Source organism: Petaurus breviceps, unplaced genomic scaffold, assembly GCF_028583685.1.
Source record: "Petaurus breviceps papuanus isolate PSGF00001 unplaced genomic scaffold, PetGlider_PUasm1.0 40, whole genome shotgun sequence".
Lineage (NCBI taxonomy): Eukaryota > Metazoa > Chordata > Mammalia > Diprotodontia > Petauridae > Petaurus > Petaurus breviceps.
The window spans coordinates 2,315,232-2,459,410 of record NW_027186315.1 but is presented as its reverse complement, the minus strand read 5'-3'; the positions used below and the strand labels follow the sequence as shown (position 1 = coordinate 2,459,410).

The following is a 144,179-nucleotide window of genomic DNA, read 5'->3' as shown; positions in this document are numbered from 1 at the left end:
CTTTTGAAACTCAACCTACCTAATTTTCCTGCTGAGTTAATACTGTGGAAAGCCCCAATCTATCTCCACCTAACCTAAGGTAAATGAGTTAAGACCAGTAGCAGATTTTCATTATATTTGATAGAAAAGGAATCAGAAAGAAAGAGGACTATATCAGTACACAGAATTATGTCTGGATATTCGGAACCCTATAGCTATTAGTTCTCTTGACTCTTTTTTTTTTGGTATAGACTCTTTTATACTCTTAATTTTTTTTGCATACTCAAAAAGGTTTTGTTTATGTATATTTTGAAACATCTTAGTGAAAATAATTTTGACCTCATGACACCTCTGAAAAATGTCTTTGTGGTCCTCCAAGGGTTCCTAGACCACACTTTAAGAATTGCTCTGGTAGACAATGCATAAAGATGTAGCAGCAACAGCAGCAGCAGCAGCAGTAGTAGTAGAAGTAGTAGTAGTAGTGGTGGTGGTGGTGGTGGTGGTGGTGGTGGTGGTAGTGGTAGTAGTAATAATAGTAAATTTTTTTATCTAGGTATTTTGACACTCTGAAGATGCAGATGAGGCCAAAGAATATGACAATGATAAAATATCAAAAGCAGACTTTATTTCGCATGAGTAAATGATTAAAGGTCAAGTCATTTATTTTGCTTTTCTTGATAAATAATTTTCAAATGTCACATTTGCACACTGTTAACAATTCTAAATAATCACTTGTGAGGAGTCCTTCTTTCCCTAGATGGTTTGTTGAACCACTATTTCACTTTCTGGGGAAGGAAGCAGTGTAGGTACAAACCCTATTTGTAATAAAGAAATCTGTCAGGCTGGATGATGCATTCCGGAAAGATGCCACTTTAATGCCAATTGAATGTTATTCTAAAACACTTACGAGTTGAACTTTTCATGCCATTAAAGGAATAATGAAAATAAAATGCTCTGTGAACTGTTATTTGAAATCCACAGCTGAAGTATAAAAGTTACATATCAAACTTTAAATTGCTTTCTCCTTTACTGCTCAGCTTCTGGCATGTGTTAGTATGCTGCAGGTTGGCAACTTTAACATCACACAATACATCCAGCTAATGAGATTGCAAGAACATGGTGCTCCTCTATCATCTTCTTATCAGTGACAGCCAGTCCATTAAAAACTGTAACCCTGAGAAGTGAACTCCAGTCTTAAACTTCTGCATTCTGGAAACAGTCTTCCCTTGGCTGCTAATAGATAAGATGAATGCAGTATTTTGTGACAGTTCAAGATACACACCCTCTAAGAACTGTTTTGAAATCAACAACCCACCTATTATCTACCTTTAAAAAGATTTTTCTTCTTTTTTTTTTTTTAAATAGAGTGCTATTTAGTAAATTGCGTTATGCATAATGCTGTTCTCCTCTCATGGACATGGGTTTCATATTCCCTTATGCAATACTACATAACGCTTGAGGGCCTTGTTTGCTACATTTTCATTGCATATTTCAAGGAAATTTAAAAGGCAGATGACACATAAAAGTTTTTATAATGAATGAGCCTACTGAGAGGGCTAATTTGAGTTCTGAGAATAGAAGGAAGATGATCCCACTGTGCACCTCTAGTCAGATATTTTTCCAACCAGTGGAGCTTATTCTTAGTTGATAGTAATTGTAGAACTCTGATGTACTCACAAAAGTCTCCTCATTCATAATATAAATTAATTCATAGATGAAAGAGTAACAAGCTAAAATGTACAATATTTCACTGAAATGAGTATCCGTCAAGTCATTCTATGAGGTGTTTAAAGGCCTTGTAGGAATCAAAAGTAATCCATATAGTGGATCCAGTGGATACTGATAAAGAAAGAGAGGAAAAGGGCATAACATGATTACGTTAAGGAGTACTATGCTGCATAATCAAAACTTTCATAATTGTAATAATTTTGTTACTGGTGGTTATGCCTGGTTATACCATCCCTCATCACTATATCACTATTCTTTTTCAGAATTAAGTTTGATCAGTATTACTAGACAACGAATGTTTCTATAACGATAATAACATTAACGGACATTTAACTAGCACATTATAGTTTATTAAATGTTTTACATATAACTTTAACAATGGTGTATCATATATTATTATTGTTATTTTCTGAATGGGACACTCAAAGAGGTTGAGTGATTTGCCTCTGATCAAGCAGCTAATATGTTTCAGGGACTAGATACAAACTGAGGACATATTGATTCCAAATACAATACATTTTTTTTTTCATTAGTGACTTTGGGTTGTTAAAGGATTGCATTACTTTTGCCCATATGTAACTTTGCAGTAATCTTGTCTTGCCTATTTGGAAAAAGTATCAGTTGGCTTTATATGTGTGTACACACACATAAACACATACACATACATATGTACACAGATACACACAAACATATATACACACACATGCAGAATATACATGTAAATATATGTGTATATATGCACATATACAGGACATGCACCCCTGAGTGTACATATGCACACATATACACACATATATACATACATACCTAAATATCCTTATATATTTGTTGTTGTTCAGTCACTTCAGTTGTGTCTGATTCTTCATGACCCCATTTGAGGTTTCCTTGGCAAAAATACTAGAGTGATTTTTCATTGTCTTCTTTACCTTATTTTACAAATGAAGAACTAAGACAAACAGGGTTAAATGGCCTGGCCAGGGACACATAAATAGCAAGTGTCTGAGATCAGATTTGGACTCAGGAATATGGGTCTTCTTGATTATCTCTCTCATACACACATATATACATGCATGTATGTATGTGTATACACATGCACACATAAATACATATATACTGTGTTACACTTATATGTTTCATAAGATAATTGCTATTTTTATTATTTAATTAATTATTTTAAAAGGGAATTAATAAAGGCAGTGAGGTGATGCAGTATACAAATCACTGGGCCTGGAGTCAGGAATATCTGAGTGGAAATCTAACCCGAGACACTTATGAACTGTGTGATCCTGGACAAGTCACTTAACCTTTGGCTACATCAGTTTCCCAAGTTGGAAAAATGGGGGCATCCCTAACTCCAAGGGGTGCTGTGATGATCAAAGGACATAACAATTATAAAGCACATAACATATTTCCTGGAACAAAGTAGGGATTTAATAAATGCTTGTTTTCTTATTTTCTTCCTAATAAGAATACCCACGAATCTTTTCATTTTTGCTAAATATTACTATTTTGGTTCACTGACAATTCTAATACATTTTTTATTGCTTCATATTACTTCCAAAATAGTACCTAGTATTTATATAACAACTGAAAGTTTTTAAAGAACTTTATATGTGGCACCTCATTTGATCTTTACAACAACCCTGGCAGGTAAATGTTAATATTATTTCCATTTTATACATGAAAGAGTTGAGTTTCAGATATGTTAAGTAACTTGCCCAGGGTCACACTGCTACAATGTGTGATTCAAACTCAGATGTTCACTACAAACCCTGAAATCTCTTCAACAGGCCAAAGCAAATAAAAGTAGGCCTCAAAAAATAAATAAATAAAAGTAGGCCTCCAACATGTTGTAAGTTTCATTGATGGAGGATTTATGGAAAGAAATGGATAAAAGTATAAAAAGTGAGAAGATATAGAGAGGATTATAGATCTGTATTGTGGGAGTGAGGGACACTATTGGCGAAATCGCAGACCCATTAAAGAATCAAAATGCTTTTGTCATTTTAGAAATTCTAATTGAAAGCATGCTGCATACGCAGTGACTTTGATATATAATATCTTCCTCAGTACCTTGAAATTATAATTATAATGTTTATGTTTTATGTATGCATTTCCAAAGTTTGTATCAATCATATTTTCAGAAAGTACTTGTGGGGTGGCTAGAGGGCTCAGTAAATAGAGCACCAGCCCTGGAGTCAGGAGTACCTGAGTTCAAATATGATCTCAGATACTTGACACAATTACTAACCATGTGACTTTGGGCAAGTCACTTAACCCCAATTGCCCTCCACAAAAGAAAAAGAAAGTACTTGTGATATTTTACTCCTGCCAAGCTCACTGTGTTTGATCTTGATCATTTATTCTAATCCACCAAAAATTCTACATAAATGATGGACAAGTTTTCCTTTCCTTCTGGACATGGAACTGTATAGTGATATATATGGAGAAGCTAATCAAAATATTGAACAGATTAATGGAAGATGAACAAGCAAAATCTGTAGGTTTTCTAACAAGTATCATACTGTGCATCAAGTATATCTAAAAATGTGTTATGTAGGTGCTCATTGGTGCATGTGCTGCATGTGAGTGTTTGTGTGTAGTAACCAATTCCATTCTACCTACTGATCTCCTAGTCTTCCTTTAAAACCCAACTAAAATCCTTTCTTTAACAGTAGCCTGTCCTATTCTTTCTTAATTCTAATGTCTTCCCCCTGTTAAGTATTTCCTATGTATCCTATATATATGGACATGGATGTATATGTAAAATATATGTGTGTGTGTGTGTGTGTGTGTGTGTTTATGGGACGTCCTTGATAGCAGACTATATTTTGCCTCTTTTTTTATTCCCCAGCTCTTAGCATAGTGCCTATCACACAGTAGGTGATTAATAAATGTTTCCTGATTGATAAGAATGTACAAATAGACAAAATCCTTTTCAATTGCTCTTCCATTTATCATGAGACAATGAATGAGTCTTCCCATCACACAATTATTCCTAATCAATTAAATTTATTTGAAGATGTATAGTGCTCTTGATATTTCTCTTTGGTTCACTATTTCCAAAAAAATATCTGCAAGGCAAAACAGAGGAGGAATAAATAAACTGGGCAAATACAGTATATCGTTTGTTCCATTCTATTCATTTTAACTAACACTTATCAAAGCAGTACTATGTGAAAGGGACTACTATCAATATGCTTAAGACGCATGAATTAACTTTGTCTATGAAGAGAATTAATACATGTAGAAAAATGCCTACATCTTCCTCAGAGAATATTTCTTTATATCACGAAGACATTAGACCTATGTTGGCATGAAGGCATAGATCTTTTGTCTACTTATTATTGGAAAACTCAGATGTAGAAACAATTATAGAGTATGGATGATCAGTGATTTTTTTCTTTTTGATATTAAAAATTTATTTTGGAGTAGTTTGGAATATTGTTTCCTATCTGCTCAAAATATTAAACTATACATTGGTCATGAGTTATGCTTCATTTTCTAACAAGTTATGTAGAAGTATACTATGTCTTCATGCAATTAGTTTGCTGTCCCTCCACATTAGGCTATTCTTTTAGAAGTTTTTGATCTTCAAAAAACCTTTCCTGTCTTATTGAAAGCTTATTAAAGCTTTTCTCCTTTGAAAACAAAAGCCTTTATTCCTATGTGTAAACTAACTCGAGCCCCTTAAGGTTTAAATTCAATTCCAAAAGAGAACTTATGTTTGTTCTATTCTCAGTAAAACAAATTATCCTAGTAATACAATAAGTATGATCTTGTAATAAAGGCTAGAATCTTCCTTAAACATTTACTACACATTTCATATTCATTATGAATATGTCATTACAAAGAATAACTATAGACCAAAAAAATGAAAATGAAATGCAATGACAAAATGTTTTAAATTATCAAAATGTATCGTTAAGTAAATAGGGATCTTTTTATTATTTTATACACTTCCCCATTCAGTGTTACATTATCTATCCAGATATAAAGTCCATTACAAAGAAAAATTAATTTTAAATTTAAATAGCTGTTCCTATGTTTTGGTGTGGCGTCTGCCTAGTAAAGCAAATACAGATCTGGACTTTGAGCCATCACAATGGGAATTCACACTCTGCCTCCTACACATATTGGCTGCATTAGTCTTGACAATTCGCTTAATCTTTTAATACTCTAGTGAATGCCTTCAAACTCAAATGGAAAAGGCATGCAATGAACAATACATAAATATCCCTGCTGTCACTTCATAGGATATTAATTTAGAAACAAATACTGATATTAACTATTCCCCCTTCTATTTTTATTAATTTTGCAAAATATTTTCAAACCGTATTTTTATTTGGTCCACGCTATACATATTTCCAACCCTAATAACTGGGTATAATGATAGGCTTCATGTTTGACAAATCTGTCCTAGGCAATACTGAGACAAGAAAGCCACAAATAAGTTGGTAAGCTGCAATTCTAGGATTTCCTAATAAATTATTTCCTTGAATGATTTCCAATGAAATCAGTGGTATAGTTTCTATCCACTATCTGGTGATTAGTTTAACAGAGTTAATGTAGGAAGGGTACATACAGTATATTACAAAAATTTAGCTTATTAAAAAAACTTAAAGGTGAGCTTATTTTATATTTATATATTTTATAATATTACCAGGAGAGTCCAGTCAACATCATAAGATAACTCTGGGCTGTTATTTGAGAGTTTGATTATTTATCTCCATTAACACATTATTTAGGAGATATAAATATTCTTGGGAGACATAGTCTTAAGCAGTTCTTCTTTTCCACTCCCAAGATAGTTACCAAGTTGACCAGGGTCACTGGATTACATTCTGTCTCTATATAAGGGAACATTAATCCTTCTACTACCCTGATATGTGGTACCTGATACTTTACATATTCTTAAATGACTGGGTCCTATATCCTACGCCACAAAAGCATGCAATCTAGCAGCTCCCACACAGTTGAAAAGGTTTGGAACATCAAAGTGGTACTATTATTGAAATTCATCTAGCAACCACCCTAGCTAAGTTAATTATGAGACTAGAGGTTTTTTATTTTTGTTCTTTTTTTACATAATGGCTCACCACATAACAGTGATTAAGGCAGGGAGGGATTGCATTCCAGGCTAATGAAGCAAGTGCCTATATAGGTAAAAACTCAACATTTCTAATATACTGAAGTACAATATAAATACCATTGCTAACACTGGTAAGAGGGAGTGTGGCATAGTGGTACTACAATCACTTAGGTTCAAATTCCATTACTAATGAATAATGGTTCTGTGACCCTACTTAAGTTATAGAACTGATTAGTGCTTGAGGCAACACTGTAAGACTGCTAGTTATAAAATACATGACAACTTCCATTAGTATAGATGGTTTCTAACAGAGACCTGTCTGTATTATTGAAATTTTAGAGCCAGTTCGTCTCTTTTCTAGTATTTACTAAACAAAATTAAGGAATTTATATGATCTTTCAAGCTTCCTATTGTTATGCTGTCTGCTTTGAAATGTACTTGTTCTATACTTTATGGTATTTAGGTTTATATTTCCTATAAAAAATTTATCACCACTACCTAGTACAGTGCCTAGCAAATCTCATTGACGCTTTTTTTCTTGTTATTTGTTTGTTTTCCTCATTGTTTACTAAAATCTTTCTGCTGAATATGTGTAGACTATAGTTTTACAATTCTTTAGTTGTCCCCTACTATCTTCATGTCATCAAAGTAATGAGACTGTCTCTTGATCTGGAGTCAGCTCACTGTGGCCTTTACAGCTTAAAAGATAAAATTTCTGGAACACTAATCCTGAGCATCTATTAGCCAACATTGGAGGTTCTTTTTATTTCAAAATAATGATTATGGTATTTCTTTTTATTTTATCACCACTCAAAACTTTGGTGTAATAAGCTAATTAATATGGTAATATTATTAGCAGAAACATCAGACAGACTATTAATTAGTCAAGCTAAAAGACTCATATTTAATGAGAAATTTTATGGACCAGGAAAAAAGATAAAATGAAGGCTTCAGCTGTTAGTCAGGATTAAAATACTTGTCATCTCCTAGTTTTTCAAGGAAATAAATTAAACATATTTGAGCAAAAATCTATGTCTTACTGAACTGAGCAAGTTTCTGATGTCTCTAATTGTTATTAACTACTTACCTTGTGGATGTCAGGTTATATCCTTGAGGTTCTTTCATCATTTACAAAAAGAAAAAAAATTGGACAGAATGATCTCCATTGTTCATTACAACTATAAGTCCTTTAATTCTATGTCTAAAAGTAACCTGAGTGACTTTGACCTAAGAGTTATCCTCTGCTAATTTTTAAACCTTACTTATTTTCTGACTCCTAGATTAAAGCATTATATAGCTGTGCCTTCTTGGATAATTTTCCCCCTTGATCCCCTTGATTAAGAGATCTGCTGCATGTGAATCATGCTATTATCTATGTAACTAGATGTCTGATCCTAGAAATCAAATGGTTTCCATTCTTACCTCTGTCTTCCACACATTTGAGATGATTAGGATGCTTCCTACAATTTCCATACAATTCCATAAATAATTCACTAAGGCAAAGTTGCTGGAAGTGTAGGTGAAAGATGGACACCCTGCCCTAGATTGGGTGGTATCTAAGCTTCCTAGCTAATCATTATATAATATTTTCTTGATTCTCATGATGAATCTGAATGGTATCTTCCTTTACACTGGAACAATCATACACCTATTCTTTAAGACTATATTTATTCTCAGCTAGTTTGGAAATATCCTGACCACTAGGTATAGCAGGTGTACCAATGATCTTTCCACTTAATCACTGGGTATCAAACTTTATCAACTACAACAAATACAGATAGGTAAATGTTCTCCTAACATTTCAAAATTATATGATATTTCTGTTCAACACACAAAGTTGTTGAAGTTAGTCCAATCCCTTTCATTGTAGATAGAAAGACTTAACAACCTATGCATCTTCTACCACTTTACCAAGCCTACATATCTGACAGTTAATTCTTATATCAAATTCTTCTGGGTATTCATAGCAGAGCATTGGGCTTATTATTCAACTTGTAGAATATATTTAGTGAAAAGCTTAGTTTTCTCATGCTGTGAGGTAAACTGCACATTTTGATGTTTAAGATATATCTTAATAACATAAAATCCAGCAAGCCAACCAATGTTGTCTTTCTAAATAATGATATAACCTTAAACAACCAGTATTTGAGTGCAGACATCTTATAGAATCAATTGAATCCTAAAGAATCAATTAAAGAATAAAGTCAGAATTATCCTAACCAACTTTTATCACTACCTAAAAGTGCATACAGTCTTTAATGTAGGTTAGGAATATATTAGACACCACCCCCAAAATTTAGACTAGAGACCTGAAATCACTGTTTTGACTGAACTACTTTGTGTAAGTCAATCATTTAAGAAAGTACAATGGCAAGCAAAGTAGGAATTTTTTGCTGTTTTTCTGGATTTGAGTTTTAGCCAATAAAGTGTCTCTGATTAAATCAAGAGTCTTTGTCTGACTCAAGAAACTTTGATTGGAAAAAGTATACATTGTATTGCTTGGAGGGCAGGGAGAGAGTAGAGAGAGGAGCAGAGCTGAGATTAGGCCCTGGAAGAGCTCAAAGTGGATTTTAAAAATCAAGTAATTAGGGTTGGAGCCAAGATGGTACAGGAAAAGGGGAGCCTTTCTTGAGCTCTCCCCCAAACCCCTCCAAATACAAATTGTGTAAAAAATGACAACAAATTCTAGAGCAGCAGAACCAACAAAATGACATAGTGAAACAAATTTCCAGCCCAAGACAACCTGGAAAGTCAACAGGAAAGGTCTGTCGCACCAGTCTGAGAGAGGAGCACCATACAATGCAGAATGCACTAGCATAGACCAGGCCCCAGCAAATCAAATAGGCCTCAGAAGATTGAATCATTGGCAGCTCCAGATTTCTCAAACCACAGAAGCAAAGACAACATAGATGGTCAGTAGGAAATGTCATTCAGACCTCAGTGAGAGAAGAGCGCTATCCAGCCCCAGCCCCAGACCAGCAAGAGAAGCTTCACAGGCTGCTTCTGGAGCCATCGGCCCAAAGACAATGCAAGGATAAAGCATTTTATCCTTGAGGTGTATTGCAGGGATCTCTTTGCTGGTGCTGAGGCAAGATTCTCTTGCTTTGCCCATGCTTGGATCTAGTTTGTAGCCCTGGGTGGCAGTCCTGGGGCAAGGAGGAGCACTGGTGTGGCTGAACTTCTGGCAGCAGTGGAGAGGGAAAAACCTCACAGTTTCAAGGCAGAAAAGAGCATTTGTGGTCACTCTTAGATCAGCCCAAGAGCCAGAAGAGGAGTAAACACCTCTCCTTTGATAATACTTACTTGGCAAAACTGAAAAGTTACAGGTCCCTAGAAGTATTTCTGAAAACAGCTGCACAAAACCCCTAAAGCTTGGGACAGTACATGCAATGGACTGGAAGCAGACCCATACCTTAGCAAAGAGTTAAAATCAAATAACTGGCTAGAAAAATAAGCAAACAACAGGAAAAAATTCAGACTATAAAATCTTACTTTGGTGACAAAGAAGATCAAAATGTACAACCAAAAGACAACAACAAAGTTAAAGGTCCTATATCTAAAACCTCCAAGAAAAATATAAATTGGTCTCAGGTCATGGAAGAGTTCAAAAGGGATTTTGAAAATCAAATGAGAGAAGCAGAAGAAAAATTGGGAAGAGAAAGGTTTTAGTGATGTAAGAAAATCATGAAAAATGCCTTAAATAATAATATTGAATAACATTAATAATAATATTAATAATAATGACTTAAAAATAGAGTAACCCTGGGGCAGAGTAAAGATGTGTAGCAGCAAGCACCCCAAGCGTCCTCAGGGTTTACTGCCAATACAGGTTCTTGGATCTGCTTTGATAAAGGAAAGCAACTCAAAATGGGTTAACAAGCTTACTTATAATCAGTCAAACATATATCATTTACCTCGTTCAGGGGAAAAGGTCAGCACCCTGAACTTCAGAGTATACAGACAGAATTATCAAGACAGAGAAACAGATCAAGTACACAGTTTTCCAAACTGTGCAACCATTACATCCACACCAAACAGCATCTGGGTTTCAAAGCCAGGGGGCTCAGGACAATGGCTTCCCAGAATCCAGATCAAATCACAGAACACTTCTCAAAGTGAGCCCCAAAACAAAGCTACACATCAGGGCTTATATAGCCTTCTCCTGGCTCAGAGAATGTAACAACCTTCTGGACCCACTGGCCAATCAAGAAGTATCTACTGAAAAACAAGCCTCCTACCCCAGGCTCCAGGTGCACTTTAGTCTAGGGGTAGGGAAGATCTTTAAATTTACATTCCCATTACAAGATGGCAGAGTAGAAACAGGACTTTCCTGCGAGCTCCAGCTTCCACCTCATGCAATTCAGGTAAAAGGTGACTCTGAGCAAACTTTGGAGCTACAGAACCCACAAAATGACACAGAGAAGCTAACCTCCTTCTGAGGATAGCTCAGGAGGCCGGCAGGAAGAGGGCAGTGCAGCACTCTGGGAGCCAAATCCCACACCTGGAGGAGCTGGAGGTTTTAGCCTCAGGGAAGCCACAGCCAGCCACAGGCTGAAGGGACTTCAGATCACAAGCAGCTGGGGTGGTTTCGAGAACTATCAACCCATAGATGCTAAGGACAAAGTGAGAGGTCAGTTCACTGTAGACTTTGGGATGTGGTAGTTCAATAGTGTGGTTGTCCTTTGCCCCTGGTGCAAGAAAAGGCTGAGGCACTGCAGCCGCGCAGCAGCTGAAACATGGCAGACTCAGCTTCTTGCCTACATGTTGTAGGGGGACCAAGTGGCTAGTCTGAGGGGTAATCACTCTTGCCTTAACCTGCTTGGATCTCATTTGCAGTCTAGGGTGGAAGTCCGAGGGTGTGCGACCAGCTTGCAAGAGCATGTGGAGGCTTCAGAGATGGCAACCAACTAATGCCTTCAGCAGCAGAGAAAACACCAGCAATTTGGGACAAAGCTCCCCTGATTGGTAGCAGAGTTCTACTGTGGCAAAAAGTTAAAAAGTCAAGCAATTGAGTGTCAACATGAGCAAGAAAAGGAAGCAAACCAAGGAGAGCAATCCAACTTTATACTCCTATTTTGTGGGAAAAAAAGGATCAATGCATGGAACAGGAGGAAGGCAACAAAGTCAGAACTCCTGCACCAAAAGATTCCAAGAAAAATACAAGCTCATTGCAGGCCATAGAAGACCTTAATAAAGATTTTGGAAACCAAATAAGTGAAGTGGAGGAAAATTGGGAAGAGAAATGAAAATGATGCAATAAAATTATGAAATGAGAGTCAACAAACTAGAAATCATCCTTCAAGAAATTCTCAAGGAAAATTTCCCTGATGTTTTAAAACCAGAGGGCAAAATAGAGGTTGAAAGCATCCACTAATCACCTTCTGAAAAAAGATCCCCAAAAGAAAACACCTAGGAATATTATAGCCAAGGTTTTGGAATTCCCAGTCCAAGGACAAAATATTACAAGCAGCCAGGAAGAAACAATTTCAATATTGTGAAAACACAATCAGGATAACAGAGGATGTGGCAGCTTCTACACTGAGAGATTGAAGGTCTTGGAATATGATATTCCAGAAGTCAAAGGAGCTGCGATTAAAACCAAGAATCACCTACCCAGCAAAACTGAGTATAAGGAAAAAATATGGTCATTCAGTGGAATAGAGGACTTTCAAACATCCTTGATGAAAAAAAACAGAATTGAATACAAAATTTGACATTCAGGTACAAGAATCAAGAGAAGGTAAACAGGGAAAAGAAATCATAAGGAACTCATCAAAGTTAAACTATAACATTCCTACATGGAAAAATGATAATTGTAATTTAAGAAACTTTTATCAGTATGAGAATAATTGAAGGGAATAGAAATGTGTGTGTGTGTGTGTGCGCGCTCACAAACATACATATATACGTCTATATAGGAGGGTATATGAGCATATGAACACATATGTGAATATGTGTATATATGTGTACAGGTATACATACATACATACAGGGCACAGGACCAATTTAATAGGAAGGAATGATACTTAAAAGGTGAAATTAAGAGGTGAGAGAGGAAGGTAATGAGAGGAGATTGGGAGAGACACAATGTGGTAAACTATCCCATATAAAAGAGGCAAGGGGAAATGGTTAAAATGGTGGGGGGGAGAACAGAAAGTCAAAAGGCAATGGGTCAACCTTATTCTCATTGAATTTGGCTTTGGGAGGGAATGGCATACACACTAAATAGGGTATCTCACCCTATAGGAGAGTAGGGGGAAGGGCATGTGAGGGGGGATGATGGAAGGGAGGGCAGGCTGGGGGGAGGGAAGTTGGAAGCACCAACTTTTGAAAAGGGACAGGATTAAAGTAGAGAATAGAACAAGTGGGAGGTGGTATTGGAGGGAGGGAAATACAGTCAGTCTTTTACAATATATCCACTGTGGAAATGTTTTGCATAGCTAAACATGTACAACCTATACTGAATTGCTCATCTTCCCAGTAAGTGTGGGTGCAAGTGAGGAATATATATACACACACACACACATATATAATTAATATATATATATATATATGTATATATATATATATATATAAAATTTCATGTGTAACTGGGAAATAAGATATATAGGCACTGGGGCATACAGATCCACTGTGCCCTATTGAAAAATCAGAGGGTGTATTGGAGAAGATAATGGTAGAGAGCAGAATGGAGGAGGGGATATCCAGTGGCATTGCTATTTTAGTGTGGTGGGTAGTGGAAAAGTGGTGAGAAAATTTGTAACTTAAAATCTTGAAGAAATGAATCATGTGAATTAGAAGTTAATAAAGCATTTGACAAAAAAATAGAGTAACCCAAATGGCAAAAGAGATCCAAAAAACTAATGAGAAGAATGCCTTAAAAAGTAGAATTGGCCAATGGAAAAGGAGATGCAAAAGCTCATTGGAGAAAATAATTATTTAAAATTTAGAATGCACCATGTGGAAACTAATGACTTTATGAGAAATCAAGAAATTATAATATACAACCAAATGAATAAAAAAATAGAAGGCAATGTGAAATAACTCATTGGGACAACAAAAGACCAGGAAAATAGACAGAGGAGAGAGAACTTAAAAAATATCTGACTATCTAAAATCCATGATAAAAAAAAGATCCCAGACATGGTCTTATAAGAAATTACAAAGGAATATCCCCCAATATTCTAGAACCATAAGATAAAATAGGAATTTAAAGAATACACTTATTAATTCATCAAAGAGGTCACAAAATGAAAACTCTTAGAAGATTATAGCCAAATTCCAGAGATCTTATTTGAAGGAGAAAATATTGCAAGCAACAGAAAGAAACAACTCAAATGCCAGGGAAACACTATCAGGATAACACAAGATTTAGCAACTTCTAGATAAAGGAATTGGAGGACTTGTAATATGATATTCCAGAGTCCAAAAGAGCTAGGATCAAAGTCAAGAAAAAGCTACTGAGGAAATCTGTGTATAGTCCTTCAAGAGAAAGATATGAACATTCAATGAGATAGAGGAATTTCAAGAAGTCTAAATGAAAAAAACAGAGATGAATAGAAAATTTGACTTTCAGATTCAAGAATGAAAAGAATCCAGAAAAGGTAAAGAGGAAAGAGAAATCATAATGGACTTATTAAACTTGAACCATTTACATTCCTAAGTGGAAAGATGATATTTGCAACTCAAGAGTTCTATCTCAGTTTTAGAATAGTTGGAGGGAATATATGTCTGTGTGTACATACATTTTTATATATGTGTGGATAGTGTGTGTGTGTGATTGTGTGTATACACAGATACATATTTATATATACACATATATAAATATACATATATATATACATATATGCAAACTCATATACATATATACACATATAGACAGAAGGCTTAGAGTGACTATGAAGGTAAGGTATCTACAAAATAAAATGAATATTTTATTTTTATTTTATTTTTTATTTTATATGAAGGTAAGATATCTACAAAATAATATATATAGATATAAATTTATCTATCTATATGTATATATACATACATGTGTGCATATATATGTATGTGTGTGAATGTGTATGTGTGTGTGTATATATATATATAGAGAGATAGAGAGAGAGAGAGAAGCAGAGAGACAGAGACAGAGAGATAGAGACAGATGGCCCAGGGTGAATTAAATATGAAGAGATGATAACTAACAAATAAAATTAAGAGATAAGAAAATAATTTACTGAGAGAAGGAGAAAGGATGAGGTAGAAGGGGTAAATCATTTCATGTAAAAGGGGGTAAGAAAAAGTTTTTATAGTGGAGAGGAAGAGTGGGGAGGTAAGAGTCAGTGAGTGAACTTTACTCTTTTCAGATGTAACCTAGAGAGGGAATAAAAGAGGGGTGGAGACAAGACGATAGGACAGAAGCAGTATTTTTTTTCCTAAACTCCTCCTAAAATCCAGTCAGTAAACATTAAAAAGTGAATCTGAACAGAATTCAAAGTGTAAGAATCCACTGGGAGATGAAGGGTGGCAGAATTCAGCCCAGGAAAGTGCCCACTTGGGTCTGGGGAGGGGCAGCACAGAGTAGGCTGGGGCTACACCAGCCTGGAGTAGAGAGAAGACTACAGAAGGGTGAGAAGAAGCCCCAGCCTGCAGACTCACTACCCCAAGGGCTATTGCAGCCATCTCACCAGCATCTCAGTACAGGATGGGAGGACCTGTAGGACCAGGGTAAGAGAAAGAGCAGAGTCCACAACAGAGACAACAGCTTCTTCTGGGGCTATCAGCCCACAGCCTGGAAGTAAAAAAAAAAATCACCTACCTGATTTTCCAGGTGCCATGATGGCAAAGTAATCTAGCTTCTCTGATTCTCCCTCCCTGATTTATAAAACCCAGAGATAAATGTTCCACCCAGAGTAAAATCCTGAAATAGTGGAAATAGCCTCACGCTTAGGAGACAAGAAGAAATGGTGTAACTGAGGCAGTAAGGAGTTTGGAGTGAATGGCAGGAGGGGTCCCAATAAGCCCCAACTCACCTGACCAGCCAGAGCTCCCAAAGTCCAGGGACTGGAGCCAGCAAGCGCTAACAACACAAGCCCAGGTGAACCTCCGCACTACCAGGGGAATCTGCAGACACCAGTGCTGTAAACCACTAGCTGCTGAGCCTTCCTGAGCTGAAGCCCAGGGCATAGAGTCAGTAATCTGAAGTGGCCAGACCTTTCCCCACAGGATGCTCTGTTAGCCCCAGGGTAACTCAGGGGAAACAATGAGAATCCTGCCCTTGGCATCAGTGTAGACACCCAGAGAAGACAGCCCACAAAGTCAACAATGAGCCCCTTATCTCCCAGCCTCAGAAATTAGAAAATTACAATGGGAAGGAAGGAAGCTGAGAAGGAGAAGGGGAAGGGAAGAAAATTGATCAGAGCTTATTATAGCAAGCAAAAACAAGCAAATACAAAGGACAACATGGACTCTATACTCACACCTGAGACCACAGAAGGAAATATGAACCAGTCTCAATCCCAAAAAGCAATCTTGGAGGAGCGCAAGAAAGATTTTAAAATGCAAATTAGAGAGGCAGAAGATAAATTTAAATCTCAGTGACCAAATTGGAAAAAAAAAATCTCACTGAAGAAAGTAAATCCTTAAAAAGTAAAATTTGTGAACTGTACAGGAGGTTCAAAACCTAACTGGAGAAAATACCTCCCTAAAAAGGACCTTATAAAAGTAACTGAAGAAAATAATTAACTTAAAATTAGAATCAGTCAAATTGAAGCTCAGGGCTCTATGATGAAGCAAGAGTCAATCAAGCAAAACATGAAGACTGAAAAATTAGAAGAAAGTGAAAAATATCTCACTTGAAAAACAACTGACCTGGAGAAGAGATCCAGGAGAGATAACCTGAGATTTATTGGTCTACCAGAAAGCCATGATGAAAAAAGCAGCCTGCACAACATCCTCCAGGAGATTGTCAAAGAAAACTGTCCTAAAGCCATAGAATCAGAAGGTAAAATAGTTATTGAAAGAATTCACCAGTTTCCTCCTGAAAGAGATCCCAAATTGAAAACTCCAAGAAATATAGTAGCCAAATTCCAGATTCACAAGATTAAGGAGAAAATACTGCAAGCAGCAAAAAAAATAATAATTCAAATTTTGTGGAACTACAGTCAGGATTACACAGGACCTAGCAGCTTCTACATTAAAAGATTAGAGGAATTTGAATTTGATAGTTTGTAAGGCAAAAGAGCTAGGACTGCAACCAAGGATCAACTACCCAGCAAAACTGACCATAATCTTTCAGGCAAGGAGATGGTCATTTAATGAAATAAGGGACTTCCAGACTTTCCTTATGTAAAAGCCAGAGCTCGATGGAAAATTTGAAGTCCAATTACAAGACTCAAGAAAGACATAAAAAGGTAAACAAGGAAAACACACACTCACACACACACACACACACACTCACACTTCTGCACAAATGCACATAACTTGGGATGCAATAAGAACAAACTGTTTACATCCCTATATGAGAAGCTGATACTTGTCAATATTGAAATTTATATGATTATCATGATGTATAAAAGGGATAAACATAGATAGAAGGTATGGGTATAAATGAACTAATCTGATGATAAAAAACATATTAAGGAATGGTAATGGGATAAAAGGAAAAGATGAGGCAGAAAAGGTAAATTATGCAATAATAAGAGACATAAAGACATACTATAGTAAAGGGGAAGGAGAGAGGGAGATGAACATCATTTGTACATTATTCTCTTTCATTCTGGTTCAAAGAGGGATCAACATAGTCAATTAAGTTTAAGATTCTAACATGAAAAGATATAAAACTCATTATAATAGAGGAAAAGGAGGGAGGGAGAGGACCATTGTATGAAATTTATTCTCATTGGTTTGGGGTCAAAGAGGGAATAACATACTCTGATAAGTATAAAATCCACTGTGTTCCATAGGCAGCAGGAAGGTTAAGAGAGGCATAAGAAAGGGGTGGAAAGGGGGGTGGTTCACAGGGAGGGAACACTGAAGGAGATGGTGGTCAAAAGTAAAACCCTCATGTGTCCACTATTACCCCTCTTATTCAATTGGGTACTAGAAATGTTAGCAGTAGCAATTAAAGAAAAGAAATCAAAGGAATCAAATTAGGCAAAGAATAGACCAAGCTATCAATCTTTGCAGATGACATGATGACATACTTAGAGAATCCTAGAGAATCAAGTAAAAAACTACTTGAAACAATATATAAATTTGGCAAAGTTGCAGGATATAAAATAAACCCACATAAATCCTCAGCATTCCTATACATTTCTTATGAAATCCAACAGCAAGAGAGGAATCCCATTTAAAGTTACTGTAGACATCATAAAATATTTGGGAATCTACCTGCCAAAACAAACCCAGGACCTATATGAACACAACTACAAAACACTTTTCACGCAAATAAAGTCAGATCTATCTAATTGGAAAAACATCAATTGCTCGATGCTGTGATGAGCTAATATAATAAAAATGACAATTTTACCTAAATTAAATTACATATTTAGTGCCATACCAATCAATTTTCCAAAAAATTACTTTATAGTACTAGAAAAAAAAAACAAAATTCATTTGGAAGAACAAAAGGTATAGAATATCAAGGGCATTAACGAAAAGAAATGCTAGGGAAGGTGGCTTAGCTATACCAGATTTTAATCTGTATTATAAAGCAGCAGTCATCAAAACTACTTGGTACTGGATAATGAATAGAGCAATGGGTCAGTCGAATAGATTGGGTACAAGAGACTCAGTACTCAATGACTATACTAATCTACCCTTTGATAAACCCAAAGACCCCAGTTTTGGGGATAAGAATTCACTCTTTGACAAAAACTGCTGGGAATACTGGAATATAGTATGGCAGAAACAGGGCATAGACTATTATCTAATACCATAATTAAGTCTAAATGGGCACATGATCTAGGCAAAAAGGCTGATACTGTAAGCAATCTGGGAAGGCAAGGAATAGTTTACCTGTCAGATTTATGGAGAGGGGAAGACTTTATGAACCAACAAGAATTAGAGAGCATTATAAAATGCAAAATGGATAATTTTGATTACATGAAATTGAAAAGCTTCTGTACAAACAAAGCCAATATAGCCAAGATTAAGAGGGAAGGGGAAAATTGGGAAAGAATTTTTACAACCAATGTCTCTGATAAAGGCCTCATTTCTAAAATATACAGAGAATTGAGTCAAATCTATAAGAATACAAGTCATTTCCCAATTGATTAATGGTCAAAGGATGTGAACAGGAAGTTTTCAAAGAAAAAAAAATAAAGATATCTATAAGCATGTGAAAACATGCTCTATTTACTATTGATTAGACAAATGCAAATCAAAACAACTCTGAAATACCACCACATCTCACCTCTCAGATTGGCTAAGATGACAAAACAGGAAAATGACAAATACTGGAGAGGATGTGGACAAATTGGAACATTAATGCATTGTTGGTGGAGTTTTGAACTGATTTAACCATTCTGGAGAGCAATCTGGAACTATTCCCAAAGGGCTGGAAATAATTTTATACCCTTTCACTCAGTAATACAACTTCTAGTGTTGTATTTCAAAGAGATCATAGCAGTGGGAGGAAGACCCATATGTAAAAAATGTATATATAGCAGCTCTTTTTGTGGTGTCAAATAACTGGAAATTAAGGGGATGCCCATCAATTGGGGAATGGCTAAACAAGTTGTGTTATATGAATCTAATGGAATACTACTGTGATATAAGAAAAGAGGAGCAGATGGACTTCATATTTACCTGTAGAGGCTTATAAGAACCGATGCTGAGTGAGAAGAGTAGAACCAGGAGAAATTTGTACACAGTAAAAGACACAACATATGTTTGACCACCAACTTTGATAGACTGGAGTCTTGTCAGCAATGCAGGGTTATAAGTCAACTCCAAAAGACTCAGGATGGAGTGAGATGTCTACATTTAGAGAAAGAACTAGAAAGAACAGAGTTTGAATGCAGATTGAAGCAAACTACCTGCTCTCTGTCTTTTTTCTTGTTTGGTTTTGTTTCATCTTTCCCATTTTTCATTCCATCTGATACAATTCTTCCTTATAACCTGACTAATGTCTAATGTGAAAGTATTTGCAGATCCTTGACTTGATTTTATGCAGCCATTAGCAGGGGGAGGAGAGGGGGGGAGAAAATTTGAAACACAAAGAATTGTGGAATTGAATCTTGTTAACTAAAAGTAAACAAACAAATAAATAAATAAAGACCAAAATATTTTTTAGTTAAAAAAGAAAAGAGGGAATAACATACACACTTAATTGCATATGGAAATCTATCTTACCCTACAAGAAAGTAGGGGGATGATGGAAGAAAGTACAGATTGGGGGATGTGTTAATCAGAAGCAAATACTTTCGAGGAGGGACAGGGTTAAAGGAGAAAACAGAATAAACAGGGCAGAATAGGATAGAGGGAAATAGTCTTTCACAACATTATTATGGAACTGTTTTGTATGACTCCACATGTGTAATCTATATTGAATTGCTTGCCTTCTCAATGAGATTGGGTGTGGAGGGAGGGAGAGAATTTGGACCTCGAAATTTTAAAAGCCAATATTAAAAAATTGTTTTCACATGCATCTAGGAAATAAGACATTTAGGCAACGGGATATGGAAATCTCTCTTGTCCTACAGGAAAATAGAAGGGGAAGTGGATAAGAGAAGGAAGGATTGGGGTAATAAAAGGGAGGGCAGACTGCAAGAAGAGGCAATCAGAATGAACATTGTCTTGGTGTAGGGTAAGGGGAGAAATGAAGAAAAAATTTGGAACTCAATATCTTATGGAAGTTAATGTTGAAAACAATAAAAAACATAATTTAAAAAAAACAAGTAAGGGAATTAGAGGAAAAATTGGGAAGAGAAATAAGCATGATTCAAGGAAATTCTGAAACAAAGAGTTAACAGATTGATATAAGAGGCACCAAAAAATACTGAAGAAAACAACACTTAAAAAAAAGCACATCCCAAATCATAAGACGCCCAAAAATCCAGTGAAAAGAGGAATACCTTGAAAAGCAGTATTGGCCAAATAAAAAAAAAGATGTACAAAAATACACTGAAAATAATAACTTTAAAAATAGAATTGGCTAAATTGAAAGAATGGTACAAAAGCTCACTGAAGAAAATAATTCCTTAAAAATTATAAATGGGCAAGTGAATGCTAATGACTTTAAAAGATATCAAGAAACAATAACACAAAACCAAAACAATGAAAAAAAAGAGAAGACAATGAGAAATATCTCCTTGGAAAAACAACTGGCCTAGAACATAGATCTAGGAGAGATAATTTAAGAATTTTTTGATTACCTGACAGCCATGATAAAGAAAAAAAAAAAGAACTTACATAACATCTTTCAAGAAATTGTCAAGGAAAATTGTCCTGATATTCAATAACCAGAAAATTAATTTGTAATTGAAAAAACTTATTCATCTTGTCCTAAACAAGATGCCCAAAATTAAAATTCCTGGGGGTATTTTAACCAATTCCAAAGATCTCAGGTAATGGAGAAAATATTGTTAGCAGGCAAAAATAAGTAATTCAAATATCATGGAGCCACATTGAGGATAACACACAATTTAGCAGTTTCTACATTAAAGTACTGGAAGGTTTGCAATGTGATGTTCTGAAAGGAAAAAGAACAAAGATTATATGCAAGAATCAACTACTCAGAAAAACTGAGTATAATCTTTCAGAGGAAAAGTAGACATTCAATGAAACAGAGGACTTTTAAACATTCCTGGTGAGAAGACCAGAACTGAATAGAAAATTTTACTTTCAAAAACAAGACCCAAGAGAAGCATAAAAAGGTAAACAATAAAGAGAAATTACAAGAGAATTGAAAAGATTAAAACTCTTTGAGTCCTACATGTGAAAATGATCATTTTAACTTCTAAAAACTCTCTTATTATTAAGGCAGTTTGAAGGTGAAGGGTGGGGCTAGTGCATGAACCTTACTCTCTTTAGAACTGACTTGACAAGGGAATAACATGAATGATCAGTTGGGTGTAGAAACTAATCTCACCATGCAGTAAAGCCAAAGGGGAAGGGATAGGAGAAGTGTGGAGGTGATAGAAGAGAGAACAGATTGGGGGAGGTAAAAGTCAGAAGCAAAACACTTTTGAAAATGTACACAGTAAAAGGAGAGAGAGAGAATAGGATAAACAGGGGAATATCAGATTGAGGGAAAAACATAGTAATCATTACTGTGAAAAACAATTTTAGACCAATTTTCTCTGATAAAGACTTCTTTTCTCATATATACGGAAACTTAGTGATTTATAGAAATAAGACCCATTACCCAATTGATAAATGGTTGAAGGATATGAACAGGTAGTTTTGTACAAAATAATCAAAGCTATCTATAATCCTAAGAAAATTTGTTCTAAATCACCATTAATTGGAGAAATGAAACTCAAAACACCTCTGAGATACAACTTCACACATGTAAATTTGGCTAATATGACAGAAACGGGGAATTACAAATGTTGGAAAGATGTGGGAAAATTGAGACACTAATGCCCGACCTTGTATACCGATTCCACCATGCCAGAGAGCAATATGGGACTATGACCAAAGGGCTAAAAACCATGCATACCCTTTGACCAAGGAATACCAGTAGTAGTTCTGTGTCCAAAAGTGATAACACACACATACATGTGCACACATACACACATGTACATGCACACACACACAGGAAAAGGTCCTATATGTACAGAAATATTTATAGCAGCTCTCTAAATAATGGCAAAGAAATGGGAATTGAGGGAATGTCCATCAGTTGGCAAATAGCTGAAAAAATTACTCTGTAAGTCTGTGATTGAATTCTATTTGTTAATAACAAGCAGCGTGCTCTCAGAAAAACCTGGAAAGACCTACATGAACTGATACTGTGTGAAATGAGCAGAACCAGAGGACTGTACATAGTAACATCAATGTTACAATGATGATCTGTGAATCACTTATTCTCAGCAATACAATGATCCAAGACAATTCTGAAGGACTTAAATGCGCTTATCAATCTCCAGAGAAAAAAACTGGGGGAGCTTGAATGTAGGTCAAAGATACTTTTTCTTTTTTTTTTCTTTATTGTCTGTTTTCTTTCACAGCATAACTTACATGGAAATGTGGTTTGCATAACTACACATGTATAACCTATGTCAAATTGATTGCCTTCTCAATGAAGGAGTAGAGAGAAATTAGAAGTCAAATTTTGAAAAAAAAATGCATCCTTCAAATTGCTTTTATATGTAACTGTGGGAAAATAAAATTTTAAATGAAGTGAAAAAAATTTAAAAAGTCCTTTCCCTCTTGAAACACACAGACATGCAAAGAATATTGTTTGCTCCACAATCCTGATTTTTCTTTCCTTTTAAGCATAGAACTGATAGAAGGTAAAACTGTACATCACAGAATGAAGAGGAAAGTCCAGGGACCCCTCATGTCTAGCATATACATGCATTCTAGCATTCACTATGGCTTAAACCAGTGAAGAGCTGTTATGATGGTCCACGGAGGTGGCTTTAAATGCTGAAACTAAAATGTTGGAAATAGAGATGGAATGCAGGGAAAGAGGCGAGAGACATTACATAGGAATAATTACCAAGTCCTGCAAATATTAGAAATGTCCAAGAGGAAGACCAATGTTTCCAGATGCTTGTTAGAACATTAATAATACTATGTGGTAGTATGCTCATTGTTTCAGTGAAAAGGAAAGAAAAAGGCTTCAGAAAAGAAAAGCAGATTTAGAAGTGATTAGTTATTTAAGAATCCAGAACAGTAAGATTTCTAGACCAAGGCTTCTCTACAGTAGCAGTTACATTAGCACTCTCATCAGTAGTAGTGGTAGAAGAGTAATAGTAGTAAAATTAGTAGTAGTAATAGTAGTAGTAACATTAGTAAACACTCAAGCAATCAATATTTATTAAGCACCAACTAATTGCCAAGCATTGTGCTAAATACTGGGGAGACAAAAGTAGGCAAAACAAATTCTGTATCCTCAAGGAGCTTATAATATAATGAGGGAGATAACATACAAATAAATATATGCAAAAAAAGCTATGGACTGCATAAATAGGAAATAATTAGGAGAGGAAAGCATTAGGATTAGGAGGGATAAAGGAGAGCTTCTTGTAGAAGGTCTTCCTCATCTCTCTCCTTCTCTACACTGATTGGTCAATAATAGGTCCCAGTCCAAGCCTCACTTGCTCATTGTTTGAATCTCAATAGCTCAGAGTAAGTGTAAATAGCAATTCTTTCTCTTCTGGACAGAAATTCTAAGGGTCTTCCCCTCCCAGACTGATTTTTTTTTTTTATGAAGGCAAACTAGGCCGTGACTTGCCTCAATTCTTACTTAAACTTTGATTACTGAATGGGCATTGCCTCAGAGAAACTGAGACCCAGGAAAGACCTTAGCAATGGTCATGGTTTTCCAATGTAACCTGGGCCATCACCAGTTGCCTGGACCTTTGTCGTGAGAGTGGACTCCCTTGTTTCTGGAGGAGGGAGTCATCTGGCTGATGACTGCACAGTTCTGTCTCACTTAAATAGAATTTACTTGGAAGTTGAGATATCAGCCTCCTGATGTCATTGGTCCTCTTTCAGAAAGAAGGAAGAACAACAATAACATCTCCAAAGGCCTGAGAGTTATAGGATGATAGCAGGGATTGAAGGATCAAATAATGTTTTTTTGTTTTATTTTACAGGGTGAGGAAGACATGGGCATGGTTGTAGGAAGTCCTGAGGGAGAAAATCATATCACTACAAACATACAGTAACAAAACAGAAAAAAGGAGAGGATTAATGATTAAAGCTAGATAAAATCATACTACTGTTGTGGTTGAGTTGCCTTGCAAATTTATGTTATATAGCCTCAACTGGGTCCTCTATCCTACTGATTATAATTGAGACCACAAGAAATATCAAAGCTGCTGTGTGATTATAAAATTGGTTAAAGTTTAGTTATTCCAGTTTACCTGGCATGTTCACAATGGGCCAATAACTCTTCCTTAGAATGAGAGTGGTGGTTTTAGGGGTACTAAAATAAAACTTCATTATCATCAAGCTTACTATCTTGCTTTCTAGCAAAATCTAATATAAACTCTAGTTCCTGAATCTTTCGAGATCTCACAAATTTATACCATTATCAACCTGTTCAATTAAGAATAAGTAAGGAAAAAAAACCCAAAGAAATAAAGAAACTGAGATGCAATATTCACAGCCATACAATGGTTTTGGTGGGGACATAGGCAATTTGCAACAGCTCTACCTCTGTATCTCTGCCAACTACCTTCTCTGGGTCCCTTCAAGACACAACTAAAATTTCATCTTCACAAAGACATTCCCAACTGCCCTGAATTCTCATGCCCTGCCTACCTTATCTCCTTTTTATTCTACATATATAATGTGTTTGTACATAAGTGTATGTTTGTTAACTCCTCCATTAGATTGTGAGCACCTTGACGGCAGGAGCTTTTCACCTCTTCTTGTATCATCAGGACTTAGCTGAGTGCCTAACACACAGAGTGCCTGATGTATAATAAATGTTTATTAACTGAATGACTGACAATATAAGGCCACTATTCTTCTTGCTTCCAGTTTCACTTGTAGGTGTAGAATATTCTTGGATGTTTTCAACAAAGATGAGTTCAAGTATAGGTTAGCAGCCAACCAGAGACCCTTTTAATCATTACAGAGTTATGTAACACCTGTGGGTGCCCTGAAGCACTCATATATAGCATACTCATAAGTACTGGGCTCTTTTACTAGATTATAGATATAGATCTCTCTCTCTCTTTATATATGTCTTTACCTATCTATACACACATATTTACATACATACATATATATGCACATATAAGTATATACCATATACTTAAGTATATACCTGATAAAGCTCAAAGCTAATTATAATAACCAACAGGTAATATTTTAGGTATTTTTAAGAAAATCTGTTAACCAAAGCACTATAAATATAAAGTTGAATGAATCAGCTTCTTTTAATAAAAAAAAATACTGGAAGAAAGTGAGAATTACAAGAGGTAGGGGGCAAAAAGATTTCAAATGCAACTTGGTTAAATAAACCAGAGTAGTAATTAAAGAAAATAATGTGATATACTTGTATGAAAAATAGGAAATAAAAGATTAGTTTGAAAAATCAAAATCTATATGCAGTTTTACTGTCTTTTCCCTAAAACCACCCATCATTCAAACAAGATGTTATTTGTCTATTGTGAACATCCTAGGTGCATTGAAATAAACAGGCTTTAACCAGTTTTACAATTTCACAGTGGCTCTGATTTTTCTATTAATCTCAATTATAATAAATTATGATGGAACACTTTTAAATTATGAGTTATTTAATATTTGGATATTTGACCCATTCATTATATCACTTCCCAAATTGATTTTAATCCGTCAACTGAATGCCCTTGGCAACTTGAGGAACATTTAATAAATGAATAGAAAATGATATGAAGTATTCATCTAGTTAGACTTCATGATGCTCCAACATTTCTATCCTCTGGTAGGGGAGTAAGAAAGTTAACTAAACAAAATAGATTTCAGAATTCAGGGAGATAAATTTGTATCACTAATTGATAATTTCACACTCCCTCATTGGCCTTTTTACTTTAGGTACTGAAAAACTATATGGAATATCAGATCAGATGCATAAATATTTATGAATGTTTAAGTAGCTAATTAAGCCAAAAAGTTCTCTAGAGGTATGATTTATGCCTAATGCAAACAAACAAACAACAACAAAACCCCTAAGATTTGTCCAACAGAGATCCTTAAACATACCCTAAGTATTGACAAGTTTTACTTAGCTATGGTATAGCATGGCAGCTGTGGTTTATTAGACTATAAAATGAATTTGGAATCAGAAAACCTAGATTCATGTTTGTTCTCCAACCACAACATCTCTTACCTCACAGAGTAGATTTTTTGTTAATGATTAATTGGTTTAATTTGATTCTTGCCTCTCTCACTATTTTGGGGTGTTGAGCAAGTCACAAATTCTTGAAACTCAGTTACCTCATTTGTAAAAATTAGGATAAAATAATGGCATTAGTTCTTTCAAATAGAGGGTAAAAATTTTAGACATTTCTCCAGATACAACTGATATTTTTATATGGGTTGGATACACTTTTTAGGAGAATGCAGTTTGGGATTTGAGGAGCTGAGATCTAGAGAACCAGCACTGTGAATGGGATATTGGGCCAAGGGAAGAGTTTGAAGCAGATCATCACAACGTCCTACTATCCTGCCTGTCCCCATAAAAGTTAAGCATAACCTCATTGTTGAATCTTTATGAGCCTATTCTACCTAACTCAAAGGATCCTGCACAGTGGTAATGTTGATGCTTACAGATATGGAATGTACAATTAGACAGATGAGTTCAAATGATCACCATATTCCCGATAAGAAACAAGTGACAAAAACTTGGGGTGGGGGTAGATGCTATTATTGTTCCTATTTTATACATGAAGAAATTCAGTCATACAGGAATTAAATAATAGCTAGGAAGTTTCTGAGGCCAGTTTTGAATTTGGACCTTCCTAATGCTCTATAAACTACATCACCTACCTAACTCAATTATACACCAAATCCCTTCTTCAACCTGTATTCAGTACACTCTAAGGTAGCAAACATTCATTTAGTATATGCTACATTCAGGACACAGATTGAGGCAGAGAAATTACACACCAGTCAATACTAGAGGACTGGGAGTAAATCGACCATATCTATTTTTATCATATATATATATGTATATATATAAAATATGTATAAGTATTCTCTATGTTTTCATGATATCCTTAGGACCTAAGACCAAGTGGAAGAGGTGTGCCTGTGCATAGGATACAAATTCAAGAACAAATGGTAGGCCCTCTCTAATTGGTTACTTTTTTGAGATGTGCTACCAGAGACCAATTTTTCTGGATGTCTTGGTACCTGGTGTGAACATAGCAAAAGACTAGACTTCAAATCCTGTACTTGGCATTTACTTTTCACAATCTAAATTTAGTCTATCTTTCTAGGTTAACTACACATTATTTTCCATTACTCATTTCAATCAAACTGTCTTAGTGTTTGTTCCATCGCATTTCTGTAGGTTGTCTCCAATGTCTGGAATGCATTATTTACCTCTGGATCTTAGAATCCCTACTTGTCTTCAAAGCTCAGTTCATATTACTTCACGCAAGAATCTCATCCTTATCCTTCCATTCACTAGTATGATAATGATAGAAATCCCTTTAAATGTACTTTATATAAGAGTTAATATGTCTTAGAGAATGGAGAACAAGAATCACAACCTGAAAGATCTTGATTTAAAATATATCTTTGACATATATTGGTTGAGTAGCCCTGGGTAATTGATTTACCTAAATATCTCAATGCTTTTGACAAGGGTGGGGAACCTGGGGCCTCGAGGCCACACATAGCCTTCTATGTCCTTCCATGAGGTCTTTTAACTAATTCTAAGTTTTACAGAACAAATCCTATTATTAAGGGGTTTTTTTTTGTGTGTGTGTGTGAAGTTTGGATTCAGTCAAAGGGCTGCATTTGAGAATCCAGACAGTTACATGTGGTGGCCTCAAGGCTCCAAGTTCCCCACCTTCATCGTGATTCTTTATAAGTTGCAGAGAATATGAGGATAGAGATAGATAGATAGATAGATGATAGACAGATAGATATTTAGAAAGATGCTGAGAATTTTAACTATCAATGAAATAATAAATTGAATTTGTCTTTATCTATATATTCTTTCTCTCTCTTCTGATATATACAATGTGACAATATGTATGTATATTAATGTATATATGTGGGCATATTTATGTATATAAGTTTATTTTTCTCTGCCCTTTTCATTTTCTTTGAATAGAATTTTAGCTTCTTGAGGTCAGAGACTAGTTTGCTTTTTATAGATATACCCAGTGCTACACAAGAAATTAATAAATGTTTATTGAATGAATGATCTTGCCTAGGAAAATGAACAAACAAACAAAAACATAAAATCAGAAAAAAATATTAGACTGGGTGTCAGTAGCACTGAATCTAGTTCACAATCTTACATGAAATCTGTGATTCTGTTTCCTCCTTTGTAACATGAGCAGGTTGGAGAAGGCATTCTTTATAAAAAAAAAAAAAACAATACAAAACTCATTTTATTCATTTTTTCCAAGTACATGCAAATTTTTTCTTTAAATGTTAGTTCCAAATATTCTCCCTCATCCCCATCCCTCCACATTCCTTTAGGAGACTGTTGGGATCTCACTCCCAACTCTGGCCGTATCTTACCTTATTCCCGGTCTTCGGACATCTCCGGCTTCTTGTGTCCAAGAAGAGCTTACCCCCACAGAACACCCAGGACACCAGAACACCCAGGACACGGAAAGCTGTTTATTGATATGATACGAAGCTGTTTATTCAGTTACATCTTAACTGCATGGCAAGCAAACAGAAACTGGAACTAACTGAACTTCCCCTATCACCCCTATATATAAGCCTTGTGGGGGCAAGCCTTGCGGGGGCCAATCATGTTCTTTCCCGAGTACCTTGTAAGAGACAAAAGGAGCAAAGTCCTTCCCAGAAGTCCTTTAGGCACGGCCACATAGAGTATTACTCTCACGTCACTGCGCCCGAGACTTCCTTGTTCCTGGTTCGATAACCCCCCAGGCAAAGCTGTCCCAACAACATCAGTCAGAAAGCCATGTACACCCCCTCCGGCTGCCACCCCATCACATGTCATGTGGGAGGCAATCATGCACTCTCCTGAGTACAGGGCAAAGGAGTATGTGTTAAGAGGAGTCCATGTATATGGGGCACACACAATGCCACATTGGCCTTTTCCAACCCAGCAGAGTTGGCCTCCACAATGCCAAGCCAGCCTTTATGGCTCGGCAGAGTCAGCCTCCATATCTCCAAGCTCCTGCTCCTCAGAGGTCACGTGCAATCCCTCCAACATCTTGTGACTGCCGCAGTGTCTCTCACACTCACGACTCTATCAGGAGACAAACAATTTGGCATTAATTATACATGTGAAATCATGCAAAACATTTCCATGTTAGCCATTGAACAAGGCATTGTTTAAGTCTTCTTCTAGTTCTAATATTTTTCTAAGCAATTGGGGTTAAGTAACTTTGCTCAAGGTTACACGGCCAGTTATTTTGTGTGGGTGTTAAGTATCTGAGGCTGGAACCAATCTGGGTCTACTGACTGGGACCGACGCCGTTACTCTGCTCCACCTGGTCGCCCCAGTTCTAATATATATATATACATACATACATACATACATATATACATATATATATATATATATATTATGCCTAAGATCTATAGGATTTATTTGATGCTGCATAGCTTCAATTTCACTTTCCAAGATTTAAAGGTTCTTATCTCTCATTGAAAAGTTGGGGAGCTGAACAAGGCTTTTCTTCCTTTGTTGGCTTCTAGGAGTACCCTTGCAGGTTGGGAAGGGCTTCATAATGCTACCAGCTACAGTTCCTATTCTGGTGCATCTCTCCAATATAAATTTCTAGTTATATTTAGTATCTCACTTATATCATTGCCTTACCCAATGATTCACCCCTACTATCATTTAATCGATTAATATCAAATTGCTTTCTAAGACAGAAAGTGAGTTTTACAGTTACAGAACTCTTGAGGAGTAAATCTCAGGTCTTGGAAGTCCTTTTGTTGTAGTCACCAAACTGTTCTTTTCAGTTCAAATTTAGTTTTCTGCTGGGGTTTATGGTAAGCTCCAAATCTGTCTGATTTTATTCTTTGAGCGCTTAATGTATATATTTTCTGCCAATAGGATGACCAGTGAGATCTCAAGGCAGATTTTCTTTCTTTTGCTGTTGTTGAAAGAAGTTATTGAAACAATTTGGCACTTTTTTGAAAACTTCTGAAAAAATCTTGGTCAAGTAGAACAACACTGAGGGCTTCTGCTATTTCTGTTTTCCAAAACAGATGTGACAAGTTTCTGAAATTGATCTGCACTTTCTAGTTTTTATGGTCCTTGATGTTGACTGCCAAATTGGTGTGATAGTTATGTGATGTGGGCAGATGGCTCTTTCACAATGAATCAAAATGAAACGTTTTCCTTGTGGCCTCTCCTGAACTATGAAGTCTTTGAAATCAAAATGTTAGCTCAGATTGTATACCAGTTCTTACTTAGAATCATGGAGCTGGAAGGAACATTAGATTTCATCTGATTCAACCCTCTAATTTTACACTTGAAGAAAATGAGTTCCAAAAAGGTTGTGACTCTGATGATTGCATCAAAGAAAAATGTCATTACTTAGTCTAGAATACAGGTATTCTGACTCTTATATTACATATCTCATTATTTTAAAATTCTTTGCATATTTTGTTTCTAAAACTTGTTATGTCTAAAATGGAATTTATCATCTTCTCCCAGTCTCCTCCTTCTTCCCACATCCCTATTTCTAGTAAAACCACCATCATTCTCTTAATCATACAGGTACACAATCTTGGAATCATCCCTTCCTACTTTCTGTTCCCCAATATTTATGTACAATTATTGAATGGGTTCCTTTTTTTAATCTCCCTCTACAACAACACTTACATTTTCTCATCCCCCTTTCCATTTTTATCCATCTGGATAAAGATCAGCTTATTTCAGGGCTCTATCATATCTTCCTTGGATTACTATCTTAACCTCCTCTATTGTCTCTCTGTTTCAAGTCTCTCTTCCTCCTTAGTCAATTATTAATGCAGTCTTCTGACTATTGTATGCCCCTGCATAAAAATTTGAAGTGTCTTACAATTCTGAGAATAAAATGTGAAGGCCTCAATCTGATATTCAAGGTAAATAAAACTTCTTGCATGAACAGCAAATCATTTCCTATACTCTTATCTTGGAATCTTCCTTCCAGTTCCAGCTCAGCTCCTGCTATCACACTGAACCTTCTCTAATCATTTTGCTCACCACCATTTCTTAGTACTCTCCACTAATTCACTACCTTTGACTGATTTAATTGCTGTAAACATCACACACTATGCAATAGAATGTAAACTTTTGGAAGACACATATCTGATATTTTATTTTGTATTTACTAAGAGATATAGTCTGGTGCTGTGCACGTGTCAGAAACTTTATAGATTGCAGAATTTCACTAACTTGAATAAAGCACATTTCAAAAATGAATGCTGTATGATCTTTTTCAAGCAATGATTGATACTGATACATACCCTCTTGTGACTCCAACCAAAGTTCTTAGTGGCTTCCCCTAGACATCAAAGGAACACTTGTGTTGCCTGTAGAAAATTCTTCTTGCTAAATCACATTCCTGAGCCCTTTGCAGTAACTGGTTTGACTGAGTTTCCCTTACAGATTTTTATACCTATCACATGCCCATATATTTTCCTTTCCATAGCTTAGAATTTCAAGTCTTTATAAAATGTGGTATTCAATAATCACAAACATATCACACATGACTACTTTGAGTGACCATGGCCAAATCACTGAAAATCCATAAGCCTTCTTTGATCCTATAGTCCTATATTTTGGAAGTGGAAAATAGCCATAGGAATTTGAAATGCCCAAACTACTTTTTGCTGAAAATGGAGAATTGTCACATTATATCAGCAAGAGTGGTTTGTACATTTCCTGATCCTCTTTCCATAATTTAATTTTTTCTTCCAGTTACTTGTTTGAATAGTAGATGGAATCGATTGTTCATTATAATAAAACCAATCGAAGCACATAAGTATCATCAATGGTTTTGTAAACATAGAACTTGAACGTGAGTTTCTTAAAACATCTAGTGAGTCTTATACATAAAAACCTTCTGCTATGTGCTACTTAGAGTCTAGGGATATGAGATTACTGGAGTACAAGTATAATGTAATGGAAACTGGACTCAGAATTAGGAGATCTGAGTTCAAACCTTGATTCCATAATTCATTATCCATGATTTTTTTTTCTTTTTTAAGATGAACAACCTTTCTGAACTGTAGTTCCCATATATATGAAAAAAAATAATGCTATCTAGATTGTAGTAGTGAGGCTAAAATTAAATCATTTTCAGAAACTGTTTTTGTAATTGTCATTTAATACACATGTAAGTCATTTATATAATTAATCATGTTTCATCATTTCAACTCCTCAAGTTTCAAAGAATATATTGTTAGAAGTCAAGTTGTGGAAAGTTCTACCAAGACGGAAATGTTTTAAGTACTTCCACAATAAGTGGGTTAATAGGTATACATAGACATAGACATACATATGTAAACATACACACAAACAATGCACATATGTGCATATATATGATGTAGATTTATGTGTATGTGTATATATACACATATATGCATATGTGTAATGTACATATAACTTAGCCCATAGGATTAGTTTAATTAAATTTGAAGTTTATTCCTCAAAGGTCACCTAATGGATGATGAATTGTTTTCAAAATATCCTATAAAGACCTTATTCTTTAATGTTAGAAAGTGGAACTTTAAATTGACAGAGTAATTGAAAAATTGTTTTTTTTTTGAGGGCATTTAGGGATAAGTGATTTGCTCAAGGCCACACAGCTATTTTTTGTGTTAAATGTCTGAGGCTGGATTTGAACTCAGGTCCTCCTTACTCCAGGGCCACTACTCTATTCACTGTGCTACCTAAGTGCCCCAATAAACTTGTTCATCCTTAAAGTTCTAAATTTCAATTTCTTCATTGTTTATTGGGCCCACAAAATGCCATTTTTTTTTTTTGCCTTTTGGAGGTCAGAGGGCAGGGCAACAGGGGTTAATTGACTTGCCCAAGGTCACACGGCTAGTAAGTGTTAGGTGTTTCAGGCCAGATTTGAACTTAGGTCCTCCTGACTTCAGGGCAACTACTCTATTCACTGCACCATCTATCCGCCCCCAAATTATTTTCTTTAATTGTCATTGTAATACTAATATGCTGGGCATCATAGTGTGTTATTTTTTAATATCAAGATATTCAGGTCAGCATTCAGTACAACAAAGAAGTGAATGTTTATATTTTTGGGGGCAATATTTATGGATTTCAAATGAAATCAAGTCAGCTAGCATTTATTTAGTCCATATTCTATGCCAAAAATGTTCCAAGTACTGCGGAGAGAAAGAATGGAAAAAAAAATAATTTCTGTTTTCAAGGAACTCAGCCTCATGGGGTAGACAAACCGCAAACTATTTGTAACTCATATATGTAAAGGATAAATTTGGCGTATTTTTAGATGGAAGGCACTAAGATTAAGAAGTTCTAGACAAGATAGTCTATAGAAAGTGGGACTTTAAAGGATGCATGTAAGCTAAGAAATGGACATGAGGAGGGAAATATTTCCTTAGTCATAGAGAAAACTAGTGTAAATGCTCTGAGTCAAGAGTTGTAGTCTTTTTTTCAAGGAGCAGTAAGGAGACCAATGTCAGTGTAATGCAAAGTAAGTAGATTTTAGAAGATATGAAAAGCTTTAAAATACAAAGGATTCTTTTTCTTGAAGTAGCAGGGAATTTCTAGAGCTTATTGAATGGGAAATGGGGAGTGATATGGTTAGATTTGTGCTTTAAGACATTCTGTTTGATGGCTAAATAGAGGATGGATTGAAGTGTGGACAGACTAGAGGCAGGTCGACCCACAATTAGGTTATTGCAATATCCAGGTATGAGGTGATGAGGGTCTGCACAAGTGTGGTGGAAGTTACAGGATAAAGAAGGAGGCATAGCAACAGACTGGATAATACACTGAATATGGAGGAGGTGGTGGTGAAAGAGAATCAGAAGTGAGCTTCTCATATTCTCACAGTTATATTGTGAGCCATATGGAATAGGAAAATAATGTTACCTTTGACAGTTACAGGGAAGTTAGGAGGTGGGAAGGCCTTAGGGAGATAATAATGGATTTAGTTTTGGACATATTTAGTTTAGGAAGTCTATGGGATATACAGTTTGAAATGTCAAACAGGTAGTTGTAGATGCAAGATTAGACGTCTGGACATAGGTTAGGGCTGGATAAGTAGATTTGCTAGTCATTTACATAGAAATATAATTGAAACCATAGAACTGAAAGAAATTAATATAAAATGAGAAAATAAGAAGTCAAAGGAAAAAGCCTTGGGGGAATCTGTGATGGTTAGAGGCTGAAATTCCAAGAAAGAAGAGCAGTTGGACAGGTAGGATAAAAATGAGAAAACCATGTCATGAAAACCTAGAGAAAATAGAACATAAAGAAGAGGAGGATTGACAGTCAAAGGCTCAGAGAGATTTTTTAAGGGTGAAGAATGGGATGAAAGAATAACCGTATTTACTGAACAAATATAAAGGACACATATGCTTCATATTTTGTGTAACATAATTATTTGAAGATTCAGGTTAAAAAACAACAACAGCAACAATCTGGAATACCTAAGACCTCATTTTTTGAATGAATCTGTAATGGATAAAAGAAGTTATCTCTGAGGTTCCACCAACAAGTAAATTATGTGGATGTTTAATAATTTCTTTAAACATTCTATAATGCCATTAAATTTAATTCAGAAAAAATCAATTTACTAAGCCACATATAAGGAGAATATTATGCCTAATTTCATCTCTAATTATATATGAAGTAAACATGGTAAAATTAAATCGTTGCAAAATTTAAAAATCACTCATAAGGTAACTGAAAAATAAGTTAGAATATAGAAGCCAATCTTAAAGTGTTGGATCATTTAAGTTCTCTAAAAGGAAATGGCTCACAATTTATAAGCTAATAGAAAAATTATTTAACATTTTCCAAATAAAATCATGAAGACAATGAAAGAATGCTTTTTCTGAAATATTCAAGATATTTCTAAGATTTAAAGAACCTATCCCTGGCACATTTTTTTTTCCCACAGCTCAGCATATTTCAGGTTCATGAATGGCACTAACATTTGAACTCACCTGGTATCTGTAGATATGGAGTAGTTTCTATTTCCTAAATCATTAAAATTTCTGCTTAATTAAAAAAAAAAACAATCTCACTATTCACTTCACAATTTTGACGCATAAGAGGACATAAGACCTATAATGTCAATTTGAGGTCCTCACATCATTTATTATTCACATTTCATATTCCTAGAAGAAAATGTATTGATCCTAACTTTCTTGGGAACACAGCATTCTTTTTTGCCTTTGATCATGTATAATTAAATCCAATGTGTCTTCTTGTGCTTATCACTATCTTAATCTTTCCGATAATGCTTTCTCTCAGGAAAGCACCTTTACTTATGGAGTTCCATGTTTAAAAGCTTTATAATTGCAATTTGCTTTTGGAAGCTGGGTCACAGGTTGTGTCTTTTGGCATAGCCCATCAATTTTTATTTATTATTAAACATTTAATATGTGCCAGCCGCATATATGTAGACATTTATGTGTACATACATACATATGTATGTATCTGTGTACATATTTATATATGTATGTATAATAAACTTGACTATCTTCCTCCTGAAAAAAAAGCAATTTCAAAAGAAGCTTTAAGGTTTTCATTTTATTAGTCAACTTATTCATGGAGATACAATCTGCTATTTATAATTATCATGTTATATTGCATTCATTTCATGAAGGCTAAGCATTTGACCCTATTTACTTTGTTAATAGCATATAATATTTCTTGAAAAGTAGAAGACATATAATAAAAATAAAATTATTTATTTTTCTATATTTACTGCTAGTTGTCTTCAAAATCAACTCAAACACCTGTATCACAATGTTTCAACTAGTTTCTTTTAGACTTTTTAAAATTTGTCATTTTCATAAGTATATATGCCGAGTTAGAAAGTCTTGTCTTTCTTGACTTTTCACTTTTAAAATTTAAAAAATTCATAATTAATTCTTAAAATTGGGACCTTAAATAAAAAGAATCTCAGAATCACAATATTTTGGAGTCAGAAAGAAACTCGGTTACTATTCATTCCAACCCATTAGAGTTAATAGAACCCTAACTCCAAAAGTCAGACAACCTGGTCTCTACCCTCAGATTCAGTACATAGTAGTAACCTACTTTTAGCAAGACAGAAACTAAATAAATTTCAGTTTCCTCTCCCATAATACACATGTAATAATGCCTTCTCCATGTCAAAGTTCTTTGAAGATTGGATAAGCCTATAAAATGCAAGTAAAATCACAGTCTAGCAATGATTCTGAGATCTCTGGAATAGTAACATGAAAGTAAATGTCAGCTTTTCCTCAAATGGAAAGAATTTGATCCACTTTTTACAATAAAATCATATATTTAAAATTAATATGATTTTCCCCACAATAATTTTGAGTAAAAATGACATAAGGATTTGACAAAATTTCCTCTTAAGTTTTCGATTCATTACTTTCTAGAATGATGCATATATATGTGTGTGAGGAATGCCCATAAAGTATATATTTATATTCTTATTTGTAGCACTGGGAAGGGCATCAGTTCTAGAAACATGGTTTAGATTATGATTATGCTACTTCACAGAAGTATGTACGTCCAATTTGTCCTATTTTTCAAATGAGAAACTTAATTTACAATTAGCTATATTAGTGTTTTAATCATACTTCTGTTAAATTTGAATTCCCATTCACTTTCTAAATGCTCAGCTGTGGCATTTCACATTTCACATTTATTTGGCATCTTTATATTCTAAGCCATATCTTCATCATTATGGGACAGTTAAAACATCAAGTTTACTATTGATAAATATTTCAGTTTGTTTCAAAAGACCAACTCATGTGATGACAAAATGAAGGTTATGTTTTTTAAAATTTAATTTTCGTATCAATACAATAAAAACTTAGTTTTATGACTAAAGTGATGCTTTGTGACATAATGACCTCATCAAAAATTTAAAAAAGAGGCAGAAATACTAAACAAATCACGATGATCATAATGTAATAAAAGCCATATTTAATAAAGGGCCCATAATTAAATAATTTGAAAAGTAATTAGAGACTAAATGAAGCAAATATAAGAATTCAGAGAACAAATTATGGGGATAATAAAAATATTTCATTAGGGAAAATTACAAAAATGATAACATATTAAAATTTTAATATAGAACAGGTGATAATGTGATTAGAGATAACAGCTGAGTTTTCAAGGAAAAATACATATATGCCTATCTATTCAGCTATATATTTAACAATTATTGTTAACAAAAGGATAAAGATCAAGTCAATGGAGTGAGTAGGCAAATTAAAATATTGGACAATAACAAATTGAAATTTTCCAAACAAATAACAAAGAAATAAGAATGAAAATGTAATAAATAAAATTTAAAACAAATTTAAAGCAAAATCTCATTTAATTAATAAAGATAACTAATAGCTAGTTATAAAAATTAATAAAAAATAGGTAAGAATTCAGCTAAATTAGTATGTAAATATTAAAATAAGAGATACACTAGATTAAATATATTAAAATAATCAATTTAGCTAAAAATAGAAAATGAGTAAAATTTTTCATGTCAAAAATGAGTACAGGTGGGGCAGCCAGGTAGCACAGTGAGTAAGAGCACTGGCCCCAGGGTCGGGATGACCTGGGATTGAATCCGGGCTCAGGCACTTATCACCCACCCAGAAAGACCTGGCAGTGTAACCTTGAGCAAGTTACTTAACCCCAATTGCTTAAGGACGGCCAGGTGGCACAGAGAGTAAGAGCACTGGCCCCAGAGTCGGGATAACCTGGGGTCAAATCCGGGCTTAGATACTTAGCACCACACCCAGAAATAACTGGCTGTGTAATCTTGAGCAAGTTACTTAACCCCAGCTGCTTAAAAAAAATGAGTACAGGTACTGAGAGGAAGATTGGATTCTATGGAGAGAGAACATAAACTAGGTCACTTGGTCTGTAGTAAATAGAGTGTGAAGGGGGAATAATATATAATAATCTAAGAAGATGCACTTTAACTGTATCCTCTGGTCTCATCCCTAGGGCAAACTCCTATCATTCTTACAGAAGAAACACCAAAAAAATCAAGACACTTTTATTAAGAACTTATTATAGGAAAGATATTGAGACACAATGTCAGGAACAAAGATATAAATTACAAAGTCTATAATTTTAATAAATGATTATATGTGTGAACATAACACAGAGGCACATTTGCCTAAAGAAAGTTTACCATTTTGCAATATAAAGTACTTGATTTTATTTGTATTATTCACCATACAGATCTGGTGGGAGGTTAAATGAAATAAAAATCAGAGCCACACCAGTAAACATATAGCTTAGAATTTTGCTTTCCTTTGAGTTGATTAAGTCTTCTACAAATTACCTTATAAGCCATGCCAAATCAAGTAACCTCTGAATCTAAACCCACCCAGTTTTCCAGTCTCTTGATTGGTAAATATGAATATTTATATGCCTATGTGTGTTTCTTTTCTATTGCACACCATATGTGTATGTGTGTGGGTATTATACAAAAATACATTTTGATGTGCATATTTACAAATTATTAGCCATACACAGATTTTCTTGGCATAACTACTTCCTCCACACAATTTTTATAGACCTATCATTTTTGAAAATTATCAATATATTTAATAAAAGAATGGTAAATAAAAAGAATTAGCATAGATATAAAAGGCTAAGTTATTCATTGACTCATGATTATGTTGTGAAATGAAATAAATGACTAATTCTTAGAAGTATAAACAATTAAGCCTTCAATTTATTAGACTATAAACTTCTAAATTCACCATTATGATGCTAACTCAGGCCTTGCTATACTATCCTTAGTTTCTTCTTCTTCTTCTTCTTCTTCTTCTTCTTCTTCTTCTTCTTCTTCTTCTTCTTCTTCTTCTTCTTCTTCTTCTTCTTCTTCTTCTCCTCCTTCTCTTCCTCCTTCTCCTCCTCCTCCTCCTTGTTCTTCTTCTTCTTCGCTTGAGGACTAAGTACTGATATTATTCCCCACACCTTCCTTTATAGAGGATAGAAATGGTATTCTTGGGATAATTCCACTTTGTGTCTGCTTCTCTGCCTGGCTTCAACTCCACAGAACACAGCACAATGTATGACAATTTGTGACAACTATATAAGTATTTTTTGGATTTGATCTGATTAAACCCTCTCCCCTCCTATCTTCCTTATTTCTGTAGAAGGTAAAACCATCCTCACAATCCTTCAAGTTCACAATTAGGAATCATCTTGGACTCCTTACTTTCTCTCAACATCCCTATTCAATCCTTCCCCAAGACCAAATTCAACTTTGTAATATTTTTATATACACCCGTCCTCTCCTCTGACACAGGCAACACTCTAGTGCAGGCCCTCATCACCTCATTCCTGGATTATTGCAATAGCTAACAGGTGAGTCTGCCTGCTTTAAGTCTTTCTCCATTCCAATCAAGCTTTCATTCCACCACCAAAGTGATTTTCCTGATTTTGTCACCTAAGCCCCACTCAATAAACTCCAATGTTTCTGTATCCTCTCCAAAATCATATAAAATGCTGTTAGCTTTTCAAAGATTTTCATAACTTAGCCTCTCTTATCTTTCCAGTGTCCTTATATCTTATCCTCTGACACATACACTTCTATCCAGTGACACGTGCTTCCTGATTGTTCCATACATAACACACTCCATCTCTGGAATACAAGCATTTTTTTTTCTCACTAAACGCAATGTCGAGAATGTTTGCTCTCTCTTTTCTTCTCAGAATATTTTCCCTTCCCCACCACCACCAACCGCCCCGGCTTGCATTAAGTCCTGACTAAAATCCCACTTTCAACAGTATACCTTCCCCAACCATTTTTAATTCTGATCTCTTTCTTCTGTTAATTATTTCCCATTTAACAATAGTTAACATTTGCATAGCACAATGAGCTAGGCACTATGTTGATTCTTTACAATTATTATCTCATTTGACCCTCACAAAAACTCTGGGAGTTAGATTCTTTTATTATTCCCATTTTGCAGATGGGGAAACCAAGGCAAACAGAGTTTATGTGATTTGCCCAAGATTACACAGCTAATAAGTGTCTAAGGCAAGACTGAAACTTGAGTTTTCCTAATCTCAGGCTCCATGCAGCACCACTTTGATGCTTTTCAAATAATTGTTTAAATGTTCTCTCTACCTTTTAGACAGTAAGCTCCTTGAGGTCAGAGACTTTTTGCCTTTTTTTTTCATCCTCAACCCTTACTACAGATTCTGGTATATAGTAGTAACAAATGTTTATTGATTGATTTGAATTGAATGGAAAAGTCCTCCAGATTATTACTAAGAGAAAGTCATATCAAACAATCTTTCAAATCAGGAAAAATGACAATAGCTTCCTTTCTTAGTGCTATGAGAAGAAATGTTTATTTCATATATTGCTTGCAGAAATGTAACTTATTGTAGGAGGAGTCAAGTTGGCGGAGTAGAAACAGGACTTCCACGGGGCTCTGGCTTCCACCTATTGCAATTCATGTAAAAGGTGACTCTGAAGAAACTTTGGATCTACAGAACCCACAAAAGGACAAAGAGGAGCTAACCTCTGCCCAGGAGACTGGCAGGAAGTGGCCAGCATAGCACTCTGGGAGCTGAGCCCAGCCCCACAGTAACCTGAGGTTTTAGCCTCAGGGCAGGCCTGACCAGCTGCTGGCTGGAGGGACTTCAGATCACCAGCAGCTGTGGTGGTTTCCAGAATTATCAGCCCATAGATGCTAAGGACAAAGTGAGAGGTCAGTGCAGTGTGGACTTTGGGATCTGGTAGTTCGGAAGTACAGTCCACTTACCCGCAGGAGGGAGAAGCCACTGAGGTGCCTTGGCCATGGAGCTGCCACCACATGGCAGCTTCAGCTCCTGGCCTGCAGTTTGTAGGGGGACCAAGCAACCAGTCTGAGGGGTAATTGCTCTTGCTTTAAACTGTTTGGATCTGGATTGCGGTCCTGGGTGGAGGTACTGGAGTGTGTGAGTAGCTTGCCAGAGAGTGTTGAGACTTCAGAGAAGGCAACCAACAAACACCTCCAGCAGCTTAGAAAACTCCAGCCTTTGGGATAAAGCTCCCTTTTCTGGTAGCAGAATCCTACTGTGGCAAAAAGCCCAAAAGTCAAGTGATTGAGTGGCAACACATGAGCAAATGAGGGAAGCAAAGCAAGCAGAGCAACCCAACTTTTCACTCCTCTTTTGGGTACAAAAAGGATCAAAGCATGGAACAGGAGGAAGACAATGAAGTCAGAACCCCTGCTCCAGAAGCTACTGAGAAATGTAACTTATTTCAAATATTCTTGAAAGAAATGTGGCATCTTGCTAAAGAAGGGACTAAATCTTTATATCATTTAATCTAGTGATTTTATTACTAGTTATATACCCCACAGAAATCAAAGGTATAATATTTACATACATGTGTATGTATGTGTGTATACACACATAGGTATATGTGTGTATGTATGTGCATATGCATTTACAAACACATTCATGTCTGTGTCTCTCCCTGTCTATTTCTGTGTCTGTCTCTGTTTCTCTCTCTCTCTGTCTCCTCTCTCCCTCTCTCACTGCCTCTTTTCTTCCTCCTCTCTCTATCAATTGCCCACTGCCTCTATAAACAATATAACTTTGGGACTTCTCAAACCAAACACCCCTCCTTGGCCACCATTCACATATGTTTTGTCTTCCCATTAGAATGCAAGTAGAAACTTGCTCACTTTTGTGTTTGTATTCCTGGTACTTAGTGAAGTTCCTGGCATCTAGTAAGCACTTTTCATTTATATATTCAATAAATCATTTATATATACATACAATGTCTGGCATGGATGAAACAGTCTAAGAATAATATGACAAGTCACATTTTTTGGCAAAAAGCTTAAATCACAATTGTAGTTCTATTTTCTACAACCATGTTGAAACTTGTGATAAAAAATTATCATAGTCATTAAAAAGGTTAACAATGTAAGTGAAACATGAGAATTGTGGACAATTTCCTATACCTTGAGGATAATTAGCACTAATAAATATATTTGGAAGGGTACTTTAGAGTATTATGACTTTTCAATTATACCATTGCTTCTGGGTTTTTCTCAGCTTCAATGTATTTGATTCTTATAATGTTTTTAAAGACCATAACAGCTTTTCTTAGTCCTTATAACCTTGAAAATTTTTTCTTGTTAATACCATTAGTTGATTTTTCTTATGAAATTGCTATAGTTATCTCAATAACAAATATAGAGATGAAAGCATCCTAATTTGGGTCCTCATTACTCTTATACTGAACCACTGAGATAGCTTATTAATTGGTCTACATTCAGTCTTTCCTTTCCAACCTGTTTTCCACACAGTTGACAAATTAATGTCCTAAGAAATGAATCCCAAGAATCCAATGTCAGGAAATGTTGCTCCCCTACTACACAATCTTTGGTGGTTCTCAGTTTTTTTTGTATTTGTTTATTTTTTTGTATGTTTTTTGTTTTGTTTTGCTATGAAGCACAAACTCTTCAGACTGATACTTTCAGGTTTCTACATTCTAGCTTTGATTTACATTTTTAGCCTCCTATCCTTGAACTTCTATCACAGACTGCACATTCCAGGCAACTGGTTTGCTATCTATTCCCCAAAATGAGCATTCTATCTCTCCTTTCTTTGTCTTTGCACAGGTGGTCTCCTCTGTCTGGAAGGTAAGTTGTATCCATGCCTTCCTCTTAGTCATTTTGGATTCTTTCACAACTGTGAAATGTGAAATCCATATTCTCCCAAATGTTTGTGCTATCTTCCTACTGAAATGATCTATCATTTCCATAGTTCTCTCTATCAGAACTTCTTACATTTTTGGAATCATGGACCTGTTTGACATTCTGGTAAGGCCTATGTATTGCTTTTCAGAATAAGACATTTGAAAGCAAAAGTAAATGAAACCAATTACAATGAAAATACTTATCAAAATATTTAAGAAATTCATGATTTGGGTTAAGAATCCCCATTACACATATTGTATCCCTCCTGTACATTATAAGCTTCTTTTGGATAGAGACTGTTTAATTTTTACCTTTGTATGTCCTGAAAAAACATATTCTAATTGAACTAGAGAGCCATGGAAGTTCAGAAAAGAGGAGAAACAAGGTTAGATGAGTGCTTATGGAAAGTCACTGTGGTAGTTGTGTGGAAGTCAGACATGGGATAGACATAGAAGACATGTGGAAGTCAGGGAATAGACAAAGAAAAGAAAAATCTGGAAGCACTTGCAATAATATAAATGAAAAGAGATGAAAGCTTTAAAGTGATAACTTAATTAGTAGAAAGAATTAGATAATAGCATTTTGGTCATAGAAATCAAAGGATTAATAATCCATTGGAGATGTAGGTAAAGAGTCTAGAGTCATCTGTAATACTAAATTGGGAGACAAAGAATAAATTGTCCTTCAATAGAAATATCAAAGTTTTATAGAAGAATTAAGACTAGAAAAGTCCCTTTCTCTCTCATGGGGTCACTTTCTTTAATTGTTCAATGAAGGAATTACATTATATAATCTCATCCAAGTTTTACTCTATAATCCTAGGAATCCATGATGACTTTTAGTATTGTGTATGGGTTATAGGATTGGGGTTTGGGGAAGGAGATGGATTCAGGACAATGATATATTTATTTTGCTTAAAAGAAAAAAGCCAAAGTACTTGAAATTGCTTGATTACATTCATTCCCAAGGCATGTTTTCCAGTGGTTAATTAAATTTTTATTGCCATTAAGCTTAAATCTTTAAGAGTCACCACTTTGATTGATGTGTAGCTCATTAGAGGCTTCTCAGGTGTGAGTAATTGAGAAATTCCAGTCCATAACACAATCCACACAATATATTTTCTATATAAAATGTAATATGTTATCATCAACAAGTTCTGATTTCTTATTTAAAATATGAACACATGAATCAATAAATCAATAAGTTAATATGCTTAGGTATTGAATAAGCAAAGACTTCAGATTGTTCTTGAGTTTATTAAAAAAAAAACTAGCTTTTTAACTGGTAGAATTGAGGAAGAAGTGCATTTCAGGTAGTTCTTGAGTTTATTAAAGAAAACAAGGTTTTTAACTGGTAGAAATGAGGAAGAAGTACATTTCAGGCAGAGGGGACAGCTTATGAAAAGCATGAAAATGGAAAAGAAAAAGACCTGTAAATAGTAGTAATCAAGTCAATTTGGTTAGATTCTAGAATGGTAAAGGAGAGTGTTATAGAATAATTTGGTTGGGTAGGCTAGAATTCGATTGTAAAGGGATTTAAATACCAAAAAGAAAAAGAGTAATTTGTACTTTATCCTAATTTCCTGAACAGAGGGATGTAATGATAAACTTGTACTTTATGAAAACTACTTTGGCAGCTCTCTAGGGGATGAATTCTAGAGAGGAGATATTTGAATTAAGAAAAATAATGAGGATGGCCTTTATATTTAGGTTAAGTATCCATTTAGATATCATTTTTGCACAAGGTATAAGTTGTTGCACAAACTCTGTTTTCCCCCCATACTGCTATTTAATTTTCCTAGGAGTTTTATTATATAGTGATTCTTTATCCTAATACCTGGGAATTTTGTGTTTGAAGAATTTCAGTTGTTCAGTTGTTTCAGTGTTGTTGAACTTTCCTTGACCCCATTTGGGGTTTTCTTGAAAAAGTGACTGCAGGAGTTTGCCATTTCCTCCTTCAGATCATTTTACAGATGATAAAACTGAGGCCAACAGGGTAAAATGACTTGTTCAGGGTCACAGTTAGTAAATGTCTGAGGCTAGATTTGGTCTTAGACTGTTTAATCCATAAGATGAACCCAGGCGCAGTGCTCTCTCCACGGTTCTATCTGTCTGTCTGTCTGTCTATATACCTGTCTGTCTATCTATCCATCTATCTATCTGTAATTGGGTTTAAAGTATAATAAAGCGGTGGCAGAGTCAAGATGGTGGAGTAGAAACAGGATTTTCATGGGGCTCAGTCTTCCACGTCCTCCAATTCATTTAAAAGGTGACTTTGAAGAAGCTTTGGAGCTACAGAACCCACAAAAGGACAGAAAGAAACTAAAATCCCACTGAGAAAATCCTCAGGCAGGAAGGGGCCAGCACAGTGCTCTGGGAGCCAAGCCCAGGCCCACAGGAGCCCAAGATTTCAGCCTCAGGGTGGGCCTGACCAGCCGCTGGCAGGAGGGACTTCAGATCACTAACAGCTGTGGAAGTTTCCAGAATTATCAATACATAGATGCTCAGGATGAAGTGAGACATCACTGCAGAGTGGATTTTAGGATCCATTAGTTCTGGAGTATGGTCTGCCTTTCCCCCCAGAGTGATAAGTGGCTGAGCTGCCACGGCCATGCAACCACAGCCACGTGGCTTCCTCAGCTCCTGGCCTGCAGATTATAGGGGGACCAAGTGACAAGTCTTAGGGGTAATACCTCTTGCTTTAACCTGATTGGATCTTGGTTGCTGTCTAGGGTGGAGGTCCTGGAGTGTGTGAACATCTTGCCAGAGCATGTGGAGGCTTCACAGAGGGCACCCAACTAATACCTTTGGCAACTGAGAAAACCCCAGTGATTGGGACGAAGCTCCCCTGTTTGGTAGCAGAGTCCTATTGTAGTAAAAAGCCCAAAAGTCAAGTAATTGAGTGGCAACATGAGCAAACAAAGGCAGCAAAACAAGCAGATCAATTCAACTTTACACTCCTATTTTGGCGACAAAAAGGATCAAAGCACGGAACAGGAGGAAGACAATGAAGTCAGAACTCCTGGACCAAAAGCTTCCAAGAAAAATACGAGCTGGTTACAAGACATAGAGGACCTTATAAAGGATTTTGAAAATCAAATAAGAGAAGTGGAGGAAAAATTGGGAAGAGAAATGAGAACGTTTCCAGAAAATTATGAGAGTCAATAACCTGACTGAAGAAAATAACACTTTAAAAAATAGACTAACTCCATTGGCAAAAGAGGCTCAAAAAGGCAACGAGGAGAAGAATGCCTTAAAAAGCTGAATTTGCCAGATGGGAAAAGAATCTCAAAAGCTCACTGAAGGGAATCCTTTCTTCAGAATTAGACTGGAGCAAATGTAAGGTAGTGACTTTATGAGAAATCAAGATACTATTAAACAGATCCAAAAAAAAAATGAAAATAAAGAAGGCAGTGTGAAATATCTCAATGGGAAAGCCACTGACCTGGAAAAAAATCCAGGAGAGATAATTTAAAAATTATTGGACGACCTGAAAATCATGATAAAAAAAAGAACATAGCAATCATACTTCAAGAAATTGTAAAGGAAAATTGCCATGATGTTTTATAATCAGAGGGCAAAATAGAGGTTGAAAGAATCCATCGATCACCTCCTGAAAAAAGATCCCAATACCAAAAAAGAAATCTCCTAGGACTATTGTAGCCAGGTTCTGGAATCCCCAGATCAAGGAGAAAATATTACAAGCAGCCAGGAAGAAACAATTTCAATATTGTGAAAACACAATCAGGTTAACACAGGATCTGGCAGCTTCCACACTGAGGGATTGAGTGGCTTGGAATATGATATTCCAGAGGTCAAAGAAGCTGGGATTAAAACCAATAATCACCTACCCAGCAAAACTGAGTATCATATTTGAGGGGAAACTGTGGTTATTCAGAGCAATAGAGGACTTTCAAGCATTCTTGATGAAAAGACCAGAGTTGAGCAGAAAATCTGACACTCAGATACAAGAAGCAAGAGAAGTTCTATTATCTATATCAAAATGAATGAAGAATTCCATAGGATAATAAGGAGAAATAAAGTTTTCTTTTTTCATTTCATTTTCTTTTTTTTTTCATTTTATCTTACATTAGTTTATTAACATACCTACATCATCTCAGAATCATCAACAACACTTAATATTAGTTCATCAGCATTGTTTTTCTGATCTTTTTTAATTTAATATTTTATTTTTCCCCAATTACATGTAAAATGTTTAACATTCATTTTTAAAATGTTGAGTTCAAAATTCTTTCCTTTCTTCACTCCTCTCCACCCCTCATTAAGAAGGCAAGAAATTTCTTATAGGCTATCTATGTGCAGTTATACAAAACATACATCCATATTAGATTGTGAAAGAAAACACAGACCAAAAATACAAGTAAAATAAAGTTTAAAAAAGGCTTTGATCCACAGGGATAAGGTTTCTTTAAATGAGGAATGCAAAGAAGAAAACAATAGAATAAAAAGGCAAGAAGTGTCTTTAAGAAAATTAAATCTACCAAGGGAAAGTTTAATGCAAAAATGGGCATGAGAAATCAAAAAAGGGTAGACTTAAGAGAAGTAGAAGAGATTAAGAAAAGGTGACAATAATATAGAGAAAAAAACTGTTCAAGAAAGATTATTACTCTAGTACTAGACATCATAGTGTGTGAGGTCAAGTGGGCCTTAGGAAGCATTGCTAACAATAAGAATAAGAGGGGTTATGGAATTTCAATTGGACTTTTTCAACTCTAAAATATGATTCTGTTAAAGTGCTGTGTTTAATATGCCAGGAAACTTGGAAAACACAGCATTGGACATTGGGTTGGAATATATCAGTTTATATCCCAATCCAAAAGAGGGCATTACCAAGAAACACTCAATTTACTGAACAATTTCAGTCATTTTAGTCATCTGTAATGTCATGCTTAAAATTCTGCAAACTGGGCTTCACCAGTATATGGCCTGAAACCACCAGAAGAACAGGCTGTTCTTCAAAGAGGCAGGGGGACTACAGACTAAATGGTCAAATTTCACTGGATTATGATGAAAGAAAAGGAGTTACATAAAAATTCACCTACTTCTGCTTTATTTACCACAGTAAAACCTTTGACTATGTAGATTACAATAAAATGTGGTTAGTCCTCAAAAAGATGGAAGTATTAGATCATTTTACTTGTCTCCTAAGGAACTTATATGTGGACCAAGAAACAAGAGTTAAAACCAAACAGTGGAAAATCAATGGGTTTAAGAAAGGAAAAAAAGAGTATTAAAAAGCTGTATAATATCACCTGATTTATTTAATTGTATGTAGAGTACACCATCCAAAATGCCGGGCTGGATGAATGAAAGTTGGAACTAAATTTTCTGGTGAAAATATGAATAATCTCAGATGCAGATAATAACACTCTGACGGCAGAAAGTGAAGAAGGAATTAAAAAGCCTCTTGATGAGGGCAAAAGAAGAGAGTGTATAAAAAAACTTGAAACTTAACACCAGGACATCCTGGAGCTAAGACGTTGGAGTAAGCAGTAAATAACTGTCCCTCTCCCAAACTGACTACTGAATAGCCATAAAATAGCATACCAGAGGAAATCCAGTACCAGAAGAGCCAGTGGGAGGATTGGGTGGATCAGTGTTTTAGCTCAGGAAACTAATAGGATGGTCAAGAAAGGTCTGTCTCACTTGGGTAAAAGTGGAAGATATTTCAGGACAGAAAACATGACAATAAGCCAGCAGCAAGCCAGACCACAGCAAACCAGCAGGACATCCTGAGCCCCACAGTAGTGGAGTAGGTAACCGCCAACACCAGAACAGATCCAAACACTACCCCTCGCCAAGTGGCTTAGCATACATAGCCAGGGCAATCAGCAGACTGCAGTCTGGAGCACCATCACATGCTTCAGTGCAGCCAAGGGCAGGCAAGCATTTTCCAGTGGTGGGACCACCCGAGGTTTCTGCCCAGCCCTGGGTAAACAGGCATCCTCTAGGGTCAGACCTCCACATGCTTCAGTGTTTTTCTTGATGATACTTATTTTTTTTTCCTTTTTCACTTTTCACTGAATAGAGAAGGGGAAGAGACGTATCAACAGTGATAACAAAAGTAGGAGGAACATTGAATCTTATTATAAATGGAAAAATAGAGAAGCTCAGAAGAAAGCTCTCATCAAGAAAAACAAATTCACATAGTTGCCATGTATTAAACACATATCTGTGCAAATTATGTCCATTAGTTATCTGTCAGGAGGTAGTAAATATTATTCATCTTAGATCATCTGGGGAGAGAGTTGGTCACTAATTGAGCAAAGTTCTTAAGACTTTCAAAGGTTCGATTTTTTTTCCTCCTTTTTACAATATTGCTATCTTTTAATGAATTGTTCTCCTGGTTCTTATTTCTTCACTGTGTCAGATTATCCTACTATGTATTTTCTACAATCTTCTTTTGACATTTTCTATAACACATTAAAATTTTATTGCCTTCATATGCCACATTTTTGTTCACCTATTCCTCAAAAGCCTAAAAGGTTAACTAATCCTTCTCTTTATATTTCAGTTATGTCATTTCCTCTCTTCTTTTTCACATTCACCACCATCTTCAAGATTAGGAAGATGATTTGACTTTCATTTACTCCCTCTCCACTATTTTCATCCCTCTTACTCTACTTCAGTTTAATATGTTTCAACAGCAAACTCTTTGCGTGAATATTGACATCTTATTGTCTTTTAGATAAGGACTGGTTTATGCCCACTTCCCTGATCACTCTTATTTTCACAAACCTCAGACGTGATGAATAGCAACCTTCTCCCTTTCCCTCCTTCTTGAAACTTTCAGAAGAGAACCTATCAATACTGGCATCTCATTTACTTTTCTTGTTTAACCCTTGTGGCTGAAAAGTGCTGGACCAATCATAGATTTATCTTCTCTATGCTAAATATTCACACTTAACAAAAGCAGCAACCCCAACACAAGACAATTACCAGAATATTCAATGTCAACATAAGACAGCATTTATCCATGTATGAACAGTTTATTTCTGATTTGGAGGGAAAGGTAAGCCTAAAAATAATTGGCAAAGTAGAGCAGAAAAAAGCAGATGGCTTTCAGAGTTTTGTTTACTTCAAGGTAAAATCAATCTTTCTCTAGCCAAATTATCAACTAAATAAGAGATCTGAAATGTCATAAATGGCTCGTTTTATTTGGCAAAGCTGAGACAAAAAATGGTTGGCAACAGGTAAGTGGAAAAGGAGTGGGTACTTTTCAGAGTTTTGGTGTATGTCAATGCATTTTGTCATCCTTACCAGAACACTGACAAACTTGGGATTGGTTTAATGAAAATAATGGGAAAATTCAGAAAGAAAATCCCTTAAAGCTTTTTCTATTCCAGCAGAAATATACAAGGGAGGGCAGTTCAAACTTAAAACAAAAGGTGAAATATCTATCAAGTAAAAGGAAATAGGTTGTCCTGTGATAATCATAATAGGGTTGTTTCTTAGTAACTGCTGGCAAGATTCTTGCCAGAGTCCTCCTTAACTTATCCTTCACCTAAAAGATTGTCATCTATTGGTGAGCCAATGTGGTTTCAGAAAGGGCAAAGCAAGATTTTAGATGGTGTTTGCTGCTACATAATTCCAGAAGAAATGCCTGGAGAAGAACAGAGGTGTGTATACAAGATGCATCAATTTGATGAAAGTCTTTTATACTGTCAGTCATGAAAGCTTGTGGAAGATCATGACAAAATTTGATTACACACAGAAGTTCAATAATATTATATGCCAGTTCCATAATGGCATACTTGCATTGGTTCTGGATAATGTATGATGCTCTCATGCTTTCCCAGTCACTAATGGAGTGAAGGAGGGCTGTGGGCTTGGCCCTCTGCTTCTTAGCATGATGTTATCAGTGATGTTATTGAGCACGTTCCATTAGGACAAAAATGAAATTGTCAGCTATGGAGCTGATGGTAAATTATTTAACTTGAAAAGGCTACAAGCCATGACAAAAGCATAGGGAGAGATGGCACTCAACTTTTTGTGTGCAGATGGTTGTACACTCAATGCAACCTCTGAAGCTGAGATGCAACAAAACATGGATAGATTCTCTGTCACTTGTGCTAATTTTGACTTAACAGTCAATACCAAGAAAACACAGGTTCTCTGAAATCCCTACCTCACTTGCCCAATCTCCATCTCTACCATAAAAGCTCTTTTGCACTTTAATTGAGGTAATGTAACACATTTTATATCTACCTTTCTCCTTCTCCCAGTGCATTCCTCTTTTTCAACATTTTTAAGGATACTATGCCTTTATGTGTAACTCACACCCATGCCCACTTTTTATGTGTACTCCTCTAAAAACTCTAATTTATTATTAAGTTTTTATGAATTACAAAGTTCTTATGAGTTACATCTATCATCTGGTCATGTAAGAATGCAAACAGTATATATTTTTAATCTGTTATAATTTATCTTTCCTGTTTAGCTTTTTATACTTTTCTTGAATCTCATATTTGAATGTAAATCTATTTTTTTTTCAGCCCTGGTCTTTTCATCACGAATTTTGATGGTACTCTATTTCATTGAATGCACACTTTTCCCCTGAAGAATTGTACCCAGTTTTGCTGCGTACGTGATTCTTGTTTGGAATCATAGCACCTTTACCCCTCCAGAATATCACATTCCAAGACTTCTGTTCCTTTAATTTACAAGCTCTTACATCTTTTAATACTATGATTATGGCTCCACTGGATTGTAATTGTTTCTTTTGGGAAGCTTGCAAATTTTTCTTCTTAATTTGGGTGCTCTCATTGGCTATAATATACCCAGGAGCTTTCATTTTGGGATCTCTTTCAGGAGGTAAGCAATGGATTGTCTCAATTTCTATTTTACCCTCTAATTTAAGTATATCAGAGCAGTTTTCCTTGGTAATTTTTTTTTTATGTGCAGCACTTCCTTTATTCAAACTATGGAGCCAGGCTCTCAGCAGGATGATGGCACAACATCTCACAGCGTGAATATTATTATCTTGAGTCTTTAGAGTCAAGGACCTGGGTCCTTCCCATCTAGATAATGAAACAACACAAAGTCCAGTAAATACAAATATTCCTATTTCCTGGCCTTTGCTCACATTTCTTGATTGCATGATTTCAGCCTGATTTCCAAAACTATGGTCAAATGTTCCCAGTTGAAATACTAGACACTAGTTCAGATGACTCTATCATTGACAGTAAGACACCACTGAGCGTTGGATATACATAGTAGGCACTAAAATGTTTGTTGAATGAATGAATGAATGAATGTTTCAACACTTCAGATTAAGAAGCCTGGGTGCCCCCGTCACCATTCTGGCCAAATTCTTGCTTTGGAGGCATGTGGTCTTTGTACTAATTGTACTAATACCCCTCTGCCCCCAACCCTCAGCCTTTTATTACCAGACCCCAGTGGAGGGACCAAAATGAACATCCAGGGCTATGAAAACAGTCCACTCTGAAGCCCTTCAGATGAGAGGGTCCCATCCCATCAGTTCTGGAAGGGCCTGCTCTTCACTGTCTTCCCTCCTCCCTCTCCCATGCTAAGTACTGCTTTCTAGCCACTGAGGTTAGTCAGCCTGTGACCTGGCTGGCCACCTGCTTCTCAAATGAAAAATGTAATCCCTTGATCCCTCTGCCCAGGGGAACCCCTCTCATGGAGTTTTTTCATCAGGTTCAGGGTAATAGCTTTGACTTGGTGAGGTGGTAACAGCATCAAGATCCAATTTTCTTCTTTTCTTCAGCTGGAACAGGTGTGACTTGGACTTTGTATGTGCTGCCCATCGGTGCTTCCCAATGAAGATTCTATCACAGTTCACATCTGTGATGACACCGTTTATTCTCAGTGACTTCATACTGCAATCTTATGGGAGTGGCTACAGGTTGCTTGCCCTTTTTTGAGGAGGAGGTTACTGGTTTCTGGACTGCACTGGTCATCACTGATCAGGTATTCATGGAACTCCTTGAAGCCAATGGACTGAAACATGCCATGCTGGTAGTTCTGACAATTCTCAGCAACTTTCTTCCAATTGTAGCACCTATGAAAATCTTTCAGTTCTTCCAAAAGTCCAGCAGCTATCATTTCATCCACCCTCTTATCCATGTGCTGGTCTAGAACTGCTTGATCTGCATGTAGCCAGAAGATACAGGGGCTAGGGAACTTCAAGGGGGCCCACGTGGGCCCCCACCTTCTCCTGCATGTTGACGACTGAGAAGTTCACTATGTGAGATTCCTGTTTCTTCAAACACTTGCAAACTCCTGGCTACTTTGCGTTTATCGTGTGGGTGCAGTTTGGCTGCCATTTCTGGATCCACCTGGCTTAGCCAGTAATGCAATTCATTGCCATCCATTTTTTCCAATTCCATTTTCCTGTCGATCACTTTCTCTCCTTTACATATTTCCTTTGAAGAATGGAGAGTTTCCCCCTTGATATTGATCAGAACTTTCCAGAGAAAGGATTCAATATAATAATTAGTACCTCCCACAACAATTGGGATCTTCTCTCCAGCAAATATATCTTCAATTAGGGCAGTTGCTTTGTTCCTGAAGTCCACCACAGTGTAATTCATCACAAGGGGATCCACAAAGCTGATCATATGGTGTTGGCAGAGTCTCTGTTCTTGAGGGGGAGAGCTTGTTGGTGATGATATTTAGACCCTTATACACCTGCATGGAGTAGGCTGGCGCTGACGATCTCACCGCGGAGCAGCTGGCCCAGCTGCAGCGCCAGCTTAGACTTGCCCGTGCCTGTGGCCCAGAGAATCACCATGAGTGGCAGGGAACCCCGCAGAGGCAGGGTCCTGGGTCCAGCGCCATGCACACCGGAACCACCTCAGTGACCGCTGGTTGGGGTGGGGGGGGGAGAGTGTCCTTGTTAATTTCTTTGTTTTTGTTTGTTTTAAAGCAATCAGGTTAAGTAACTTGCTCTAGGTTACACAGCCAGAAATGGGTGTGGTACTAAGTATCCATGCCCAGATTCGATTGCCAGGTCATCCCGACACTGGGGCCGGTGCGCTTACTTGCTGAGCCACCTGGCCGCCCCTAAGCAATAGGGGTTAAGTAACTTGCTCAAGATTACATGGCCAGGTGTTTCTGGGTGGGTTCTAAGTGTCTGAGCCTGGATTCGATCCCCAGGTCAGCTAGACACTGGAGTCGGTGCTCTTACTTGCTGTCCTTGGTAATTTCTGAAAAGATGATGTCTATCCTTTTTTTTTTTTTTTTAAATCATGGTTTTGATCATAGTTCCTAAACTATCTCTCCTGGAACTATTTTCCAGGTCAGTTTTTTTTTCCAGTGAAATATTTCATATTTTATTTTTCCCACTCTTTTACTGTTGTTTTATTACTTCTTGATGTCTCATGGATTCACTAACTTCCACTTGCCCAATTCTAATTTTTAAGGGATTATTTTCTTCAGTTAATTCTTCTTCCTTTTTTCCATGTGTCCAATTCTGCATTTTAAGGAATTCTTCTCTTCAATGTATTTTTTATGCCTCTTTTCCCATTTGGTCAATTCTTTTTAAGGATTTGTCTCTTTACTGAATTTCTGTGCTTTTTTGTTTTTTTAATCTGATATATTTTGTTTTTTAAAGTGTTGTTTTATTTGAGGGTTTTTTTTCACCTCTTTTATCAAACTGCTGACTTTTTGTGATTTTTTTATGCATCACCCTTCTCTTTTGAATTTTTCCTCTCTCCACTCTTTGATTTTTTAAATCATTTTGAGCCCTTCCAGGAATTGTTTTTAGGCTTGAGACCAATTCACATTTTTCTTTGAGGCTTTAGATGTAGCTATTTTTACTTTGTGTTGGGATTTCTCTGTCACCAAAATAACTTTGCTGTTGTTGTTTGCTCATTTTTCCAGCCTATTTTCTGGACTTGAAATTTATGTTACAATTAGGCTCTGCTCTTGGGTTGGAGAGGGCACTGTGCCAAGCTGCACACTTTTGTGTGGCTGTTTTCAGAATTACTTCTGGGGAATATGAAAGAATTTTGCTCTTCCATGGCTGTATGAACATAAGGAAAGATGTGTTTATTACACTTCTTACCTATTCTCTGGTGTGTGAGAGACCACAATAAATCTTCTCTTTTCTGGAATTGATACAAGTGTTCCTTTTCCCCTGGAGCTGCAAGGTATGGTGATCTACATCTATACCTCATCCTGGAACTATGAACCAGGACTTCTATTTCTATCCTAGTATAGGCCAGCTAAGAGACCACTATAATCTTCTTACCAGAACCTTTTACTGACTGTGGGTTGAGAGGTCCAGAAAATTAGGTAACATATTGCTTGTTTTTTTCTTCTTCTCTCTACTTTAATTCAAAATCAGTATCATTGATATTTTCTTAACTTTTCATCCAGTTTCCAATGAAAACATTATTCTACACTTTGTCAGCACCACCACCTCATCTATTTGATTAAATAGATTTTATTAAAATACATTTTAAACTCCAAATTATACATTTGATTAAACTCCACCTATCTCTTCTAGGATCTTCTCCTTGGGATCTCTTTCTCTTTTTTTTTCTCTGTTTCTGTATCTGTATCTCTCATTTAATTTTTACAAACCATATATAGTTCATGTTATTACCTCCAACTCACTACTTAGTCCTTGGTAGTCTGGATTCTAGTTTTGCCACTTGACTGAAACCTTGCTCCACAGTAATGAATAATTTTTATATGTAAAATTTTTGTATAATTTTCCAATAGTTCTCATACACATAGTCAAACATTGCCCTTCTTGACTTCTTTGCAGCATCTGACATTGTTAGCCTACCTTCTTGATATTTTCTCTTCCCTGAATTGTCCTGTCACTTCTTTCTTGAGAGTCTCTTATCATATTTCAGACTAATCTTATTCAACTTTGGGTTTTTTTTAATTAAAAAAATTATAATAGAATCACAATGCATGGCATAGTCAAGATGATAGAGTAGAAACAGGACTTTCACAAGGCTCTGGCTCCCACCTCCTTTAATTCATGCAAAAGATGACTCTGAAGAAACTTTGTAGGTACAAAACACACAAAATGAGACAGAGAAGGTAACCTGCCCATGAGGACAGCCCAAAATGCCTGAAGGAAGTGGCCAACACAGTGCTCTGGGAGCAGAGCCCAGCACAGCATGAGCCAGAGGTCTTAGACCAAGGGTAGCCTGCCTGCCACTGGCTAGAGGGAGTTTAGAACACCAGAAGCTGTGGCAGTTTCCAGAATTATCAACCCATAGACGCTAAGGAAAAAGTGAGAGGTCAGTGCAGTGTGGATTTTGGGATCCAGTAGTTTAGGAGGGTGTTCAGCATTTATCCTCTTACGGGAGAATCCGGTGAGGCCTGGAGGCTGTGCAGCTGGAAGCTTCAGCTACTGGCCTGCAGATTGTAGGGGGACCAAACGACCAGTCTGAGGGGTGTGCCCTTTTCTTTTATTCCTTGGATCTGGATTGCAGTCTAGGGTGGAAGTCCTGGGGTATGCAACTAGCTTGCCAGGGTATATGGAGGCTTCAGAGAGGGCACCCAACTAATACCTTCAGCAGCTGAGAAAACCCCAGCAATTGGGACAAAGCACCCTGTCTGCTAGCAAAGTCCTACTGTGGCAAAAAGCCCAGAAGTCAAGTAATTGAGCGGCAAAATGAGCAAATGAGGGAAGCAAGACAAGCACCGTGACTTTGAATTCCTTTTTTGGGGGGAAAAAAAACGATAGGGGCATGGAACAGGAGGAAGACAGCAAAGTCAGAACTCCAGCAGCAAAAGCTTCTAACAAAAGAATAACCTGCTTAGAGGCCATAGATGAACTTAAGAAGGATTTTGAAAACAAAATAAGAGTAGGGGAGGAAAAACTGGGAATATAAATGAGAATTATGCAAGAAAATTATGAAATGAGAGTCAACACCCTGACTGAAGAAAATAACATCTTGAAAATAGACCAACTCAGATGGCAAAAGAGGTTCAAAAAGGCAATGAGGAGAAGAATGCCTTAAAAAGCTGAATTTGCTGGATGGAAAAAGAATCTCAAAAGTTCACTGAAGAGAATCATTCCTTCAGAATTAGATTTGACCAAATGGAAGCTAGTCACTTTATGAGAAATCATGATTCTATTAAACAGAGCCAAGCAAATGAAAAAAAAAATAGAAGGCAATAGGAAATATCTCATTGGGAAAACCACTGACCTGTAAAATAGATACAGGAGAGATGATTTAAAAATTATTGGACTACCTGAAAGCCATGATCAAAAAAAGAACCTAGAAATAATCCTTCAAGAAATTCTCAAGGAAAATGTACCTGATGTCTTATAACCAGAGGGCAAAATAGAGGTTGAAAGAATCCACAGATCACATCCTGAAAAGATCCCCAAAAGAAAACTCCTAGGAATATTATAGCCAGGTTCTGGAATTACCACATCAAGGAGAAAATATTACAGGCTATCAGGAAGAAACAAATTCAATGATGTGGAAGCACAATCAGGATAACTCAGGATCTAGTGGCTTCTAGAGTGAGGGATGTGTCAGGGGAAACTATGGTGATTCAGTGGAGCAGATGACTTTCAAGCATTCTTGATGAAAAAAAATGGAATTGAATAGAAAATTTGACATTCAGGTACAAGAAGCAAGAAAAGCATGAGAAGGTAAACAGAAAAAAAGAAATCATAAGGAACTTACCAAAATTGAACTATTTACATCCCTACATGGAAAAATTATAATTGTAACTGATGAAAATTTTCTCAGTATGAAAATAGTTGAAGGGAACAGAAATGTATACATATAAATACATAAATCTATAACTATACCTATCTATCCATCTATCTATATCTTTAAAGAGGGTATATGGGAGTATGACTACATATGTGAATGTGTATATATTTGTACAGGTATACATAGATAGAGGGCACAGGACCAATGTACTAGGAAGGGATATTTAAAAAGTTAAATTAAGAAGTGACAGAGGAATACAATTAGACAGAATGGGGTAAACTATCTCATATAGAAGAGGTAAGTAAAAATGGTTAAAATGGAGGGGAAGAATAGGAAGGCAAAAGGGAATGGGTCAACCTTATTCTCATTGTATTTGGCTTAGGGAGGGAATGGCATACACACTATATAGGATATCTCACCCAAAAGGAGAGTAGGAGGGAAGGGGATAAGAGGGAGGATGATGGAAGGGAGGGCAGGCTGGGGGGGAGGGTAGTTGGAAGCAGCCACTTTTTAAAAGGGACAGGATCAAATAGAGAATAGAACAAGTGGGAGATGGGGTAGGAGGGAGGAAAATATAGTCAGTCTTTTACAATATATACACTATGGAAATGTTTTGCATAGCTACACATGTACAACCTATATTGAACTGCTTATATTCCCAGTAAGTGTGGGTGACAAGGGAGGAAGGGAATGAATCTAGAATTCAAACTTTCAAATCAAAAGTTTAAATATATATATATATGTATATGTACATATATATCCTATTATTATTAATATTATTTTACATGTAACTGGGAAACAAGATATACTGGCAATGGGGCATAGAGATCCACTGTGCCCTACAGGAAAGTCAGAGGTGGTATGGGAGAAGATACAGGAGAGATCAGATTGGAGGAGGGGATATCCAGTTGGATTGCTATTTTTGGGAGGTGGGTAGGGGGAAAAACGGGGAGAAAATTTGTAACTCAAAATCTTGTGGAAATGAATGATATAAACCAGAAGTTAATAAAGCATTTGATAAAAAAAATTAAAAAGTCACAATCCATTTATGGGTATCACGCAGGGCTCTTGCTTAAACACATTTTACTTTTCTATAATTTCTCTCTTAATAAGCTCATATTCTTTTTGTTTAGAAATATTATCTCTATATAAATCTGAAATCTAGTTATCCATACTTCATTTATTTTTTAACAACAGCCTCAAATATTAAAGTAGCTGTTTCGCATATCCATCTGATTTCATAAAAGCATTTTAAACTGAATATATTTCAAAGAGAACTAGTTATATTTTCCCCTGAACTTCTTATTGCTTTGCTTTTTCTCTTAAAGACAAGATCATTTTTCTACTTATCAATATTTGAAACCTATACATTTTCCTTAGCTCTTTAAACTCACTCCAATACCAATTAATATCCTAGTCTTATCTATTTTATTTTCATATCCCTTGCTCCCATATCTTTTTTTTTTAATTTGCACAATAACTATTCTTGTGCATACGTTTATGACTATCTTATGGACTATTGTTATAAATTGTTTTTCTAATTTATTTCCCTGAATTCAACCTAATAACCCTTGTAGTCATCATCATTATAATATGACATAATTCAATATTTGGAAGGAACTTCAAAATTCACATTGTTAAAACCACAGGTAATTTCATAGTATTTGTTTTTACTTTTTTGGTCTTTATTAATTCATTTGTTTACTTTTAGTTTACAAGATTCAGTTCCACAATTCCTTGAGTTTTAAATTTTCTCTCCCTCCTTCCCCCCCCCCCATGGCAAAATACAATCAAATATAGGATTTGCAAGTACTGCCACAGTAGACATTAGTCAGGTTATGAAGAAGGGCTATATCAGATGGAATGAACAATTGGAAAGAGGAAACAAACCAAGCAAGAAAAAGAAAAATGCAGGTAGTTTGCTTCAATCTGGATTCAAAATCAGTTCTTTCTCTGGATGTAGCCATCTCTCTTCATCATGAGTTTTTTGGGGTTGACTTATAACCCTGCATTGCAGAGAAGAGTACAGTCTGTCAAAGTTGGTCATTACACATACGATGTGTCTTTTACTGTGTACAAATTTTTCCTGGTTCTACTCTTCTCACTCAGCATCTGTTCATACAAGCATCTCCAGATAAATATGAAGTCCATCTGCCCCTCGTTTCTTATAGCACAATAGCATTCTATTACATGCATATACCACAATTTGTTCAGTCATTCCCCAATTGATGGGCACCCCCTTAATTAACAATTTTTTTTCCACTACAAAAAGAACTTCTACACATTTTTTGTATATATGAATCTTCCTCCCACTTCTATGATATCTTTGGGATACAACCCTAGAAGTGTTATACCTGGGTCAAAGTAGATGTAATTATTTATAGCCCTTTGGGCATAATTCCAGATTGCTCTCCAGAATAGTTGGATCAGTTCACAATTCCACCACCAATGCATTAGTGTTCCAATATGTCCATATATTCTTCAGCATTTGTCCTTGTCCTCTTTTATCATTTTAGGCAAACTGACTGGTGAGATGTGGTATCTCAGAGTTGTTTTGATTTGCATTTCTCGAATTGATCATTATTTAGAACATTTTCATAAGCTTATAGATATCTTTAATTTCATCCTCTGAAAACTGCCTGTCTGTATCCTTTGACCATTTATCTATTGGGAATGACTTGTATTCTATAGATTTGACACAATTCTCTGTATATTTTAGAATTGAGTCCTTTATCAGAAACATAGGTTGCAAAAATTCTTTCCCAATTTTCCACATCCCTCCTAATCCTGGTTAAATTGGCTTTGTTTGTACAGAAGCTTTTCAATTTCATGTAATAAAAATTATCTATTTTGCATTTTATAATGCTCTCCAATTCTTGTTTGGTCATAAAGTCTTCCCCTCTCCACAAAACTGATAGGTAAACTATTCCTTGCTTTCCAGATTCCTTACAGTATAATCCTTTATACCTAGATCATGCACCGATTTAAACTTGATTTTGGTGTATAGTGTTAGATAATGGTCTATGGCCAGTTTCTGCCATACTATATTCCAGTTTTCCCAGTGGTTGTTGCCAAATAGTGAGTTCTTATCCCCCAAAAGTTGGTCTTTGTGTTTATCAAACAGTAGATTACTACTGTCATTGACCCATATGTACAAGTTTCATGTACCCACTCTATTCCATTGATCCACTACTCTATTCCTCAGACAGTACCAAGTACTTTTGAGGACTGCTGCTTTAGAATACAAATTAAAATCTGGTATAGGTAATCCACTTTCTCTAGCATTTCTTTTCATTAATTCCTTTCATATTCTGGACCTTTTGTTCTTCCAAATTAATTTTTTTGTGATATTATCTAACTCTATAAAGTAGTTTTTTGGTAAATTGTTTGTTATGGGACTAAATATCTAATTTAATTTAGGTAAAATTGTAATTTGTATTATATTAGTTTTACCCAGCCATGAGTAATTGGTGTTTTTCCAATTAGCTAGATCTGACTTTATTTGTGTGAAACGTATTTTGTAGTTGTGTTCATATAGATCCTGGGTTTCTCTTGGTAGGTAGATTACCAAATATTTTATAATATCTACAGTGACTTTAAAAAGGATTTCTCAATCTCTTGCTGTTGAATTTCATTAGAAATATACAGGAATGCCAAGGATTTATGTGGGTTTATTTTTTTTATTTATTGTCTCAAGTAATTTTTTACTTGATTCTCTAGTATTCTCTAATTATATCATCGTATCATCTGCAAACACTAAGAGCTTGGTCTATTCTTTGCCTAATTTGATTCCTTTGATTTTTTTTCCCCTCTAATTGCTACTGCTAACATTTCTAGTACCAGATTGAATAAGAGGGGTGACAGTGGAAACCTTTGTTTCTCCCCTGATTTTATTGGAAATGATTCTAGCTTATCCCCATTACATATAATACTTGTTAATCGCTTTAAATAGATGCAACATATTATTTTAAGGAAGACTCCATTCATTCCTATACTTTCTAGTGTTTTTAATAGAATAAATGTTGTATTTTGTCAAAAGCCTTTTCTTTTTTTTTTTAAACAATTGGCATTAAGTAACTTGTTCAAAGTTTCACGGCCAGTTATTTCTAGGTGTGGTGCTAAATGTCTGAGCCCAGATTCGATCCCCAGGTCATCCCGACACTGGAGCCGGTGCTCTTACTCGCTGAGCCACATGGCCTCCCCCAAAAGCCTTTTCTGCATCTATTGAGATCATCATGTGGGTTTTGCTACTTTTATTGTTGATATATCATCAATTACACAGATGGTTTTCCTAATACTAAAACGTCCCTGCATTCCTGGAATAAATCCTACCTGATCCAAGTGTATTATGCTTGTGATAAGTTGCTGTAGTCTTTAGTTAATATTTTATTTGAAATTTCTGCATCCATATTCATGAGGGAGATTGGTCTATAATTTTCTTTCTCTATTTTATCTCTTCCTGATTTAGGTGTCAGTACCATATTTGTGTCATAAAAAGAATTTGGTAAGACTCCTTCTTCACCAATTTTCCAAAATAGTTTGTAGAGTATTGGAATCAATTGTTATTTAAATGTTTGATAGAATTCATTAGTAAATCCATCTGGCCCTGGAGGTATTTTCCTAGGGGGAGTTCATTGGTTACTTGTTCAATTTCTTTTTTGAGATGGGATTATTTAAGTAATTTACTTCCTCTTCAGTTAGATTGGGAAATTTATATTTTTGTAAATAATCATCCATTGCACTAAGAATGTCAAATTTATGTGCATAAACTTCAGCAAAATAATTGCTAATTATTCTTTTAATTTCCCCTTCATTGGAGGTGGATTCACCCTTTTCATTTTTGATACTCATAATTTGGTTTTCCTCTTTAATTTTTTTTATCATAATGACTAAAGGTCTACCAATTTTTTTCATAAAACCAGCTCTTAAGTTTATTTATTAATTCAATAGTTTTCTTAATTTCAGATTTCTTAATCTCTCTTTTGGTTTTAAGTATTTCTAATGCAGTATTTAATTGGGGATCTTCAATTTGTTCTTTTTCTAGCTTTTTCAAATGCATGCCCAATTCATTGACCTCCATTTTTTTTTTCTAATTTATTCATGTATGCACTCAGGGATATAAAACTTTCCCTAAGAACAGTTTTTGCTCTATCCCACAAATTTTGGCATATTGTCTCTTTAATGTCATTCTCTTTAATGAAGTTGTTGATGGTTTCTGTAATTTCTGGTTTGACCCACTCATTCTTTAGGAATAAAATGTTTACTTTCTAATTAGTTTTTAGTCTACCTTTCCATGGTCCTTTATTGCATATGATTTTTCTTACATCATGATCTGAGAAGGAAGTATGTAATATTTCTGCCTTTCTGCACTGAATTGTGAGTTTTTTTACCCTAGTACATGCTCAGTTTTTGAGTATCTTCCATGAACCGCTGAGAAGAAAGTATATTCATTTTTATCCCCATTCAATTTTCTCCAGAGATCTATCATATCTAGCCTCTCTAAAATTCTATTCACCTGCTTCACTTCTTTCTTTTTTATTTTGAGATTGTATTTATCAAATTCAGAGAGGGGGAGATTAAGATCCCCCACTTGTATAGTTTTCTTATCTATTTCTTCCTCTAATTCCCTCAACTTCTTCTCTAGGGATTTAGACACTATACCATTTGGTGCATGTATGTTAAGTAATGATGTTGCTTCATTCTCGATGGTGCCTTGTAGAAGGATATAGTTTTCTTCCTTATCTCTTTTAATTAGATCAATTTTTGCTTTTGCTTTACCTGAGATAAGGATAGCTATCTCTGCTTTTTTGACTTTAGGTGAAGCATAATATATTCTACTCCAGGTTTTTACCTTTACGTCATCTGTATCCCTTTGTTTCAAATATGTTTCTTGTACACAGCATATTGTAGGAGTATGGTTTTTCATCCATTCTGATATCCTCCTTTGTTTTATGGGACAGGTCATCCTTTACTCATTTGCAATAATTATAACTGTCTGTCTCTTTTCCTCCGTCCTATTGCCTTCCCTTCTTATGTTTTTGTTTCTTCCTTCTCCCTTCCCCTCTTTAAGGGTTTTCCTTTTGCCCACTGCCTCCCTCAGTGTTCCCTCCCTGTGAGCCCCGCTCTTTACCTACCCTCTCCCCTTACTGCTATTCCCTCCCTTCTAATCCCACCTTCTTATCCCCCACCCTACACTCCTACTGCCTATAGGACACAATATATTTTTATATTTATCAGAATATGTTATTCCCCCTTTGACCACACACCAATGAGATTAAATTTCATGCAGTGCTCCTCTCCCTCCCTCCTTTCCCTCTATTTAATGATTTTTTTGTCTTGTCACGTGAAGAGTCTTACACTTAACTAATTATGTGGATCCCTCTTTGAACCAGAACAAGTGAGAATAATTTTCAAATGATGTTCCTCTCCCTCTTTCCTTCCACTCTACTCTAATATGTATTTATACCTCTTAGTATGGCATAATTTACCTTTTTCTGTCTCATCCTTTCCTTTTATCCCATGACAGTCCCTTTCAACTTCTTAATAAGTTTTTTTTATCATCATATTAGTTCATTTATACCCACACCCACTATCTATGTATATCCATTTTAAAGGTCATGATAATCATATAAATTTCAATATTGACAGTTATCAGCTTATCATATAGGGAGGTAAACAGTTTGCTCTTATTACATTGCAATTATGTGCATGTGTGCATGAGTGTGTGTGCATGTATTTATGTGTGAATGTATGTTTTCCTTGTTTACCTTTTATTTCTTTCTTGAGTCTTGTAATTGGAGATCAATTTTCCATTGCACCCTGGTTTTTTCATCAGGAAAGTCTAGAAGCCCCTTATTTCATTAAATGACCATCTCCTTGCCTGAAAGATTATGCTCAGTTTTTCTGGCTAGATAATCCTTTGTTGCAGTTCTAGCTCTTTTGCTTTACAAAATATCAAATTCCAATCCCTCTTATCTTTTGTTGTGGAAGCTGCTAGGTCCTGTGTAATCCTGACTCTAGTTTGACGATATTTGAATTGTTTCTTTTGGGTTGCTTGCAATATTTTCTCTTTAATCTTGTAATTCTGGAATTTGGCTAATATATTTCTTGGAGTTTTCAATTTGAGATCTCTTTCAAGCGGAGACCTGTGAATTCTTTCGATAACTATTTTACCTTCTGATTCTAGGACTTCAGGATAGGTTTTTTTTGGCCATCTCTTGGAGGATGTTGTTCAGGCTGTTGTTTTTCATCATGGCTTTCTGGTAGACAAATAATTCTTAAGTTATCTCTCCTGGATCTGTTTTCCAAGTCAGTTGCTTTTCCAGTGAAATATTTTACACTTTCTTCCAATTTTTCAATCTTCATGTTTTGTTAGATTGACTTTTCGTGCATCATAAGAGTCCTGAGCTTCAATTCGACTTATTCTAATTTTTAGTGAATTATTTTCTGTGGTAGTTCTTGAATGTCCTTTTTTGGGGAGGTATTTTCTCCAATTAGTTCACAAATTTTACTTTTTAAGGATTATTTTCTTCAGTGAGACTTTTTTTTTCCAATTTGGTCACTGTAGATTTAAATTTATCACCTACCTCCCTAATTTGGCTTTTAAAATCTTTCTTGAGCACCTCCAAGAATGCTTTTTGGGCTTGAGCCTTGTTCATATTTCCATCTGTGGTCTCAGATGTGGACACAGAGTCCATGGTGTCTCCTGAAAGTGATTCTTATAGTTCAGAATAATAGGACTCTATCGGTCTTGCCTTTGCAAGTTGCTTCTGATCCAATGTAATTGCCTATTTCCTGCCCTTTAAAATGTATTTCTGCTCAGTGGCTACAGAGGGCTCTGACCCAAGCTTCTCAGGCTGGGAGCTAGGTGCCTGGTTGTTGGCTTTGTGTGCTGTAACCTCTGGTTGTCTAGATTGAGTACAAGGTGATAACTCTCAGTGTTTCCCCTGAGTTACCCTGAGGCTCACAGAGTAATCTGTGGGGGAGGGGTGGTCTGACACCTTCAGATTTTTGCCTCTTTGCCCCTTGGCTATGGTTCCAGCAAGCTTTTGTTGGTCAGGTGAGGTGGTGCTTGTTGGGACACCTCCTGTTCTTCTCTTTGCCATCCTGGCCCCTGGAAAATCAGGCAGGTGATTTTTAAACTTCCAGGCTGGGTGCTGATAGCCCCAGGAGAAGCTGCTATCTCTGCTTGGGCCCTGAACTTTCTCTTACCACCTCCAAAGGTTCCTCCTGTCCTGTGGTGAGAAGGGCCTTGTGCTTTCTCTTACCTAGCTCCAACAGATCCTCCTCCCCTGTCCTTTGGTGAGAAGCTGGTGAGATGGCTGCAAATTGCCCTTGGGGTGGGTGAGTCTGCTGGCTGGGGCTCCTTCTCATTCTGCTGTAATCTTCTCTCTAGTCCAGGCTGGTGCAGCCCCTGAGTGCTATACGCTCCCCCTTTTCTGACCCACGTGGGCACTTTCCTGGCCTGGATTCTGCCATGCTCAGTCTCCCAGTGGATTCTGACACTCCAAAATCTGTTCACATTCCCTTTTTAAAGTTTAGTGACAGGATTCACAGAGGAGCTTAGAAAAGTTACTGCTTCTGTTCTGCCATCTTGGTTCTACCTTCCAATTTTGTAGTATTTTAATACTTTTATACAATTTCATTCATTCCCAAATCCCCTCACTCCTGAGCTTACTTTTCAAGAAACATCATGTCAATTGGATTCTAACTACTATATTTCCTACGATTATTTGATATTCATTTTTGAAAAATCTTCTAGAATTTTTTAGAATAGCAAATATTCTAGGATGTATACATATTATTTGTGTTTATCAATCATAAAATTTTTGATGAGTGGTCACTTTCATCAAAGTCCCAAGAATCTTCAGCCTGCTTCCTTTCTATTGCCAAGTATCATAGCCAGAATGTAATTCCCTTTCATTAATTCCTGAATCTTTTAAAAAAGATGTAAAACTGAGGCTTAATTGAGTCAATCAATTCACCTCACTATACTTTTTCAGGTAAAACATCTCTATTGAATAAATCAATCAATAAGATATTAACTGAGTATGAACAATATCTTGATCTGTCCGCTCAATCAATCAACCAATCAAAGGCTTTCAAATGGGTACAAAAAATCATTAGAAAAAATCATCAGAACTTAGAAATTCTGGGAAAAAATTAATGAAATTGAGCATGAAATATATTCATATTAGCATAGAAGTCTTATTTATCACAAGTGGATTTTGTAAAAAAAAAATGGCAAATAAAATAATCTGTAATATGGCTCTTTATAAACAACTTAATTCTCTCTTTCTTTTCTCCTCCCAAATTACTGAGTGGAAAAAGATTTTGTTAATTTCAGAAAAGGGTTGAACTTGTCATCAACTTCCTAGCAGTGTGCTCAAGATAGCAACAGTTGGCAACAGTATTTATATCAGAAGCAAAAGAGTACAAATGGCTCACTGAAGAATCTTCTAGATTCCAAAAGGAACATAGAATAAAACTATGATATTTCTAAGGGAAAGTAATGAGGAGAGTGGGAGTCAAAGAGGAAAGCATGGAGAACACTCTGGCAGAAGTCTGCATAAGTGTAATCTCTCATCATTGCTACATCACACTTTTGTGTCATATTTATGACATATTTTCTAAAGTCTTTCTATATTCCCTCATTCTGTCTACATGATTTATTGCACATTCCAATAACAAAATCACTGCTGGTTCTTCTTCCTATTAGATATTAAGATTCTTGAATTCAGGGATCTCCAGAATTTAGGAAAGTGCTTAGAACACAGAAGGTGCTTAACAGTGCTTATTGACTAGCTCTCTCCATCCTTTATCTTCACATAAATTTTGTTAGTCTAGATTCCTCCCTCCATTTACTGGATTTTCTTACATTCATATATCTTCTTAATATCAAAGTACATCCTAATGTATTATAAATGCTGTTTTTTTTAAATAAGATATACCAGAATCTAGTCATAGATTGCATCCTGTTGTGTCTACAATGGGTATGCTGTATGGTTCATAATTCATTCCCTTTCATTAGGCCCTTAAGTTCTTCTTCTTTCTTGCCTAAATGTCAGACATTTCTTAATAGACACTTAAGATCTATGGTAAAAAATATAAGGCATGAAGCCCACTACAATTCCCAGTGTGGTCTGAATCAAAATAAAATGTAGTTCCTCTGATTCTGATGTAGTAACTGATTAATAATACGAAAGAATCATGTATAGTTTTCATAGTCAGTAAGCAGCCCAAAGGGAGTCTGACTTGCTTTTGGTAGCCTTCACTTCTATTTGAGCTTAATATTATGGGTTTTTTTGGTATTTACATTTTGGTATTTACTTGGTCAAGTTAGAAATAATTTTTAGAGGGAACACTATGTGAAGGAACTGGATGAAAGATATAGAAGGGCATTTAGATTAATGGGAATGGTAAGTTAGGAGAAGGATATTTGGAGGGAATTGGATGTTAAGCAATAGTGGGTAGAAATCAGCAGGGAATGGAAATAAGACATACACACAAACATAAAATAAAGATCAGGAGTAGAATTTACTGGGAAAAAAAACAGGGATAGTAATTGTGATCTCAAAGTTAAAGGTAAAATAAATTTAATCAAAAGAGAAAAAATAGGGAAATTATGCTATGTGTCAGCTATATTAATCAATATGGTTTTATACTCTTTAAAATAACCAGACAGCTTAAGGTTGTAATATTGCTATGGTGTAGGAAATGATAAGTAGTATTTATTATATAGTAGAAACTTGGTTTACAAATTTAATTCGTTCCAAGATTCTATTAGTCATGTGATATATTCATGTTGCAAAGCCAATTTTTCCCTAGGAAAAAATGTAAAGTTGGATAATCAGTATCACATCCCCAAAAATATTCCTATAAAACAATTATTCATAATTTTAAGTAAATTTTTGTCCCTAATGCACCTGAAATACAAAGCAATGATTAGTACATAATATAAACTGAAAATAAAACAAATTAACCTGCCCTTTACTTTTGAGAAGAGTAGTGGCTGGCATGAGACCAGAGGGATGAGGGGTTGAGGGTACGAGGGGGCTGGGTAGGGAACTGAAGGCCTTGAAGAGAGGGTCAGGGTAGGAGGACTAGGGTCAGAGGCTGTGGCTAAGGCTAGTGTCTGGGGGCGGTACAAGGGGGCGGTGTAAGCCCCAGCCCTTGGGGGGAAGGGATTTTGCTTCTGCTGTTGTCACTCACTGCCACCTCCAGTGGGCCTGGAATACACGATTGTCCCCTCCCCTGGGGTCCCGAGTCCCTGGCCAGTCACTGCTGCCGACACTTCCAACCCTTGAGGCCATAGGCAAAGGCAGGGGAGTCACCTATGATCTCAAGCCTGTAAGTCTGAGAGGCAAATATGTGAAGGTGAAAATGGGGGGCTTGCTCCATTACACCTGCTGCAGACCCTGACCAAGCAGGACACCACACTCAAAGCTATGTTCAGTGATAGCATGGAGGTGGTCACAGACTCAGAAGGTTAGGTGTTCACTGACAGGAGTGGTCATCATTTTTGGACAATCCTGAACTACTCTCAGGATGAGTCAGTACCTCTTCCAGAGGGCTCTGAATAACTGAGGGAGATGTTGGGTGAGGCACAATACCAATTGGTGCAGGGGCTAGCTGATGATTGCCAGTTGCCTCTACCGCAAAATAGAGGGAGCCTTTCCTCTCTCTGTCTTATTCCCATGGACACATCTCCACTGGAAGAGTAGCAGCTTCTGATGAGCACCTCTAAGCCAGTGATGAAGCAAACATGTTATTCATACTGCGAATTTTTGTTCATCTTGCAAGACAAATTTTGCAAAAAAAATTTTCCTTATTCAGCGAAGTTTACATAAACCAGGTTACTCGTAAACTGAAGTTCTGCTGTATAGGTTTTCTTGAAATCAAAATTTATTGCTGTATGCTTTGAATCCTCTCATATTCTGCTGTGTTTATGTCAATGCTTTTTAATATTTTCTTTTCTTATTTTGTATTTAAGTTTATAATGTTTTTCTTTTTCTCTTCTATGTATAGTTTTAGTATTTAAGTTTAAATAAAGAAAAAAGAATTTATAATGAATTATATATCCATGTGGCACCTATGAAAAGAAATATTTTTGTCAATTGTATGCTACTTAAGAGAATATTATTTTAAGAAAACATGACCTAATATATACCTTAATGTGTTCTTTCCAATATACCATTTTGTTGCTAACATTTTGCTTAGTCACATAATTGCCTTATATTGAGTTAAGGAAGTAGTTAATATCAGAAGTCAAAGCATTGTGTAATGTTGAGATTACTGAACAATTTGCTTAAGCAGTGGCAGAGACGATTGGGACAAATAATGGAAAGAAGAATGTGAAAATAATGGTGTCCACTTCACATCAAAGCGTGTCCATTCTTTTCATATATACATCGTATAGAACTATTTCCTCACTACCTTTAGAGCAACTAAAATCAGAGGCAGACATATGCGTTTAATTTGTTCTGCTCTTTTTTTTTAATAATGACAAAAAGAAAAAGCAATGTCAAGAGTTTTGTTTTTCAAATAAAATGGTTCCATGTGGGGAAATATTTTTTTTCACAATGTCCTATTTTATATTTGTATGTAGTTGGATCCTTGAACTAAAGAGAATAATACACCTCAATGTAAGTTACTGAAAAGACTTTGTAATGTCTCCAGAAAGATTAGGAATGTCTTTTTATTCATTGCTGTCATTGCTGAGTGGCACCCTCTAGGTGATGGGTAATAAAGGAAATGAAATTCAAAACAGTGATTTTCAAAGCTACTTTCAACTGTGAAAACCACAATAAGTCACACACCTTCAGACTTCTAAATCTATTGCACTTATGCTTTAAATAGTGAAAAGATAGAGTAGAATCTCTCTATTTTATTGGAAAATCACTTTGCTAGGATAATTTGAAACCCTTGAACATTTATTCCAAAACAAACTGACAAATTTAAATATTTAACATATTATATACTCCCAAAGAAAGATATTACTTTGAAGCTATTTAAGCTTATGGAAGTAACAAAAAGCTAGAAATTGTCTAGGAAAATTATCAAGCATTCATCATCACAAATATATTTGAGGTTATAAGCTCTGTGAAAAAAAATTGCTGCTTATATGTGATATATATGTGTACAATCATATACAATCAGTTACACAGCAATTTCTTCACAGAGCTGATAGCCTCAAATATATCCCTCAGTTTTTTCATCTGTAAAATGAACTGGAGAAGGAAATGGCAAATCACAATAGTATCTTGACCAAGAAAATACAAAATGGGGGCATAAAAAGTCGGGCATGAATGAAACAACTAAACAAAAATCCCCAAGACGATACTGCTATAGAATTTTAGAACTGGCCTATCAAGATTTACTAATCATTAGATCTCAAATTGGAATTCCCTTCAGATTTATTCACCCCTTTTGGAATTTAATAGATAATTAACCCTTGTTCATACCACTGTGACAACTAAGTCTCAGTCTCTCTTTCTCTTTCTTTGTCTATGTGTTTGCATCTGAATATCTCTGGCTCTGTCTCTCACTGTCTCTGGAGATAGGGTTCCATAGTGTGAGAGACAACAAAGAGTTAAATTTCCACAGAGTTACTAAAAATCACTGAAGTAAAAACTACTGATAATAAATTGTGAGAAACAGTAAGGAGTTAAGTTTTTATAGAATTGCTGGACATTACTAAAGTAAATAAAGGGAATTAGCAGACAGCAGCTGCACCCGACCAATCAGAAAGCAGAAAGAAGGATTGGGAGGCCCTTAGCCCAGGATAAGGACTGATCTGGTTTAAACCAGTGAGGGGTGAATGACCGAGAATTCCACAATTACTACTGTGCTCGCTTAATAAAACTCATGTATATTATCTGACACACTTCACATAAAATTAAGGCCTCATTAGCAGAACATGGGATGCATGACAGAGGGAGGGGGGTCATTCTTGTACACATCTAGGAGAAATATGTAGTGGTCTTAAAGGGACAATTGAATCCCTGAAAAGAACGAACCAATCCATCCTCTGAAGGCAGTGCCCACAGCAGACTAATTGTATAGAGCTTTCCTTGCTGAAGGGAGGAGTCAGTCCACTTCTTGCTAGAAAGGATCAATTCCTCTGAACTCTTAAATAAAATTTTTTGATACCCATATTTTGGTATCAGATGTGTTTGTGTTTCCAACAACAGCTAGTCAGAGAAGTAGCCCTCTTCTTATTAACTGGGTGGTCCTAAACCTTCACTATTTAAAAATTCAATGTCTATTTCATGGGGAAAATCAGTAGTAATTTTGTTAATATTGAGACTCCAGAGAAGAGAGAGAACTGAATAACTTCCCCCTAAATATTGTAAGTTGTTATTATCAACATGATACTTTTAATATTGTAACAATAGTAGAAGATTCTTGGTGTAGTTTGCTGGGCTGAGTGTGTGTGTTTGTGTATACTTATAAACGAAACTTGAGTAAAAATAAATATCTTTGCAAAAATAGTCTAAGAGAAATATAGTTGGGTAAACATATAAAAGTAATATAATTAGAGAAGAAAAAAGTGCCCTGTGGGAAAGAAAGAAGGAAAGAGGAAAGGAAGGAAGGAAGGAAGGAAGGAAGGAAGGAAGGAAGGAAGGAAGGAAGGAAGGAAGGAAGGAAGGAAGGAAGAAAATAAGGTAGGGAGGAAGAAAGGAAGGAGGCAGGGAGAGAGAAAGCAAAAAGAAGGAAGGAGGAAGTATGGAAGAAGGGAAGGGAGAAAGGAAGGAAGGAGTAAGGAGAAAGGGAGAAGGAAGAAGGAAAAGGGAAAAAAAAGGAAAGAAACAGGGAAGGAATGGAACAAAGCAAGTGGCGTGGCAGGGGGGGGTGTAAGGAGGTAAGAAAATGAAAAGTGAGGGCTATAAATAAAGGTATTTTAGGACCTAAGTAAGAGAATTTAGTCATGAAGTGGCTAAGAATACTGAAGACGGAGTGGCTATAATTGTCAGCTTTTAAAAAATTACTTTTTTAGTTAAATGGATAATGGTTTGGAGTAGGGAGAGAATCGAAGCAAGGAGACTAGTTTACAAAGTTATTGTAACAGTCTAGGTAAAAGGTTATGAGGACATGAACTGGTGTAAAAATGGTCACAGCTATATTTTGGTTTGTAGGCACAGACCTAAAAAATATAATATTATGGAAATGGATTTGAGTAATGATAGCTTCATTGCAGGTTCCAGAACCATAAGCCTCATATTATTTGGTGGGGTGGGCAAGGTTTTGGCTATATTAAGGACCATTTATTCTACATACATAAAGTATCAAGAAGTTGTGGGCTGGGCATAGAGAGAATTGAATGTATATAAAAGTTGTGGTGAATGTAGAATTGACAATATTTGGTATTGGATAGGATATGTGGGGTGTTTCAGAGTGAGAAGTGATGAATGAGAGTAAGTATGTATGGTGGGATAAGTGGGCTGATGGTGGTATCATTGACAGTAATAGGGAAGTGCAAAAGAAAGTAAGCTGGGATGGGTTTTTGGAGGAAGGGGTGAGGGAGTGGAGATAATGTACCCTTTTTAGAAATGTTGTTTGAGATTTGTATTGGTTATTCAGTCCAAAATGTCCAACTGGAATTTGATGTTCTGTACTTACAGTTCAGGAGAGAAACTAGGTCAGTATATTTATATCTGATAATCAGAGACTAGATATCATAATCGAACTGCTGGGAGCTAATAGGATCACAAAGTGAGGCAGTATAGAGAGAAAAGTCTATAAAGTACAGTAAGGAGCCCTGAGGTACATGCAAATTAACTGGACATTACATGGATAAAGAGCTAGTAAAGGAGACTGAGAAAAAGCCATCAGCTAGTTAGGAGAAAAACAAAGATAGGTCAATGACAAAAATATTTAGAAAAGAGAGAACTCATAGAGAGAACACAGTGATCAGGACTGTCAAATGTGAGAGACATAAGAAGGATCACAACACGGGGGAAAAAAAAGATTTTCTGAACATGTGAGAAATGAATTCCTAGGTAAATAAATCTATGTTACAAAGCTAATATAATGGAAGTCTTAAGTTAGAAAATTGTAATCAAATAAATTTTAAGAATCTGTACATGTTTGATGAAAGAAAAAGTCCATAATTAATTCTTTTTTCAAATGTTTTACTCATGGTAACACTGCCAACATTCAATGAATGTTATTCAGCTTCTTTATTTTTAAAGTGTTTCAGACAATGGAAGATTGCATTCCAAGGACTAGGCTTCTTTCTTGTATTGTCTTGAAAAAATTCCCTCAAAAGTCTATACTTTTCTTTGAAAAGTGTGTAAAAGGCAAGCTTTAAAAATTTTGCCAGATCATATTGGAATCTTTGCTGAATGCCCATTTGGGTGTGATTTTAAAGAAGGAAAGAAAATAAGCAAAATGTAAAAATGTAACCAAATAGTTCAATTTCCATAGTGCCAAACATACTTTTTAAAAAATTGCTCCCAATTTGCTGGAATGGAGACCACTGCAATCTGGCCATTACACATGTTTATAAAAATCAACAGTCAGCCGTTAGATGCATTTGTCAGTATCAAGGGATTTAACTGGTGTAAAAATGGTCACAGGTATATTTTGGTTTGTGGACAGACCTCCGAAACATAATATCATGGAAATAGATTTGAGTAATGATAGCTTCATTGTGAAGTTCCAGAACCACAAGCCTAATATTATTTGGTGCGGTGTGCAAGGGAATTGAGTCATTATCATTTAGCTGTGCTGTAATGGATCTCATAGTTCATAATGAATCTTACCTATCTGAAAGCATTTCTGGATAAGGCCTCTACTTAGTCTGCCTAGAGTCACTATCAGGTAAAAAGGCTTTGGCTATATTAGAGACCATTTATTCTATAAGCTTTCTCTCAGTCTTCTCCTTCTTGAAAGGAAACCACTGCTCACTTTTCAGTGGGTCTGCATACCTTCCAACTGATTGCTTTTTTTTTCTTTATTAATTTGTTTGTTAACTTTGAGTTTACAATATTCAGCTGCCCAGTTCAGTAATTTTCAAATTTTCTCACCCTCCCTCTTCTCCCCTCCCCCCACCCATGGTGGCATACAATCAGGTATAGGATCTGCAGATACTTTCACATTAGACATTGGTCAGGGTAAAAAGAAGGATTGTAACAGATGGAATGAACAATGGGAAAGAGGAAACCAAACCAAACAAGAAAGAGAAAGAGAGCAGGTAATTTCCTTCAATCTGCATTCAAACTCTGTTCTTTCTGGTTCTTTCTCTGAATATAGACATCTCTCTCCATCATGAGTCTTTTGGAGTTTACTTGTAGTCCTGCATTTCTAAGAAGAGTTAGGGATATCAAATTTGGACATCACACATATGTGGTATCTGTAATGGTGTACAAATTTTTCCTGGTTCTACTCCTTCCCGTCACACAGCTCCAGCCCCTGCCTCCAAGCACAGAGAGGGGGCTGGGCAACAAAACCAACAAGGTGGGGTCCTTAGGGGTCCAAGGTACTTCATCCCACCCACCATAGTCACAAGTCCATCCTCCCCCAGGGGACACCCCTCCCCCAACTTCCCCCAAGAGAACTTTATTTGGACTCTTGTTTTGAATTGAAGTGATAATGCAAAGTACTTTGTGTTTGCTTAAGGCCCATTGGCCACTTTGGTAACTTTAGTTCTGTGTCTTGAAAATGTGACCTATGATTGTTAATGATAATTCAAAAGTAAATTGTTTATGCTATGGGCATGAAAGATCTTGGGGCCAAATATAATGGGAATGTAAATTTTGAAGATCTTCCCTGCCCCTAAGCTAAAGTGCACCTGGAGCCTGGGTAGGAGGCTTATTTTTCAGTAAATACTTCTTGATTGGCCAGTGAGTCAATAAGGTTGTTACATTCTCTGAGCCAGGAGAAGGCTATATAAGCCTTGATGTGTAGCTTTGTTTTGGGGGCTCACTTTGAGAAGTGTTCTGTGATTTGATGTGGATTCTGGGAAGCTCTTGTCCAGAGCACCCCCGGCTTTGAAAAAACCCAGATGTTGAAACCCATATGTTGACTGGGTATGGAATTAATGGTTGGACAGTTTGGAAATCTGTCTACTTGATCTCTTTCTCTGACTTCATAATTCTGTCTGTGTATTCTGAAGTTCGGGGTGCTGACCTTTTCCCCCTGAACTAGGTAAACGATACATGTTTGACTGATTAAAGTAACCTTGTTAACCCATTTTGAGTTGCTTTCCTTTATCAACGCAGATCTAAGAACCTGTGTTGGCAGCAAACCCTGAGGACGCTTGGGGTGCTTGCTGCTACAGTGTGTATGTTTTACCTGTAAGTATATACATGTTTCAAGGCAATAAGCATTGTTTTTGGTAGAAGGAAATATCCTTTATTTTATTTAGGCTTTTTTTTCTTTTTATTACATTGGATGTACATTAATTACTTACTTTGGAAGATATTCCCAATGTGTAACCAACCTGAAAAAGTATGGAAGAAATCAGAGGGACCACATGAACTTAAGTAAATTCATTTGTACAACAGAGGAGATTTCACCCAAATCTACAAAGAATCTAAAACAAACAAACAAAAAAAAAACTAAGGATCCTTGAAAACCCAGTCCTGGGTCCTGGTAGACAGTAGAGATACCATTTTCAAACATGAAGAATGTCTATTAACTTTGAACAAGCTATGAATATTACACTAGAATTTTCAAAATGGGGTGTATAAGTGATAGAAGTCTAGATCACATGGACCTGATTATACAACAGTTTTTAGATGTCAGTTGAAGGCAATATAAAGGAGCATTTAGAAATCAGAAGTATTCATTACACCTGGAAGGCAACTTTGTTTTACTACCAGTACATAGAGAAACTACTCACATATTTGATAACATTCAGTACCAGAGTCATTAAGTCTTTCAGTAGGGAGAAAAGAGTTTCTGGAAGGTCATTGTAGAAAATTCTGAAGCCCTGAATATATAATACAGTAAGTAGATAAGGAAGTCCTTTTGAACCTCAAAGTTGTTTTGGAGGATAAAAGCAAAAAATTGAAAAGAACAATTCCAAAACAGCAAGTAGGTTGATATATCCTGTTTAATTAACATGATCTAGAATACAGGAACAGTAACTGGCATACAAACCAGAAAGTATTGGGCCAGATAGTTTACTAAGCATAAGAGCAAAGCCTAGACAATTATGGTCTTGTAGTTCAAGGGTAATAAGAAAAGTGGAAGCTGAATCTAAAACAGATTTAGTCATCTTAAAACATTTACGGCAAAAACCTGGGTTAATTTTTATTGTCTATAACTTTTTTTTAACTTTTCTAGATATTTAAATCCCTATACAAATGAAAAGAAAGAAAAGGTCATATGGAATTGAAGAAGAAAAGTAAAAGAAAAGAAGGAAAAATCTAGTGCTCTTTGAATAGAACAATTCAAATTAGGACAAATTTTGGGAATATTGAGAAGTCAATGAAGGAAGCCAAGAAAATAAAGGGATCAATTAGGGAAGGATAGAATAGGGGTAGGATATGGGGAATTTCACAAAGATATTTTGCCCTATTCAATATCTCTTCCCTGCCTAAGATTACATTTTTTAAGAACAATACAAACATATGAAAAATTAAAGAAAGAACATAAACAAGAATATGAGTTTTGAAGTAATACTTTAAAAAACATATTAAACAAACCATGTACAAAGCATTGTGCTAAGTTCTGGGGTTACAATAAAAACATACAATTTCTGCCTTCAAGTAACTTAAATTCTAAAATGTGATAGACAACAGATATAAAGAGTGATGGCCTTTCTTTGTTAAATTTGTTTAAATTATTGGGTTGCTGAGTGGAGCAAAAAGGTAATTAAATAATATTAATTTTTCAGTAGTTATGGTAGTATTATTTGGATTATGGCTTCAGTGACAGACAAGGAGGGAAGAGTAGAGGTTATGGACACTGAAGCAGGACAGCTATAAAGAAAATGGCCAGGGTGTAAAATGAAGTTCATTTGGAGTTGGCAGACAAATAAGGTCATTTATATGAGACACTCTTCAATCAAAGCCAGTATATTGGGTCCAAAAATGTGGTCATTTCACCAGAAATTCCAGAGTTTAAATGGCTAAATATTTCCAGACAGGTACCCTGGTCCAACAATGTGATGTTAGGAGTCATGTGGATGGTTTGAATCCTTTTAATGATAGTGGTCATTTATTTTCTCTAAACATAGTTGACAAAGATAAAGTGCATAGAGAGTTCATACTATAGGAAAGTTTGTAATTATAATTTAGGTCATGAATATGGAAGACCTTTCACTACATACCTAAGAAGTCTGAATTTTATATTATAGGCAATGCACTTTTTTTCTTTTATAAATGACCATGGAGTAATCTGGAAAAATAAATGTTTTGTGAGATAAAAGAGAGAAATTAGCATATTAGAAGATTTATGATAAAAATATAACAGGCTGGTAATAAGGCCATCTTTTAATTTTCCCATTTCCTGAAAATCTTATCACTCACCAAATCCCACTGATTTTGTCTCCATCATTCCTTTCACCTCCATCTCCTCTTCTCTTTTCCATTCATATACCAAAGTTCAGGTCATATATCACTTCTCACCTGCCAAAAACATGTTAGCCTCCTAACTATTCTTCCTACCTGCATTTTCTTCCCCCTCCAATTCACCTCTCACAAACTTGTAAAACATTCTTCCTATTATATAGAATTGAATTTGTTACTTCCCTACACAAAATCCTTCAGGGACACACTTTGGCTTATAGCACATCATCTAAATTAATTAGTCTGGTAATTATGCCCTCCTTAACAGGTTTCCTAGCTCTAACCTACTTCTACAACTTCATTTACGTTACTTCATGTACACATTATTTCAGGAATATTTTACTAACCTCCAATCTTGCTCCTGCTCTCTCCCATCTCAGTGCCTTGGATAGACTGCTCTCCAGAAATAAGAAAGACTCTCTACATTATCCTACATTTTAGTTCTTTAAATTAAAAATTCATCATACCTACCACATCCTCTTATAATTACAGTTTCCTCTATAACTTTGTCTGGATCAAAAATTCTTTTATTTTAGGAGAGTGTATATGTATGTGACTACATATTTGTGTGTTTTATGGAGTCCTTTGGCAGCCTGGCAGAGACTATAAGTTCCTTCTCAAAATAATGGTTTTAATGAGTGAAATAAAATATTTGGAGTTCATGGACCCAGTTAAAATACATGTTTTAAATATTTACAAACTCTATGTTAATGCCTTATCTAGAATCTTTTTTTCTCTTCTGCCTCTGTATCAATTTCTTAGTTCTTATTTCCTAATACCTCTTAGACAAAGGAGTAAAGATTAAAGCCAAGATTTCATTCATTTAGATGATACAGGGAATTAATGAGTGAAGAAACACCCTCTACTAATGAAAACCAACAGCTTCCTCAAGATTGACAGTAGTGGGATGTTAGGTGATAGGATGAGGATCACACAGGTGGAATATGTTTATGGGAAGACAGTAGTTTCCTTCTTTCACTCACAAAATCCCCATGCAACTTCCTCTGGCCCCCAGTTTCACGAGTGGCTGGTTAAGCTTTCTACCTCCACTTCTCCCTCTGAAAATGATGGTCCCCAAGTTCTCTGACTTACTTTCCTGACATAAAACCAATAAAAAGCACAAATCATAAGAGCTCCTTTGTTAAATTTCCAGTTACTCATCACATTATTTCTTCCTGATTTAAAGCTGTACTTAAGTTGGTTCTGGTGTTCGAGCCAAACTAATTGTATCAGAGGCAAGAATTGAACCCAGGTAGTCTTTTCTCCAAGACCAGCTGTAAATTCAATACTTTTCAATATATCTTGTCAATATTTGCTTTTTTTGGTTGTTTTCATTCATTTTCAGTCACGTCCAATTCTTCATGACCCCAATTGAAATGTTCTTAGCAAAGATATTGAAATGGTTTGCCATTTCCTTCTCATTTTACAGATGAAGAACTGAGGCAAATAGGATTGTTACTTACCTAGAGTCATATGGCTAGTAAACAAAAGAGACCAGATTTGAATTCAGGAAGATGAGTTTTCGTGACTTCAGGTAAAGCACTCCATACACTCTGCTACCTAGTAGCATTGACATTTACTAGGTACCTACTATAATCCAGGCATTGTGTTAAATAAGTATTTTGTGGATGGGAATATGAAAATCCTGCAGTCAGAAGATATCTTGTACCCTTAAGTATAGGTGCCCCCAGGGCAGGAGGTACTAAGGACATACAAGTTTCAGTTACTTTTGTTTTGTAAGAAGATGAATTACTGGAGACAATAATAAAATCCAGGAACAAAGCCATCTGGGACATGTTGAGGTACCTTTCCCAAAATGCCACTCTTAAATTAGAGGAGGAGAGGAGTTCAGGAGACAGGATTTACTGAGGAGGTATGAGTTTCAAAACTGTTTTGATCTTGTGGAAAGATGAGTTTCGAGAGAAAATGAAGAAGTCCAGTGGAGCACTGAGATGGGAAGTAAGTCTGTGACTTGTCCTCTTTATTAGGCTGAGCATTCCTTGTAGGTGGAGACTGGATTATTTTTCAACTTTGTGTCTCTATTATCTATCAGAGTATTTTGAATGTAGTAGATGTTTAATAAAAATTTGTTCATTTGAAGTGAACTATTGAATATAGGAGACCAAAAGTCAAAATCCAAATAAAACTGCATATGGTAAAAATAATTCTTTGGAATTTTAGATACTTTTGGAAATAAATATTATGATGCTTAAAATATCAACATTTATCACAGTGCAATTTTGAGACTGGGGAAAGACAGAATGCCTCTCTAAGTACTAATTCATTCCCTGTGCGGTAGTTTATTTATTTAGACTGTGTTTTCAGCATTTCTCCACTATGTAGACTTTTTTTCCCCTATATAATAATATTACTGATCTGTTCATGTAAGACTATGGAGGCATGTAATTCATGTTCACTTAGTGCCTTAGGCAGTGTGTAGCCTGGAAAGAGGTGCAACTGAGAGAACTCTGATAACAATTAAAATAGAGAAGCATTTTTTTTCCTTTAAAAGACATCTGTCCAATAACTAGTAAGAATAGGAGCTGAAATTTATAAATGAACTTTCAAACTCTGAAGGTTTGGGGAGTTGGGAGTGAATAAGAATGCTCCACTGATTACTGTTTGAAAAGGAAACTAGAAATACAAATGTATTAAAATGAAAGTATCCATGCATACCAGTAGGGAAGAGTAGAATTAGCATGTACTGTAAATCAATATGAAGTTTTATAGTGCTTAAAGAAAGACGTTTGGTTGGTGTGCATGAAAAAGAGAATATTAAATGTAACCTGTAGTTTTTCTCTTGGAAACCTATGATACAAAATGAATACAGTTATTAACATATAAAAAGTCTTTGAGCAATACATTAACTTAAATAGAAAACTGGAGACATTAGTAATGAGGACCTAGCTTTCTAAGCAAAATAAAGGGCTGAAGTCACATTTTTTTCTAAAACAATTTTTGGTAATGGTTTCTAAGGATAATATAGTATACCTAATATAAATATCATTTCGCTGTATCAAAAGTCACATTTGTGCTATTATTCTGGCTGACTTGGTCTATATTGAGATTGGTGGAATTTCTTCCAAATTTGTTTAAATTTCTTCTAATTTGTTTAAAATGAAGCTCACATTAACATCAAAATAAACACACACACACACACACACATACTCTTCCTAATTACCCCCTGCTGATTCTTTGGGGCGGGGGGGCACAAGAAACCATATAGAGATACAAAGCAGAGAAAACTATCTCTTTTCCCTAATGATATGATTCCTAGCTTGGGTAAAACTTCTCACAGCTGTAAATTGGTTTTCTCTAGGGATAACATCTGTCTTAGATCTTAAATTTTCTTCAGAAGATATGGGAAAAGAGTATGGACTAATAACTGGATAAGATATTGATTGGTATGTGTCTTGATGAAAATATCTTGATATTGTTTATTAGACGTGATTGGATACACTTATACAACTTAGTGGAAATAGTTTGGAATATTACTCTATTTCATAACTTTTAGAATACAGAGGGGCTCAGGATAGATGGCTGAGGCACAGAGTTGGGAAGGGAATTATTATTTTCATATTGATGGATATAATGTGTATAATGAATATACTAATAGTTTGGATTCCTCAGAATTGCCTCTTCTGACTTGCACGTCAGAAGCTTACAATGCAGCTTGAAATGATCAATCAAACCTCTTGACAATGCTCTCACAATATTGCATTCTTCTCCCTGTGCAGCTTGAGTGAAGTGAGTCAAAGACTGGATAAATTGTTCCCATCACAGAACTCTGGATCTGTATTCCACCAAGTAATGACTCCCAAAGACTTGAAACAATACTGTTCTCACAGAACTTGAGGACACATGTATTGTGGAATCATGGGTTTATCATGGGAAACCACTCAAGCGTTGTAATTTTTTTTAATAATCCATCTTCCCTTTCCATACCCACTTATATTTTTATTTATAATCTCTGCCTCCGGCACTGCATAATGGAATTCTGATCAAGAGAATTCCCAATTTGCAAATCTTTTCCTCATAATGAAACCAAGCAATCAATTAAACCACTACTTGATTACTGGCACTTTCTTTTTGACCTGTTGTGTTTCACCATTCCCAGGTTAGACACAAGCTCAGGAAAATTCTGTTGAAATAGCACAGAAGAATTGGAGTTAAATCTTAGTGCTATTCTCTCTCACCATATGTCAAAGAATTTGATTTGTAGAAGTCCCACATGCTTTATCTTTTTTAACTTTTCTTTTTAAATTAAAACAAAAAATCAATTACTAACTCTCTCCCAAAACTCTATTCTTTCCCCACCCACTGAGAAGGCAAGAAAGGCAATACCAATTACACAAATAAAGTCATGCAAAACACATCCCACAGTAGCCATATTATGGAGGAAAAAAGCATGAAAAATAAAATAAAAAATATTTTTCAATCTGCAGTCAGAGTTCATGAGTTGTCTCTTTGCATGCATGTAGTATTTTTTTATCATAAGCCCTTTGGGATTGCGATTAATATGCTAAACTTTGACCCTAAATAGAAAACATTGATCATTTAAAAATTACTGACTTGTTACTTTAAATTTTAGCTAATTTTATAAGTAGAAAAATCTTAAATAGATTTCCAAGATAATAGGGATTAATATGAAATATTTATAACTCTTCTCTTTTGGTAATATTTAGCTCCAACGAAGTTAAAATTAGGTGTTTCTTTTAAAGGTTAAAAAAACTTTCATTCTGTTTCAGAATATTGAATTAGCATTCATAAGCACAGGTATAATCTACAGTCAAACTTCATGACAGACATGAAAATTATTTTTCTCTCAGTAGGCATGGAGATTGGTTATGTCATTTTTAAATAAACCACTGCATGCACTGCATGTGGTAAACTAATAACTAGGATATATTTGAGATATCCACATTCATTATGGAATTGATCAAGATAGAATATTATATTATGATACAAAAGCATCTCAAAACTCTGAATGATGATGGGCATTTTAATGAACATATAGCACTGCCAGTCAGTTGCTTTTAAATATCTCAAATTTCTTTTTAGGTATAATTAATGCAGGAGATTGTTTTATGAAAAAACATAGTTAACTTTTCACTGTTCAATGTAAACTACAAGCAACTTTCCATAGCCTCAATTTAGGATTTCATCCTGAGGATTTGGGTAAGGTTTCTTTTCCTTTGTCTTCTGTTTCCATATCATTTTTTTTTCCTCCTCTGCATTCTTCATTTTATCATTCTACAATCCTTCTCTTTTTTATTTAGCCAATACTACTTTCCAAAATGATCAGACCAGTTTTCAGTCCCATTATCAACAATGCATTAGACTGTCTCACTTCCTTCAAACCCATCAACATCAGATTTTAATATTTTCCATTTTAGTAAAAAGTTATGTTAAGGTTACCTCAAATTGCATTTTTTCTGATTATTAGGTATATGTATAACCTTTATATAGTTATCAGCAGTTTAATTTCCTGTCATAAAATGTTTGATGCTGTCCTTTTACAAAAGTATACATTAAGATGATAGTGTAAAGCAGTAACCCAAATGAACTCTCCCAACAATTCCCTTAAAACAGCTCTAATTTACTTCAAGTATTGGAGCAGCAGAGAAAAGAAAAAAAGTGAGATTTAGATTTTTTTTAGCCTAAGACAACTAAGGATATTTGAAAGAGAGGTCTATGACACCTGGGCTGGGGCCATATTAGAGTACAGCACCAGAAGGTGAGCCTTGGAGGCAGCTGCAACAGCAGCATCAGCAGTTTCAGGAACTCTCTGCCCAGAATTGGTAAGGTCAGACAACTATTGAGAAAGGGATTACCAGGGCCCCTTTGCTGGCCCTGGTGGCAGCTAACACAGTTTTTTAATTCTATTTCCCATATGCCGTTCTGGGTCACAGTTCCAGAATGAAGAAAAAAAATGGCATGATTGTTGCTGCAGGGGAGCATGTTCCCTTCCTAAGTAAAGATGAAAGCAAAGACAAACAGAGGAATGGTGATATCTCTCCCTGAAATACATGTTTTTGGAAGCATAAAAAAACTTGCCAATTCCCAGAACTAGCTTCAAAAACAACAGCATGAAAATAAATCTGACACTCAGCACAAGGCTTACCCAATCCCAAGTGAGCAGAATACAGAATTCAAGGTTAAGAAATAGGCTTGAAATATGAATAAAAAAGAAAAAATGAACTTGACAAAAAGTTAACTTGGTAGTAAGGAAGGCCAAGATCCAAACTGAGAAGAAGACAACAAAGTGAACACAGATTCAAGCAAATCTTCAATGAAAAATGCTAATTGGACCAAACCCAACAAGACTTACTGAAATAATTAAAGAGATAAGAATGGCAGAGATAAAATGGAAGAAATAAAAGAATAATGCAAGAAAAGCATGAAAAGAAAATTAACCCTTTGGTAAAAGAGGCATAAAAATACTGAAGAAAATAATACCTTGAAAGAAGAAATAGGGGGTAGAGAGAAGGTGTTAAAGTAACATAAGGGACTTTTCTGAGCCCTTCCAAATTCTCCTTCAAATAATTTTAAAATAATGCCTCAAAATGAATTCCAGAGCAGTAAAACAAATAAATAAACAAAAATAACTGAATGAAATAATTTTTGCCCAAGACAACTAAGAAGGTTGACAGGAAAGGACTGTCTTACAGGAGGAAGAGTAGAGTGCAGTTCAGTGTAAGTGGTCCTCCTTGTCAAGCCAGTGCAGGCCTTGGGGGATATTGAATTAGTGGTGGTAACTTTCTGAGTTCTCAGACCCAGTAAAAAAGGGTAAGAAAGGGATGAGAACTGGTCAAAAGGAAATTACAGGGAACTGTTTGCACTGTGTATGTGACTCAAATATGGGAATCCAAGTCACAAGACCAGGTTATAATCCCAGGGTTGGGAAGAGTACTACCACTTAGAGTTCATACCCAATGGAGAACAGGGACTCTAGTCACAGTTTCAGGGTGGAAGAGAGTACTTGCTGTCACTCATAGATCAGATTATAGGAGAGGAGAGTTGTAACCAAATGTATTCATATATTCTATCACCTTGGAAGAATTGAAAACATACAGGTCATCAAAATTAGCTCTGAAAACAGCAATATAGAAAAAACCTGATTCTTGTTTCAGTGACCTCTCCCAACGATGAACAGAACCTAACTTTATTTTTTTTTAATTTTTTTAACCAATTCGGGATAAGTAACTTGCTCAAGGTTACAGGGCCAGTTATTTCTGGGTGGGTGCTAAGTATCTGAGCCTGGATTCAATCCCCAGGTCATCCTGACACTGGGGCTGGTGCTCTTACTCACTGAGCCACCTGGCTGCCCCTAGAGCCTAACTTTAAAATAAAGTTTAAAGTCAAGAGAAAGCCTTGAAAAGTGAGCAAACAATAAAAAAAATAACATGAATATAGAAAGTTACTATGGGAACAGGGAAGATCAAGATATAAACTGAGAAGAGGACAAAAATATAAAAATAGCTACATGCAAAGCCTCAAGGAATAATGTAGATTTGTGTCAGGATCTCCAAAAAGTTTTTCATGGAAAAACTTTAAAAAGATTTTAAAAATCAAATGAGACATGGAGGAAAAACTGTGAAAAGAACTAAGAGTGATGCAAGAGAAAATGAAAACACAGCAAAAAAAAAAAAAACTACCATTGATCAAGGATAAAAATAGCCAAAGATTACAAAAAAAATTCACTGAAGAAAACAACCCCTTAAAAGTAGATCCGCTTTAGGGAAAATATATGTCTACATATGCACGTATGCATGAATATATATACATATATAATATGCATGTATGTATATTTATATATAAATATGTGTATTTATTAAAAAAACACATATACTCTTGCTTAATTGTAGCCTTGATGGGGGAAAGGGAGAGAAACAACAAAGTAAAAAGTGTACAGTACAGGAACAAAGAAAAATAACAAGAAAGAAAAGATGGATAGTTCTCCACAAAATGCATAACGTTATGTTGAATTGGAATTGAAGTGGCAATTTGTTGCTATATATTTTGAATCATCTCTTTATGTTTTGCTGTACACATGGCGTGCTCTTCTTTCCTTTCTTAATTTGTTAAAAAAAAAAAAGTTGAACTGGCGAAATGGAAAAAAGGAGGTACAAAAGCTCACTAAAGAAAATAGTATTTGACATGTTGAACTGGACAAGCAAAAAGTTAATGATTTTGTTTATGTTTTTTTTTTTTTTTTGCTCTCTTGGAGTGGGGAAGGCAGGGCAATTGGGGTTAAGCAACTTGCCCAAGGCCACACAGCTAGTAAGTGTGTCAAGTGTTTGAGGGTGGATTTGAGTTCACGTCCTTCTGACTCCAGAGCCAGTGCTCTATTCACTGAGGCACCTAGCTGCCCTGAAAGTTATGATTTCATAAGACATCAAGAAAACATAAATAAAATCCAAAGGATGAAATACAAACAGTAAAATGTGAGATATCTTATTGGAAAATGAACTAACATGGAAAGTAGATCAAGAAGAAATAATTTAAGAAATATTAGAGTACTTGAAAGCCATGATCAAAACTAAAAAGAAAAAAAAAGAGCCTACAAAAGGTACAAAAACTGTCTAAAGAAAAGAATTTCTCAAAAATTACAAATGTCAAAGTGGAAGCTACTGACACCATTCGATATGAAGACTAAATAAAGTCATAAAAATAAAAAAATGGAAGAAAATGAGATATAGCTCATTCAAAAAACAACATCTGAAAAATAGATCATTTAAGAATTGTTGTACTATTGGAAAGCCACTATAAGTAAAAAAAAAGTTAGATATCGCATTTCAAGGAATTATAAAGGAAAATTGTCCCAGTATCTCAGACCCAGGGAATAAAATAGAAGTGGAGAGAGTCCACTAATTACCTCTTGAAAGAGATGACAAAATGAAAACTCACAAGAATATTATAGCCAAATTCCATAAGACCCAGGTCAAGAATATTGTAGGAAAGCAGAAAGAAAGAATTCACCCTACTAGAGTCACAGGCAAGATCGATAAGAATTAGCAGCTTGCACATTAAAGGACTGGTGGGCTTGCCTTGTGATATTCTGGAAGGCATAGAAGATTGCATTATAAATAATGATATTGCACATAGTCATATTACATGTAATCTTTCAGGTAAAAAATGATATTTAATGAAATAGAGGACTTTTAAGTAATCCTGATGAAAAGGCCAGAACTGAATAGAATGTCTAACATTTAAATATGAGATTCAAGATAATCATTAAAAAAATAAACATGAAAAAAGTGAAGGGTTGAGAAAGAAGGATGCACTGGAAAAAAGGGGAAATGAGACCGAATTGGGGGGGGGGGGTGTGTTTCTCACATAAAAGAGGCATGCATGGAAGAATCTTTATACTGCAGGAGAAAATAAGGCATGATAATGCAATGCTTGAAACTCAATCTCATTAGAACTTGTTCAGGCAAGAATTTATTGCTGACTCATTAGTTTGTTGTCCTTGCTCAAAGAAGATGAAAATGGAATTACTTTGTTGAAGTCAAAGTGCACTGTGTTAAACTATACCTGATCATACCACCATAAACTCAAAAGACTCTACCACAGGTCAGATGCAAATAACCCATATGAACATTTGTGATGGGGAAATCTTTAGATTTATGTATCTCATGTTTTGTTTGAATTAACATAAATTTTGCTTTGTTGAGAGGATACAATACCTTCTTTGATGCAGGATTACAATGACGTGTGGTTCATAGAACCATACTTCACAACTGGTTTCAAAGTTTGTCAGATACTTCCACGTGAGTAGTTGTCTTGTGTGACTTCTCCAATAAATGGTCTTTAAATAGCCTAAATGAAGCGCATATTTGGAATACCAACAAAATGACCTGTCCGTCAGAGTTGCGTCTCAATCTTAGAGGAAGAACAAGTGCATAATTATCAATAAATAAAAAGTCATATGCTATCATTCTGCATTATTCTAGACTTGTATAACCATTTTAAGTTAAATAACTTACCATCAGTGCAATAGCTGACCTTGACAACATATTCAACCTCATTGAAGGGGTCTGACAATATGACTGAAAATTGCTTGCTAAAAAGGACAAAAAGAAGCACACAGTACTGATTCACCTCATCAGTGATCAGAAGGGATAAGAACATTGTCCATTACAGAACCCATGCAGGCATGGAACTGACATACAATATTGATAAACTTCTCCATGCAAACAATTATTGCCATAATGTTAAACAAGCCTAAAAACTTATAATATAGAAGTCCTTGTCAAATCAGTAAACAATTTGTACAAAACTCTGTTGTTCCTAACATTTCTTTCTTTATTTGGAAACAATATTTCATTTGTTGTCCAATGACATATAAAGATAATTTTTTAATCAAATGCTTTATTAATTTCTAGTTTACATCGTTCATTTCTGCAAGATTTTGAGTTACAAATTTTCTCCCCATTTTCCCCTACCCACCACTACAAAATAGCGATCCCACTGGACATCCCATGCTCCAATCTGCTCTATCCTGTATCTTCTCCCATACCCCCTCAAACTTTCTAGTAAGGCACAGTGTATCTCTATGCCCCAGTGCCTGTATATCTTATTTCCCACTTACATATAAAATAATAATGATAATAGAATATATGTGTATATATATGTATATATAGATATATTTTTTAAAACATGTAATTTTTAAAAGTTTGAATTCCAGATTCATTCACTTCCTCCCTTGACACCCACCCTTACTGGAAAGATAAGCAATTCAATACAGGTTGTATATGTGTAGCTATGCAAAACATTCCCACAACAGATATATTGTAAAAGACTGACTATATTTCCCTCCCTCCTATCCCACTTCCCACTTGTTCTATTCTATACTTTTATCCTGTCCTTTTTCAAAAGTGGGTGCTTCCAACTTCCCTTCCCCCCAGCCTGCCCTCCATTCCATCATCTCCCCTCTCATCGCCTTCCCCCCTACTCTCCTGTAGGATGAGATACCATATTTAGTTTTTATATCATTGCCTCCCTAAGCTAAATTCAATGAGAATAAGGTTGACCCATTCCCTTTTTACTTCCTGTTCTTCCCCTCCATTGTAACCATTTTCCCTTACCTCTTCTATATGAGATAGTTTACCACAGTCTGTCTTTCCACATCTCCTCTCATTATATTCCTCTATCACCTCTTAATTTCAGTTTTTAAGTATCATCCCTTCCCATTAAACTGGTCCTGTGCCTTCTATCTTTGTATACCTGTACACATATATACACACATTCACATATGTATTCATATGCCCATATACCCTCCTATATAGACATTTCTATGTATGTGTGTGTAAATTTCTATTCCCTTCAATTATTGTCATACTGAGAAAAGTTTCATAAGTTACAATTATCCTTTTTCCATGTAGGAATATAAAAAGTTCAACTTTGATAAGTTCCTTATGATTTCTTTTCCCTGTTTACTTTCTCATGCTTCTCTTGCTCCTCGTATCTGAATGTCAAATTTTCTATTCAATATTGTTTTTCTCATTAAGAATGCCTGAAAGTCCTCTGTTCTATTGAATGGACATATTTTTCCCCAAAATATGATACTCAGTTTTGCTGGGTAGGTAATTCTTGGTTTTAATCCCAGCTCCTTTGACCCCTGGAATATCATATTCCAAGCCCTTCGATTCCTCAGTGTAAAAGCTGGTGGATCCTCTGTTATTCTTATTGTGTTTTTAAATTGTTTCTTCCTGGCTGCTTGTAATATTTTCTCCTTGATCTAGGAATTATGGAACCTGTCTATAATGTTCCTAGGAATTTTGTTTTTGGGATCTTTTTCAGGAGGTGATTGGTGGATTCTTTCAACGTCGATTTTGCCCTATGATTCTAAAACATCAGGGAAATTTTACTTGAGAATTTCTTGAAGGATGATTTCTAGATTCTTTTTTTTTTGATCATGGCTTTCAGGTAGTCCAGTAACTTTTAAATCATCTCTCCTGGATCTATTTTACAGGTCAGTGGTTTTCCCAATGAGATATTTCCCATTTTCTTCTATTATTTTTTATTTGTTTGGATCTGTTCAAAAGTTTCTTTTTAATTTTTTTTGCCTTTTTGGAGGGCAATTGGGGTTAAGTAACTTGCCAAAGGTTACACATCTAGATTTGTGTGTGTGTGTGTGGGGGGGGGGTTGTTAAGTGTCTGAGGCTGGAACCAAACTTGGATCCTCCTTACTTCTGGGCCAGTGCTTTACTCACTGCACCACTTAGCCGCCCCTGTTTAAAAGTATCTTGATTTCTCATATAGTCACTAGCTTCCATTTGGTCCAGTCTAATTCTGAAAGAATGATTCTCTTCAGTGAGCTTTTGAGATTCTTTTTCCATCTGGCAAAATCGGCTATTTAAGGCATTCTTCTCCTCATTGTCTTTTTGAGCCTCTTTTGCCATTTGAGTTAGTCTATTTTTTAAGGTGTTATTTTCTTCAGTCAGGTTGTTGACTCTCATTTCATAATTTTCTTGCATCGTTCTCATTTCTCTTTCCAATTTTTTCTCCACTTCTCTTATTTGATTTTCAGAATCCTTTTTATGCTCCTCTATGGATTGTAACCAGCTCGTATTTTTTCTTGGAAGCTTTTGGTGCAGGAGGTCTGACTTCAATGTCTTCCTCCTGTTTCATGCTTTCATCCTTTTTGTCTCCAAAATAGGAGTCTAATATTGGATTCCTCTGTTTGCTTTGCTTCCCTCCTTTACTCATGTTGCCACTCAATTACTTGGCTTTTGGGCTTTTTGTCACAGTAGGACTCTGCTAACAGACAGGGGATCTTCATCCCAATAACTGGGATTTTCATAGCTGCCGAAGGTATTAGTTGGGTGCCCTCTCTGAAGGCTCCACATGCTCTGGCAAGCTGGTCACACACCCCAGGACCTCCAGCCTAGACTGAAACCCAGATCCAAGCAGGTTAAAGCAAGAGCTATTTCCCCTCAGACTGATCACTTTGTCCCCATACACTCTTCAGGCCAGGAGCTGAAGCTGCTACATGGTGGTGGCTGCATGGCCGTGGCACCTCAGGGGCTTCTCCTTTCAGGGGATAAAGGACTATTGCACTCCCAACTACTGGATCCCAAAGTCCAAAATGCATTGAATTCTCACTTTGTCCTTAGCATCTATGGGTTGATAATTCTGGAAACTGCCACAGCTACTGGCGACCAACTGGCCGCTGGTCAGGCCCACCCTGGGGCTAAAACCTCTGGCCCCTGTTGGGCTGAGGTTGCCTGCCGGAGCTGCGCTGGCTGCTCCCTGCTGGCCTGTCAGACCATGCTCAGTGGGAGGTTAGCTTCTCTGTGTCATTTTGTGTGTTCTGTACCTCCAAACTTTGTTCAGAGTAACCTTTTACATGAATTGGAGGTGGTGGGAGCCAGAGCCCAGCATTAGTCCTATTTCTCCTTCACCATCTTGACTCAACCCTCCATACACATAATTTTTAACATTCATTTTTTATAAAATTTTGAGTTCCAAATTTTTTTTCCCTCTTTACTTCCCATCACTCTACTCTAAGATGAAAAGCACTCTGACATAAATTTTACATGTGCTACCATGTAAACATATTGTGAAAAAGAAACAGAAGAAAAAAGAAAAGCCATGGGGGGAAAAAAAGGAAATATTAACTTTCATCTGCATTTAGCTACTGTAGGTCTTTGTCTGGATGTGAAGGGCATTTTCCATCATGATTCTTTTGGAATACTCTTTGATCCTTGTATTGCTGAGTAAAGGTAAGTCAGTCACAGTTGTGTATCACACAATGTTGCTGTTAATATATACAATATTTTCTAGGTTCTGGTCACTTCACTCAGGATCAGTTCATGTAAACCTTTCCAGGTTTTTCTGAAATCTACCTGCTCATCATTTCTAACATCACAATAGTATTCCATTACACCCATATGCCACAACTTGTTCAGTCTTTTCCCAGTTGACGGGGATCTCAATTTCTGCCTATATAAAGAGCTACCATATGAAGAGCTGAAAAAATCTTGTTGGGTGTGTAGGTGCTTTTCACCTTTTATGATCTATTTGGGATACAAGTCTAGTAGTGGTATTGTTGGGTAAATGGGTATATGCATAATTGTATAGCCACTTGGACGTAATTCCAAGTTGAGCTCCAGAATGGTTGAATCAGTTGACAACTCCACCAACAATGCATTAGTGTCCCAATTTTCCCACATCTTCTCTAATATTAGTCATGTTCCTTTTTTTCTGTCATATTAACCAATGTAATAGGTGTGAGGTAGTATGTCAGGGTTGTTTGAATTTGCATTTCTCTAATCAATAGTGATTTAGAGCATTTTTTTTCATATGATTATAGATAGGTTTAATTTCTTCACCTGAAAACTGCTTTTTCATATCCTTTGACCATTTATCATTTGGGGAATGATGTGTATTCTTATAAATTTGATTCAATTCTCAATATATTTGGGAAATGAAGCCTTTATCAGAAGCACTGTTTGTAAAATTTGTTCCCCACCTTTATGCTTTCCTTCTAATCCTGGTTGCTTTGACTTTTCTTGTGCAAAAATATTTTAATTTAAAGTAGTCAAAATTAACCATTTTTGCATTTTATAATGTCCTCTATCTCATGTTTGGTCAAAAATTATTCCCTCCTATCACATCTACCCTTTTTTTTCTCCCCTCCCCTCCTACTTTGCTATAGTGTAGGACAAACTTCTTTACCTGAGTATGTGTATTATACCCTCTTTGAGCCAAATCTTTAAGAATAAAGCTCAAACCATACTCACCCCTCCCTTATTTAAATAGGTCTTTTGTACTTCTTTATGTGATATAATTTACCACATTCTGTCTCCTCCTTTTTTCTTCTCTCAGTACAATCTGCTTTTCACCCCTCAATTTTTTGTCACCTCACCAAAGTAAATTTCTACCCACACTCTCTAAGTATTACTTGTTGTTCTGATAGAGATACTGTTCTTAAGAGTTACAAGTATCTTCTCCCCATATAGGTAAATAAATAGCTACCACTCTCCAAATTCTACTCTTTAAAGAATTATTTTCTTCAGTTATTTTTGTACCTCCCTTTCCATTCGGCCAATTGTATTTTTAATGGAGTTTTTTTTTTTTTTTCTAGAGTCAATTTTTCATATTTTCTTTTCCAAGTTGTTTGGCCTTGGTCATTGGATTTCTGCCTCTGGGGCTGGTGGCTTGACCATTGTGCTAAGGTATTCTAGCCTACATATGTTGTGCCCTGTGTTCTGGGGATGGCAGTTTGCATGCTGTGTTGGAGCTGAAGGCCTGAAACCTGGATTGATGTTCCACTGGTCTGTTGCACCAGGACCACAAATGCCTTGTGTGTTGCTTTGGGTTGTGTCTATAAGCCTTCTACTTGCTTGCCCCACTGGCTTGTCCAGACACCATCTACACTGAGCTAAACTCCTGTTTACCAAAGAGAGACAAGACCCTTCTTGCAGTTCTTCTAAGATATCCTGGGCTGGAAAATTTCTATGTTCTGTCTTTTAGTCTCTTGTCACTCCAGAATCCATTAAGAGGTTTGATTTAACATTATTTCTTAGAGAACCTGGAAGAACTCAGGAAACTTCAGGCTTCTTTGCAAAATTTTGTCTCTCTTGTTACAAGAAAACACAGCAAATGATCTATTTGTTTTCCAAAAAATTGATCTTTGTTAATTCATTATATCTTATTAATAACAGTGGTTTGGGGAAAGTTACAGTTTGCATTTATAATTTGGTCCTACATGAATATCTGAATAGGTACTTTATATTCCACATGAAAGATCTCTGAGGGTTCTCACTTCTATACCAGATACATGACCCAGGAAGATAGAATACTTTATTTTTCATGGCCTAAATTTATAGATGATTTTGTTTTGCTTTTTTTTCATTCTCATAGGTTTCCCATCTGCTCTTTCTGACCATAACTGGCTATTAATAAATTCTTACCATATCCTTTAGAAGACAGAACCAAATACTTTAGAAGTACAAATGCATATTAGCATCTCCCTCCCCCTACCTTTTCTCAGCACTGATTTAGATATTTTTTTCTTCTTTTGTCATCTACCCTTCTTCTACTTGACTTCCTTGAGTCTTATTTCTCTAACAATTTCTACAAGAGATAGGTCAGTCTCTTAATTCATCTAAACTCCACCGAAGTACTTCTCCAAGTATAGTCATGATCATACTGCAATACACAAAAGTGCTTTATCAAATACAAACATGTTATAAAAATGCAAGAAGTTATTTACTACTTAGAAATTGTATTCATCTTCAAATTGTAGTTCTTTTAAGCTAAGACCTGACATGTTTCTAATTTTAAATTGTTTTTTAATACCCATTTAAGACATAAGTAGTCCCTCCAATTTGAATGAGAGGACATCCACTTCATATACTTCTCTGTGGGAATAATGAAAACTTACCATTTTGGAAACCCCATTAACTCATTTAGGACAAAAGCAGACCACAGAGTAAATGGTACCTCCAAACCATAAAAGTTAGAATTTGTCAATTTGATTATTTGATTATAGTAAACATGTATAAAATACCTTGTTATATGTGGTGTATGGAGGATTAAAAGATAAAGCAGTTTTCTTCCTTGAATACTTTTTTTTTCTACCAGAAACATGCAATAGATATGATTACATACATACATAGAGACACACATATTACAAGGTGACTTTACAATGGTCTGAGAACCAAAAAATTAAAGGAAAACTTCATGGAAAATATGATATCTGAACTGAACCCTAAAAAGAATAGAATTCTGAAAGGCAAAGTGAGGAAGTATTTACATGCCTTAGAGATAGTTTAGTTTAAACCATCATGACAGGTAAGAGATAATAGTCAAATTTACCTAGAACACATAAGAGATGAAAATAAGTAAAATAAGACTGGAAGGTTAGGTAAGAATCAGATTTTAGAGGGCTTTGAAAGGCAATATAAGGAGTTTGCATTTTATACCAAAAAGCAATAGGGAATTGCATGTGGTTTTGAGAATTCCATGGCCAGGTCTTTCTTTTATGAATTTATTTTGATAGGGGCATGGAAGAAGAATTGATCAGAAGAATGACTGGAAGAAAGATGTTCAATTAAGAATTACTACAATAATCCAAGTGAGAGGAAATGAAGAATTGCACATTAGAGTGTTGGTGATATGAATGTTAAAAAGAAAGTTTTTTTTAAAGCAATTGGGGTTAAGTAACTTGCTCAAGGTTACACAGCCAGGTATTTCTGGGTGGGTGCTAAGTGTCTGAGCCCAGATTCGATCCCAGGTCATCCCTACTCTGGTGCCGGTGCTCTTACTCACTGTGCTACCTGGCCACCCCAAGAAATGTTTTTTTTTTTTATTTTGGAGAAAAAAATCAAGAGGACCGAGTATTTCATTGCTTATAGGATATGAAGGATTAATAAGAGGAAAGAATAAATTTTAATGGCCAGGTAACAAAACTGAGTGACAGAGATGGTTATAGAGACTTTTAACATATAGCAAAATTCGGAGGAAAAATAATTTTTGGTGAGATGGTGGACTTGTTGCCTTTGAGGTGCTAAAGAGAAAAAAAAGTATACAGCTGAAAACGGGATGTGGGAGATTTGAGATGAGGAGAGAGACTGGGGATACATATCTTTTCGGATTGAGATGATAGTTGAACACTTGTGAATAGAGGGGATCAACAAGAGAGAGTTTAGAAAAAAACTAGAAGAGGAAGGGGTATTAGAGCCTCAAGTATCACACACCTGGAGAACTATAGATAGGTATCTTTAACATAATCTTTAGCATAATTACTGGTACTTTTATTTTGCCTTTCTTTTAGAACCAGATACCTTCTCAAACTCTTTCCAAATCTATTTTTGTTTTATTTTCTTCCTACTATTTTAGCTGATGGCTCTGAACCCTAAGTGAACCCTTTAAAGGGAATACACTTCAAACAGCCATTTCTCCACAGAACTGCATTACCGGGTAAGAGCAAACTGTGAAAGCAAAATTTATCTTTCAAAGTTTTCCTATGTCACTTTTTTATATGCTTATAATTTCTTTCACTCAGCTGTACATTCCTAAGAATCTGGGGCTTTTGTGACCCAATGATATAATACTTCATATTTCACTGAAAAATTGAAGCCATTCACCAAGCATTCCCACTTCTCTCTTCCATGCTTCAAATCACTTAAATGCCTCCTACTGCTATCTTCTCTTTTACCCCCTTTTCATACAAAGGGAAGACTCTTCTCCTTTCAAAGGCAAACCCTTCTACATGCTGAGTGACTCTATTCTATCTCACCTTGTACAGGAGTCTCTTCCTCTATAATTTATTTCAAATTAGTCTTCAATGTCTATTGACTGCTCCCCTACTGTCTACAAATAATTTAATTAACTTCCAAATATTCCAAAGACTGTCACTTGATCCATCCATCTATTCTACAAATTCTCCCATATTTCTTTTCTCTTTTGTGCATAAATTCATTAAGAAGCCTGTTTCCAGTCAACCTCATCTTTTTTCCTCACTCTCTTTCTAACTATATGCAATATAACATGGTGAAAAACATTATTATTCAAGTGAAATTGCTTCCTCCATAGTTACCAACAATGTACTAAATGTCAAATCTAATCACCTTTTCTTAATCCTCATACATTTTTTTACATCTCACTAACCTTTGACACTATTAATCACCTTTTATCCTTGATATTATCTTCTTCTCTTCCTCTCTATTCTTTTGCTTTGCTATCACATCAGTTCCCAAAGATTCACTTGTCTTTATTAAAATGATTATTAGATCTATTTGCTCAGCACCTAACTAATTAGTGTTCTACAGTCTAGTATCTCCAATTATCTAGTGAACATTTCAGCTAGATATTCTGTAGACCCCTTAAACTCAGTATGTTTGCAATGTAAATAAATTTCCTCCCCCCAAAAAAGGATACACCCTTTCCCTAACTTTATATATTAATGTTGAGGGTATTACCATCCCTCAGTTACCCAGCTTCCTAACCAAGGTGTCTTTCCTTATTCTTCACTTTTTGTCACTTCATTTTCAAATAGCTGCCTGGTCTTTGAATATCTCTTTTATTCACCCCTTTCTTTCCTTTGAAACTGCCATTACCCTGCTATAGCACTTTAACACCTCACACCAAGACTACTGCAACAGACTTATGCTTAGTTCTCTGCTTCATATTTCCTTCCATAGAAGTCCATCCTTTGTTCAGGTTGGAAAATGATATTCTTTAAGCAGGCATCTGACTATATCACCCACTATTCAATTAGTTATAGTCCCTTTTTACAAAATTAAGGATTAAATATAAGCCCTTTATAACCTGGTTTCTTCAGAGATTTACAATTTTCTCACACTTTAAGTATCAAATGTTTAATAAATATAGTTGATTGAGGAACTGGTATAGCTTTTCAGGTATGTCAAAACATTGCAATACCCTGTTCTATACAACCATTCTTATCCCATTTCAAATAATCACTTTTAAACTTTTATTTTTTTCATTCACTTCCATAAGATTTTGAGTTCTAAGTTTTCTCACCCTTCCTGCCCTGACTCATCCCCAAGACATTGTACAACCTGATATACGCTCCACACATACATTCATATTAAATATATTTTAACATTGGTCATGTTGTAAAGAAGAATTAGAATGATGGGAGGAACCATGATAAAAAAGAAACAAATAAAATATGCTTTCTTCTGCATTCAGATTCCATAGTTCTTTTTTTTCTTGATGTGGATAGCATTTTTCATCATGAATCTTTTAGAACTGTCTTAGATCCTTGATTTACTGAGAATAATTAACTCTACCAATGTAAGTCATCATACAATGTTATTGTTTCTGTGTACAATATTGTCCTGGTTCTGATCACTTGACTCAGCATCAGTTCATGTGGTTGGATTTATCTAGTTAGAGATGGGGAAGTTGAGGTCCCCCACTGGTATAGCTTTGCTATCTATTTCTTTCTGTAACTCCCTTAACTTCTCATCTAAGAATATGAATGTTATACCACTTGGTACATTGATGTTTAGTAATGATATTACTTCATTTTCTATGTTATCTTTTAGCAGGATGTATTTTCCTTCTTTATTTCTTTTGACTAGTTCTATTTTCACTTTAGCTTTGTCTGAGATCAGTATTTCTCCTTCTGCTTTTTTAACTTTAGCTGAAGCATAATATATTTTATTCCAGCCTTTTACTTTTATTCTATGTGTATCCCTCCACTTCAAATGTGTTTCTTGTAAACAATGTATTATAGAATTATGGTTTTCAATCTACTCGCTGTCCCCCCCCACTTTATTGTCCTCTGGAAACTGTCTGGCAAATGAGGGACAAACCAGGTGGCCCACATACCGACCCAGGCAAGCAGTTGAAACAACTCTCTTTACTGCCTATGTGCAAATGGACGTCCTAGAAAAGACCTGGGCCTCATCCTCCTTTAGTAACCCTGCTCTTCCCCCATACCTAAGAGTTCTCATTACTATCAGTCTCCCCACAGTGTGCACTGCAAAAGAAGAGAGCTTCAAATGTTCCTGTCTACCTGGGCATGGATGGAATGCCAGCATCTGTCACTATCACAGTCCCTGTCACCCCTGTAACTGTATCATCTTCTATCATCCTAACACTGGATACTGCCATTTACTGCCACCTGTTCCTGGGAAACTGATCCTAAATTCATCACTGTGAAGTCCTGGCAGCACCCTGACCTTGGCCGTGCTCCTTAGACATGAGGCCACGCAGCTGAGCTGGAACCTGCACCCAGTGAGGAAATGGACCCCAGAGATACTCCAATCTGGAACTCAGGTATCCCTTAGTGCCCAAAAAGACTAGGCTGTCCTCACCATCACCAATGTTTCCCAATATTGGGCAGGCTGGTATATATGCTGCTTTGTGTCCCAGGGTTTCTTGTGGGAGCTGCATCAGTAGGTGGAAGTGCCCCTGCAGGCCAAAGACATGCTTCGACAACCAAGGCAGTATTCTACTTCCTGCAATACCTTCTCTGGTTTCCAGTGGAGCTGCTGCTTCCCCAGCACAAATCTGACCTATGCTGCTTCCTGGAGCCCACAATAGCCACCTAATAGCACAGCACTCTTGCCCAGGACCCCTGACACAGTGTCTCCCTCTCGTTGTGGCAAGCTGCCCTGAAAATAATACCAACTACACCTGTAAACTGCAGATCCCTGGACTGGATAGACCCTGTGAGACCCCTATCTCTGTCTCCTATATTGGGGGCCAAGGTAAGTCAAAGAGGAAGGTGATGAAGTTCATTCCACAGCTGAAGAAGCTGTGAGTTCCCCCTGACTTATTAGCACTGTTGGGTAGTGTGAAGATCTTGGCCCAGGTGGTGATCAGGGCCAGGATAGAACTTAGCCACAAGACCTTGAAGATTGAGAAGCAGCAGGCTCTTCTAGGTATGATTAAGGCACTTTTCATTCTTACGCCCATTTTTGGTCTGACTTGGGTGCTGGGCTTGGACAGTGATGGACAGAGGCAATGAGATCCCTCACTACCTGTTCACAGTTCTTAATACTTCCCAGGGTCTCTTCATCCTATTCTTTGGCTGTCTTATGGATAAGAAGACACAAGAAGCATTGATCAAATATTTATGATGTATTCTTCCTGCTTTCTACACTGTGTCACTGTAGGCCACAAATAGAATGAGTGACTTGGAATCCAGCAAATGAAGAATGAAGAATGCTGGTTTTTGAAGAGATCTGGCTGAACATGTATCGAGAGTTGATTTACTGTCTTTTTTAATTCCAAAAAAATGAAATCAGCAACTTCAAATTTGCCTTTAGACTTGTTTTCCAAAGTTGAAGCTTTACAGATGTTTCATGCATTAAATATATACAAATTGGAGAATGGGAACCAATTCAAGAAACTTTATAAGCATAGCTTATGATCTGTTCAAAGTATGGAATAATTATTTAAGAGTATTAAGTGCAAAATTACAAAAAAAAATCAAAAGAGGAAAAGACAAACCTGGACTCTGATGTGGGACTGGCATAACTTCTTAAAAGTTTTATTAATAGATTTTGTTTTTACATCAGTCAATAACCTTCTTTCTTACTGCTCCATCCTTCTACAGTTTAAAACCAACATGTGGATTAGTAAATTTGTACAGTGTATGACTGAGTATATATACTCCAATTATTCTCCCCTCCACCACTATCCTAAAATATAGATATATAGATATAGTATATAGATATATAGATATACATATATGAAACCAGTGCAAACCTTTCCAATAAAATCACAATTTTTGCTTGAAAATAAAACAGTTACAAGCATCATTTTCCCATGTACGTATGTAAACAATTTGCCCTGAATCTGGGGGCGTGGGGGATAGAGCCAAGATGGCAGAACTGAAGTAGTAACTTTTCTAAGCTCCTCCATGAATCCTGTCACTAAACTTTAAAAAGTGAATCTGAATGGATTTTGGAGTGACAGAATCCACTGGGCGATGGAGCTTGGGAAAGTGCCCACATGGGTTGGGGAGGGGGAGCCCAGGGCATGCTGGGCCAAACCAACCCTGACTAGAGAGCAGACTACAGAAGAGTGAGAAGGAGCACCAGCCAGCAGATTCACCTACCTTAAGGGTGATTTGCAGCTGTCTGACCAGCATCTCACCACAGGATGGGAGGATCCATCAGAGCAGGGCCCTCAGCAGAGACAGCAACTTCTCCTGGGGCTATCAGCCAACAGACTGAAAATTTAAAAATTACCTGCCTAATTTTTCAGAGGTCAACATGGCAAAGTAAACTCTAGCTGCTCTAATTGCCCCTCCCTGACATATAAAACCAAGAGAAAAATGTCCCACTGAGAGTAAAATCCTGAAATAGTAGAAATAGTCTCAGGCTTAGGAGTTATGGAGAAAGGGTGTAACAAAGGCAGTAAGGAGTCTGAAGTGAAGGGCTGGAGGGGTCCCAATGAGCCTTATCTCACCTGATCAGCAAAAGCCTGCCTGAGCTGTAGCCCAGGGACATAGAGGCAGAAATCTGAAGAGGTCAGACCAGGACTTCCCCATAGATTAATCTGTGAGCCTCAGGGCAACTCAGGGGAAACACTGAGAGTCCTGGCCTTGGCTTTAATCAAGACACCCAGAGGATACAGCACACAAAGCCAACAATCAGGCATCTAGCTCCCAGCCTGAGAACCTTGGGTCAGAGTCCTCTGTACCCCAGGAACAAAAATACACTTTAAAGGACAGGAAATAGGCAATAACAATAGGCTGGAAGCAACTTGCAAAGGCAAGACCAAAGACAATAGAATCTTATTATTCTGAACTATAAGAATCACTTTCAGGAGACACCATGGACTCTGTGTCCACACCTGAGAACACAGATGGAAATATGAAGTGGTTTCAAGCCCAAAAAGCATTCTTGGAGGAGCTCAAGAAAGATTTTAAAAGACACATTAGAGAAGGAGAAGATAAATTTAAATCGACAGTGACCAAACTGGAAAAAAAAAATTCTCACTGAGGAAAAAATAAATCCTTAAAAAGTAAAATTTGTGAACTAACTGGAGAAAATACTTCCCTAAAAATACCTTCAAAGACTGACTGAAGAAAATAATTCAATAAAATTTTTTATGAGTCAAATAAAAGCTCAGTATTCTATGTTGCACCAAAAGTCAATCAAACAAAACATGAAGATTGAAAAATTGGAAGAAAGTGTAAAATATCTTACTAGAAAAAAAAAATGACCAGGACAACAAATCCAGGAGAGATATCTTAAGAATTACTGGTCTATAGGAAATCCATGAAGAATAAAACAACGTGGACAACATCCTCCAAGATATTGTCAAAGAAAATGGTCCTGAAGTCTTAGAATTAGAAGGTAAAATAGTTATTGAAAGAATTCACTGGTCTCCTCCTGAAAGAGATCCCCAATTGAAAACTCCAAGAAATATAGTAGTCAAATTCCAGAATTACAATATTAAGAAGAAAATATTGCAAACAGCCAAAAAGAAAAAAAAATAAATATCATGGAACTACAGATAGAAATACACAGGACCTAGTAGCTTCTACATTAAAAATCAGAGGGTTTGGAATTTGATAATTCATAAGACAAAAAAGCTAGGACTGCAACCAAGGATTAAATAACTGGCAAAACTGAGTATAATCTTTCAGGCAAGGAGATGGTCATTCAATGAAATAAGGGACTTCAAGACTTTCCTGATGAAAAAAAAACACAGAATTCAATGGAATATTTGATCTCCAATTACAAGACTCAAGAAAGTCATAAAAACATAAACAAGGAAAACACACTCACACACACATACATGTACACACGGACACATGCAAATAATGGTATGCAATAAGAGAAAACTGTTTACATACATATATGAAAAGCTGATAACTGTCAATATTGAAATTTATATGAATATCATGACCTTTAAAAGGGATCTATATAGATAGAGGGTGTGGGTATAAATGAACTAATCTGATGATTAAAAAAAACTTATTAAGTGGTTCAAAGGGATTGTAATGGGATAAAAGGAAAGAATAAGGCAGAAAAGGTAAATTATTCCATACCAAAAAGCATAAAAAATGTACTATAGTAGAGGGGAAACAAAGAGGGAGAGGAACATCATTTGAACATTATTCTCACTGGTTCAAAGAGGGATCAACATAACAGCTAAGTTTAAGATTCTAATGTGAAAAGACACAAAAACTGATTAAATTGAATGAAAGGAGGAAGGGAGAGGAGCAGTATATGAAGTTTACTCTCATTGGTTTGGGGTTAAAGGGGGAATAACATACTCTGATAAGTACAAAAATCTATTCTGTCTTATAGGCAGTATGAAGGTAAGGGGGAGATTAAAATGGGGGGATTAGAAGGGAGGGAAATAGCAGTAAGGGCAGAGGGTAGGTAAAGAAAGGGGGGCACATGTAGAGAACACTAAGGGAGGTGGTGGTCAAAAGGAAAACCCTTAAGGAGGGGAAAGGGGAAGGAAAAACACAACCAAAAGCAGGGTAGGGAAGAGGATCGAGGGAAAGATAAAGATAGTAATCATAACTGTGAATGTGAATGGGGTGAACTCTCCCATAAAACAGAGGTGGATAGCTGAATGGATTAAAAGCCATAATCCTACAATATGCTATCTACAAGAAACATATTTGAAATGAAGGGATACATAGAGGGTAAAGATAAAAGGCTGGAGTAGAATATATTATTTTTCAGATAAGTTAAAAAAAAAGCAGAGCTAGCAATCCTTATCTCAGATAAAGCAAAAGAAAAATATAGATCTAATTAAAAGACATAAGGAAGGAAACTATATCCTGCTAAAAGTGACCATAAACAATGATGCAATATCATTAGTTAACATACATGCACCAAGTGGTATAGTGTTTAAATTTCTAGAGGAGAAATTAAGGGAATAACAGGAAGAAATAGATAGCAAAACTATATTAGTGGGGGACCTTAATCTTCCCCTCTCTGAACTTGATAAATCTAACCTCAATATAAACAAGAAGGAAGTGAAGGAGGTGAATAGGATTTTAGAGAGGCTAGATATGATAAAACCCTGGAGAAAACTGAATGGGGATAAAAATGAACATACTTTCTTCTCAGTGTTCCTGGCACATAATCAAAAATCAATCAGGTACTAGAGAATAAAAACTGCACAATACAGTGCAGAAGGGCAGAAATATTAAATGCTTCCTTCTCACATCATGATGCAAGAAAAGTCATATGCAATAAAGACCCATGGTAAGATAGACTAAAAACTAATTGGAAATTAAAACAATTTAATCTTAAAGAATGAGTGGATCAAGTAAGAAATCACAGAAACAATAAGTAACTTCATTCAAGAGAATGACAATAATGAGACAGCATAGCAAAATTTGTGGGATGCAGCAAAGGCAGTTCTTAGGGAAACTTTATAACCCTGAGTGCATACATGAATAAATTAGAGAAAATGGAGGTCAATGAACTGGTATAAAATTGAAAAACCTAGAAAAAAAACAAATTGAAAATCCCCAGTTAAATACTAAATTAGAAATACTGAAAACCAAAGTAGAGATTAATAAAATTGAAATTAAGAACTATTGAATGAATAATAAAACAGAGTGGGTTTTATGATTTTAAAAAAATTGATATACCCTTAGTAAATATGATAAAAAAAGAAAGAAGAAAACTAAATTATGAGTATCAAAAATGAGAAAAGTGACTCTGCCTCCAATGAAGAGGAAATTAAAATAATAATTAGGAATTATTGTTCCCAATTGTATGCACATAAATTTGACAATTTTAGTGAAATGTATGAATATTTTACAAAAATAAAAGTTGCCACAATTAACTGAAGAGTGAGTAAATTATTAAATAACCCAATCTTAACAAAAAGAAATCGAAGAAGCCATCAGTGAACTCCTTAGGAAAAAATCTCCAGGGCCTGATTGATTTACTAGTGAATTCTATTAAACATTTAAGGAACAATTGTTCCAATACTCTACAAACATTTGGGAAAATTAGCTAAGAAGGAGTCCTACAAATTCTTTTTATGACACAAATATGGTACTGATACCTAAATCAGAAAGAGAAAAACAACAGAAAGAAAATTATACACCAATTTCCCTCATGAATATAGATGCAAAAATTTTAAATAAAATGATAGCTAAAAGACTAAAATTGCTAAAAGCAATTTATCTCAAGAATAATACACTTTGATCAGGTAGGTGGGTTTATATGTATAGATAGATAGATAGATCAATAGATCGATTGATAGATAGATAGATAGATAGACATAGTGTGTATATGTTTTTGTGTATATGTATATATAAACAAAGGGCACAGGATCAGTTGAATAGGAAGGGATGATATCTAAAATATAAAATGAAGAGGTGAGAGAAGAATATATTTGGAGAAGGAGAAAGGGAGAGATAAAATAGGGTAAATTATCTCCCTTAAAAGAGGCAAGAAATGCTATTACAATTAAAGGGAAGAAAAAGGAGGTGAAAGGCATTGCATCAACCTTATTCTCATTGGATTTGGCTTAAGTAGGAAATAATACAATCAATTGGCTATGTCATTCAATTGCTAAGGAAAGTAGGGGGAAGGAGATAAGAGGGGGACTATGGAAAGGAAGAGAGATTGGGGAGGGGGATAGTCATAAGAAAGTACTTTTGAAAAGGGTCAGGGTCAATGGAGAAAATAGAATTAATGGTGTGGTGGGATAGAATGGAGGGAAATAGTCTTCCAAAATATGACAAGTATGGGAATGTATTGCATAACTACACATGTATATCATCTATTGAATTGCTTCTCTTCCCAGTGGGGGTGGATGAGGAGAGAAGAAGGGAGAGTATCTGGAACTTAAGATTTTTAAACAAATGTCAGTCACCTACCCAGCAAAACTTAGTATAATGGTTCAGGGGAAATATGGATGGTCATTCAGTGGAATAGAGGACTTTCAAGGATTCTGGATGAAAAATAATACAGTTGAATAGAAAACACCCACCTATACATACATACACCCCCCCCCACACACACACACATACACATTCCTTTCAACAATCCTAATACTGAGAAAAGTCTCATGAGTTACAAATATCATTTTCACATGTGGGAATGTAAACAGTTCAACTGTAATAAGTTCCTTACAATTTCTCTTTCTTGAGAGCCTGTAATATTTTCTCCTTGACCTGGGTACTCTGGAATTTGGCTATAATATTCCTAGCAGTTTTCTTTTGGGGATCTTTATCAAGAAGCAGTCTGTGAATTCTTTCAATTTCTATTTTACCCTCTGGTTGTAGAATATCAGGACAGTTTTCCTTGATAATTTCTTGCAAGATGATGTCTAGGCTGTTTTTTATCACAGCTTTCAGGAAGTCTAATAATTTTAAAATTATGTATCCTTGGATGTATTTTCAAGGTTAGTGATTTGTCCAATGAGTTGCTTTCTATTTTTTTTTCATTCTTTTGGATCTGTTTTATATTATCTGGATTTCTCATAAAATCATTAGCTTCCTTTTCCTTCAATCTAATTTTGAAGGAATTATTTCTTTCAGTGAGGTTTTAAATTTCCTTTTCCATCTGGCCAATTTTTCTTTTTAAGTCATTCCCCTCATTGTTTTTTTGGATATCTTTTTTGCCATTTGAATTAGTCTATTTTTTGGCTTCTTTTTTTGGGAGGTAGGAATGGAAGGCAATTGGATTTATGTGACTTGCCCAAAGTCACACGGCTAGTAAATGTGCCAAGTGTCTGAGGCTGGATTTGAACTCAGGTCCTCCTGACTCTGGGGCCAGTGCTCTATTCACTGTGCCACCTGGCTGCCCCAAGTCTATTTTTAAGGCATTATTTTCTTCAGTATTTGGGGGGGGGTCTCCTTTAGCAAGTTGTTAAGTCATTTTTCATGATTTTTTGCATCACTCTCATTTCTCTTCACAATTTTTCCTCCACTTCTCTTACCTGATTTTCAAAATTCTTGAATTCCTCCATGGTCTGCAACCAGTCCTTATTGTTCTTGGAGGCTTTTGATGCAGATGTTTTGCTTTCCTTGTCTTCTTCTGGTTCTATGTTTTAATCTTCTTTGTTGCCAAAGTACGATTTTATAGTCTGATTTCTCTTCCTCTGTTTGCTCATCTTACCAGTCAATTTCTTGACTTTTAAGCTCTTTGCCATATTAGAACTCTGCTTTCACAGTAGAGAGTCTTGTATCTCAATTCTCTAGGGTTCTGCACAATTTTTGTCAAAGCCTTTTCTAGGCACTGCCTCAGAACTGTGAGGAGAATTGCTTCTCCACAGCCTCAACAGGTTGTGCCACGTCAGTGCTCCTCCTCACCCAGGGACTGGCACCCAACACTGCAACCCAGATCCAAGCAGGGCAAAGCAAGAGAATCCTGCTTCAGCACCAGCAAAGAGATTCCTGCAATTACTCTCTAGTCAGCCTCTTGTGCCCCTCTCCCCCATCTGTGGGTCTGAAGTCTTGGAATAAGCCACCCTAGTGCCACAGCCCCAACCTCCTCCACTGTCCTGGGGGCAAGTCCTGAACCATGGTCTTCTCTCATCCAGATCCCACTGAGTTTCTCCACTGACCTTTTACTTTCCCTTTGGTGTTTAGGGGTTCAGAAGTCTGGAAACTGCTGCAGTTGCCAGCGATTCAGTCCCCTGAGGTCTGCTTCAGCCTGTCTATGCCTCTATTCTGTGTTGTTGTGGCCTATGTGGGAGTGTACTCTGCTTCCAGTCTGGTGCAACAAACCCTTCCTATAGGATTTTGAGATTGTCCTCAGCTGTAGATGTATTTCACTCTTTTATTTTGTCATTTCTGTTACTCTCATATTTGTTTAGAGTCATTTTTAAAGGTATTGGAGATAATTGGACAATCTCAAGTTAGTTATTGCTTTAACTCTGCCATTTGTCTCCCCTCCCAATTCTACTTTTTGAGGAATTGTTTTCTTCAGTGTATTTGTTTTCCATTTAGTCAATTGTATTTTTTAAAGAATTGTTTTCTACAATCAATTTTTGTTCTTCCTCTTCCAAACTGTTGACTCTCTCTTTCACACTTCTCATTTATTTACTCAGTTTTTCATCTCCCTCTCTTATTTGACTTTAAAATCCTTCTTGAATTTTTCCAAGAAGGCTTTTGTGACTTGAGACCAGTTCATATGCCCTTTTGAGGTTTCAGATGTAGATATATTGAACATGTTGTCATTCTCTGAATTTGTGTTTTCATCTTCCCTTGCCTTATAGAGAGAATCTATGGTCATTATCTGTTTCTGCATTTTATTTATGATCTTTGCATATTTCCTGGCTTTTAAAGTTCAGCTCTCCTGTTGGAGGGAGCAGTATTCCAAGTTTCTTGTGCTGGGGACCAAGGATCTGGTCACTGGTTTTCTGTGCTTGTGCCCCAAGCTATGTAGCTACGTAGATCTAGTACCTTAACTAGTGCTGAGACAGGGTCCTCATGGCGGTGCTTGGAATATGCTGAGGTTAGGTGGGTTTTTTCTGTGTTTCCCTGATTTTAACCTTTCTTTCCATTCTCACTGTAAATGGTACATAATAAAGCCTTAATTAATGCTTAATTAATCAATAAAAATTGACTTAATTTGACTTCACAGAAAACTAATTTGTAAATTATAAACTTCTCTGTCAATTTATATTTCTATTATCAATGGCAAAAAAATTTTGGGAAAAAGAGAAAGATGTTGGGGGAAAAGAGAAACTTTGTGGCGGGTTTTGTTTTGTTCTTAATACAACTTTACTGTTTTCCAAATACATGTAAAGGTAGTTTTCAACATTTATCTTTCTAAGATTTTGAGCACCAAATTTTTTCTCTGCAACTTCGTTCCCATCCCCTCCCCAATACAAGAATTAATCTGATATAGGTTATACAATGTATGATCATGTTAAACATTTCCACATTTTTCATGTTATGAAAGAAAACTCAGAAAAGAAAAAGGAAAAAAAAAACTTGAGAAAAAAAGGGAAAATAGTATACTTTAATCTGCATTCAAACTCCACAGTTTTTTTTCTCTAGAAAAACAGCATTTTTCAGCAAAAATTGGAACTGTCCTGGATCATTGCATTACTGAGAGGAGCTGAGTCTATCATAGCTAATCATCATACCAATTTGCTGTTACTGTGTACAGTATTTCTCTGGCTCTGTTCTCTTCAGTCAGCATCAGTTCATGTAAATCTTTCCACATTTTTTTCTCAAATTTGCCTGCTCATCATTTCTTATAGCATGATAGTATTCCATTAAATTCAAACTTGTTCAGCCATTCCCCAACTAATGGGCATCCCTCACTTTCAAATTTTTTGCCCCACAGAAAGAGTTCCTATAGGGGGTGGCTAGGTGGCCCATTGAGTAGAGCAGCAGCCCTGAAGTCAGGTGGACCCGAGTTCAAATATGGCCTCAGACACTTAACACAAAAACTAGCCGTGTGACCTTTGGCAAGTCACTTAACCCCAATTACCCACCAAAAAGCAAAAACAAAATTAAAAAAAAGAGCTCCTGTAATACTTAGTTGCATGTGGGTCCTTTTCCTTTTTATGATGTCTTTACAATATAGAACAATTAGTGGTATTGCTTGATCAAAGATTATGCACAGTTAGAATGCCCTTTGGAAATTATTTCAAATTGTTCTCTAGGATAGTGTAATGGTAGAAGGAACAGAGCTTGAATCCAGATTGAAGCAAACTACCTGCTCTCTTTCTATTTCTTGCTTGGTTTTGTTTCCTCTTTCCCATTGTTCATTCCATCTGATACAATCCTTCTTTGTAACCTGACTAATATCTAATGTGAAAGTATCTGCAGATACTATACTTGATTGTATGCTGCCATGGCAGGGGGGCAGGAGGGGGAGAAAATTTGAAACTTAACTTTGGATCTGCATCTTGTAAATTAAAAGTAAGCAAACAAATTGATAAAGACCAAAAATTAAAAAAAAATCCCAAGCTTTATTTTCCTTCTAATCCTTGCTGTATTCATTTTATTTGTGAAATCCTTTTGGTTTAATGTAATTAGAATTAACTATTTTGCATTTCATAAAGTTCTCTATCTCTTGTTTGGTCATAAATTCTTCCCTTTTCCATTGATCTAAGCAGTAAACTATTGCTTGCTCTCCTAATCTGCTGACAGTATCAGTCTTTATTTCTAAATCATATACCTTTTTTTTTTTTTTTTACTATTTTAGTATATGCTTTAAGATGTTTGTCTATACCTAGTTTCTGCCATACTGTTTTCCAATTTTTACAGCAGCTTTTGTCAAATAGTGAGTTCTTATCACAGAAGCTAGAGTCTCTGGGTTTATCAAATAGTAGACTACTGAAGTCATTGACTACTGTGTCTTGTGTACCTAACATAATCCGCTGATTCACCCCTCTATTTCTTAACAAGTACCAAACGTTTTGATGACTGCCATTTTATAATATAGTTTACATTTGATATGGCAAATCCACCTTCCTTGTTATTTTTTTTTCCTTTAATGTCCTTGATTTTCTTGTCCTTTTGTTCTTCCAAATGAAATTTATTTTTTTCTTCCTCTATAAACAAATGTTTTGGTCATTTAATTGGTATAACACTGAATACTGAATTTAATTTTGGTAGAATTGTTATTTTTCTTATATTAGCTCAACTTACCCATAAGCAATTGATACTTCCCAAATGTTTGGATCTGATCTTATTTGTGTGAGAATTGTTTTTTAACTGCATTCATATATTTCCTGGGTTTGTATTGTCAAGTAAACTCCTAAAATTTTATATTTTTTACAATTATTTTAAATGGAATTTCTCTTTCTATTTCTTGCTGCTGGGTTTTGTTGGTAATGCAAAATAAATGTGGATGCTTTATGGGGGATTATGCTATATCCTAAAACTTTGCTAAAAATATTCAGTTGTTTCCAGCAGTTTTTTAGTTGATTCTCTAGAATTTACAAAGTATACCATCACAGCATCTGCAATGAATGATAATTTGTTTCCTCACCACCTATTCTAATTACTTCAATGTCTTTTCCTTAGGGTTAAATTGAACGTTTCTATAACAATATCAAACAATACTGATCATAATGGGCATGCTTATTTCAACCTTGATATTAATGGAAATAGAATACTTGAAAGTCCCCTCTTTCATTGAATGACCACATTTTCTCCTGAAGCATTATACTCACTATTGCTGGGCAGGTGATTCTTGGCTTAATTCTAGCTCCTTGGAAGTCCAGAATATCATGTTCCAAGCCCTTTGGTCCCTTAATGGTGTAGCTCATAGATCTGGTATTATCCTCATTGTGTTTCCACAATACTCAAATTGTTTCTTCCTGACAGCTTGTAATATTTTCTCCTTGAACTGGCAACTCTGGAATTTGGCTATGATATTACTAAGAGTGTTCTTTTTGAGATCTTTTTCAAGAGGCAATTGGTGAATTCTTTCCATTTAAATTTTACCCTCTGGTTCTAGAATATCCTGGCAATTTTTTTTGAGAATTTCTTGAAAGATGATTTCTAGTCTCATTTTTGATCATGTCTTTCATTCAGGAAGTCTCATAATTTCATTTTAATTATCTCTCCTGGATCTATTTTCCAGATCAGTGGCTTTTCCAGTTAGATATTCCACACTGCCTTTTATTTTTTTTTCATTTATTTGGATCTGTTTTATAGTATCTTGATTTCTTATAAAGTCATTAGCTTCCATTTGCTCCAATATTTTTTTGAAGGAATTATTAACTTCAATGAGCTTTTGAAAATCCTTTTCTTTCTGGCCAATTTGTTTCTTTCTTTCTTTTTTTCCCAAATGCTTTATTAAAATTTGATTTACATCATTCATTTCCACTAGATTTTGAGTTACAAATTTCCTTCCCGTTTTTCCCCTACCCATCTCCCAAAAATAGCAGTCCCACAGTATATCCCCTCCTCCAAACTGCTCTCTCCCATATTTTCTCCCATACCTCTTTCAACTTTTCCAGTGGATCTCTATGTGCCAGTGCCTGTATATCTTATTTCCCAATTACATGTAAAATAGTATTAATAATAATAAATATTTGATTTTAAAAGTTTGAATTACAGACTCATTCCCTTCCTCCCTTGTCACCCACCATTACTGGGAAGATAAGCAGTTCAGTATAGGATGTACATGTATGCCTAATGTAAAATAATGACATTGTAGATATGTTGTAAAAGACTGGCTATATTTCCCTCCCTCCTATCCCACCTCCCACTGGTTCTGTTCTCTACTTTGATCCCTTCCCTTTGCAAAAGTGGGTGCTTCCATCTTCCCTTCCCCAAGCCTGCCCACCCTTCCATAATCCCCCTTCTCATCACCTTCCCACCCTACTCTCCTGGAGGGGGAGATAACCTATTTAGTGTATTTCATTCCCTCCCCAAGCCAAATTCAATGGGAATAAGGTTGACCCATTCCCTTTTGCCTGACTATTCTTCCCCTCCATTGTAACCATTTTCCCTTTACTCTTCTGTATGATATAGTTTACCCCATTCTGGCTCTTCCCCTCTCCTCTCATTATATTCCTCTCTCACCTCTTAATTTCAACTTCTAAGTATAATCTCTTCCTGTTAAATTGTTCCTGTGCCCTCTATCTATGTATACCTGTGAGTATATATTCACACATTCACATATGTATTCATATGCCCATATACCCTCATGTATATATATATATATATTTCTATTCCCTTCAACTACTGAGAAAAGTTTCATAAGTTACAATTATTGTTTTTCCATGTAGGAATGTTAATAGTTCAACTTTGATAAGTTCCTCATGATTTCTTTTCCCCATTTACCTTCTCATGCTTCTCTTGCTTCTTGTATCTGAATGTCAAATTTTCTGTTCAACTCTGGTTTTTTCAGCAAGAATGCTTGAAAGTCCTCCATTCCACTGAATGACCATATCCTCACCTGAAACATTATACTCAGTTTTGCTGGGTAAGTGACTCTTGGTTTTAATCCCAGCTCCTTTGCCCTCTGGAATATCATATTCCAAGCCCTTTGATCCCTGAGTGTAGAAGCTGCCAGATCCTGGGTTATCTTGAATGTATTTCCACAATATTCAAATTGTTTCATCCTGACTGCTTGTAATATTCTCTTTTTAAACTGGGAATTCTGGAACCTGGCTATAATATTTCTAGGAGAATTTGGGGGGGATCTTTTTCAGGAGGTGATCAGTGGATTCTTTCAAGCTCTATTTTGCCTTCTGGTTCTAAAGCATCAGGGCAGTTTTCTTTGAGAACTTCCTGGAGGATGATTTCTAGGTTCTTACTTTGATCATGGCTTTCAGGTAGTCCAATAATTTTTAAATTATCTCTCCTGGATCTATTTTCCAGGTCAGTGGTTTTTCCAATGAGATATTTCACATTGCCTTCTATTTCATTTGTTTGGATCTGCTTAACTGCATCTTGATTTCTCATGAAGCCATTAGCTTCCATTTGCTCTAGTCCAATTCTGAAGCAATGATTGACCTCATTGAGCTTTTGAGATTCTTTTTCCATTTGGCAAATTCAGCTTTTTTAAGGCATTCTTCTCCTCATTGCCTTTTTGAGCCTCTTTTGCCATTTGAGTCAGTCTGTTTTTTAAAGCGTTATTTTCCTTAGTCAGGCTGTTGACTCTCATTTCATAATTTTCTTGCATTGTTCTCATTTCTCTTCCTAATTTTTCCTCCACTTCCCTTATCTGCTTCTTAAGGTCCTCTATGGCCTGTAACCAGCTTGTATTTTCCTTTGAAGCTTTTGGTGCAGGAGTTCTGACTTCACTGTCTTCCTCCTGTTCCATGCTTTGCTCCTTTTTGTCCCCCAAATAGGAGTCTAATGTTGGAATCTTCTGTCTTCTTTGTTTCCTTTGCCTGGTTTTGTAGCCCCTCAGTCATTTGACCACTGAGCTTTTTTCCATGGTAGGACTCTGCCACCAGACAGTGGAGCTTTTGTCCCAAATGCTGGGGTATTCTCAGTTGCCAGAGGTTTTAGATGGGTGACCTCTCTGAAACCTCCACATGCTCTGGCAAGCTGGACATACACCCCAGGGCCTCCACCCTAGACTGCAATCCAGATCCAAGCAGGTTAAAGTAAGAGCGATTACCCCTCAGACTGGTGCTTGGTCCCCCTACACTCTGCAGGCCAGGAGCTGAAGCTGCCATGTGGCCCTGGGGGCAAAGGCCGCACACTCCCACTTACTTGGTCCCAAAATTCAGTGTGCACTGACCTCTCATTTTGTCCTTCGCATCTATGTGTTGATAATTCTGGAAACGGCTACAGATGCTGCTGATCTGGTGTCCCTCCAGCTGGCAACTGGTCTGGCCTGTCCTGGGGCTAAAGCCTTGGTTGTGGGCCTGGGCTCAGCTCCTAGAGTGCTGCACTGGCCGATTCCTGCCAGCCTGTCGTGCTGTCCTCAGGGGGGAGGTTAGCTTCTCTGTGTCATTTTGTGGGTCCTGAAGCTCCAAAGTTTGTTTAGAGTCCCCTTTTTACATAGTTTGGGGAAGGTGGAAGCTGGAGCAGCGGGGAGGTCCTGCTTCTACTCCGCCATCTTGACTCTGCCTGCCCTGGCCATTTTTTTAAGGTGTTTTTCTCCTCATTGGCTTTTTGGGCTTCTTTTGCCATTTGAATTATTCTCTTTTGTAAGGTGTTATTTTCTTATGAATTTTTTGGGTCTCCTTTAGCAGGCTGTTGACTCCCTTTTTGTGATTTTTTTCCATCATTCCCATTTTTCTTCCCACTTTTTCCTCTACTTCTCTTACTTGATTTTCAAAATCCTTCTTTAGCCACTGCATGTCCTATAACCAGTTCATATTTTTCTTGGAAGTTTTTGATGCAGGAGTTTTGATTTCACTGACTTCTTCTGGTTCCATGTTTTGACCCCTTTTGTCACCACAAAAGGATTCTATGGTCTGATTGTGCTTCCTGAGCTTGCCTGCCAATTACTTGAATTTTGAGCTCTTTGCCACAATAGAACTCTGCTTCCAGAAAAGAGAGAGCTGTGTTTTAGCAAATGTTGTCAGAGGTATGAGGAAGGTGCCCTCTCCACAGCTACCACAATCTGTGGCACACTGGCCACACACCCCAGGACCACCACCCAAGACCATGATCCAGATCCAAGCAGGTCAAAACAAGAATGATTACCCTCTGAATGGTCTCTTAGTCTCCCTACAATCTGCAGGCCAGGATCTCTGGAGGCATTCACCTGTCAGCAGCTGCAGCCACTGTGCATCTTCCACATATTGGCCCAAAGGCAGGGGCCAGGAACAAGCTCTCCTCCAACCAGCTCCAAAGGACTTCTAGCAATGACCTTTTACTCTCTCTCTCTGTCTGTCTCTCTCTGTCTCTCTGTCTCTCTCTCTGTCTCTCTCTCTGTCTCTCTCTCTCTCTCTCTTTCTCTCTCTCTCTCTGTCTCTCTCCCTGTCTGTCTCTCTCTGTCTCTGTCTCTCTCTGTCTCTCTCTCTGTCTCTGTCTCTCTCTGTCTCTCTCTCTCTCTGTCTCTCTCTGTCTCTGTCTCTGTCTCTCTGTCTCTCTGTCTCTCTGTCTCTCTCTGTCTCTCTGTCTCTCTCTGTCTCTCTGTCTCTCTCTGTCTCTCTCTCTGTCTCTCTCTCTGTCTCTCTCTCTGTCTCTCTGTCTCTCTGTCTGTCTCTCTCTCTCTCTCTCTCTCTGTCTCTCTCTCTCTCTCTCTCTGTCTCTCTGTCTCTCTCTGGAATTTATGGGTTGAGAATTCTGTAAACCACCACAGCTGCTGGTGAGTCACTCCCCTGAAGCTGCTTCGGGCTGGGGTGCTGCTGGTCAGGGGCCAACCTGGGTCTTTGACTGCATGGTTCATGTGGGACTGATCTCAGGTTCCAGCTTGGTGCGACAGATCGATCCTGTTGGCCTGTCAGGCTGCCTTCAGTGAGAGGTTTCTTTATCTCTGTTACCTTGGGAGTTCTGTACCTCTAAAACTGTTTAGAGTTATATTTTACAGGTATTGGAGGTGGTTGGGGTGGGAGCTCCAACATGTTATTACTTGTATTCCACCATCTTGGCTCTGCCCCATGACCCCATTTTGTTCTTTAATGTATAAGCTGATACGTTCTATGTAATTCTGACTGCAGTTTGTTGATATTGAATTCTTTATTTTTGGCTACCTGCAGAATTTTCTCCTTGACCTGATAATTCTGGAAGTTCATTCCCTGGAGCTTTCATTTTTGGATCTCTTTCAGGAATTCATGGATTCTTTCAAAGACCATTTTACTTGTTGGTTACATGATATCAGGGCAGCTATCCTTAATAATTTCTTGAAAGATGCTATCAAGGCCTTTTTTTTTCTTTAATCATGGGTTATTGGTAGTCCAATAATTCTTGATTGCCTTTCCAATGAGGCTTTTTCGTCTATTTTTTCATAATTTTCACTTTGTTTGACTTGTTTTTTTTTTAATATTTACTATTAGTTCACAACATTCAGTTCCACAAGTTTTTTATTTCCAAATTTCTTCCCTCCTCCCCCCACCATTGCAGCATTCAATGGGATATACGTTCCACATATACTTTCACATTAAACATTAGTCAAGTTGTAAAGAAGAATTATAACCAATGGAGTGAATGAGAAAGAAGGAACAAAACAAAACAAACAAAGAGAGAGTGAATAGTTTGCTTCAATCTGCATTCAGACTCCATAATTCTTTCTCTGGATATGGAGAGCCTTTTTTTTTTTTTACTTTCACATTATACATTAGTCAGGTTATAAAGATGGATTGTATCAGATGGAATGAAAAATGATAAAGAAGACATAAAACCAAACAAGAGAAAGAAAAATATCAGGTATTTGCTTCCACCTGGATATAAACTCAGTTCTTTCTAGTTCTTTCTCTGGATGCACATTTTTCTCTCCATCATGAGTCTTTTGGGATTGACTTCTATCACTGCATTGCTGAGAAGAGTCCAGTCTATCAAAGTTGATGATCACACATACGTTGTGTATGTAATTGTGTACACATTTCTCCTGGTTCTACTCTTCTTACTCAGCATCAGTTTGTATAAGCCTCTCCAGGTAAATATGAAGACTGTCTGCTCCTCGTTTCTTATGCCAAAATAGTATTCCATAACATGCATATACCACAACTTGTTCATCTATTCTGCAATTGATGGGCACCCCCATTAAATTTGAATTCTTTTCAAACACAAAAAGAGCTGCTATAAACATTTTTGTACATATGGGTCTTCTTCCCACGTCTATGATATCTTTGGGATATAATAATAGGAGTGGTATTGCTGGGTCAAAGGATATGAAAGTATTTATAGCCTTTTTGTGCATTATTCCAGATTGCTCTCCAGAAAAGCTGGATCAGTTCACAACTCCACCAGCAATGCATTAGTGTTCCAATTTACCGACATCCTCTCCAGCATTTGTCCTTATCCTGTTTTGTCATCTTAGCCGATATGACTGGTGAGATGTGGTACCTCAGAGTTGTTTTGATTTGCATTTCTCTAATCAATAGTGATTTAGAGCGTCTCTCTTCATGTGCTTATAGATATCTTTAATTTCTTTCTCTGAATATTGCCTGTTCATATCTTTTGACCATTTATCAATTGGGGAATGACTTGTATTTTTATAATTTTGACTTAATTCTCTGTATTGAGTCCTTTGTAAGGGACATAGGTTGTAAGGATTCTTTTCCAATTTCCCACCTCCCTCTTATTCTTGGTTACATTTGGCTTTGTTTGTACAGCAGCTTTTCAATTTCATGTAGTCAAAATTATCCATTTTATATTTTATAATGTTCTCTAATTCTTGTTTAGTCATAACGTCTTTTCCTCTCCATAATCTGACAAGTAGACTATTACTTGTTTTAAGAGACTGCTTATCTTATCAAGCTTTATACCTAGATCATGCACCCATTTAGACTTGATTTTGCTATATGGTGTTAGATAATGGTGTATGCCCATTTTCTGCCATAGTATATTATAGTTCTCCCAGAAGATTTTGTCAAATAGTGACTTCTTACCCTACAAACCAGGGTCTGGGGGTTTATCAAACAATATATTACTATAGTCATTGACTTCTGAATCTCATGTGCCTAATCTATTCCATTGATCCACTATTCTATTCCTCAGCCAATACCAAGTAATTTTGATGACTGCTGCTTTATAATACAGATTGAAATCTGGTATAGCTAGTCCATCTTCCCTGGCATTTCTTTTCATTAATTCCCTTGATATTCTGGACCATTTATTCTTCCAAATACATTTTATTACTATTTTTTTCTTTTTCTGTAAAGTAGTTTTTTTGGTAAATTAATTTGTATGGCGCTAAATATATAAATTAATTTAGGTAAAATTGTCATTTTTTTTAATATTAGCTCAACCCAGCCATGAGCAATTGATATTTTTCCAATTAGTTAGATCTGACTTTATTTGTGTGAAAAGTGTTTTGTAATTGTGGTCATATAGGTCTTGGTTTTGTTTTGGCAGGTAGATTCCCAAATATTTTATAATGTCTACAATAATTTAAGTGGGATTTATCTTTCTATCTCTTACTGTTGAATTTCAATGGAAATATATAGGAATGCTGAGGATTTGTGTGGGTTTATCTTATATCCTGCAACTTTGCCAAATTTATTTATTGTCTCAAGTAGTTTTTTACTTGATTCTCTAGGATTCTCTAAGTATATCATCATAACATCTGCAAAGAGTGATAGCTTGGTCTCTTCTTTGCCTAATTTGATTCCTTTTATTTCTTTTTCTTCTCTAATTGCTACTGCTAACATTTCTAGGACCAGATTGAATAAGAGGGGTGATAGTGGACACCCTTGTTTCACTGCTGATCTTATGGGAAATGCTTCTAGCTTCTCCCCATTACATATAATACTTGTTGATGGCTTTAAATAGATGCTACCTATTATTTTAAGGAAGGTTCCATTTGTTCCTGTACTTTCTAATGTTTTAAACAGGAATGGATGTTGTATTTTGTCAAAAGCTTTTTCTGCATCTATTAAGATGATCATGTGGTTTCTGCTAGTTTTAGTGTTGATATGATCAATTATACTGATGGTTTTCTTAATATTAAACTATCCTTGTATTCCTGGAATAAATCCTAGCTGATCAAAATGTATTATTTTTGAGATAATTTGCTGTAGTCTTTTTGCTAGTATTTTATTTAGAATTTTTGCATCTCTATTCATGAGGGAGATTGGTCTGTAATTTTCTTTCTCTGTTTTATCTCTTCCTGATTTAGGTATCAGAACAATATTTGTGTCATGAAAGAATTTGGTAGGACTCCTTCTTCACTAATTTTCTCAAATAGTTTGTAGAGTACTGGAATCAATTGTTCTTTAAATGTTTGATGGAATGCATTAGTAAATCCATCTTGCCCTAGAGGGTTTTTCCTAGGAAGTTGACTGATGGCTTGTTCTATTTATTTTTCTGAGATGGCAGTATTTAAGTAATTTACTTCCTCTTCAGTTAATCTGGGCAACTTGTATTTTTGTAAATATTCATCCATTTCACTAAGATTGTCAAATTTATGTGCATAGAATTAGGAAAAATAATTCCTTATTATTGTTTTGATTTCTTCTTCATTGGAGGTAGATTCACACTTTACATTTTTGATACTCATAATTTGGTTTTCTTCTTTCTTTTTTTTTATCATATTGACTAAGGATCTCTCAATTTTGTTTTTTTTTTTCGTAAAACCAGGTCTTAATTTTATTTATTAATTCTATAGTTTTCTTAATTTCAATTTTATTAATCTCTCCTTTGGTTTTCAATATTTCTAATTTAATATTTAATTGGGGATTTTGAATTTGTTCTTTTTCTAGGTTTTTCAATTGCACGCCCAATTCGTTGTCCTCCCTTTTCTCTAATTTAATCATGTATGCACTCAGGGATATAAAACTTCCCCTAAAAACTGCCTTCAATGCATCCCACAAATTTTGGTATGTTGTCCCATTATTATCATTCTCCTGAATGAAATTGCTGATTGTTTCTTTAATTTCTTGTTTGAATCACTCATTCTTTGGGATTAAATTGTTTAATTTCCAATTAGTTTTTATTCTGTCTTTCCCTGGCCCTTTATTGCATGTAATTTTTATTGCATCATGATCTGAGAAGGATGCATTTAATATGTCTGCCTTAGTGCATAGAATTTCGTGGTTTTTATGCCCTGGGACATGGTCAATTTTTGAGTACGTGCCATGAGCCACTGGGAAGAAAGTATAATCCTTTTTAGCGCCATTCAGTTTTCTCCAGAGATCTATCACACCTCTCCTCTCCTAAATCCCGTTCACCTCCTTCTTTCTTGTTTATTTTGAGGTGAGATTTATCAAGTTCAGAGAGGGGGAGATCAAGGTCTCACACTAGTATAGTTTGCTATCTATTTCTTCCTCTAATTCCTTTTCCTTCTCCTCTAGGAATCTGGATGCTATACCACTTGGTGCATATATGTTAAGTAGTGATATTGCTTCATTCTTGATGGTGCCTTTTAACAGGATATAGTGTCCTTCCTTATCTCTTTTAATTAGGTCAATTTTTGCTTTTGCTTTATCTCAGATAAGGATTACTACCCCTCCTTTTTTTATGTTAGCTGAGGCATGATATATTTTACTCCAGCCTTTTACCTTTACCCAGTGTATATCCCACTGTTTCAGATGTGTTTCTTGTAAACAGCATATTGTAGGATTATCATTTCTAATCCATTCTTCTATAGGTCTCCGTTTTATGGGAGAGTTTATTCCATTCACATTTACAGTTATGATTTTTATCAGTTTCTTTCCCTCCAGCCTTTTCTCAGTCCTGTTAATGTTCACAGTTTTCTCCCCTTCTCCCTTCCCCCCTTAATAGTTTTCCTTTTTACCCTCAGTATTCCCTTATCAGCCCCCCTCCCTTTACCTCCCCTTTCCCCTTACTTCTTCCCTCCCTACTAACAACCCCACCCCTTTCGTAGCACTTTTCCCCTCCTAATGTCTGTGGGATATTTTTATACTTAATGGAGTGTGTCATTTCTTCTTTGCACCAAGAGTGACAGGAACAAATCTGTTGTGAAGCTCCTCTCCCTCCCCTCTTTCCCTCTGAAATGATACTTTTGCGTTTCTTCAACACAGAGTCCTATGCTTAACTGGTCGTTATTCCCTCCTTGCACCAGAACCAATAAGGGAAAAGTTCATATGATTCCTATCTGCCTCCCTTCTTTTCCTCTGCTATACAGTTTTTATGCCCCTTTGTTTGGCATAATTTACGCTTTTCCACTTCATTCATTCCCTTTCTTCCAGTCCTTTTGTAGCTATTAATAAGATTTTTTTAAATCATCATTTTGTGTATTTTATATTCATACCTTCTACTTGTCTCTAACCAGGTTGCTCTTATCAAATAGCAGGGTGTTTGTGTGTTTTTCTTGTTTACCTTTCTACATCACTGTTGTGTCTCATAATTGAAAATTGAATTTTCCATTGAATTCTGGCTTTTTTATCAAGAAGGTCTGGAAGTCTGTTATATCATTGAATGACCATCTCTTTGCCTGGAAAAACATGCTCAGTCTTGCTGGGTATGTGATCCTTGGTTGTAACCCAAGCTCTTTTGCCTTCCGGAAAATTCTATTCCACTGCCCCCAGTCTTTCAGTGTAGAGGCTACCAAATCCTGTGCAATCCACACTGTGAACCCTTGATATTTGAATTGTTTCTTTCTGGTCACTTGAAGTATTTTCTCCTTTATCTGGTAGTTCTGGCGTTTGGCCACAACATTTCGAGCACTTTTCATTTTCGGATCTCTTTCAGCAGGTGTCTGGTGGATTCACTCTATTTCTATTTTACCCTCAGGTTCTAGTATCTCAGGACAGTTTATTTAATGAGCTCTTGGAGAATGTTGTCCAGGCTCATTTTTTCATCATGATTTTCTGGTAAGCCTATGATTCTCAGATTATCTCTCCTTGATCTGTTTTCCTGGTCAGTTATTTTTTCTTTGAGGTGTTTTATCTCTTTTTCTAATTTTTCATTCTTTTTGCTTTTTTTGAGTAATTCTTGGTTCCTCATAGAGTTATTTGTTTCAATTTGGTTGATTCTAATTTTTAGCAAATCATTTTCCTTGGTTAATTTTTGGAGCCCCTTTTCCATATCATACACTTTTCTTTTTAGAGAGATGTTTTCTTCATTATATGTTTTTCTAATTCTGCTCTTTTAGTTTTGAGAGAATTATTCATTTTTTCTTCTATTTTTCTCATTTTGTTTTAAAAGTTCCTTTTGATCTCATCTAGGAGAGTCTTCTGTGCTTGGGACCTATTGACGTTTTAGCTGTGGGTGTGGAGTCCACATTGTCTTCCTCTGAGTTTGATTCCTCCCTCTGAGGATAGTAGGACTCCAGAGTCTTTGTCTTTGTAGTCTGCTTTTTACCCATTTTGAGGCAGAGCCCTAGCCATGCCCTTCCTCTAGGGATCCCAATCCTTTACTGTAGAGGGTTTTGCCCTGGGGCAAGAGTTACTATGCTTTAGGCTCAGAGGGGAGGTTTGGAGCAGGTGAGGTTCACTCTGTCATCCTGGTCTTTGGAGGTCCTGATAGGGGCTTTTTTTTTAATTTCTGGGCTATGAAGTGGTAGCTCCAGGAGCATTTGCTGTCCAGGACAGGGGCCTCGGTATTTGCTTCTTACCTTGATCTTTCCAGTCCCAGCCCTTTGGTGATAGGCCTGGTAGTGGCCTTTGTGGTTGGTGGGAAGTCTTGTCCTCCCGATTGTTCAGGCCCCTTCTGGGACTGTCTCTGCTGGCCTCGCCTTCTGGGCATGCCTCTGAGTCTGCTGGCAGTGCCTTCCGGGCCTGCCTCTGTGTTGGCTTGAGTTATTCTTGATGTCTTGTAGAGTCATTAAGTTACACTTGCTCGGATGTAATTATTAATAATTAGTTTATTCATATTCATTTAGCTTGTGTACTCCCTTTACGATTTGGTCAATTCTATTTTTAAAAGAGTTTTCTTCAAGGTATTTTTTTTTATCACATTTGGCCAATTCTATTCTTTTTTTTTTTTTTTTAAAGCAATAGGGGTTAAGTAACTTGCTCGAGGTTACACGGCCAGTTATTTGTGGGTGTGGTGCTGAGTATCTGAGCCCGGATTTGATCCAGGTCATCCCGACACTGGAGCCGGTGCTCTTACTTGCTGAGCCACCTGGCCGCCCCGGCCAATTCTATTCTTAAAGAGTTGTTTTAAGGGCAGTTAGGTGGCACAGTGAGTAGAGTGCCTGCCCCAGGGAGAGGAGGACCTGAGGGGGGAGGGGGGACGGGAAACTAGCCATGTGAAGTTAGGCAAGTTCCTTAACCCCAATTGCCCTCCAAAAAAAAAAAAAAAGAGTTGTTTTCTTAAGTCAATATTTGTGCTTCCTTTTCCAGGCTGTTGACTCTTTTTTCATAATTCCCCTGCATAGTGATCATGTCTTTTGTTTCCATCTTGCCTTCTACCTCTCTTAACTGATTTTTAAAAATTCAATTTGAGCTCTTCTAAAAGAACTTTTTGGGCTTGAGAGAGATTTTTATTCCCCTTAGAGATTTCATATATATTCATTTTAAAATTATTATCCTCTTCTGAGTCTCCATTTTGAATTTCCATGTTACCATGGTTGCTTTCTCTGGTCAGGATGCTTTTCTGTTTCTTACTTATTTATTAGCTTATTCTGTGACTTTTTAAGTTTAGCTCTGCTTCAGGGGCACAGGGTGCACTCTCCCTAGCTTCTTATCCTGGAGAGCAGGGGAAAGCTGGAGAACAGAAAACTTCAGGTGCTTCTAGTTTTCCCACTGTGTTGGGGTCACCAAGTCTAGTTGCACCTATTGTACCATGGTTCTGGGGCTGTCAATTTGCCTTCTTTGATGAGACTGGATGACTCAAAGCTGGCCTGCTGAGGCAAGTTCAAGGGGCTTCAGTTGCTGATTTGTGCTGTGGCTAAGAATGTCCCATTGGATTGCCTGGACAAAAATATGCTGGACTGCATTCTTCTTTAACCCAAGTAAGACAGACCTTTCCTAAAGTCCTTCTAAGTTATCTCAAGGGGGAACATTGTTTTATTCCATTTTTTGGAGTTCCATCACTATCAACTTTTAAGCATTTTTCCCATAAAACTGTTAGAATGTCATGTCAGTACTACCCAAGATAAATTGAGTATTTTTCCATCAGATTTTTTTTAAACCACAAGAAATTTAATGAGACATAGAGATTCTAGCTCTGTGAAAAGAATATTTATGCTTTTGAAATCACAATGCAAATGACTGTGTATCTCAAACTCAGGGGACCCACTTTGAAAGATGCACTTGATGGAGCCATGATGGAAGAGGAAAGGCAGCGAATCTCCTGAGCTCTCCCCCAAACCCCACCAAGTACTTTTAAATAATGACTACAAACAAATTCTAGAGTTATAAAAACCCAGAAAAAGTCAGAGTGAAAAAATTTTCAGCCCAAGACAAGTTGAAAGCACAGTAGGAAAGGTTTGTTGCACCAGGTTGATAGAGGAGCACAGTGCAGCACAGACCACACCAGCAGACACCAGCCTTAGCAAACATGGAGGAGGCCTCAGGCAACTGAATCAGTAGCAGCAGTGTTGGTTTTCAAAATTCTTATGCTACAGATACCAAAGACAACTTGGAAGTTATGTAAGAATATTCTGTCACACTTAGGTGAGGAATGAGCATAGTCCAGGACCATCACAGACCCAGCCACAGCAAAGCAGGAGCAGGGCTTGTAACTGAATAAGCAGTAACGATGGCAGTGGATGTTTATAAAGCTCTCACACAACAGAGTATAAGGGACAACTGGTTAGAAGGTGATTTGAGGGTGTAATGCCAAGCAGAGGCAACTTTCAAGGTTTGGAATACCAGCATAGTAACCCTCTATTTTATTCAGTGACAAATTAAGGCAAAACATTCAAAGAACAGAGAAAATCAAAATACAGCATTCACCAAGTATAATTCAATAATTTGCAAGTACTACTCCACCCCTTGGAAGTATATTCATTTAGTCAATCACAAAGTCTCTTCTCAAATGGAGATTATTTTACAATCATAAAAAAATTACATTCATTTGGTCAGTCACAGAGCACAAAAAAGTTAAAAGTTTCCCAGCCCTGGATGACAATTGAATTACAATTACCATCAGTTAATGAAAAGCACTTTCTCCAAGTAGTGGAGGGAACAAAGGCCATCTACCCCTGAGCTACAACAAGGTTAAGATATAATCACAACATTTAATACCCAAAGAGAGGTCTTTTCTTCATCTTGACCCAAGGCAAGTTCTCAGCAATCTCTGTTCCTGGGGAGACAAAGCTTAATAAAGCCACAAAACACATTGCCAGTGTCCTCATCAATTCATTCTCTGTCTGCAGAACAGTCTCAGGACCCCTGAAAACATCAACAAGACACTCTTCCAGAATTTCTATAAAAATCCAAGGAAATCCTTCTTCAGGGCTTTGGAAGCAACAGCAAGATTCCACAACTTCTGCAAAAACAGCACTGTCCTTTATCAGCAGACAAATCTGGCAAAACAATATCAAAACAGACAGACAAAATACCAGCATCACAGCCATGTCTCCTTAGTCCTTGGCAGCTCTGGATGACAACTCTCAAAAGTCCTGGGCAGCTACAACTGGCCCTCAGCGATCCTCTCTCTTTCTACCTCCATGATGCTGCTCCCAAAAGTTCTTCTGACTTGTCTCTCTGCATGGGCCTTTTCTCTGCTTGTGCCTGTCTCTAAATCCAGGACACCAGCGCCTCCCAAATCAGACCTCTTTCTTCACATTAATAAGTACATCCCTCAGGTGGGGTTCACAAACTCTGGGTTTCAACACAACCCGAAAACCAAGCCAATACAGAGGGATCTTTAGATTCCATTACTGTTACACAGGGGTCTTTTTTCTTTTTCTTTTCTTTTTTTTAATTTTTGGTCTTTATTAACTTGTTTACTTTTAGTTTATAAGATTCAGTTCCACAATTCCTTGAGTTTCAAATTTTCTATCCCTCCCTCCCCTCCGCCCCATGGCAGCATACAACCAAGTATAGGATTTGCAAATATTTTCACATTAGACATTATTCGCGTCATAAAGGATTTTATCAGATGAAATGAATATTGGGAAAGAGGAAACAAAACCAAACAAGAAAAAGAAAAAGAACAAGCAATTTGCTTCAATCTGGATTCAAACTCAGTTCTTTCTCTGTATGTAGACATCTCTCTCCATCATGACACTTTTAGGATTGTGTATATAACCTATGAAGTTATAACCCTGAATTGAGGAGAAGAGTACACTCTCAAAGTTGGTCATCACACATACATTGTGTCTATAATTGTGTAAAAATTTCTCCTGCCTCTACTCTTCTCACTCACCACCAGTTCATATAAGTTTCTCCAGGTAAATATGAAGTCCATCTGCTCCTCATATCTTATAGCACAATAGTATTCCATTACATGCATATACCACAACTTGTTCAGCCATTCCACAATTGATGGGCACCCCCTAAATTTCCAATTCTTTGCCACCACAAACAGAGCTGCTATAAATATTTTGGTACATATGGGTCTTCCTCCCAGTTCTAAGATCTCTTTGGATAAAACCTTAGAAAAAATGTATTGCTGGGTAAAGGGTATGAAATTATTTATAGCCCTTTGGGCATAATTCCACATTGTTCTCCAGAATGGTTGGATCAGCTCACAACTCCACAAGCAATACATTAGTGTTCCAATTTGCCCACATCCTCTCCACCATTTGTCATTTTCCTGTTTTGTCATCTTAGCCAATCTGACTGGTGAGATGTGGTTCCTCAGAGTTGTTTTCATTTGCATTTCTCTAATCAAGAGTGACTTAGAGAATTTTTTTCATGTCCTTAGAGATAACTTTAAGTTCTTCCTCTGAAAAGTGCCTGTTCAAAATGATTTTTTGACCATTTATCAGTTGAAGAATGCCTTGTATTCTTATAGATTTGATTCAATTCTCTGTATGTTTTAGAAATGAGTCCTTTATCAGAGACATAGGTTGTAAAAATTCTTTCCCAATTTTCCACTTCCCTCCTAATCTTGATTATATTGGCTTTGTTTGTACAGAAGCTTTTCAATTTAATGTAATCAAAATTATCCATTTTGCATTTTATAATGCTCCCTAATTTTTGTTAGGTTATAAAGTCTTCCCCTCTCCACAAATATGACAGGTAAACTATTCCTTGCTTTCCTAGACTGCTTACAGTATAAGCCTTTATACCTAGATCATGCACCCATTTAAACTTTATTTTGGTATATGGTGTTAGATAATGGACTATGCCCTGTATCTGCCAAACTATATTCCAGTTTACCTAGCAATTTTTGTCAAATAGGGAGTTCTTATCCCAAAAGCTGGGGTCTTTGGGTTTATCAAACAGTAGATTACTGTAGTCATTGACTGGTGAGTCTCATGTACCCAATCTATTCCATTGATCAACTACTCTATTCCTCAGCCAGTACCAAGTAGTTTTGAAGACTGCTGCTTTGTAGTACAGATTAAAATCTGGTATAGCTAGTCCACCATCCCTAGCATTTCTTTTCATTTATCACAGGGGTCTTTTTTCTAGCACTGAAGAACAACTCTGCTGCTTTGCCCATACTTAGATCCAGGGTCCAATCTTGGGTTGAAGTCCCAGGGAAAGGAGGAACACTAGCATAGCAGATTTTGAAGTCACAATGGAGGGAGGATCCCTCTCACACATCCAGGACAGAAAAAAAAAGTGCTTGTGGTAACTCACAGAGCAAAGCATAGATGAGGAGAACAGTAAACACTTCTCCTTACATCATACCACCTCAGAAAAACTGAAAACTTTTAGGTCCCTAGAAGTATCTCAGAAAACATTTGAACAAAACCCCCAAAGCTTGGGACAAAGTGAACTCTACCCAGGAAGTAGAGCCCTACTTTAACAAAGAATTAAAAACCAAGTAATAGGTTAGAAAAAAATTAACAAAATAAAGAAAAACTAGAGTTATTATGGCAGGGTGGAGCCAAGATGGTGGAACAGAAGCAGTAACTTTTCTAAGCTCCTCTGTGAATCCTGTCACTAAACTTTAAAAAGTGAACCTGAACAGATTTTGGAGTGTCAAAATCCACTAGGAGACACAGTGTGGCAGAATCCAGCCCAGGAAAATGCCCATGTGGGTCCGGGCAGAGGGAGCCCAGAGCATGTGGAGGCTGCAGCAGCTTGGACTAGAGAGCAGACTACAGAAAAGAAAGAACGAGTCCCAGGTGGTGGACTCACCTACACCAAGGGCAATTCTCAGCTGTCTCACCAGCATCTCACCAGAGGACAGGAGGATCCATTGGAGCCAGGTAATAGAAGGCTTAGGGTTCCCAGCAGAGACAGCAGCTTCTCCTGGGGCTATCAGACCCCAGCCTGGAAGTTTAGAAATTGCCTGCCTGTTTTTCCAGGGGCTAGGATCCCAAAGAAAATACTGGCTGCTCCAATTCCCCCTCCATGACTTAGAAAACACAGAGATAAGTGTCCTACCCAGAGTGAAATACTGAGACAGTGGAAATAGCCTGGGGCTTGGGAGTCACTGAGAAGGGGTATAACTAAGGCAGCAAGGAGTCTGAAGGGAAGATTGGGAGGGGTCCCAATAAGCCCTACCTCACCTAACTAGCAAAAGCCTGCCTGAGTGGTAGCCCAGGGACATAGAGACAGAAATCTGAAGTGGACAGACTACCCCTCCTCCACTGATTACTCTGTGACCCTCAGCATACCTCAGGGAGAACATTGAGAATCCTGACCTTGGTCTCAAGCTAGACATGTAGAGGCTACAGCATGCAAAGTCAACAACCAGGCCCTTTGCTCCCAGCCTGAGAAATAAGGAAATATGGAATTACAATGAGAAGGAAGGAAGCTGAGGAGAAGGGAAAGACAAGAAAATTGATTAGAGCTTATTATAGCGATCAAGAACAACCAAATGCAGAGGATGACATGGACAGTATAATCACATCTGAGACCACAGAAGGAAATCTGAACTGGTCACAAGCCCAAAATGCATTCTTGGAGGAGCTCAAGAAAGATTTTAAAGATCAAATTAGGGAGGTATAGGACAAACTTAAATCTACAGTGACCAAATTGGAAAAAAGTATCACTGAAGAAAACAAATCCTTAAAAAGTAAAATTAGTGAACTAATTGGAGAAAATGCCTCCCTAAAAAAGGACCTTTAAAAACTAACTGAAGAGAATAATTCACTAAAATTTAGAATCAGTCAAATTGAAGCTCAGGACTCTATGATGCACAAAGAGTGCATCAATCAAACAAATCATGAAGATTGAAAAATTGGAAGAAAGTGTAAAATATCTCACTGGAAAAACCACTGACTTAGAGAACAGATCCAGGAGAGGTAACTTAAGAATTATTGGTCTACCAGAAAGCCATGATGAAAAAGGCACCATGGACAAAATCCTACAAAGGATTGTCAAAGAAAATTGTTCTGAAGTCCTGGAATCAGAAAAATAAGTATCAAAAGAATTCACTGAACTCCTCCTGAAAGAGATCCCAAATTGAAAAATCGAAGAAATATAGTGGCCATGTTCCAGAATTACAAGATTAAGGAGAAAATATATCAAGCAGCCAAAAGGAAACAATTCAGATATCGTGGAACTACAATCAGGATCACACAGGACCTAGCAGATTCCACATTAAAAGATCGAAGGGATTGGAATTTGATATTTTGTAGGGCAAAATAGCTAGGACTGCAACCAAGGATTAGCTACCTGGCAAAACTGAGAATAATCTTTCAGGCAAGGAGATAATAATTTAATGAAATAAGGGTCTTCCAGACTTTCCTGATGAAAAAGCCAGAACGCAATGTAAAATTGATCTCCAATTACAAGAGTCAAGAAAGACATAAAAAGGTAAACAAGGAAAACACACACTCACATATACACAAATGCACAAATGCACACACACACACACACACATAACGTGGGATGCAAGAACAGCAAAATATTCACATCCCTCTATGAGAAGCTAATCACTGTCAATATCGAAATCTATATGATTATCATGACCTTTAAAAGGGTTATACATAGAGAGAAGGAGTGGGTATAAATGAATTAATCTGATGATAAAAAAAATTATTAAGGGCATCAAAGGGATTGTAAAGGGATAAAAGGAAAGGATGAAACAGAAAAAGGGAAATTATGCCATACAAAGAGGCATAAATACACAAAATAATAGAGGGGAAGGAAAGAGGGAGAGGAACATCATTTGAACTTTATTTTCACTGGTTCTAGTTCAAAGAGGGATCAACATAATCAGTTTACTTTAAGATTCTAATGTGAAAAGACACAAAAACTCATTAAATAGAGGGAAAAGAGGTAGGGAGAGGAGCACTGTATGAAATTTACTCTCACTGTTTTGGGGTCAAAGGGGGAATAACAGACTCTGATAAGTATGAAAATCTATTGTGTCCTATAGGTAGTAAGAGGGCAAGGGGAGATATAAAGAGGGAAATAAAGGGGAGGGAAATAGTAGTATTGGGAGAGGGTAGGTAAAGAAGGGGGGGTCACTGGGAGGGAACATGGAGGGAAGTGGTGGTCAAAACGAAAACCCTTAAGGAGGGGAAGGGAGAAGGAAGAAACAAAAACATAAGCAGGGGAGGGAATAGGATGGAGGGGAATACACAGATAGTCATCAGCATTATGAATGTGAATGGGATGAACTCTCATATAAAACAGAAGCAGATAGCAGAGTGGATTAAAAACCATAATCCTACAATACACTGCCTACTAGAAACATATTTGAAACAGAGGAATAACCACAGGGTAAAGGTAAAAGGCTGGAGTAGAATATATTGTGCTTCAGCTAAAGTAAAAAAAAAAAAGCAGGGGTAGCAATCCTTATCTCAGACAAAGCAAAAGCAAAAATTGATCTAACTAAAAGATATAAGGAAGGAAAGTATATCCTGCTAAAAGGCACCATGAAGAATGAAGCAATATCATTATTTAACATATATGCACCAAGTGGTATGGCATCCAAATTCCTAGAGGAGAAGTTAAAGGAATTAGAGGAAGAAAGAGATAGTAAAACTATAATAATGGGAGGTCTTAATCTCCCCCTCTCTGAATTTGATAAATCTAACCTCAAAATAAACAAGAAGGAAGTTTAAGATGTTAATAGAATTTTAGAAAGGCTAGATATGATAGATCTCTGGAGAAAACTGAATGGGGATAAAAAGGAATATACTCTCTTCTCAGAGGTTCATAGCACATACTCAAAAACCGACCATGTACTAGGGCATAAAACCCCCAAAATTCAGTATAGAAGGGCAGAAATATTGAATGCATCCTTCTTAGATGATGATGCAATAAAAATTATATGCAATGAAGGGCCATGTATGGTAGACTAAAAACTAATGGGAAATTAAACAATTTAATCCTAAAGAATGAGTGGATCAAACAATAAATTATAGAAACAATAAGTAATTTCATTCAAGAGAATGATAATAATGAGACAACACACCAAAATTTGTGGGATGCGTTAACAGCAGTTCTTAGGGGATGTTTTATATCTCTGAGCGCATACATGATTAAAGTAGAGAAAAGGGAGGTCAATGAATTGGGCATGCAATTGAAAAAGCAAAAAAACAATTGAAAATCCCCAATCAAATACTAAATAAGAAATATTGAAAACCAAAGAGAGATTAATAAAATTGAAATTAAGAAAACTATAGAATTAATAAATAAAACTGAGAGCTGGTTTTATGAAAAAAAAAACAACAATAAAATTGATAGACCCTTAGTCAATATGATAAAAAAAGAAAAAAGAAAACCAAATTTTGAGTATCAAAAATGAAGGGTGAATCTACCTCCAATGAAGAGGAAATCAAAACAATAATTGGGAATTATTTTGGCCAGTTACATGCACATAAATTTGACAATCTTAGTGAAATGGATAAATAATTACAAAAAATACAAGTTGCTCAGATTAACTGAAAAGGAAGTAAATTATTTAAATAACTCCATCTCACAAAAAGAAATCAAACAAGCTATCAGTCAACTACCTAGAAAAAAAAATCTCTAAGGCCAGATGGATTTACTCATGAATTCTATGAAACACTTAAGGAACAATTGATTTCAATACTCTGCAAACTATTTGGGAAAATTAGTGAAGAAGCAATCCTACCAAATTGTTTTTATGACACAAATACGGTACTGATATCTAAATCAGGAAGAGATAAAGCAGAGAAAGAAAATTATAGACCAATTTCCCTCATGAATATAGATGCAAAAATTTTAAATAAAATATTAGCTAAAAGACTACAGCAACTTATCTCAAGAGTAATACCCTTTGATCAGGTAGGACTTATTCCAGGAATGCAAGAATGGTTTAATATTAAGAAAAGCATCAGTATAATTGATCATATCAACAATAAAACTAGCAGAAACCACATGATCATCTCAATAGATGCAGAAAAGGCTTTTGACAAAATACAATATCCATTCCTATTAAAAACACTAAAATCTATAGGAATAAATCGAGCCTTCCTTAAAATAATAGGTAGCATCTATGTAAAACCATCAGCAAGTATAATATGTAATGGGGATAAGCTAGCAGCATATCCAATAAAATCAGGGGTGAAACAAAGGTGTCTACTATCACCCCTCTTATTCAATCTGCTACTAGAAATGTTAGCAGTAGCAGAGAAAAAAAAGAAACCAAATGAATCAAATTAGGCTAAGAAGAGATGTCACTCTTTGCAGATGATATGATGATATACTTAAGAGAATCCTAGAGAATCAAGTAAAAAACTACTTGAGACAATAAATAAATTTGGCAAAGTTGCAGGATATGAAATAAACCCACATACCTCCTCAGCATTCCTGAATATTGCTAATGAAATTAAACAGCAAGAGATAGAAAGATAAATCTCATTTAAAGTTACTGTAGACATTATAAAATATTTGGGAATCTATCTGCCAAAACAAACCCAGGACCTGTATGATCACAATTACAAAATGTTTTTCACACAAATAAATTCAGATCTAACTAATTGGAAAAATATCAATTGCTTGTGACTGCATGGAGCTAATTTAATAAAAATAATAATTTTACCTAAATTAAATTATATATTTAGTGCCATACCAATCAATTTACCAAAAAACTACTTTATAGAGCTAGAATAAATAGTAAAAAAAATCATCTGGAAGAACAAAAGGTCCAGAATATCTAGGGAATTAATGAAAAGAAATGCTAGGGAAGGTGCAGTAGCTACACCAGATTTTAATCTATTTGAACCATCAGTCCTCAAAACTACTTGGTATTGGCTTAGCAATAGAGTAGTGGATCAATGGAATAAATTGGGCACAGGAGACTCAGCAATCAATGACTATAGTAATCTATTGTTTGGTAAACCCAAAGAACCCAATATTTGGTAAAAGAAGGAACTATTTGACAAAATCTGTTGGGAAAACTGGAATATAGTATGGCAGAAACTGGGCATAGACCATTATCAAACACCATATACCAAAATCATGTTTAAATGGGTACATGATCAAGGTATAAAGGTTGATAGTGTAAGCAATCTGGGAAAGCAAGGAATAGTTTGCCTGTCAAAGCTAATGTAACCAAGATTAAGAGGGAGGTGGAAAATTGGGAAAGAATTTTTACAACCAATGTCTCCAATGAAGGACAATAGGGGTGGGGGGAGTAGAGGGGAAGGAGGGGGACAAAATTTGAAACTGAAGGATTTGTGGGATTGAATCTTGTGAACTAAAAGTAAACAAACAAATAAAAAAAAATCATGGCTCATTTTAGAAAACTTCCCACTACTGGGGAATAGAGTGATTCTGAAGCAAAACTAAGCAATGAGCAACCAAGAAATATGCAAATGAAATTCCTTCTCTTGCCCCTCTCCCCCCCCCCCAAAAAAAAGAAAGAAAGTTATTAGGGCAACAAGGAAGATCAAAACACAAACTCACAAGAAGACAACAAAATCAAAGATCCTACATTCAAAGTTTATAAGACAAATATGAATTTGTCTCAGGCCGTGGAAGAGCTCAAAAAGATTTTGAAAAACAAACAAGAAAAATAGAGGAAAAATTGGGAAGAGAAATGAGTGATGCAATAAAATCCAGAAAAAAACAGTCAACAGCTTAGTAAAGGAGACAGAAAAAACACTGAAGGAAGTAACACATTATAAAATAGAGTAGGCCAAATTGTAAAAGAGCTCTAAAAGGCCAAGGAAGAAAAGTAGCCAAACTGGCCAAATTGGTCCAAAGACTCACTGAAAAAAAGTCCTTAAAAAGTAAAGTGGAGAAAATGGTAGCTAATAACTTTATGAGCAATAAAATAATAATAAACAATAATAAAGCATACCGAAAGAATGAAAAAAATAACGAAGACCATACGAAATATCTCATTGGAAAAACAACTGAACTGGAACATAGATCCAGGAGAGATAATTTAAAAGGACTATCTCAAAGCCATTATAAATTTTTTAAATGAACCTAGACATCATCTTTCAAGAAATTATCAGGGAAAATGATCTTGATATTCTATAAACAGAAGGTAGAAAAGAAATTGAAAGAATCTATCCCAAAATAAAAAAAACTGCCAGGAATATTATAGCCAAATTCCATAATTCCCATGTAAAGGAGAAAATATTATAAGTAGCCAGAAAGAAATAATTTTAGTATGGTGGAGCCACAGTCAAGATAACATAAGATGTACCAGCTTCTACATTAAGGACTATAGGGCTGTTTTGTATTCCAGAGTGCAATAGAGCTAGGATTAAAACCAAGAATTACAACTATCTAGAAAAATCGTGTATTATCCATGAAGGAAAAAAAAAGATTTTCAGTGAGATAGGGGGCTTTCAAGCATTTTTGATGAAAAGACCAGAACTCAATAGAAAATCTGACATTCAAATACAAGACTTATGGGAAGCATAGAAAGTTAAACAGGAAAGGGGAATCATAACGGATTTATAAAGGTTAAACTATTTACATCCCTACGTGGGATGATGATATTTGTAATATACAAGACTTTTCTCATTATTAGGGCAATTAGGAGGATATAAAAACAGAGGGCACAAGTATGAGTTGAATATAAAGGTATGTTTCTAGAAAATAAAAGTGTTTGAGTGAGGCATATACTGGGAGAAAGAAAGGAAGAGGTAGAATTTGGTAAACTATATCACATAAAGCAGGCCCCCAAAAAACTTTTATAGTAGAGAGCAAAAATGGGGATGTGAGGTGTGACTGAACCTTACTTTCATCAGAATGGGCTCAAAGAGGGAATTACATACACTCTCAACATTGTATAGAAATCTATCTTACCCTACAGCAAAGTAGGAGGCAAAGTGGATGAAAGAAGGGTGACAATATAAAGGAGGGCAGACTGGGGGAGGTGGTAGTAAAAAACAAAATAATTTTGAGGAGGGATAGGATGAAAAGAGAGAGAGAGAATAGAATAAATGGGGGTGTGATGTGGAAGGGAATAAACTTAGCAACAATAATTGAAAAAAATTTAAAGCAAATTTTTCTGGTAAAGATTCATTTCTAAAACATATATAGAAGTGAGTTGAATTTATAAAAATAAGAGGCATTTCTCAAATGACAAATGATCAAATGATAAGATCAGTTTTCAGATGATGTAATCAAAGCTTTGTGTAGCCATATGGAAAATATTCTAACTCACAATTGAATAGAAAAACACAAATTAAAATGATTCTGAGGTATTACCTCAAATTAGATTTGCTAATCGGAAAAAAAAGGAACATGAGAAATGTTGGAGAGGATATGGGGAAAATGAGATTTTGGTGGAATTGTAAACTGATTAACCATTCTGTAGAGCAATTTACATCTATACCCAAAGGGCATACCCTTTGACCTAGAAATACCACTAACAGGTCTGTATCTCAAAAGAGATTAAAAAAGGAAAAGAAAACAGTTTTGTAACTACAAAAATATTTATAGCAATTCTTTTAGTGATGTGAAAGAATTAGAAATTAATGAAATACACATCAATTGGGGAATGGCTGAACAAGTTGTAGTACATTATTATTACAGAATACTGTTGTACTAGAAGAAATGATGAATAGGATGCTCTCAGAAAAACCTGGATAGACTTGCATGGGCTGATGCAAAATGAAATATAATACAAAGTAACAGCAATGTTGTAAGATAATCAGCTTTTAATATCTTAGCTATTCTGAGGAATACAATGATCCAAGGCAGTTCTGATGGACTTAAGATGAAAAATGCTATCTATCCCTAGAGAAAGAACTGATGTTATCTGAATACAGATTGAAGTATATCTTTTTTCGTTTACTTTTTTGAGTTTTTTTTAATTGTTTTTTTTTCACAGTACTACTATTATGGATATATTATCATGACTACACATGCATGACCTATATCAAACTTCTTGCTATCTCAATGAGCTTGCATAGACAGGGAGAGAGGAAGAGAACCTGGAACTCAAACTTTTAAAAACGAATGTTTAAAATTATGTACCTCAGGAAAAATACAAAAAAAAAAAACAAAAAGATTCACTGGACTATTGAATGAAGCCTCTTTTATGAACCACATTATCAGTGCATTACCTTTAACTATCAGAAGCACATGGTCATTTAGTATAGTCCTTGAGAAAGCATCAATGTTTTAATGAACTTCACTGGGACTTTCAGCTGATTAAATTTGTTCTTCCCAAAGTGAATTCCATTATTTTATTTCTAGAATATTTCATGTGTTGCACTGGTATTAAACCTCAGGCTACTCATATCTGTACTTGAGGAAGATGTCCTTTATTAAATGATCTCCTATAATAGAATCACTTATGACTGACCTATTACTTCATCTGATACATTAATGTGGCAGTTAAAATTGATGTGAAATATGGGCCAGGTTGAATTTTAACGTATAAAAATCTTGGTATAGTCTTGAAATGTATCATACCATTAGCAAACCTAATGATGTCCTATAAAGGATAACTTTAAAAAGAACAGTAAAAATGTACAAATTCTCTTACACTATTAAAACTCATAACAATGATATAAAATATAAAGGAACAGAGAAGGGGTCTTTTAGGAGGGGATCTGTTACCTTTATTCAGGCAATTATTTAAATCTCAAATTTAGTCAGTGATTCACTTTTAAATGAAATAAAATATTAAATCAAAGAATGAAATATTAGTAAATAATTAAAATGTATGATAAGAAACACATATACCATAGAGGAAAATCCGTTCAACTTCACTACAAAGTCATTTTGTTTCATTTATAAATTTCTGCAATCTTTTTTAATTGTCCCTTAATTAGTAAAGATCTGGTTGTAAATTAGTTTAATTGAACAATTAAACTCCCCACATGATCATATTATGTCTTATTATTAAATCTAGTTTTCCAAAGTAAAAACAAATCTTAATACTTCATAGGAAACATTTTTTTCTTCATAAGTGAAGTAAAGGAAATATACCATATTAAATATTTCATTTGAAAATGTAAAACAAATTAATTTTCTTAGCTCAAAAGATGTTACTTTCTTAAAAAATTCAGTATTCTATGTTGATTATTTTGTTTTTGCCTACTGGGTACTTGGCCTGCATTAGTTTTGAATTTATTTTTAATTATATTTAAACATTTGCTTGAATAAATTACTTTATTATTGTTGCCCCAAGACTTCAATCTGTTTATTATATTAACCAACATTGATATGAATAAAGGTATAGAACTTAGCTTCAATTATATATATATATATATATATATATATATATTTCATTTTGATAAAGATTAGAATCATAAAATCACAACTATTAAAGTGAGAAGCAACTTTAAATGTTGTCTAATGTGACAGCCTACCCAGTTCATAAATATCCTCTCCAATTCCCTTTACAAATAAATGCCAAGAAAATCATTACATAACAAGGCAACACATGGCAGCTTTAAACAATTCCAAATATTAAGAAACTCTTGCTCTTAATGAACACACACACACACACACACACACACACACTCTTACCTCTTTGCAATTCCCATTCTTTGTTTCCACTCATTTGGATCTACGTTAATCTTCTTTATACAAGAAAATACCATCAGGTATTGAAGACAGTTTTCAGGTGCTCCATAAGTCTTCTCAAGGTTAAAAAAGATGTAATTCTTTCATCTTGGTTTTGGATGAGATTATTTATATCCTCATATTCTTGCTTACTTCCCACTGTGTCTAACATCATTTAGAAAAGAAAGGAGGCATCGCATAATTTTAGCCTCTAATTCAAATGTAACCCTATTTATTTCAACCCTTTGAGTGAAATATTTATTCTCTTTGAAAGAGAAAATGGAAAAAAATAATACTAGATTCTTTACTCTCTTTTTCATGAGTTTCCATTAAAGTACCCACGTCAACCTGTTTGTCTAGCTTGTTCTTGATTTCTCTGACTTTACATATAACTAAAAAAAGACATTTGGATTGTTCCAAAGATTTTTTTTCAGGTATTGAATTATTCTGGCCTTAAGTCTTTAAAAGCAGGTCCATGAGATGCTTTCCATTAGTCCGTAGTTGTAAGTCCATTCTTCCATCTTTTCTATATCCATGTCTGCTAGCTTTGACAACTATTCCCTGTACAATCACTTTGGTTTCTTTACCTGTTCTCCTATCCATCCTTTTATTCGTTTTGCAAATGACTAGCTACTGAATTTTAGACCTTCATTTTCTAAAGCTTATCAAAATCACTTTGCTTCTAAATAATTACTATATTGAGTGGCTAGGTGGCACAGTGAATAGAGCACCGGTCCTGGAGTCAGGAGGACCCAAGTTCAAATCTGGCCTCAGACACTTAAGAGTTACTAGCCATGTGACTTTGGGCAAATCACTTAACCCCAATTGCGCTGCCCTCCCCCCTCCAAAACGCAAAAACAAAACCAACAAAAATTATTACCACCTGTGTGACCACAAGCATTTAATTTAACTTTTCTGGGCATCAGACTACTAACTGGCAAAATTAAGTAGTTAAATTAGCACCTTAAGAACCACATGGTACTTTAAGTGTATCTCATTGGATGACATTGATATTTTCCATAGATTAAGAACAATGACAAAATAAGACATTTCTATGATTGAGCACATCATTGGCTACCTGGACTTCATGGTGTAAGGGTAATTTTCCCCGAAATTCCTATCATTTTCACTTGTTGGTCAAACATGGTTGTTCAAAACAAGGAGGATTTTTTTTCTTTGTTTCTACTTCTGTCTGAAAGATGCTATTATATGTCTCTCTGTGTATATGTATACATATGAATATACACAAAGTTACAACATATATAAACACACACATTCATAAATGTTATATACACAAATACACATATTCATGCACATATAGGTACATTCACATATAAACATATAGATATATATGCATATATCAGCATATAAAATACGTGGATATAAATACTGATTGAGAAATATGGATATTTGTATAAGTCTGCCTATCCACCTATTTATCAGCAATAATTTACCAAATAAAAGAACTCAAAGGTATTTGGTTATTTCTAATAGTATATTTTTTTTAGCAGAGTAAGATTTTTTACAGTATAGAAAGTTGAATTTTCCCACTGCTGGTGGATTTTGCATCTCTGCCTTTCATTCTTTGTGTATCATGATGTTATGCTTCAGTCATTTGCATCTGAACAAATATGTTATTTTCTCTTTTCATTATATTAGTACCTCTTTTTTACTCATAATTTACTCACGTTTGTTGCTCTCCATTATGATTCTTTGGCTAAATTTTGAAATTATATGCTAGCTTGTAAAGTTTCTTTCTCTGAGTATAAAACTCCTTAGATCAGATTCTAGTTCCTGGTTCACTGACATAGAGCTGGAAAAGACCTTAAAGATCATCTTTTTTATGTTTTATATTAGGAAACTGAGGGCCAAAGACATTTACCTGAGGTCACTAAATTAAAACAAGCAGATCTTGGATCTGAGAGTTAATATTCTTTTTACTATACCACATTTCCTTACGCAGTCCCTGTAAGCAAGGTCTATATTTCCATTGCCATGTTTCAGTTGTTTGTCCCATCTCATTGATGACACTCTATTAAAATCTAAGATACCCTATTTTATTTTACTTGTATTAACTTATGAATATTATTTTATCATGCACATAGATATATCTATATTTATATTCAAGCATTAACTAAGAATATATATCATATTACTTATCCATTTTCCCAATTTTTCATACAAAGTATAGCTATCCTTCCTATTATTTCTACATATTATATCCTTTGTGGCTAGAACATCTCAAACATCTTTTAAGTCATTTCAAATTCTTTTCAAAAACGTTTACATTAGACAGTGATCATTGTCTCTTGCAAAAAATCTACAAAATCTAATCCTACAGTACCAATAAACACTGCTTTCTCATCCAACCTTGGGGAACAGAGTTACAATCAGGATTTTTAAGTGGACATATAATCTTTACTAGTTTTTCAAAAATTTTTCATGGTTAACTAATTGCGGCTCTATTCTCCCCACTCTCTAATGCCTTGGGCTACTCTCTGTCTCTCTGTCTCTGTCTCTGTCTCTGTCTCTGTCTCTCTCTCTGTCTCTCTGTCTCTCTCTCTTTCTCTCTCTCTCTCTCTGTCTCTCTCTGTCTCTGTTTCTCTGTCTGTCTGTCTGTCTGTCTTTCTCTCTCTCTGTCTCTGTCTCTCTGTCTCTGTCAATCTCTCTCTCTGTCTCTCTCTGTCTCTGTCTCTCTGTCTGTCTGTCTGTCTGTCTGTCTGTCTGTCTCTCTCTCTCTCTCTCTCTCTCTCTCTCTCTCACACACACACACACACACACACACACCAGCCACCCAATTTTCATCCTATGTTATTGTATATTGCACTATTGGACTAAGAATGAGTAAATAATTTTTACTAGTCTAATAATTTCAGCTGTGGATTTGTCCAGTGTCAGTTTCAACAAACAATGGACACAGTAAGGAAACATCCAGACACCATACTCAAAAACAATAACAACAAAAATAAGAGCAACACAAACAAAAATATCATTCACTAATGTCTTCTTTTGTCAACATACATATGTGGTGTACCTGCTCAGAGCAAAGGGCTGTTATTTAATGTATCAACTGAGGTTTCTTTAATAACCTGAGAGTCTTATTCAAAGATAAAGAATATAAAAAAATGGGGGGGGGGGCCTCCAGGTGGCTCAGCAATTAAGAACACCGGCCCCAGTGTCGGGATGACCTGGGGACCAAATCCGGGCTCAGATACTTAGCACCGCACCCAGAGATAACTGGCCATGTAACCTTGAGCAAGTTACTTAACCCCAATTGCTTAAAAAAAATTGGGGAAGGTAGAGTCAAGATGGCAGCAAAGAAGCAGGAAAACTCTGTGAGCTCCCCCCATAACCACCTTAAATACCTATAAAATGTGACTTTAAATAAACTTTCGAGATAAAGAATCCACAAAGTGACAGAGACAAACAAATCTCCTGCTTAAGACAGCCCAACAGGAAGAGTCCATCACAGCACATGGGGAGACAAGTCCAGCCCAAAATGACCGCTTAGTTTTAGGCCCAGGGCATCCAGAACAAGTGGCTGTAGTGGATTTTGGGACAGTGGATCACCAGCAGGTATGGCCATTTCCAGAATTTTCAACCCATAAATGCCAAAGGCAAAGTGAAAGGTCAGTGTGGGCTTTGGAAAACAGGAGGACCGAGATGAGTTCCAGCCTCTGCCCCCAAAGTGTTAAGCGGCTGACATATGGAGGATTTGTAGCTGCTGCCACGTGGCTATTTCAGAGCTCTTGTCCTGCAGATCATAGGGGGAACAAGCAAGCATTCTGAGGGGTAATCACTCTTGCTTTAATGAGCTGGGATCTGGATCATTGTCTTAGGTGAAGATCCTGGGGTGCGTGACCAGAAGCTAAATCATGTGGATGGTTTACAGAGGGCATCGACTAATAGCTCTGGAATTTGAAAAAGCCCAGCTCTGCTCTCTGGAAGAAGAGTTCTACTGTGGAAAATAGATCAAAACTCAAGTAACTGACAGGCAACATGAGCAAGCAATGGAAGCAAAACAAGCACAGCAATCCAACTTTAGATTCCTTTTGTGGAGACATAAAGGATCAAAGCATGGAAAAGGAAGACAACAAATTCATAACCCTTGCACCAAAAGCTTCCAAGAAAAAATATGAACTGGTTACAGGCCATAGAGGATCTTAAGAAGGATTTTGAAAATCAAATAAGAGAAGTGGAGGAAAAATTGGGAAGAGAAATGAGAATGATGCAAGAAAATCACGAAATCAAGTGAACAAAGTAACTGAAGAAAATAACAACTTAAAAAATACCCTAACTTAAAAGGCAAAAGAGGCTCAAAAAGACAATGAGAAGAAGAATGCCTTAAAAAGCCGAATTTGCCAGATGGTAAAAGAATTTCAAAAGTTCACTGGAGAGAATAATTTCTGCAGAATTAGACTGGAGCAAAAGGAAGCTAATGACTTTATGAGAAATCAAGATACTAAGGAAATGTGAAATATCTCATTGGAAAAATCACTGACCTGGAAAACAGATCCAGGAGAGAAAACTTTAAAATATTTTGACTACCTGAAAGCCATGATCAAAGAAAAAACCTAGAAATCATCCTTCAAGATATTCTCAAGGAAAATTGCCCTGATGTTTTAGAACCAGAGGGCAAAATCGAGGTTGAAAGAATCTACCAATCACCTCCTGAAAGAGATACCAAAAAGAAAACACCTAGGAATATTTTAGCTTGGTTCTGGAGTTCCCAGATCAAGGAGAAAATATTACAATCAGCCAAGAAGAAACAATTTGAATATTGTGGAAACACAATAAGTATAACACGGGATCTAGCAGCATTTACAGTGAGAGACTAAAGGGCTTGGAAAATGATATTCCAGACGTCAACGGAGATGGGATTAAAACCAAGAATGACCTACCTGGCAAAACTGAGTATAATATTTCAGGAGAAAATATGGCTATTCAATCAAATAGAGGACTTTAAAGCATTCTTGATTAAAAAAAAGTGTTGAATAGAAAATTTGACATTCAGATACAAGAAGCAAGAAAAGCATGAGAAGGTAAACATGGAAAAGAAATCATAAGGAACTTATCAAAGCTGAACTATTTATACTCCTACATGGAAAAATGATAATTGTAACTTATGAAATGTTTCTCAGTATGAGGACAGTTGAAGAGAATATAAATGTGTGTGTACATATATATTTCTATATAGGAGGGTATATGTGTGCATGAATACATATGTGAGTTTGTGTATATATGTGTACAGGTATATATAGATAGAGGGCAAAGGGCCAATTTAATAGGAAGGGATGATATTTAAAATATTAAATTGAGATGTGAGAGAAGGATATAATGAGAGGAGATGGGGAGAGACCGAATGAGGTAAATTATCTCATGTAGAAGAGGCAAGAGAAAACTGTTACAATGGAAGGGTATAACAGGAAGGCAAAAGGGAATAGGTCAAACTTACTGTCATTGAATTTGGCTTAGGGAGGGAATGACATACACAATAAATAGAGTATCTCCCCCTACAGGAGAGGGGGGGGAAGGGGAGGAGGGGGGGATGATGGGGGGGGGGGGCTGGTGGGGGGGGGAGGGTAGTTAGAAGCACACACTTTTGAAAAGGGGCAGAGACAAAGTAGAGAACAGAAAAAGTGGGGGACAGGATGGGATGGAGGGAAACACAGTCTTTTTTTTTTTTTTGGAATTCAATCATTTATTAAGTCCTCAATTCAATAACAAAGTACAAAGTCAAAGTATTCCACTCTTGGCTAGTACATTAATTTAGTCAATTACAAAGTCTCTCTTCTCAAGTGGAGTTTAATTTCCAATCATAAACAAAGTACATTCATTTGGTCAGTCAAAAAATACAAAGTTTAAAAGTTTTCTACCCCTGGATCACAACTGAATTACAATATCATCAGTTACCACCAAGCACACTCTCAAGAGGCAGTGGAAAGCACAAAGGCCATCTACCCTTGGGTCACAACTAGGTTACAATATCATCACAGCATTCAATACCCACGGAGAGGTCTTTTCTTTGTCTTGACCAGAGGCAAGTTCTCAAGAGTTTCTGTTCCTGGGAAGACAAAGCTTAACAAAGACACCATAACATTCATGCAAATTTCCATCATCCTCTTCA

General features: G+C 36.1%; 1 pseudogene; it reads right to left on the bottom strand.

The window, feature by feature from the left end:
- Positions 1 to 53,137: 53,137 nt before the first annotated feature.
- LOC138170918 (tRNA dimethylallyltransferase pseudogene) lies at positions 53,138 to 121,809 on the bottom strand (annotated as a pseudogene).
- Between the last annotated feature and the right edge of the window lie 22,370 nt (positions 121,810 to 144,179).